The 144,179-nt window shown below is 45.7% G+C and overlaps 1 protein-coding gene and 2 long non-coding RNA genes across 3 annotated transcripts; 1 reads left to right on the top strand and 2 right to left on the bottom strand.

The window, feature by feature from the left end:
- Window positions 1–17,174: 17,174 nt before the first annotated feature.
- Window positions 17,175–44,171, bottom strand: LOC103693133 (uncharacterized). Its single transcript, XR_015627334.1, has 4 exons — window positions 43,877–44,171; window positions 21,909–21,959; window positions 21,128–21,337; window positions 17,175–17,321 (listed from the first exon to the last, which is right to left on the bottom strand). It is a non-coding gene; the product is annotated as an uncharacterized LOC103693133 (long non-coding RNA).
- Window positions 44,172–93,227: 49,056 nt separating this feature from the next.
- On the bottom strand, window positions 93,228–129,619 carry Anxa2 (annexin A2). Its single transcript, NM_019905.1, is given in 13 exon segments — window positions 93,228–93,562; window positions 94,087–94,209; window positions 95,806–95,864; window positions 96,301–96,396; window positions 97,311–97,404; window positions 98,570–98,629; window positions 99,929–100,008; window positions 100,691–100,781; window positions 104,091–104,204; window positions 107,976–108,070; window positions 115,662–115,761; window positions 120,070–120,129; window positions 129,591–129,619. Coding segments are annotated over 12 exon segments (1,020 nt in total). The 5' UTR covers window positions 120,118–120,129; window positions 129,591–129,619; the 3' UTR covers window positions 93,228–93,502.
- On the top strand, window positions 107,427–114,570 carry LOC148004225 (uncharacterized). Its single transcript, XR_015627812.1, has 4 exons — window positions 107,427–107,602; window positions 109,578–109,995; window positions 113,523–113,627; window positions 114,488–114,570. It is a non-coding gene; the product is annotated as an uncharacterized LOC148004225 (long non-coding RNA).
- Window positions 129,620–144,179: the final 14,560 nt, after the last annotated feature.

Below are 144,179 nucleotides of genomic sequence, written 5' to 3'. Positions count from 1 at the left end.
GGTTGCCCTGGTGCTGTTTGTATTTTGAAGTTAGTTCTGCTTCCTCAAGAGGGGCTGCCCCCCAAGGAGTACATCTCAGTAGTACTCAGGTGATCAAGCTGAACCTTCTCTCCATTCTGACTGGTCAAATAAAGGTGAGAGCCGATGATTGGGCAGGGGGGGAGGGGGTAGGACTAGAGGTCTCGGGAAGAGGAAAGAGAGGAGGACAGAGGAGGAGGAGGCGGAAGGGAGATGAAGTAGAACCACGTGGGCTGGAGAAGCTGCTAGAGGAGAGTGGTCTCATAGCTCAGGAATGGATTAGGATAGTGTTAGACCTGCCCAGCCTAGGCTTATAAATACAGTAACTGAGGTGTGTGGTTTTCCTACGGGCTCACTGGGGCAAGAAATCACCACAACACCCGCCTTCAGCCTTCGAGTAGGAACTCCAAGCCGTGTAGTTTCTGTTTTTAATTTTTAAAAAACGTTATTTTCTTAAATGATGTGTACGCACGTCTGTGGATGTACGCGCACTACCTGGTGCTGGGATCCAAACTCCTCATGTCTTCTGCCAGAACAGCACAGGCTCTTACCCACCGAAGAATCTCTCCAGTCCCTGCTTTTAATTCTTTGAAGAAACCCCATCATGTTTTTTAATAAAGCCTACACTAATTTACGTTCCTGCCAACATGGTACACAGCTTCCAACATTTCTGTCTTTTCCTCAGTTCTTATCCTCGTCTGCCCTTTAGGGGCCAGACAGACACCAGTGGCCGTGAGGTAATAGCTTGCTGTGGCTTGGTCTCCACAGCCCTGGTGATTAGTGAGACAACTTGCCATCGACCCTAGTGATCACTTGAATGTTGTCGCTGAGAAATGTCTGTTCAAGTCTCTTGGCAGGTTTTGAAAGATATATTTATTATTTTTATATGCATGTGTGCCTGTACGAATGTATGTGCGCCACATGCACGCAGGAACCCTCAGAGGCCACAAGAGGGCACTGATTTCTCTAGAACTGGAGTTACAGATGGCTTTGACTCTCCATGTGGGTGCTGGGAACCAAGCGTGTGGGTCTTCTGTAAGAACAGTAAGTGTTTTAAACTGCATATCACTCCAGTATCTTTGCTCAAAAAAAAAAAAATCATGTTTAAAACGTTTTACAGGAAAATCTTAGATATTTTACATGTTGGTCTCCTGTGAGGTAAATTGTTGGCCAATGCTTTCTCCCAGGCTAATCTGCCTTTTGGCTCCTCCAAGTGTTTCCTTTGCTGGACAAGAGCGCTGCCCTTTGAGGTGGTCCCACTTCTCTAGCTTGGGTTGTATGGTCCACCTTTCTTGTACTCAGATCTCAGAAATCATTGCCAAAGCCAAACTCTAGAAGCTCTTCCTCAGAGGATGTTGAGTTCCTTGAGGACTCTGACCACTTACAGTGAAGTCTTTGGTCCTTCCTGGGGTGATTTTTGTGTGTGGACAAACACATGGAAGCTAGCTGTGGTGCTTTGAATGATGATGGTCCCCCACAGGATCATGTGTGTGAACATTTCATCCCAGGTAGTGTCACTGACTGGGAAAGCTATGTAAACTTAGGACGGGAACATTAGTGGACAACACATGTTGGAGGGGGTAGCCTTTGAGGGTGTCCTGCTCCACCCCACTTGCGCCTCTCATCCTCCCTTCCTCCGTTCCCCCTCCTTCCTGGGCACATTGTTGAGACGTAGAACTTCTATAGCAGTGTCATTTAAACAGCTTCTTGGAGTATTAATGATACAGGCATAATTTTGAAATTTCTATGTGCATTAGCTCATTCACATTTCATGAGACCCCCATGATGTAGGTGTGACTGTCACTCCCATACAGATGTGGAGACTGAAGCCTGTGACTATGCAGTAATGAATCGACAGGGCTGAGATTCAAACCCTAGCAGATCCGAGACTGGAGCCCCATCATTCAAGAAGCTGGAAAAGTCCCACTGTCCAGCATCTTACAGCCTGGTCCTCAGACCTGATACCCAATACCCGCCAGTGTAGTCAGTGTTTTTCGTGTGGGAGGAGTAAGAGTGCAGCTGAGGCGATGGCTAAGCCAGGAAGGGACTTGGCAGGCAGAGCTTGAGAACCAGGGTTCAGATCTCCAGTGTTCATGTAAATGTTGAGTGAGCACCAAGACCCGCCTGCCCTGTAATTTTGGTGAGAGGGAGGCAGAGTTAAGAAATCCAAAAGCAAGATGGCTGGCTGGAGGCAAATAGGAAACCCAGCCTCTGAGTATTGAGGAGAGAGACTGAGGAAGACATTCCACATACAGGCACATCATGTGCGCCCACAAACACGTTCGCCCACACATATGCAAAAAAATAAATAAATAAATAAAACCCCACACAGATAAAAGTAAAATTTTTAAAATAAGCAAATCAAATGAAAGAATGAGGCTGAGGAGCAAGAACAGAGAGTGGGGCAGGCCGGCTTCTTACAGCGCAAGAAAAATATGTGGAGAATTCAGATTAGTTCATCAAAAGGTCAAAAGGGACTTTTTCTCCCTTTTGAGAAGATAAAGATGAAATGAGTGAGTAAGCCCCAAGGCTAACGAATAATTAGAGACACGTTCCACAGCTAATTGACGAGTCTAGGCTCAAGACAGGGCTGGAAGTCTCTTGGAGAGCCACCGCAGAGCAAGACACATAGAGGGCCCCTGGCTCACACTCGGTGACTTGTCTGCAACTGACAACCGGAGCAGTGACTTCATTAACCAAAGTCCTAGAGAGTTCTTTCCAGTGGCAAAGGCTTCTGGCTAGAGTTCCATTGAAGTGACCCTGCCAAGCTCCTGTTGTCACTGGTTTCACAGAGGGGGAGGGCTGAGGGTACAGGGGCTCCTGCCACTCTCAGCCTTTTAAATGTTTTAAAATAGTTAGTTAGTTAGTTAGTTAGTTAGTTAGTTAGTTAGTTAGTTCTTTCAAGACAGGATCTATCTATATAGCCCTGGCTGTCCTGCAACTCACTTTGTAGACCGTGCTGGCCTCAAACTCACATAGCTCACCCTGCATCTGCCTCCCAAGTGTTGGGACTAAAGGTATGTGCCACCACAACTGGCATATTCAGTTTTTGGGGAAACATCATTTCCAGATAATGTACTTGTTGTTATAGCTGAATTTAAAACTTCTGCTGGGAGGACAGGATCTGTCAGTCAATACCCAGGGTGCACTTTAATCTGTGTTCCTCCTGCATCGGCTTCCCTAGTGCTGAGATGCCGGGGTGTGTCAGCCACTGTGTGATTTAGTTTTATTCGTTATTTGATAATTTCATACATGTTTTGATCATATTCTTCCTCCTCCCCCAATTCTTCCCAGGCTTCCCTACTTCTCTACCCACCCAACTCGGTGTTCTGTTTCCATCAGGATGAATTTGTGCTTCTCGGATATTCTCAGATGTGCGGTCTTTCCCTGGAGTATGGGGCTACACTCAGAGAAAACTGCTTCTCCCTTTCCTAGCAGCTTACAATTGGCCAAGGCTCTATGGCTAGGGGAGGGACTTGGTAACCAACCCCCATCTCCGGGCTGGGAGTTTATATGTGTAGTTCTCCCAGCGTGTCCAAAAGACACAGTTGCCTGGAGTCACCCATTGCCTCTGGTCTTACATTCATCTTGACTTGTCTTTCACAGTGATTGATGAGTCTCAGGGGTGGAGGATGTGGTACAGGCATTCCATTCAGAGGGAACATGGTTTGGGTGGACCGGTTTTGGTGGAGACAGAGTAAGAAGCAGAGGGAAAGACAAGACCAAGAGGGCCTGGAAGAGTATGCTCTCCTGACCTCTCAGCAAATGGGGAGCACAAGGAAAGGCTCGCCTTGGGCCTGTAGACACTGCCCTCTGCTGATTCCCACTTTGCCAGCTTATAAAATGCAGCCGGCCACCTTGATTGTGCTACTCCAAGCACCCCGTGCTCTTATGACGACACAGCAGTCTTTGTTTCTCACATTCAGCTCTCCCAGTCTCTGTTTTCCAAGCAAAAACATCGGAATTATTAACAGCCACCCCTCATAAGCCAGGGCTAGATGCTCCAAGAGAGTTGGTTCTTAGCAGAAACAGAATAAGTTCATGTGTATAAAGAATGAAGCAGGGCTGGGGAGATGCTCAGCAGTTAAGAGCACTGGCTGCTCTAGCAGGAGGACCTCGGTGTGGTTCCCAGCATGGACCCAGCAGTGCCTGTCTCTGTAACTCTAGTTACAGGGGATCTGATGCCCTCTTCTAGCATCTTCAGGCATAGCATACGTAGGATCCGTGTAGGGAAACTACTCACATACAGAACGTTAATGTATGCACATACATATTTAAGGAATGAAACAATGAGAACAAGTATCTCACTCTGGAGGAAGTCTAATCAGGCATTTGTTCTGTGCCAGGCACACACAGGGCAAGCCTTGCCCTAGAGATTACAAACTTGCTCTTGGGAAATAAATACATACCCTGACATAGCAAACAGGAAAGGAAGAAAAAGTGGCGAGTTGAAGGACAGAGACCATGACAGCGTACTAAAGGACTTTCTCTCTAGAGTAGCCAGGGTTAGGTGTTCCAAGAGAGTTTGTTCTTTCACTTGTTTGTTTGTTTGTTTGTTTGTTTGTTTGTTTGTTTGTTTGGAGAGAGGCCTCACTGTGCAGCCGTGGCCCCCTCAAACTCTCAGAGATCTACCTGCCTCTGCCTCCCAAATGCTGTGATTAGGCACAAGCCACCATGCCTGTGTATTATGAACCCTCCAAAAACATTTATAAAGTTAAATCTTGGGGACTTGGGGTGCAGTTCAAATGTCAGTGCACTTGCTGGGCACACATGAAGCCTTGGATTTGCTCTTCAGGACATATTAACTTCACTATTAATTACTTTATTTCTATTAAAATTCTTTAAGTGTCAGAGCAGATGTTACAGGTTTAAACATAGCTCCAAATTAAATATCAGTGGCATACTATTTTACAAAAGCAGACAAAACACTGAAACATGGAATTAAAGCTCCTGAAGAAAAGATACCTAGAATGTGCAAGTTCCTAGGTTTCGTCCCAAGCCCCAACTTGTTTACTTGTTTTTATTAATTAAGTAAACAAGTTTCGAGTACATGCCCACCAATGATGTGATTTAGTCATTTAATTTCTGCGGACCCCAGTTTATTCATCTCTAAAATGGTGGCATCATTACTATTACTATTACTATTACTATTTCATTTCGGAGGCAAGGTCTTACTGTGTAGCCCAGGCTAGCTTCCAACTCACACTCCTTGAACCTTCCAGGAGCTGGCATTCCAGGTGTGCGCCACCTTGTCTGATAAACACTGGAATAACACAGCAATACGTTTCATATGGTTGTTATGGAGAAGAAATGATGGGTTACCCATAAAAGGGCTCTGCAAGCTTTAAAACTGTCATCATAATTATTACTAATTATGGGGTGTGGAGGGAGACTAAAGAAGTAGAGGAGAAAACGGGGCAGATAGAAGACTACACATGCTCAAGCATTTGCTGAGGTGTTTGGCAGTCAGGAAAAGCAGCCACAAGGCTGGAGAAGAAGTTCGGGTCCCAAAGCCTGAACTATGCAAGCTGCTGCTGCTGCTGCTGCTGCTAGCTGGCCAGGTGTGGCAGGATGAGCCGGGTGTGATGGTTATCACTGTCAACATGTCAGGGTTCAAAAATCACCATGGAAACAGGCCTTTGGACATATCTGTGAGTGAGATTTTTAAAATGGGTCTGCTGAGTTGAGAAGGCTGTCACTGTGGGATCCAGGACTGAATAAAGAAAAGAAAGAGAGTTGCATAAAGGCCCTCATTTTTCTTTCCTTCTTTATTGCGAACCCTGTATGATCAATCGTCTCAAGCCCCTGCTGCCATGGTGGACCCTCAAGCCCTTGCTTACTTCAGTCATTCTTGTCAGGTATTTTGTGATGGCAACATATAAAATGATGCTCACACAGACATTTGGGAGAATTCCAGGTCTCTCCAGTGAGTCTCTTCCTCAGTTTCCTTTTGTCTCTGGTTTTGTGTCCTCATCCAAGCTCTAGGCGTTTTATTTAGGAAAAAGTATTTGTGGTAGTTTACATAGGGATGGCCTCCACAGTTTACATATTTGAATGCCTAGTCATCAAAGAATGGCACTACTTGAGAAGGATTAGCAAGTGTGGCCTTGTTAAAGGAACTCTGTTAGTGGGCATGGGCTTTGAGGCTTCAAAAGCCCAAGCCAGGCCCAGCAGCTCTCTCTTCCTGATGCCTGTGGATCCAGATATAGAACTCTCAGCTACTTCTCCAGCACCATTGTCTGCCTGTGTGCTGCCATGCTCCCCACCATGATGATAATGGACTAACCTTTTGAAACTGCAAGCCAGCCACAACTGAATGCTTTCTTTTTATGAGTTGCCATGTTCATGGTGTCTCTTCACAGTATAGAACAGTGGCTAAGATAGTATCCTTCCTGCCTGTGATTACTGTCACCAGAATCATCTGTCCCTTCAGTCTCATCCCGCAGCTGCAGAGACTGTCTACTATAGTCCTGGAGGACCACACATAGGCAACCCACCCCCAATGTCTGCAACCTGTTGTCTTTCTTTACCACAACCCCACCAGGGGAGGTCCATCCAAGCAGCACCAACCAAGCCACAAGAGGGGCACTTTGAGCTTGCCAGCGGACAAAGAAAAGGAGTGGCATCTGCAAAGCCGTAACATGGGAAGACAGTGCCAACAAGGAAGTCAGGCACTGGAAAAGGCAGAAATGGAGCATTGGGTGAGCATGGAGGTTGGGATCTGGACAGAGAAGAGCTGACAGCAGCTGGGAAAGGAGGCTGGCCTTGGTCCTGGACACCAAGAGACCCATAGCGGCTAGTGATGTAGGATCATGACCTGTCAAGAAATCACCCCTGATGAAAAATAGTAGAGGGCAATGTGAAAGCTAGGGCGGTAAGGCCAGGTCATCTGAAGAGCCTGTTAAGAGGACTGAACCAGTGTAGCTTGTAAGAGACTCAAGAGCCTTGTAAGAGAAGAAGCCAGCAAGACTCAGAGACTAGATAGCTATAGGAAAAAGAACCAAAGAACATATGCACAGAGCTGTAGAAATAGCCACACCATCGAACCTGGAACATTTTCATCTTCTGCCCAGGGAACCCATCCCCTTTCCCGGTCACTCCTCATCCTTTCAATGCCCCTCAGCCGCAGAAACTCCCTAACCCTAAGTGCATGCCTGTCTTAGGAGTTTTGAACCAATAGACTCACACACAATCTAGGGGCCTGTGCCTGGCTTCTCTCACTTAACATGTTCTCTAAGTTCACCCACGGTGCAGCCCGGGTTGGTATCCGACTCCTCTCGCTGCTCAGTGAGGGATAGGCTATGTCCTACTTAGTGGACTTTTGAGCTGTTCCCATCTTTGGGCTCTTTGGAAGCCTGTCTCTGTGAAGTTTCTGGAACGTGCTTTTGATCTCTTGTTTTCAGTTCTTTGTTTTGTTTGTTTTTTAAATAAGTGAATATAATTGTACAAAGTAATGTTTGGTTGTGATGGCCTCACTCACGTACAATGTACTCGGGTCACTTTTGCCCAAAGGTCCTTTCACCTTTCTTTCCTCACGTCCCAGTTTCATTGTTTTCCTCTGATAGCTCCACACTTCTGCTCTCACAATGGCTTCACGTTATTTTCCTCTAGATTTCACATACAAGAGATAACATACAAGCCCCTGTATTTTCAACTTTGGCCTATCTCACTTAATACAATGATCTCCAGTTCCATCCGTTCAACCGCAAAGGACCTGGCTTTGTCCTCAGGGGCCAAGTATGGTGGTCGGAACAGGAACCGGCTCATATTTGAATGCTTAGCCACCAGGGAGTGGCACTCTTTGAGAGGATTAGAAAGACTGGAAGGTGTGGCCTTGTTGGAGGAAGTTTATCACTAGGAATGGGCTTTGAGGCTTCAAAAGCCCAGGCCAGGTCTGTGGATAAGGATGCAGCTCTCAGCTCCTGCTCCAGCACCATGCACCTTGCCATGCTCCCTGCTGGGACAGTGACTAAACCCTTGAAACTGTAAGCAAACCTCCAACTAGGTGCTTTCTTTTATGGGAGTTGCTATGGTCATGGGGTCCATTCACAGCAATAGGTCAGCGACTAAGACACCAAGCAACACTCCCACTGTGTACATAAATCATTTTCTTTTCCATTCATCCACTGGCAGAACCTGGCTGCCATGAACAAGCCTCAGTAAGCAAAGATGAGCTATGCCTCAGGTGTGCTGACTTAGCTCCCTTCGGGGAGACGCCCTGGAATTAGGCAGCTAGAGTCACCCTGGTGATTGTTACCTGTGCCGTGCAGAAGCTTCTTCACAATCCTGTTCATCAGGTCTTGCTATGATATCCTGACCTGGTGTTTTAAAGACTTGTTATTATGTGTGTGAGAGCATGTCTGCATGAGTGCGAGAGCATGTCTACGTATGTGTGAGAACGCATACATACATGTATGTGAGAGCATGTCTGCACGTGTGTGAGAGCATGTATGCATGTGTCTGTGCACATGTTCAGGGGCCAGAGGAGAACTCCCATGGTCTCTCTCTTAGAACCTAAAGCTCCTGTTTTCTCAGTCACACTGGAAACCAGAAAGCAATAGCAGTCCCCTTATCTCTACCCTTCTTGGAGCTGGGGTTACCGACATTTGAAGGATGCTTGGCTTCCTGCATGGCTGTGGGAGCTAAACTCCCACAGGACCAAGAAACAAGCCCTGTTAAATGCTCAGCCATTTCTCCAACTTTCCCTCCTTCAAGCTTACATATAAGGATTATTTAAACTACTTCATGTTGAGACCAATATCTTCTTACATAACACCAGAAACCCCATTTAGAAATCACACATTTAAGCAAAAAAAGAAACCACTACTCACTAGGCCCCGGGTACCTATTGAACAGGGCGCAGGGCATGATATGGTTGCAGGGAACAAATGAAGAAGGCTCACACATATAACTTATGACTTATTGAGGCAATGTGATGAGCCAAGGGACTTCATTCAAACATCACGGTTAACGATGTGTCATTAAGGACTCACAGCCACGCAGAGGGATCAGGTGACACCATTTGCTTAAGTGACACACATGTGGAGAGTTTTTAGACAAAACAGGAGGCGACTGCTATTGTTCTTCTTTATTGTTTGCTTCCTCACAAGATGCACACGTGAAACACACACACACACACACACACACACACACACACACACACACACACACACGTCAAGAGATCGAACCTGAAGCCTCATGCATGCCAGGCAAGTGCAACACATTGAGCCACATCCAGCCCCAAGCTTCTGGAAACTGAGTATCATAGTTGAAGACAACATCCCCACATACTATGAAATATTTCCCCCTACTGGGAACATTTTCACTGGAATTTACTCAAAAGGGAGAAGATCCCTGTTCTCATGAAGAACCTGATTATTAAAATTTTCAGTGGAGCAAGAGAGATGGCTCGGCAGTTAAGAGCACTTGCTGCTTTTTCACAGGCCTCAGGTTCAGTTCCCAGCACCGGAATGGTAGCTCATAACCATCTACAACTCCGGTTGCAGCCTGACTTCTGTGGGCAGTGCATGCACATGGTGCACATACAAGCAAAACACACACACACACACACACACACACACACACACACACCCCTAAGGGTATGAGTTGACTTCCTGTGCATGCAGCTGTGGTGACCAGGAGCCAACACCCCCTGTCTTCGTCTACTGCCCTACCTTATTTTTTGAGGCAGGGCCTCTCACTGAAGCTCTTAGTTTTGACTAGACTAGGTGACCAGAGAGCCTCTCATGATCCTCCTTTTCTCTGCCGGCTCCCAGCGCTGGGGGTGTGACCATAGGCCGCCATGCCTGCCTTTCACATGGGTGCTGGGGGATCCAACTCAGAGAGCCCCCATGCTCACAATGCCAGCACTTTACCCACTGGACCCTCTCCCTGCCCCCACCCCGCCTCTTCACTCTGCACTGTTCAGCCACTTCCCCCAACCCCCCAAGCCGAGTTCTTGTTACAACTTGGACCAACTTTCTCTTGAGACTCCTCCGTTCCTGGACTCCTGGGTAAAAAAAGCATTGCTTTACCAAACCCCACTCAGCCATCACTAAACAAAAATCTATCAGAAAATCTTCTCCCTCAGAACAAAAGGGCCACTACCACGTTTCCCACTCTCTCCTCTGCGGGTTTGAAATTATACACAGCGGTGCCAAAGGTAAGGCATTTCTGGAGGTCCCCCCCCCCTTTTTTTTACAGTTCTGAGTGTTTTGTGTTGTTTTATTTTTTATTTTTCCTTGTCAGCTTCCTTTGCTGCTGTGGCTCCATTTCTGTGGCCTACAGCGATCACTTTAGACTTTTTAGACGCGTCCGGATAGAGATAGATGACACAAGTGATCTACTTATCTTCCTTTCCCATCACCAATAAAAGTGACAGCCCACCTAATTAGGCCTAATAAAGTCGCTGCGGGAAGACTGGTGCTGCAGCATCTAAGGAGGGGTGATATTGACCTGAAGACACGGGGGCTGCCTTAAGGCCTAGTTGCTGTTACCTCAGCCACAGCACCCTCCATCTCTGCTCCTGCCGTATTCAAATGCGAGGAACATGTTTTCCCCTTCAATTCTCAGATCAAGAACAAAAAAAAAAAAAAGTCCTATCTAATCAAAAAAGGCACTGACAATTTTTCAACCCCACATTAAAAGCAGAGAGTCATTGGGAGCCCTGCACTCCGTATTCTACTTTATAATATTACTTTAAGCTATTGCTTTGAATCTCCGACATTTCTTTGTTAAGAAGGAAAATCAAAAATTCATCAGAAGAAGTTCTTTTTTTTTCTTCTTCTTCCGACCCTTCTCGTTTTTTTTCTTTCTTTGAAGGTTAGCATGGGGCTTGGAGATGGAACCAACATTTGTAGAAGTTAGGGGTCCTTAAGCAATTATTAGCGATGAGAGTTTGACATGCCTGAGAGTTGTCAACAACCGGCGTTAAACAAAGTGGAGGGAAGAGAAATAAACGGTGCTCTCAGCAAAATTAATATACAGGCCTGCAAATTAATGATGCCGCGTATCTCTTCAGCAAGGGGAGAAATCTGAACTTTGCATGAAACGGCATTTTAAGTACCGTCTTCGCAAAAATTATCGGATTGTCAAAGGGCATCAAAGTGAACCAAGAGCCAACTATTCATAATATTTCCACATATGCTAAATACAAAATTTATCTGACTTTACCTGGCTGCTCTCTAGCAATTATGTAAAGCCATTAGGACTGGGACGTCCCGGATCTGAGGAACCAGTGCTGCTCTGCAGCTTTTGTTGTAAGAAACATCAGCCCCAACCCCCAACCTTGTTCGCGTGCATTCTCTCTCTCCCTCCCCACCCTCTCTCTCCAATATTTAACACTACTACTTCTTAGCTCATTCATTCTACCTCACTCTCTCTAAACTTATTACTGAAAATAATTTATCCATCCAGGTCATTTGTGTGTAGGGGGCATAGGGCACATGTACTACATGTGTGAATGTGTTTGAGTGTGTCTGAGAGTATATGTGTGTGTGTGTGTGTCTGTGTAGCTGTGTGTGTGTCTGTGTGAGTGTGTGTGTAATAGCGTATGTGTGTATGTGTGTGAGTGTATGTGTGTGTATCCGTGTGTGAGTCTATGTGATCATGTGTGTGTATCTGTGTGTGAGTGTGTGTGTCTGTGTGACCGTGTAGGTATGTGCGTGTTTGTGTGAGTATGTGTGTCTATGTATCTGTGTGATCATGTGTGTGTGTGAGATCGTGTGTGTGTGTGTGATAGTTTATGTGTGTATGTGTGAGTGTATGTGTGTGAGTCTTTGTATCTGTGTGTGTGTGATAGTTTATGTGTGTATGTGTGAGTGTATGTGTGTGAGTCTTTGTATCTGTGTGTGAGTGTGTGTGTCTGTGTGATAGTGTATATATGTGTGAGTGTATGTATGAGTGTGTCTTTGTATCTGTGTGTGAGTGTGTGTGTCTGTGTGATAGTGTATATATGTGTGTGAGTGTATGTATGAGTGTGTGTGTCTAGGTATCTGTGAGATCTTGTGCATCTGTGAGATCGTGTGTGTGCGTGTGTGTGTGCATGTGTGTGTATGTGTGAGTGTATATGTGTGTGTATCTGTGTGTGAGTGTGTGAGTGTGTGTGAGTGTGTGTGAGTGTGTGTGTGAGTGTGTGTGTGTAAGCCAGAGATTTATATCAGGTGTCTTCCTCAATTGCTCACCACTTTATTTTTGGAGACACAATCTCTCACTGAACCTGGACTTTGCCAATTGCCTAGGTTGGCTGGCTGTGAGCTTCAAAAGCATAGTTATACTGGTTAGATCAGTTTTTTCTCCAGCTTGATACAAAGCTATAGAGTCATCTCAGAAGGGGAACCTCCATTGAGAAAGTGCCTCCATCAGATTGGCCTGCAGGCAAGTCCATAGAGGCATTCATTGATGATGGATTGATGTGGGAGGGCTCAGACCACTGTGGTTAGTATCACTCCTGAGTCGGTGGTACTGAGTACTGTATGAAAGCAGGCTGAGCAAGCCATGAGGAACAAGCCAGTAAGCAGCACCCCTCCATGGTTTCTGTTTCTGTCCCTATCTCTAGGTTCTTGCCTTGCCTTCCCTCCATGTTGGACTGAAACCCACAAGCTGAAACAAAGTATTTCCTCTCGAAGCTGCTTACAGTTATGGTGTGTATCCCATCAGAATGCCCCTAGAGCAGCAGCACTGCGTTACGTTTGCTGTGCCTGCCAGTTAGTTATGCTAGTTATGCTAGTTATGCTAGTTATGCAGATGTTAGAGACCCCAGCTCAGGTCTTCCTGCTTATACTTTGCTGACTGAGCCATCTCTCCAGCCCCTCCATTTATATATTTGCTTATATGCAAATAAGTTCTCTCAGTCATTACTGCTCCGTCCAAAGCCACGTTCCTCCCACCTTGCCTGCCCTGCACAGTTCATAATCTACCCCAAATTCCTGCCTGCCCTCACAACTGCACTGTGCTTTCCACACAGGAGAAGGCCGATTAACAGCCGCAGCCACCCTCCCCCCCACACACAGTGTTATGCATGGTGGCATACAGAGTATACAGAAGTCCAGTTTACACTATGGCTAGTCCATAGAAAATTCTGGCGTTTGTTGTTGTTTGTAAAGTTTGTTCATTTGTTTGTTTGTTTTGGTTGGTTTATATGTTTTACCTACTAAGGGAAACCTTGAGCTTCAAAACTGAATTAATTAAGCTATTCAGTAAATCTGTTAGGATTTTCTTTAAAAAAAAAAAAAAAGACATAAACCGTGAATGGTCTTTGGAATTAGTAGTCACAGTGTCTCATTTCAGGGTGGCATTGTCACTGGTACATCTCTGCTGTGTGTGTCTTCTGGGTTGGACATGGTTATTACCATTTGGAATCACCTATCTGAGACCCACAGGAGGTTAGGTCCCTTACCTCCCTCAGAGAGGGAGGGAGGAGGTTCCTCAGGTGCCCTTTTGAGGTTGTAGAAGTAGCAAAAAGTTGGGGGGCATCTCTAGGACTTGCCAGAGACCTGGGATGGGGGAGACTCCAAGGAGTTTATGGGAGTGACTTTAGCTGAGACTCCTCACAGTTGGGATATAGAGTTGAAGTGTCTACTTCCTGTAGCTAGGCAGGACCCCCAGTGGAGGCATAAGGACATCAATCCTCCCATAAAATTTCCAACCCAAAATGTGTTCTGTCTACAAGATGTGCAGGGACAAAGACAGAGCAGAGACTGAGGGAACGGCCAGCCAATGACTGCCCAACTTAAGGCCCATCCCATGGGTAAGCACCAATCCCTGACACTATCAATGATATTCTGTTATGCTTGCAGACAGGAGGCTAGCATAACTGTCCTTTGAGAGGCTCCATCCGGCAGCTGACTCAAACAGAGGCAGAGACCCACAGGCAAACACTGGACAGGGCTTGGGGACTCTTGTGGAAGGGTTGAGAAAAGGATTGAGGACCAGGAGGGGATAGGAGCCCCACAGGAAGACAAAGTCAACTAACATGGTCCTTTAGGGGCTCCCAGAGACTGAACTAGCAACCAAAAAGCATACACGGGCTGGACCTAGTCCCCCCGACACACATATGTAGCAGATGTGCAGTTGGGTCTTGATGTGGGTCTCCCAACAAATGAAGCCGGGACTGTCCCTAAATCTGCTGCCTGCCAGTGAATCCTGTTCCCCTAACTGGACTGCCTCATCTGGCCTCAGTGGATGTGCCTAGCCCTGCAGTGACTTGATGTGCCAGGGCTGGGGGATACCCAGTGGGGGACTTCCACCTTCTTAGAGGAGAAGGGGAAGGGGAGGGGGTGGAAGAATAGTGTGAGAGGAGAACCTAGAGGAGGGGGGTAGTGATTGGGATGCAAAGTGAATAAATTGATTAATGGGAAAATAAATAAATAAGTGCTTTATTGTAAAACAAACAACAACAACAGAAAACAATTGCTATATCAAAGAAAGTTCTTCAGCAGTGTGACTACCCAAAAATGTGCAGGAGGGTCTCCTGGTAGCACAATTGTGTGGCTTGCCCATGGTCCTCCTGTAAGCAAACCCAGCAATCTCTCTGGTTTACCCATCTGGGTTCAGGTAGAATTCTACCTTGGGCAAATAGAAATGGCCCCCATAGAAAAGACCAACATTCCCAAGAGCATAGGTCTTCATGAGGTTCTCATGTCTGGTTTTCAGTGTGCTCTGTCAGAACCTGTCTCCTTTCTTGCTGCCCAGACTCTCTGCTTCTCCATGACTGGCAGTGAGACTCCGTGGATGAGTGTTAGGTCAAGATATCACAATTCATCCCTCCCCAACTCTCCCCCCTCTCTGCTCTTGGGTTAGTATCTTTCAAATACCTCACTGACTCAAAGGTCAAGTGATTCCTTGCGGGGCCTGGTTCAAGCTCCCGAAGTAAGGTCTTTAAGCTTCTGCGATAGGAGGGATCGTGAATGCGTTATCTTGTTTGGTCTGACAATCTTAGCCAGAAGCAATTTGAGAGTTATTCTGGTATTCAGTTTATTTCAGAATGTGTGGGCATGTTTTGAGCTCTGGAAAAAATCCCCATTTAACTCTCAGAAGGAACCCTTCTGTCCAATCTGAGGCTTATCTGCAATTGAGTAAGTGTCCTTGAACATCCTCAGCTACAAGAGAAGTGACCCAGGCCACAGTGTCAAGTGCAGACCGATTTTGAAGAAGGACTGCATGTGGTCAGTAGTGTAGCTTTTCCTATCTCCTCTGTGAACTGGGATCTATTCTAACAGGAAAATAGCTTCTGTATTTCTCCAGAGTTGGCTTCTGCGCCCACTTTCAACCAACCATACCTTTTTAAAACAATCAGCAAATCAAATGAAAAGTCACAAGATACCCTTGGTCAAAAAAAAAAAAACCTAAACAAAAAAACAAAACAAAATAAAACAACAACAACAACAAAAAAAAAAAACCCAAAAACAAAAACCAACGAACGGACACAGCAGATTCAGCCCAGTCCTAGCAGAATCAACTGTAGGAAACTGAACCATTCAGTTATCCTTTTCCTGAAATTAAATCCCGCGATCACTCCCAAAGGACTGAAGCTCTCCCTCCCCTGAGTCAAAAGGAATCATAAACAGTATTGTAAGAGGGCCAAGCAGGGCCTGGGGACATGGCTCAGTGGGTTAAGTGCTTGCCCTGCATGCATGTGCCTGGCCACTGAGCGCCATGCCTATGACAACCCTATCTCAAAAGAAGATGGAGCAGGGTGGAAGGCAGTGCTAGTCGAAGGAATAAATATGGGCTTGAAAAGACATTCGGCTATGTATTATTTTGGTGTGAGTGTCTAGACCAGCCAATCACATGTGTCCATGTTCCTCAGGGTAACTGCCTTTTTAAATATTTTTTCTGTCTTCTTTTAAATTCATTTTTTAAAAAGATTTATTTATTTATTTTATATGAGTACACTGTCTCTGTCTTCACACATCAGAAGAGGGCATCAGATCCCATTACAGATGGTTGTGAGCCACCATGTGGTTGTTGGGAATTGAACTCAGGACCTCTGGAAGAGCTGTGAGCTGAAGTCACCCTCTTCCCTGCTAAGTTGCTGGGTGCCAGAGTATATCTTCACAACAACAAAGCTAGAACAATTGACCTAAGGTCAACCATGCAAGTGAAACCTACACACAAACACATGTACACACACACACACACACACACACACACACACGCACAGATGCACATACCACAAATATACACACACACACCAAACACACATACACACATGTACAAACACACACATACATCACAACCACACACACACACACACACGCACACACACACGCACACACACACACACACACACACACACACACACACACACACACACACACCACAAATACCAACCAATCAAACAAGGAAATGCCACAGGCAGCAGAGATCTTTACCATTGGCTGTTGAGGACAGAGTGAGATCTGCAGACAGAGCCCAGTCAGCACCACCCTTTTCTGTTTTGGGATGACCTCTCATGGTAAGCCCGTCCTCTCCATGCAAGTTCCCCAGCATTTTAGACCTGCCTCTTCCCACTCTTTGCTGGGTCTATATACATCTGTGCCATCTCTCCTGGGCATGTCTTAAGTTCCTTTTGGGCCAGCCTGTGCCTGGTGCACACTGTCACTATGTCCTATGTCTAAAAAGCCTTCCTCGTGCCAGCTGCAGAATGGGTCCACAGAAAGGTTTCTTGGTGGATGCTGGAAACCCGCCAGGAGCAATGGCCAGGCTAGGACCTCTGGAAGACAGTCTGCTGCGGTGGGCCTCCCCAACCACTTTCCCTGTTTTCTTTCCTAAGATTTCTGTAAGCAAATAGAAAGTGCTAACCCTAGCAGATTCCAGCATGAGCGTTTTGGCGTGCGGCAATTAGGTTATCTCTCAGTTATTTATTTCTGTGGCTTGTTATTAGCTCTGTGCTGAATATTATTCTAATTATGTCAGCCCAATCAGCAGTATTGCATGTCCGGGCTCATTCCCATTAGTCTGAGATTTGTCTTTCACACTGTGATACTAATTCAATGAGACATCAAACATTGGAATCGACCCCGATGCCGAGGTCAGGCAGCTTCGCCCTTCCACTCTATTAGCACTGGGATGTAATTGTATTGTCACTCCCCGCGTGATGGATAGGATTGGGGTGGCCATCGGAGCACAAATGAGCAATGCGTCCATATATTATTTTGTTCTGTAATATCAATATGTGTTTATTCAGTGCTAGTGTGAGCCAACTTGAAACAGTCATTTTCATACGGTTGGGTAAACCCCTCTACTCTCCCTCCGAAGCAATTCTTCGGATCCATCTGGTAGATACTCAGAGGGATTTGGATCTGAAAAAGAAATGACATGTTAAGAAGGGCACCATGAAGTTCTCAAAATTCAGAGGGTGAAGCGAGAGAGAGAGAAAGAGAGAGGGAGAGAGAGAGAGAGAGAGAGAGAGAGAGAGAGAGAGAGAGAGAGGCAACTTTCCTGGCTCGTCTGGATGTTTTTGCAGAAACCCTTTGATGGATGCTCTATTAAATGGCTGAAAAATCAAGATGCAGCCTGCGGCGCTTAAACAAACATAAACTTGACCCAGGGTTGGCTGGAGTTGCTGATCTCTGTGACTCTGCCTTTGAAAGTAAGGGAATTAGCAAACAGTGAAAATGAAGGATTGTTTTGCTCAATTTGCCTGCTTCATTTTTTTTTAAATCTCCAGTCTAGTGTATGTCCTCCATAAATGAATTTTATCCCCAAGTTTCCAACAGAGCCTATCACCGTGTGTGCCATGTGATAGACACTTACTGTACAAACGAACTCGAGTATCTCTGTATTAGTGTTGTCTACGGTCTTTTTGTGTCTTACCTCAATTTGCTCGTGAATTATGTATATGAGTTCTTGTGTGCATGTGCACATGTGTATACCTACGAGGAGGCCAGAGATCTTTGTCAAATGTCTTCCTCAATCACTCTCTGTCTTACTAGTTGAAATGGAGTCTTTCACTGAACTTGGAGTTCACTAATTAGACCAGACCAACTTGGCCAATGAGATCCAAGGCTCTGCCTGACTCTGCCTCCCCAGCAGTGTGTCTGGCTTTTACATGGTTGCTGGGGCTTGAACTTGGGTCCTTGTGCTTAAATGATGAGCACTTTATGAATTGAGCCATCTCTCCTACCTCTTACCTCACTTAGCAGAAGTATATGTGTAGGTGTTTTGCTTAGGTTTGGGCATGCTTGGTGTCAACCAGACCCAGAAGGGGGTATCAGATGCCTTGGAAATGGAGTTACAGATGGTTGTGAGCTACCACGGGGATGTTGAGAGTTAAACCTGGGCCCCCCGGAAGACCAGCTAGTGCTGTTAACTGCTAAGCCATCTTTCCAGTCTCTTGTTTCTCATTTTAATTTTTTAATGAATTTGACACATGTACACAGTTTACTGTGATCATGTTTATGCCCACCTCCTTTCACATTTTAACCTGTCAACGACAACTGGAACTTTGGCTTGGAGAGGTGTCACAGACATCATGGTATGGACAGAGGTTCTATGGGGCAAGGTTAGACTCTAATTCTCTGCTTTCTGTGAGCCCTAGAGAAAACCAAACCAGGAGTTCTAGATCCTCTCATGGTCATGAACAGCTCTAAAACCACAAGCTGCCTGTGCATATCTTTAAGTGGCCTGGAGTTTGGGTCACCTCTACCATGGTGCCATCCCCATGCAGAATCTGTTTCACACTTGGCTCCCAGCACATTCCTGGGAGCCTGTGCCTGGCACACTGCCCAGATTGCCTTATCTATCTTCTCCAAGTCATAAACTTCTTAAACTAATGCTTGCGTGTGCAAACCTCTGCATTGAGAGAGAAGAGGAGGATAAATTATCCCTAACCTCTGCTGACAGGTTCAATGAATTAAACCCACGTATGTTAATTGGAAAAAATGTTCTTTATAAATAGAGATAAACTTGAAAGGATACCATTAAGTATTTTCTAATAGCTTTTGTTAAACTAAAATCACCTATGTTTTAAATTGACATTAGCCGTATTTTGTTTCTATTGATCTTAACTGTTTTAAATGCAGGAGCAAGCCAGGCATACTGGCACATGCCTATAATCCAGTGCTCTGGAAGTTTAGGAAGGAAGATGGTCAAGTTCAAGGCCACCTTGGGCTATGTATAAAGCTTTTTTTCCCTCATTAAACAAAGGAAGATGTATATTTTAACTCGCGTGGGGGGCGCAGGCTGAGCGTTTCTTATCTTCTATTTGGGTCTCGTGCTCATGCTAGAGCTACGGGAAGTGCAGAGCTCATCACGACTTAGCACTGGGCTGGTGAGATGGTTTGGCAGGTGGGGCTCTTGTCACCAAGCCTGATGGCATGAGTTTAAACCCCAAGCTCCACATGGTAGACAAAGAGAAGCAACTCTCACAAGCTGTGATCTGACCTCCACATGTGAGTATGGCATGCATACTTGTGTGCACATACACACATACTAATAATACAATATATGTATACATTATATATTATAACACACACACACACACACATGGAATTAGAATGAAGAAGAAGTAAAAAGAAGATAAACCAAGATGCAGACCAGTCCTGAGCACGCATCCTCTGCATCTGTAGCCCTTTGTGATGAGGGCAGGAGCAGGGAGTGGCCTTTCATGTTTGACAGGAGTCTGTGCTAGAGCTGACCCTGTCACTGACCACATCTTCAAAGTAGGGGATGCTGAGCTCCTATCTGCTCACCACTGCTCGGGAAGAGCTGCCACTGTGCCCAGCCACCGTGTGCCTGAGAGAAGGCTCCGAGAACAGTGAGTGACCAGGCTCGCCCTCATTGACGAGTCCTTCCTCAGAAGAGTGGGATTTTGACAGTTTGTTCCCACTCTGATCTGACAGTACAGAAAGGAAAGCAAAATACTTGGGACCCACACAGACAGGACACCAGAGGCACCTATGATTCTGCCTGACCTTGCTGTCTTCCTAGAAGAAAAAAATAAACCCAACACACCAGACAAGGGAGATAGTAAAGAGCTCCCAGACTTAAGGCACAGACAGAGAAGTAAAAGAGCAACCATAACAAAGCAAGTTGTGGAAGTAAAAGTTTGTTCATGTGCCTCCCATCTGTAACAGATCCCTCCAGCCTCCTTCAAATGCACATCCTATTAGTACTACTGACTAGAAGTGACTCTCTCAGCTCAACCTGGGAATCCTGCATCTCATTCAGGGAAGAGGGGGATATAATGCTCTCTCTCCTGAGCATTCATAATAACCCAGAGGTCACAGAAGCCAAGGACAATGATACCAACTAGCAAAGCAGGACCACGACATTTATAAGCTCAGGCACAATTGCAAAATAACCACACTCTTTCTACGGTCATCAGTTCACAGGGAAAGATGTTTGATTCCTCACAAGACAGTGATGTTAATGGTGGGGATTGGAAGAATAATCTTAAAAATCTTGAGAGTTCTAACCACAAAAAGAAATATGTAAAAGTAAGAATCATATTTCCTTAGCTTATGATGATATTGGCCTGACGGTAAATGGATAAAATCCAGGGCTATTTTTGTATTCACATGCCAGGTTAGGAGACATTTCCAATTCTGGAAGTCAGAAATAGTGGCATATACCTATGAACCCAGCTCTTGGGAGGTTGAGACAAAAAAGAGACACGAGTTCAAAGCCAGCCTAAACTGAAGATGGAGTTCCAGGCCAGGCTGAAAAGCACGTCGAGGGAGATCTTGTTTCAAATCACACAAACAAGCAAACTAGGACATTTCAAACAGAAATGTCTGGCTGGTGATACAGCTCAGTGGATAGCGGGCTTGCCTAGCAAGTAGGAAGCTTAGGCTCTACCCTTAGCACAGCATAAACCACGTGTAACCCCAGCATTTGGGAGGTAGAAGCAGGAGGGTAAAAGTTCAAGGTCAGTTTTGACTACAGAAGCAAATTTGAGGAAAGCCTGGGCTAAGTGAGATGCTGCTAAAAGCAAGAGGGGTGAGGGAGAAAGGCAGGCAGGAAATAACACCAATTTTCAGCTTGGTCTTCAACCACTGTTATCTATAAAATATCTGAGCACTCTCATTCAGCTGTGGATAGCTAAACTGGGTGCTCTCAAGTTCTCTGAAGTTGGCTCTGTTGACAAGATAAACACTGGGCTTACCTTCCGTTCTCTTTATGCTTCATTCATTCATTCATTCATTCATCCACAATCCAAATAAGGAAGGTGTCTGGTTTCCCAGCTCAGCAGATATTTGAAGCCAGAAACTGGAATCCATGAAGTGTCAATGGTCAGAGCACCGATGGTGGGAGCAGACAGCATTCAACAGAGGATACAAACCAGGAAAACCACAGGAACCCAATGTAAACTTTCCTGGAAAGCACAGTGTGGCAGTATTTAAAATTTCATCCATGTCCACAGTTCTTGGCACGGAGCTCCAAAACCCTTCAGAATTTCCCGAGTGACGGGAATACATTTCGTTCTAGCTCCCCAACTCTACCTGACTCCACTCTCATGAGCTGACTCCCTAGATTCCTTCTGGAGATTTGTCACTATAAAGAGCCAGTGTGGCACTGGAGGTGGAGAAGTTTCAGTCCCTCTGTCCTCTGGGAAGGGAGAGGTTGTTGACTGAATTATAAAAGCTGGTGATCAGGGAGTTTCAGAGTTTAAAGTCTGTCTACACAGGGCATGGGAGCTCTTCCCCAATCCTGCCATGAATCACCACTATTGCTGAGCTATATTCCGGGTACAGTGCTGGGAATTAAACCCAGAGCTTGTGTGTGCTAAGTAAGCACTCCACCATTGAGCTCTACTGCCAGTGACTCGTACCTTTATCATAAACCAGCACTAGTAATTAAGGTTCCTTCCCAAGTTCTGAGTTTCTGTAGGGAACCAGCAAACCAAGGAGGAGATAGTCCTGAGAACTCTCAAATGTCTAGTGTACCTGTGTACTCCAGTTTCAGCTGGTATCTGAGATGGGGGCAGCCCTGTGAGTCTGAAACGACAAATGGTTGGGTCATGTATAGATGTCAGAATGGAGCCTTGTAACACCCAGCTGGTGTCAGAAAGAGAAATATCAAGGGCATCTAGTGTAAGGGAAAGAGCTTTACCCACCTCAATAAACACAGCTCAGAATCTTAGAGTAGCAAGATGGCTCAGCCATCTCTCCAGTGCTCACTGCCTTTGCAGAGCACACGGCTTCTGTTCCCAGCGCTCACACTCGGAGGCTCATAACCACCACCAGTAAGTCCAGTTCCAAGGAATATGGCACTCTCTTCTGATGCCTGTGAGCCCCTGTATGCATGTGGTGAACAAAAACTCATGCAGGCACACAAGCAAACATTAAGATTTAAGTGTGTGTGTGTGTGTGTGTGTGTGTGTGTGTGTGTGTGTGTATGTGTGTGTGTGTGTATGCGCATGTGTCTTGAGGGAAAAGATGAGCTGGCTTTTCAATGGAAAGAATCCATGGTGTCAGATCCAATTAGCAAGGAGGGAAAATGTAAAATCTGTTGCATAGATTCCTACACTTGCTTATAAAATCGAAGTTTGAGGGTCAAGAGCAGTCTTGTTATTTGCAAAATTCACTTACAGGCCTTCCCTCGCCTTCTATTTCCATGGGATCCTGTGGCTCCTGCCTTGGTGTCCCAAGATGCAGGGCAGCACCAGAAGAGGCATGCCTGCCTGTGGGGCTATTGCGACCCAATATACTCCACAAGGCAAGGTCCTCAGAGGTCAGCACCATTCTACATTCACAGTGGTCAAAAAGGGGATGGGGCTGGGCCAGGCCCGAGGTCATCATAGGTCTTGCCTTCAACTAACTTGGTGGCATACAGGCAGAACTGAGAGCCCCGTACTGAAGCTTCCAGAATATCTACAAAGAGAAACACAATGGAGAACTACAAATTCAGTTCATGCAAGCTGGTGGCCCAGCTAGCTCAACCTTTGGAAGGGACCACAAAGAACAAGGCAGGGAGTGGGAGGCTCTAGGGACCTAGAGGGCACCTGATGCTTCCTTTTCCTCACTTAATCCTCCAGCAAAGACCATCCCATACGTTCTTGCCTTCTCTCAAAAGCCGCCACAAACTTGTTTGATCCCAGAAACCCACTTGATTAGTCCATCTACTTCTAACCATTTACAGTACCCCAACTCTTCCATGGACCCCATGATGTTTCCCTGACTCTCAAGTCTGTTACCTCACAGACAAATCCTTATGGAGACACCAACACAGAATTCCTTGGTTGGCTGTGAAGATTCACTTGTATGTAAAGGACCAGGTAGAATGTACATGCTCGATTAAAGGATGGTATCAGTACACCCATCCTAGCTTGGTTTCTGTCGCATGTCCACACCATGACCAGAACCACTTAAGAAGGAAAAGCTTTGTTCAGCTCCCATATCCCGATGTGTAAGGGCAGGGCAAGAAGTCAAGTAGGAGCAGAGGCAGAAACAAACCATGGAGCAATTCTGCTTACAGGCTTGCTCCCTATGGCTTTCTCAGATTCCTTTCCTAAACATCCCAGACCCACCTGCCTAGGAATGGCCCTACCTATAGAGAGGGCTTGGCCTCCATCAGCAATTAAGAAAATGTCCCAGGCATACACCAAGAGGCCAATCTGATGAAAGCAATCCCTCAACTGAGACCCGCCCCCCTCTTCCAAGGTGTGCCAAAGTTTGTATCATTGACAAAAATGTAAGATTAGGGGCTCTGACAGATAAACATTAGGCAGCCCTTCTGGGGTTCACTGTCGTGAGAATTATTTACCTGAGGAGACATAAATAAGGTCCACTCCCCTTTCCTAAGGTTCCAATGTTAAACCAAAGTTTCCACTAACGTCCACTCTGGGAACCGATGGGCTTCTTAGGCTTTGGTTAGAAAGCATGGGTGAGGGGTTGCTGCCAGGAGTATGATAACCTAAAGCAGACACCCTGGGAAGTCTCCACCCCACACAAATAATGGCTTCCCTCAGGTAACTGTTCCCTCCCTGAGCCTCCCTGCTCCCAGAGGCCGTGTGCAATTAGAACATAGTCGTGGACAAGTGGCCAAGAAGAGCAGATGGATACTCAGGAGAGAATCCAGTGAGTCTCCTTCCAGGAGGGACTATCAGCAGTCTGAAGGCTCGGCTATGATTGATGCTTGCTGATGTATTCACAGCCGATAGAACAAAGATGGTGGTTGTTTTGCTCGCATAACCACCTTCTGCAACAGTCACTTCAGTGTTTGTCACTGTATTTTATCTCGTTACTTGGGTACCATTTCAACCTCTCCCCACAGGAGTTCCCATGGCTCAGGGCTTGGGCATTTAAATGTTTTGCACACGAGTCGAACTGAAGCTCTCCTCTATGAGAAATGTCTCCCATAGGCTCGTTCATTTAAATACTTGACAGCACTGTTTGGGGAGGTTATGGAAACTTTAGAAGGTGCAGCCTTGCTGAAGAAAGTCCATCTCTTGGGACTTGCTTTAAGAGTTTATAGTCTTACTCCACTTCAAGGTAGCTTTCTCTGGTTTCTGTATGAGATGTGGTCTCCCAGCTTCCTGCTCTAGTCCTCTGCTGCAGTGCCATCCCTGACATTATGGGCTCTCCCTCTGAACCATAAGCCCAAGTAAACTCTTTATGCTGCTTAAGGGTTCTGTCTACTTCGCACAAGCTAGGGTTATCTAGAAAGAGGGAACTTCAGTTGAGAAAATTCCTCCATAAGACTATCCTGTAGACAAGTCTCTGGGACCTTCTTTTTTTTAAATTAAGGATGTAAGATGGCCTGGCCCACCACTAGGGGTGAGTGGTGCCACCCCTAGGCAGGTGGTCCTGGGTTGTATAAGAAAGGAGGAGTAAGGTACAGTGTATAAGCCAGTAAGAAGTGTCCCTTCATGGTTTCTTGAGTTCCTGTCCCCAGTTGCCTGCCTTGACTTCTCTCAGTAATTGGACTGTGACCTGTAAGGCAGACAAGCCCTGTCCTCCATGTGGTGCCTCTCGTCATTGTCTTTATCACAAAGGCAAAAGTAAAGGACACGCCAGCTTTGCACATCTTCTCTCACTACACCGGAATCTCTAGAACACTGTCTGACCTGAGTATGTTTGACACAGACCAGCTCTCCAGCCACTCATTACGCCTGAGCTAATAAACAGAGGCTATAACTGCTGCTAGAATCATCAACAAGCAATTGCACATTCAGAAGTCCATTTAGTCCTTACAATTACCATGAAAGGACACTCATCATGATCCCCCTCCTCGCAAAGAAAAGAAAGCAGAGGCTCAGGGCCAAGAAGAGCTTGCCTCCACCCCAGGTGGGGCTAATACGGTTTTGGCATCAGTGGCGTCCGTGTCTGGTTCAAGGTTTCGACAGGGGACATCCACCCTTCACTTGGAGGGCTACTGAAGCATGGACCCACCATGCAGTATCCACTCCACAGAGATTCACAAAACATGTCTGCCTGCAGTCATAGCACCTATCAGTTCTCATAGCCTCCCAGGGACTCTTACCTCACTAACATCAAGCTTTGTTCCAACAGAGGTGAGATGTTAGTTGACCATGGCCTATGGTTTCTGTAATAATGTTGTCCACAAAGCCTCATTGTCTACTGTTGTTTATTATTTATTTTCAAGACAGGCTCTCCTGTAGCTGAGACCGGCCTCAAAGTCATTGTGTAGCTGAGGACGCTCTCGACCTCCCGATCCTTCTGCCTCTGCCTGCAGAGTACTTTGATCACAGGGATGTGCCACCACACCAGTTATGGACGCTGAGGACTGCAATAACAGTGGGATGTCATGTCAACATCAATCAAAAGTTGTTGCAGCAGGAACTCATAACTCTTCAATATGAAGGGAATAAGTACCTATGAATTGTTCAGGTCCCAAGGTTCAGGGACCATCACAGAAAACTCGGCAGAAAGACTATCACAGCTCCCGGGGGGCGGGGGGGGGTGTTCAAGACACGACAGGACAGCTGTACTCAAGAATTCACAGCAGCCATAGTTGCCTGCACAAGATCAAGACAGCTGATATTCTATCATGGAGGGAGGAGGGGCTCTTGAGGCCCAACCTTTGAAAAGCAATTGACAATTGATGCCAATGAGCAGCACGAATTTGAGTCTGTGGGTGACTCAAAATGAGAGAGACACGAAGTTAGAAAGAGCAGGAAGGTGGTGAGTGAATCTGGGAGTATTTAGGGGGAGGTGGATATGATCAAAACACATTAAAGATGCTGCTACATTAATTACAATAATGTCAGACAAAATCAACTTCCAAGAAAGAAAATTACCAAAATGAGAAGGACATTACGTAATGGTAAAATACATGTATGCACCTTACAACATAGTTTCAAAAATGGCGAATTGTAGTAAAAGCAGAAAAGTCCCCTAATGTAACAGGCAATTTCCTAACACCTATCCCTGAAACTGACAGGTCTACAGGTAGGAGATCAGGTAATAGTTAAACTGAATAGCACTAACATTGTAATGGAAACTTACAGAGTATCTCGTCCGACAGTTACTTGTTTTCAAGCACACCAAGGTGACCACACTTCAGGTAATAAAACACAGCTGAAATGTTTTTAAAACTACAGTCACAGCCAGTGCTGGGGAGATGACTCAGCTAATAACAGCGCTTGCTGCTCTCCCAGTTGTTCCAAGTTCAGTTCCCAGCACCCATGTCAGATGATTCACAGTCACCTACAACTCCAGCTCCAGGGAGTCCAACACCCTCTTCTGGCCAACTCTCTCTCTCTCTCTCTCTCTCTCTCTCTCTCTCTCTCTCTCTCTCACACACACACACACACACACACACACATAACTCTAAAAATCATAAAATCATAAAGCATGTTCTGTAATCTTATAAAAGCATGTTCAACTCTGTTGCTTGCTACGCCCTACGTGAATCTCGAAAGCACTGTGCAATGGAGCAAGGAGCGGCACGCGGACCACGCCTCATTTTTAAGACCCAGAAAATTGAGAAGAAGATGGGATTCATGGGAGAGGGAAGGAGATAAGAGAGGATAATGTGGGAAATAGGATCAAAGTTTATTACATATACACATATATGTAAAAGAATAAGCACATTAAATAACTAGAAAAAGAAAAATGCTCATGCTAGAAAGTAGCTGAACACTTCCATGGGGCTGGGGACAGGAGAGGGAGTTAGTCTTGGCTGCAGATTGGTACTGGGAAATTTACAAGGCAAGAGGAACAGTCCACATCTAAATCATTTCTCTTGCTGTGATAAAAGCAGCTTGGGAAGAAAGGGTTTATTTCAGCTTGTAGGTTATAGTCTATCCCTGAGGGAAGCAGGACAGGAAGAACTCAGGGCAGGAACTGGCCAAGAGCATCCTGGGAGGCAGGCGGAATGGGGTTGGGAGGTGCTGACATGGGGACCCCCTGAGTGAGTCCTGGGCAGCCTCGCTGGGGCTGAAAGACAAGCAGCTCATAGAGAAGAAGCAGTGTGTATGGAAGGAAGAAGCTAAACATGAAAAACTTGGTTCATCCTGTTCACTTGCTCTGTAACACTCAGTGAGTCCCACCTCCATCCCTTCCAGAGACCAAGGATGAAGGATGCTTACTGGTGTGTTCCCAGGATCACGTTCATCTAGCTTTCTTGAACAGCTCAAGCACACTTGCCTAGGGAATGACACTGCCCACAGTGGGCCGGGTCTCCCTACATCAATTAGCTTCAAGAAAATGCCCTGCAGACATGGCCATCTGATGGAGGGAACTCTTTAAGTCCTTCACTGAGGAGTCCCTCTTCCCATATGTTATCACAGAAATTACCTACATCTAAAGTCATTGCTTTGGGATAGATAAATATATTGCAGTGAACCTTTTAAGAAGTAACAGAAGAAATTCCTGGCGGAGGGAGGCAGATCTAGTTTTTAGTGTTGAGTAACCAGGGTGAGATTATAGGAAGCGCAGACTTCAGCTACTTGAGAAAGTGCATCCTTTGCTCTCTAATGAAAAGCCCTTAGGGGCTAGATAACTTCCTTCAATTCCTCTTGGAGTGAGAAAAAGATAGGATTGGATGTTTAAATAAAACAAGACGAAACATTTTACACATACTTCTTGGAAACATCTGCATTGTATAGGTGTTCTTTAAAAAAATTGTCACCATGCATTTATTTATGTATACGTGCCTTCCATCCCCGGGGGACCTTGAAGCTCAAAAGTGTTTTACTGTGAGTCACATGTGATAGTGTAAGATTTGGGGCTGGAGAGGTAGCTCATTTGTCTTGCATGCATGAAGCTCTTAGTTCGAGCCTCAGCACCACATAAAAGAAAACTCCTGGAGATAACAACAGTTGCCTGGGATCCCCGCATTTGAGAGATTAGGCCATCCTCAGTTACAGATGTGCATGAGGCCATCCTAGAGTGCATGAGACTTTGTCTAAAAATGATATAGATAGATGATAGATAGATAGATAGATAGATAGATAGATAGATAGATAGGAATAGGAAGGAAGGAAGGAAAAGTAAGGAAGGAAAAGGAAGGAAGGAAGGAAGGAAGGAAGGAAGGAAGGAAGGAAGGAAGAAACAAAGAAAGAAACAAAGAAAGAAAATATATAACTGTCCCCTCTTCAATGTGCTGGAAAGACCGTCTTGCAGAGGCAAGAAAGCTCACCTGGAGCAATTAGCAGGCATCAGCCACTGAGCAGCAAGGACGTGAGTAGTGGGGTAATAGATGTAGTTAACAGCCCAGGAAGTGAATCTCCGGAGGTGTTAAGATCTACGAGGATTCAAATGTGCTGTGTGACTCACATAGTTGACTGGAGTGTGCCCACTTGAAATGCAGCCATTTCAATCCTGATAGCTAAGTAGTTCTGTGATGGCTGACACCAGCTCCCTGGCAGCTAATATCAATCAAGTGCTTCCACAGGAGGAAGAAAAAAAAAAGAGCCCCAAGAAGACACCAATTAGATGCAGACCATTTGGGGATGTCCCAGTTCCACAGGGGGTTCTGCCTTGGATTTCTCTTCTTTGCTAGTTCCCTACAAGATGTGAGGGCGAATGTACTGATGGGTTTTAAGAAGTCGCTGTAATGACAGTCACAATTGACTATTTTTTTTCTTTACATTTTCTCGTTTGCAGTCTTTCCTGCTATTCTGGGGATTTTCTGAATGGTAAAATCACAATGGACTATTTTATCTCAATGCCAAGGAAAAGGCTCTGAGCTAAGGAATTTTAAAAGGCGCTGTGGGCAAGACACAATCCCTTCTGCGAGTGCACTGTTAGAATTAACATATCTACCATCAATATTTTCTCATCTGAAGCAGACTGAATAATCAGGAAGAAGAATGAAAGCCATGTGTTTCTGGGGTTCTGAGCCACCCGGTATCTCTGACTCTCTTGCCACACTTTAATGAATTTGATTTCAAGAGGTTTGAAGACAGGTAGATAGAGAGGGAGGCGCTGGCAGATAATTTCCTTCTATTCGGTTCCTTGGTTCTTTGGGGACAGACTTTGCTCCTTTAACTCCTCTTCACGTGGGGACCCATCTCCCCAACAAGGACTAAATGATCTGCCGATAGCTCACGCATGTTCAGGCTGGGTGCGTCAAACTGTACAAAACTCCTGCTCCTTGATAGAGCATTTGAGGCAGAACTCGGATGAAAACAGCTGAGCGAGAAAAGCTTTCTTCTTGCATAGTGATTTCCCATGAAAATTAATAAAAACTCACGTCTGTTGCCCTGTTCGTTCAACTTCTAATTAGCACACACTGTCTGACCTCATTATTCCCTGTACCTCGATCTCGATTTTTATCAAACAAATCAACTTCTGAGCCCTTTGCAAAAAAACACTTCCTGGATGCCTTGAGGTGTTCAAAGACTGCCAGGATATTCCTTTTTTTTTTTTTTTTTTTTTTGGCTATGGAGAAAATTTGCTGTAGTAGTACATTCTCAACCCTTCCTGTCCCCAATTCCCTTCTGAGCATTGCTCCATGTTATTTTCACACAATCTCAGAGTCTAAAATAAGTATTTGGCAGGAGACTGTTGGGCCTTCTGTTTTTTACAGTATTCAAATGCAACCCAGTATTATTCTTATCCCCAGACTTATTATGAAGTGACGTGCGACTCCCATGATGCTCTTGTGGCTTTTGAAATATGTATGTTAGAAGCTAAATGGCGGCGGCTAGCTGTGTGCGTGGCTTAGTGGTAAAGCCAAAAGCATACAAGGGGTCCTGGTTTAATCCCTAGGGCATGTCATTGGGCCCCAGAAGAGGGAAAGGCGGAAGAAGAAGAGAGGAAGAGGAGGGAAAGAGAAGAGGAAGATGGGGGAGGAGGAGGAAGGGGCATAGAAAGAAATTGGGACATATAAGTGACGTTTTCTTACACATGTTGAATACCCGATAAGGAGTAGCTCACAAGTGACCTGAAAGGATGTTAGTGGACCGGCGCCGACATTCTCTGACGGAAACCAGACAAGAGATAAAGAAGCATCTTTTCTGAGACCGGATGTCTTAAGGAATGGGCTAATGACCAAAGATAAGAGTCTGTCAAGATCATTTAATGTTCACAGATTTGGCATCGGAGGGAAATGTTCACTAGCATCTTTATAAAGATCGAGTATGTAACCCAAGGAACACTAAATGCCTTTGTATACAGTTTACAATGCCAAATGTTCTATGACCAATAATAATACTCATAAAGTGCTAAAATAAAATCATGCAAAAATTCATAATAAATAAATCTTTCGGGGCTGGGGATTTAGCTCAGTGGTAGAGCGCTTGCCTAGCAAGCTCAAGGCCCTGGGTTCTGTCCCCAGCTTCCAAAAAAAAAAAAATCTTTTTTTTTTCTTTTTGCTTCAACCTGCTCCCAGCAGGTTATGTGTGTGCTGGAGATTTGAAGTCAGGACCTTAGATTTGCATGACCCACTGCAGCACCTCCCCAGACCAAGTTTGATATTTTTCCCCCTTCTTGTCGTTTTTAATATTTCGTGAACGTGTTCTGTCACAGTCTTCCTCTGTGTGTCAGCAGATTTTCTGGAGAACATTCATCACCTGATCACATGTTTGTAGCTGATCCTCCTTTTTCCCATGGTTCCTCCTTCGGGCTTTCTCCTACTTCCACTTGATGGTCGTTGTTAGCAAATGTGAGTTGCTTTACTTTTTATCTACGTGTGTGTGTGTGTGTGTGTGTGTGTGTGTGTGTGTGTGTGTGTGTGTGTGTGTGTAGTGTCATGACAACACTATATGAACTTATTTTACAATGGACCAGCTCAGAGAGTTCAGGGAATACATTGATGCCATAGAATAACCCCTCTCCCGGGACAGAAAGTTCTTTTTAAACTGTGGATCTGTGCATCAAGACCCTCCTGGGGTACCTGTGTAGCTAAATCTGGTGCCCGTGAAACTCTTGGCAACAGTAAAGGTTTTTGAATGTGCAGTAATCAGAAGTTAAAATCAAATCAAATGTGTAACAAGTAGCATTTCATACGGTCCTACTGTCCATCCTTCACACAGAAGTATCAAATTTGAACAATTTTTGGTTGTTTGGACAAGATAGCACTGTACACACCTGTCTGGCCTGAAACTGGAAAAATTCACCTGCCTTTGCCTACAGAGTGCTGGCAAAGTGTGTGCATCAGACTGAGCCCGCATTAGCCGATAGTTGGACAGCATTGTTACAGTGTTTGCTTTCTAAAGCAGCTTCTTGGGTTGTCAAGTTGGTTTGATAAAACATTGTTACTGTTGAAGAGATGCTACATCCTGCTGGATTAAACAACCAGCCAAGATCTAATTGTCATGAGAACCAAGCACTTTCATCCTCAAGATGGCAAAAGGATTTGTCTACCAAAGAACTATTTTAAAATAAGTTTCTTTGTGATTTTATCACTAGCAAATGTTTGACTCGTTTGTTAACTGTTTTGTGTGCCTGTTTGTTAAGGATCATGTAAAACTATCTCAGGAGATAGGAGGACGGTGGGTGGAAAAAGGTTGAAGTCAGGCAGTAACCCAGGGAGCAGAGAGTCAGGAATGACTCTGCAGTGTGTCTGACACAGGCTCAGGGCTGAAAGTTCCTCATTGTGACTCCCTGGTGTCTCAGCACAGCCATCATAAAACCAAGTTCAGAGTCAAGTCCTACTCACGCCCCAGCGGGACCCTGAGTTCCCATTCAGATCCAGTCAGGATGTCTTAGAAAACACCAGACTGAGCAGAATATGTGTCACATGGGTCTTTATCGTTTCTCTTTCTTCTTCTCTCATATAGGACATCCTCATCAGAGTTGTTCCTCCTTCTCTCCTCTAGGACTCTACCCCTCCCCTCTCCCAGAACCACTCTTCCTCCTCCTGTTTCCCTTAAGAAAAGGGCAGGCCTCCCAAGGATATCAACCAAACTTGAATAACAAGCTACAATACGACTGGGCACAGACCCTCATCTCAAGGCTGAGCAAGGCAATCTGGTAGGAGGAAAGGGGTCTCAAAAGCAGGTAAAAGAGACAGAGAAAGCCCTTGTCCCCACTGATAGGAATCCCACAAGAACACCAAGCTATACAACCATAGCATAGATGCAGAGAACCTAGCTCAGACCCAGACAGGCTCCCTGATTGTCAGTTTAATCTCCATGTGCCCCTATAAGCCCAGGTGAGTTGGTTTTTCCACTCATGTTCTTGTAGTGTCCTTGACCCCTCTGGTCCTACAATCCTTCCTCCCCTTCAGGATTCTACAGGTTCAGTCTAATTGTGTGGCTATTGGTCTCTGCATCCGTTTCCATCAGTGGCTGGATAAAGCCGTTCTGGTCCTCCAGGTGGTACCAGGCAAGGGCTCCCTCTTATAGCAAGGGTCTCAACTTGGACCAGTTATCTGTTGGCCACTCCCACAAGTTCTACACCACCTTTACCTTAGCACATCTTGAAAGTTTTGTGGTTGTACTTGTGTCCCACTCCCTCTACTGGAAGCCTTGCATGATTTCAGAAAATGGCCAATTCAGGCTCTATATCCCCCTTTACTTGGAGTCTTCCCTGGGTCACCCTCATAGATTCCAGGGAGTTCCCACTGCACTGGGTTTCTACATGGCCCCCAAAATGTCCTCTACCAGTACTCCCTCTATCACCCTCACACCTGATCCCTCCTGTTCTTGTCCCCACCCATCCACAATTCACCCTCAAAACCTATTTTATTTTCCCTTCCCAGGGAAATCTTTGCATCCCCCTCCCCCAACCCCCTTAAATCCTCCTTGCTACTTAGGCTCTCTGGATCTGTGGATTGTAGTATGATTATCCTTTACAGCTAATAACCAATGTAACATGGTATATACCAATGTCACATGGTCTTGAGGTTAGGGTTTGCATTTGTGACATGTCTCATTATGTAACAAGACATATGACACAGGCAACAAGGAAGGCAAACTTTACTGGGTTCACAATCTGAAGGTGCAGAACATCCTTGTGGAGAAGATATAGTGACAGGAACAAGAGGCACGGTCAAATGCATGAAGTGGTGACATCGCATTGAAAGTCAATCTTCCATTTACTTAACCTAATCTATGGAAACCCTCACAGACATGCCCAGAGATTCACTTCCATAATGATCCAAAATCCAATCGAGATCATTCATCACAGATTTCCAGGACTAACAAGCCAGCAAATGTGGAGAGGGTTCAACAATGCCTTTTGGGAGGTCACACCCTGGGGGAAGAGAATGTATGACGTCCTGTCTCTTCCTATGAGAACAGTAATCCTCCGGTATCAGACTTCCCAGTCTGTGACCTCCTTTAACCTTAACTGCCTCCTCGCTGCCCCATCTGCAAACACAGGCCCACGGAGCTATCAAGACTTCGCTACAGAGACTGTAAGGTAACACAAATGTCCACTCCATCATGGTTTCCCCAACACTGACACACCAGAGACAAGTTGTCACAGAGCCGCTGGCACATGGACACTGATGGTCAGTCACCACCTCTCTCGTCTGACTGCTTCGCCTCTGAGCGTACACACTGAGTAGCTGGGTCTAGCATAGCTGAGTCAGAAAGTGGCTTCAGATACAGGTCATTCACCTCCACCGAGCCCAGGGTACCTAGGGACCTGTCTTAGTTTGGGTGTTAGTGCTGTGAACACACACCATAACCATGGCAATAAAGGAATTGAATTGGGGCTGGCTTACAGTTTAGAAGTTAAGTCCATTGTCATTATAGCAGGAAGCATGGCAGCATCCAGGCAGGCCTGGCACTGGTTTTACATCTTGATCCACGGGCAGCAGAAAAATACCTGTGCCACACTGGGTGTGGCTTGAGCATAGGGACCTCAAAGCTCACCCCCACCATGACAGATATACTTCCTCCAACAAGGCCACACCTTCTATTAGTGCCACTGTACCCTATGGTACACACCCATGCAGTCAAACACTTGAGTCTGTGGAGCCATACCTGTTCAAACCACCATAGCACCCATTCTTTCTGTGGGCAGCAATGCACCTTCCTGGATTTTAAGTCTGTCTTGTCGTATAAAATGGGTGCAGAGAAGAAGCTGAGGAAGCTGAATGATCTCCTCATTGGATATAGAAATGTTCCATGATGAAGCAATATTCTAAACCATGTGTCAGTCCATAGTGTACTCTCTCCAGACCTCTATAGACCCTGTGTGAACACTGTTTTACTCCCTAATCCTTAAGCCCAGGCAGGACCTCCATCACCCACTAAGGCAGATTATAGATTTATACCAAAATGAGTGAGCATTCCAGAGTTACCCAACGGAACCCCCCAATTTCCCTTCATCCACCATGACAACCCCTCCACTCATGTGGTCTCTGTACCTTCCTGTCATCTGCCTGTAGGACCTAGAAGGGAAACCTCTATCCTACAGCAGAGCCAGCTCTGAAAAGTGAATTTATGTGAGATATGTTGTCCCTTTGTTTGCTGCTGACAGGCGTAAAGAACAACTTTCACTGCTGATAATAATGGTTCATTTATCACAGCTAGCCGAGGCTGACCTCTGGGCGTCCCAGCCCCTCCATCACCTTCACACCTCCTCAAGCTAATTGTTAGAGCCAAGTGTAAATGAAAATCAACTGGGCTAATAATGAATGGAGCCCATTACTCGCAACAGCACATTGCTTGACGAAGGTTTATCAAGAAACATTATAACCAGCCCTCTGGTCACAGTTCCCTGTTTTATAGATGAGAAAGAGTGAGCAAACAAGAGGGGACTAGCCTAGGAAAAGGAGCTTTAAGACTGCTGGCCAAACATAAGGCATCAAATCCTTGAGTTCCGTGATAGCCATCCTATGTTTACCCAAACCCGCCAATATGCCAAAAAGGAGAGAGAGAGAGAGAGAGAGAGAGAGAGAGAGAGAGAGAGAGAGAGAGAGAAGAGAAACAAGGAAAAGAGATGAAAAGTTTAAGATATTTTCTCACTGTTGTCATCTGTTTATAGAAGCAAATGAGATCATTAGCGGATGTGAAGACCTTAATTAAAATGCTAATCTCATGCTTCCACCAAAACCATTTTTCAAGGCAGTCATCTCCATGGCTCCTCCATTTGATGTCACCCAGCCTGGAACTGCTTTGCCAATTACATCTGAAAACAGATCTAGCTCCCAGTGATGGAGATGAAGCCCCGAGAATCCACACGGGATTCTAGAACAGAACTGATGGGACATGGTGGGGGAGGCGTGAGGGGTGTGTGTGTTTGTGTATGTGTGTGTGTGTGTGTGTGTGTGTGTGTGTGTGTGTGACAGAAAGGGGGAGGGGGAGGGAGGAGGGAGGGAGTGAGGGGAGAGAATTTATTAAATCAGTTTATTTCAAAATAGTAGTAGCAGTTGAGAACCCAGGAGCTGTTCAGTCCATGAGGTTAGGTGCCTCAGAAGTCCCAATCAGGCACCTAGAACCTAGAGAGTTGCTGGAGAGCCACTAACTTCAGTCAGTGAAGGAAGCCTGGGAATGCTGGCCCTGTCCCTGAAGGAATCGGCAGCTGCTGCGTCATGGTGCGTCAACTCAGCCCCGAACAGAACAGAACGGAAGGCCAAGCCTGCAAAAGGAGCTAGTCTCCCTTCTGCCCTGCCACACTTTATTTGGGCTGCTACCAGAAGGTGCTGCCCACACTTGGAGTGGGCCCTCCCGCACAGATTCCTCACATGAGGCTTCCTACTCTGGTGCTTCTAATTGTGGCAAGCTGACTTAAAACCGACCATCCGTGCAACTCATTCAAGGCAACTGAGTCACTGAGAGAGGCAGTTATCAGAGTACCAGGAAACATGAACTGTCATGTGAAGCTGAAACACTGAGGGAACAGGGGAAATCCCACCACAAAACTGAAATGCATTTCGGGACCAGGATGGTTAAACTTCATTATCTACGTGATTGGATTTAGATTCTCTACGGAAACAAACCTCCGGGTGTGTTTGAGGGAGTTAATGGAAGGGGAAGGCCCACCCTAAATGCATGAGGTCATCCCATGGGTTGGTGTTGCAGTTACTTTTCTTTCGCCGTGACAAACATCATGGCTAAGACAGAAAAAAAAAAAAGCATTGAATTTAGGAAATTTAATTTAATTTCAGAGGGTTAGAGTCCATGAGCATATGGCAGAGAGAATGTCAGCAGGCAAGCAAGCATAACACCTGGACAGTAGCTGAGAGCTTACATGAATAGACAACCATGAGGCAGAGAGAGAGGGAGAGAGAGAGAGAGAGAGAGAGAGAGAGAGAGAGAGAGAGAGAGAGAGAGAGAGGCGGGGGTGGGGAGACAGAGGGATAACTAACTGGAAACGGTGCAGACTTTTGAAACTTCAAAGCCAACACCCAGTCTCTAACAAGGCCAAGGCAAGCCTCCCAATCCTTCCAAAACAGGTCCACTAACGGAAAACAAAGCATTCAAATACTTGGCTATAGGAGTCATTCTCATTCAAACACCACAGAAGGGGTCTGGACTCGATGAAAATGGGAAGAGGTGCTGAACACAACGTTCATTTCTCTGTTCACGGGCTGTGGATGTCATGTGATCAGCTAACTCCTGCTGTTCACTGGTTATGGATGTCACTGCAGACATTACTTTTCCATGAGTTCACTTCCTAATGTTGGCTTTGCCAAGTATCTTATCACAGTGACAAGGGACTGAACACATGGAATGTTTTTGAAAGGTGTTTCACATGGTTTATGTGTTCACCTTAATGCACCCTATCCTTCCGTTCTAAGTCATAAAATCAGAAAAACCTATTCATCCCCCAGAAAGTGCAGCGATAGGAGGGGGTATCACTAGTTACTGGGGTCTGAGGAGACACTGTTTCCTATGTGTTGTGTGTTTTTGTGTGCATGCGGGTGTGGTGTGTGTGTGTGTGTGTGTGTGTGTGTGTGTGTGTGTGTGTGTGTAGGGGTGTGCATATCTATGTAGATGTCAGAGGGTGACATCTTGGTCTTCCTCTCTCTCTACATTACTTTTTTTGGAGAGTCTCTCACTGAATCTGTAACTCAGTGGTTAGGCTGGCCGGCCAGTCAGTGAGCCCAGGGCTGCTCCTGTGTCTGGGTCCCTACTGAGATGAAGAACAAGCAGGGGCTTTGCATGGATTTCTTTTGAGTGTTCGTCTGCATTTACACACATGCATGAACCTCGCACCAAGACTAAGGTCAATGCACACAAAGTAGAAGTCACTCCGTGTCAGATCTGAATTGTTCATTCACAGAATACAAATAACCCGTTTCCACTTAAGCAGGGCAGGTAACCCCAAACTCTTAACCTTCTGATGATTTGGTAGGGAATGGCTCTTGAGTTTGCTGAAGAGTCTATGAGGTTTACATAGGCAAGACCTTGATTTACCGTCAGACTAAAAGTGAGGACCTTGCTTCTCCAGGTTTCACAGTACCTTTTCTACAGACGTTCTAGTCAGTGACCTCTACACAATACACCTAATTCATCTTAGATTTTTGAGGGCACCATCTCAAATGGATGCTGCCCAGAATCTCCTGGGGATGCAGAAGGCCAGGGAAATGAGAAGAGAGCCTCGAAATAATAAACAACTGGTTTCAGAGAATGGATGAAGTGGTGCTTTGAAAGAGAGGGCGGGGCTTACAGGAGATTCCAGTTAGTTCTGCCTGTTGGGATGCTGTTGCTTGGATCCCATGCAGGTAACCATGGTTGCAGTGAGTTCATGAGTTTGATGGCCACACTATGTCCAGAAGGCATCATTTCGCAGATGGAATCCTCTCCTGAATGCAGGATTTCTTACACCAAGTTAACATTATCTGTCTTCTAACTTAGAGCAGTGTGGCCTTCTCCTCTCAAAGACACAGCCCTGTTGTGGTGGTTTAAATGAGGGCTACTCCCCATGGTCGCAAGCATCTGAACACTTGGTCCTCAGTTGGTGATGCTGTTTGGGGAGGTTTATGTGGTGAAAGGTATGGCACTAGCGGTGGCCTTTGAGAGTACAATGCCTCACCTACTTCCCATTTGCTTTCTCTGCTTCATGCTTGAGGCTTAAATGTGAGCTCTCAGCTTCCAGTTCCTGCTGCTTGCTGGCATTCCTCCTAATATGATAGACTTTTGTCCCTCTGGTACCATAGGCAAAAATAAATTCCTTCTTATATAGTCATGTTGTTTATCATAGCAATAGAAAAACGACTAATATACCTGAGAGAATGCCAAATAATAATATTCAACGGAAAGAAACTAAGGAACTCTAACCACACACACTGCTGCTGGAGGGAAAAACCATTCATTCATTCATTCATTTTCATTTTCATTTCTGGGGTAAAGGGTAAAGTGATTGCTGGATTCATTTATATCATAGAGACAGATGATTTGGGATGGCTTGGGATTTTTTAATTCATTAGCTATCACTGCACTAACTGCATAACAATCTCCATATCTCAAACATGCATGGAAACACTTCTCATTCATTTATCTTTACTGACTGGGACTACATTGACTCCAGGCAGTTGGTCAAATGCAGGTGTGCTCCAAATACTTCTCATCCCATGCTTCAGGATGAAAGGAAACAGATTCCTCGGGTGCTTTCACGATCGCATCAGGCAGGAGCAGAAATTTGTCAGACTTGGGCTGGGAATGTAGCTCAGTGGATAAAGTGCTCACCTAGTATGGCTGAGGTCATGGACTTGATCCCAGCAATTCCAAGCATAGCAGTGTATTCCTGTAATCCCTCAGGAGGTAGAGGCAGGGTGATCAGAGTTCAAGGTCAAAATTGGTTACACAAGGATATCAAGGACAGCCTGGGCTATCGGAGACTATGTCTCAAAAGAAAACCAAGGCGGTGAAGGGAGTGGGGAGAAGAAAGAAATTTGCTAACCCTTACACTAGAGAGATAGCTGGGTGTGTTACAGTGTTTGCTGTGTGATCATCATGACCTGAGTTTGATTCCTGACACCCACATAAAGGCCAGAGCAAAAGGCAGGGAGCCTGTGACCTCAGGACCTAGAGAGCAAACACAGGTAGATCTGAGGTAGATCTGGGCATGGGGCAGGGGGCTTGCTAGCCAGCCAGATGATGTAACACACACACACACACACACACACACACACACACACACACACACACTTAAAACAAAAAATAATTTCCAAACTCTGGGTCATTTCCATTGACCAAAGCAGACTATGTGACTAAGCCAACATTGGTGGGCATGGAAGTCTATATCACTCACCTAGAAGATCTGGGAATAATAGAGGGGAGGAAGTGCACTAATCAAACAGTGCCTACGAGGGGGCTGGAGAGATGGCTCAGTGGTTAGGAGCACTGACTACTCTTCCCGAGGTACTGAGTTCAAATCCCAGCAACCACATAGTGGCTCACAACCATCTGCAATGATATCCAATGCCCTCGTGTGCTGTGTCTGAAGAAAGCGACAGTGTACTCACATACATAAAATAAATAAATCTTAAAAAAAAAAACAAAAAACAAAAACAGTGCCTATGCACAGACAAGAGACAAGTCCAGGATTTGACCATGTGACAGAGCTTAATCATGTCTCTATTTCCTCTCAATAAGAACATCTAAGTCAATAATTGAAGTATGCAAACAACTAGGCATGACAATAAGACCTTGACTCTATTTCAGCTTTTTCTTCTTGCTTTGGATGTGCCAGCAAGGGATTTGGACAAGTCGCAGTCAGTATGTAGGTGTGCTAGTCCAAGGAAGTTATTATAGAAGAAGCTATAGGTCCCTTCCAGTTGATTCCTAGGTGGGCATCAGAACACCAATGCCACAGTTAAGATTATGTAAGAGCATACACATGGTCTATAACAAAGACCCTCAAATGGCAGATTAAACAACAGTCACTGGGGCCAGAAAGACGGCTCAGTGGTTAAGAGCCCTACTCTCTTCCAGAAGATCCAAGTTCACTTCCCAGCATACATACTGGGTGACTCAAAGCCAGCTGAGTCCATCTCCAGGAGAACTGATGCCCTTTTCCAGACCTCCGCAGGCACCTGCACTCACATGTGCACATGCATGCACATACACATACAGAGGCACAGGCACATACATAAACACATCATTTAAGAGAGCAAAACAGCTATGTTTTCTCAGTTTTGTGAGTCAGTTCAGGAACAGTTTGCCTGACTATTGTCGACAGTCACTGCCAAGGTCAACTGATTTTGTTAGTTCTATGCCAACATGACACAAGCGAGAGTCATTTGGGGAAAAAAAAAAAAAACCTTGACTGAGAAAATGCCTCCATAAGATATTCCTGTAGGCAAGTCTGTGGTGCATTTTCTTCATAGTAATTGCTGTGATTGCTGCCACTCCTGGGCCGCTGGTCCTGGGTTATATAAGGAATCAGAGTGAACCAAGAGGAACAAGCCAGGAAGCAACACTCCTCCTTGGCTCTGTGTCAGTTGCTGCCTCGAGGTTCCTGCCTACTGATCCCTGCCCTGACTTTCCTGCTGTCGTGTGTTTATAGAAGCTCTAAGGTATCGCCCAAGCCTGGCTTCTCATTTGAAAGTTCAGCTCAGAATAACCCCTTTTACCCTCACTCACTTTGTCCCCAGGGTCGCTTCCTTACAAGCATAGAGCTTATGACCCCATAGCTTCTTCAAGCCAACAATGAGAGGGCAATGCCATAGCAATTTTGTTAGAAAGAGGAAGGAGTCTCACCTGTACTGTGTAGTTGAGAGGACCCTACTCAGCTGTGTAGAAACCTTGCCCCCACACAAGACAGGAACCTATGGAATGGCAGGAGGCAGTCACCAAGACATCCATAGAGCCTGTCCATCCCATTTATTCCAACTTTGCCCAGCCTTTCCGAGTGGACAGCCACTCTCCTCCATTCATGCTCTAGAAACTACATCCACTCTTAGCTGACCTCAGTTAGGCCCTCAGGCCAATTCTGTATCACATCCTATTCTGAGGTCTTCCTGGGAAAAGGAACTACTTCATTCTGGCCAGTGACACTCAGTCATTGAGTGTGCAGTGTCACCAACCATCAGGGGAAAAAAGGAAGATCATTCTAATCAGAAAAGGTAGAAGTACCAATTACTGGACTGTCGTGATTTATGCTTGTACCTGATGGGACCAACATAAGTCAAGCATGGTTATGCATGAGAAGGAGCCATTGACTGACAAGAGTAGACACTTATGACTCATGCCTTGTCTACCCTGAGCCAAGGCAGTCAGTCAATTCCAAGGGGACAAACATCCGTCAAATAAATGACTTGGCAGCCTAAATATTTAACAACTGGGTGATGACTGAAATTTTGACTATTCAATCAGTCATACAGGCATGCTCCCAGAAAGTGAAATAATGGAAACTTAGTGTGGCTTATCTTTTTGTAGGAGCCATTCATTCCCCCACGTATTTGTTGAGTGACTCTTCTGTTGTAGCCACTCCGATTAGTGTTGGGAACCCAATGAGAAAAGACAGCAGTCCCATGAGGGGTGACATTTCCTCTTAAGACCCCTTCTTTTCTATCTTATCTATGCCACTCATCATTATTCCTTAGTAGTCTTTGGCCATCAGTCTCCAGAGCACAGTGCATGTGACCTGCCCTATTTCTATTTTAATCCTAATATTTGACACAAATTCACTCTACCACCGCAAAATCTAAATATCTTACAGACCTCTGAAGAATAATTGGCTGTACAAAAACACGACAGCCTTCTGTTGGGTCGGCAGAGAAAAACCCATGCGATCAAAAATATTTGCTGTGGTGCCTATCTCAACTTCTGAGGTTAGGAAAACTGTTTTCGCAAACATCTGAAAGCCAAAGACCACCTAAAACAAACGTAGGCAGGCCCGACAGGAACAAAGTCATACATGAAGAGAAAGCACCACCCAGAGAGAGATAACCTTGGACAACAGAGCTGCTTTCCCCTGTAGTCTTTCTATGGGTAATTTTACAATTCCCATGGCTTTGATATACCAAAGCATTAGACAGTAAATAGATGACAAACTTACTTTTACAATTTATCATTTATCATAGGCCTGGGATGTGGGGGGAGGGGAGATAAACTCTTGACAAATACCAAGGACTCCTTTATTCTTAACTCCCCTTTATTGTCAAGGACTCCTTTGTTCTAATGCAGTAACTTCTGGAAACTTCCTTTTTCAAGGATTCCTTTTCAAGCACAGCCAATAATCTACAATCAGCTTTGTAATCCCTTCCGGAGGCAGGACCTTCTCTGCTTTGGAGTTCTGAACATAAAATGAACAGTGGAATTCCTACAGTAAAAAAAGACCAAAAGTGTTTCATTTGTTGGTTATTAATCGGATCGTTAAAATTCTATCTGGCATTTGCTGCATTTAGTGAGGTGCCAGCAGTGACTCGTTGAAATGACTGTTAACCTTAGAAACTAAGAGTTCAAATGGGTTTTAAGATTTAAACGAAAGTGATGGGTCTGAATATTGGCCTACATGTATGTATACAAGCCGCACACGTGCTTGGTCCCCATGGAGGCCAGAAGAAGCCATCAGAGCCCCTGGAACTGGAGTGGTAGGCCACTATGTGGGTGCTGGGAACCAAACCTGGGTCCTCTGGAAGAGCAGCTGGTGCTCTCTCCCCAGACCTTCAAATGGGCCTAGAACACAGCTGTTTCACCACCACCCCCAAACAGCTTGAGTCTTCTTACTGACATCTATGACAACCGGCTTTCTAGCCTTTGCCAAATCAGCTCCCGGGGGATAGGACATTCACCCCCTTAAAGAGGGCTCATCACCCTTGCACATCATCTCCAAAGTATCTTTCTTGCTCTCATCAGTTTTGCCGTATAGTTCTCAGATTCTTATAGGATGTCTAATCTCTCTAAATACTTGAAATCTGTTACAACATCCCAATTGCTCCTTCGAAACATGCCCCATTCCTCAGACTTCTATCAAGTCTCTTACCAATGGGTTGCAACTATGAGTTTGTAAAACAACTCTTCTTGGGGAACTGGGGGGATGTTTCAGTGAATAAAGCCCTCAACATGAAATGTGAAAACATGGGTTCAGATCCCCAGAGTCCATATAATATCTGTGAAGGTGGAGACAGGCAGTTCTCTGAGACTTGCTGGTCAGTCAGCCTCACCGAATGAGTGACCTCCAGGTTTGGTAAGAGCCTTACTCAGAAAATAAGGTGGAAAGTAATTTAGAAAGATAAGCAGCTTCAACATAGGCCGCCATGTGTGGGCCTGTGGACTTGCACACACATGCACATGAATGAACATATACACATACTCCCCCCCACAACATTATTTTTATAACAAATAAGGAAGGGCAAATTACCATAGCAACTGTGCCTGGAGTTGAGTGTCTCATTTCCATGCTATTTTGTGGCACAACCTGAGAAGAGAAGTTCCCCAGAGGATTTTGCACTGTGGGTGCCACCAGTCACAGAACCCATGCTGGGTTAAAGGCCGAGAACCAGTGTTTTGATGCATCCCAGCTTGTCTTAAAAGACGCAATGACCAGAATGGAAGCCAAGAACCAAGGATTCTTTTTCATCAGAGATGCAGACTTTTTCATCAAAGCTCAACTCGCCCCTTTTCCTATCGCCCAGGGTTCAGCAAAAACCTCACCTCCAACATGAAGCTTGGCACTGGAAGGGCCATCTGAATTCCTGAGGTCTTGCCTTGAGTGCAATCCTAGGCCTGATTCCAAGCCAGTGGTCCTCAACCTGTGGATCTCGACCTCATGATCCTTTCACGGGGGTTGTCTAAGACGGCAGGAAAACACAGATGTTTACATTACGATTCTTAACAATAGCAAAATTACAGTTATGAGGTATCAATGAAAATAATTTTCTGGTTGGGGTCAGCACAACATGGGAAGCTGTTTTAAAGGGCTGCGGCATTAGGAAGGTTGAGAACTATCACCTAAGCTTTTCCACTCCCAGCTCCTCATCCTTGGGCAGTGTTCCAGATGCACTTGATAACAGCCTCCTAAGATACAATTCTCTTTCACTGGGCAGGGTTTCCCACATGAAAATCAGTCATGTGAACTTAGGACCTTAAGAGACATTCTGTTCTAAACTGCGTTCAGAATACTGGTTCCTAAGCTTCTAAATTCAGCTACCGCCAGACTATCAGACCAGGGGAAAAAAATTGGTGAAGATTTTAGTTTGCTTCTTGTTTGCTGGAATAAACTCTAAGGCCAAAAGCAATATGGTGGAGTAGCAAGTTACTCAAGGTCACAGTCCACACTGAGGGAACTGAGGGAAGAAATTGAGATGGGAGCCCTGGAGAGGGCTTCTTCCTGGCTCTCTCTCAGTTACACAGACTGCCCTGGCCCATCACTAACCATGACAATCAATCTTTCTCTTTCCCAGTCAGGGGTCCAGGTTGCTCTGATCTGGGGAATCCCTAGCTGAGACTCTCTCAGGTGACTATGCCTTGAGTCACTTCCTCCTAGACAGAAAGGAGCCAAGAGGCTAGGGAGATAGTTTAGCTGGTAAGATGGTTGCAATGCAAGCTGAAGGAAATGACTTTGATCCCCAGAACCCACAAAAACAAAACAAAACAAACAAACAAACAAACAAAAAAACCCACCATAACAAAGGACAAGCCAGGTTTGGTGGCCTTTGCTTGTAATTCTAGACAGGCAGAGATAGGAGAATCCTTGGAGTTTGCTGGCCAGTCTGCCTGGCCAAACTGTCAACTACCAAGCAGTAAGAGAACCTGTCTTCGAACACAAGTTCAATGCTGTCCTGAGGAATGACATCCAAGGTTCACTCTGGCTTCTACACACATGTACACTCCACACACATGTACATAAAAACATACAAGATTATGAAATATTATTAAGTGAGAGGAGCTAGGACTCTCTCTCTCTCTCTGTCTCTCTGTGTCTCTCTGTGTCTCTCTGTGTCTCTCTCTCTCTCCCTCTCTCCCTCCTTCCCTCCCTCCCCACAAGCTGAATGCACTGGCCTCCCTATCCAGCTTGAAGACAATGGAGAATGGTAAGAGGCATTGGGATGGGATACTCCATCTGAGCCACGTATTTCTTGGCTTGTTAGTGTTTCCTGAATTGCATCCCTGGCCCTGGTTCCTCTCCTAAACTCCAGACTGCTGCCACCCTCTTCTGCTCCTGCCAAATATCTGCAGTATTGAATATCTCAGTTCCATTCACCTCAAAGTCAATTCCCAAGACTCCCCCAGACCGGCTTCTCCTACTGTCTTGCTGAGGCCCACATCTAGCAGAACAAAAATGCTTACTTGCATGCAAGCTCTTCAAAGGAAGAATTGTGAGTCTCGGGCACACAATGTACATACATGCGTCGAAGATTCTTGAAGGCTTATCTGGATTTTAGAAGCCCAGAAAATAAATCCCCTAATCCCTTTGTCTGCCTCAAATCTGCTGTCAACATCCTTTCGGTAAGGTGTACTTGCTTATCTTGGTGAATAAAAACCCCCTCCCTCCTATAAACTCTTCCTCCAGGAAGCCTTCCTTGAGCTCTGCAGAGACTGGCAGCTTGCCCTACCTACTCCTGGTTCCTATTTCAATCTTTTCATTGGATATGTAGTAATATTGCCACCAGCCAAGAGGACTTACTCCCACTGCAGAATTTGAGCTTCGTGTTTCTGCTTTGGTTTCCTTGGCAATCCCAATGCTAGTATAAAATGAATGCTAATTAGTGGGCAAATGACTAACAAATGACACTAGTAAACTTTGGTGAGCTGAGAGAGTACGTGGTCTGAATTCAGGCTCAGCACTTCAAGCCTAACTCATCCCGGGGGGGGGGGGGGGCCCTGGGCAAAGCCCCCTCTCCCCAGCCTGGATTTATAGAACTCAGAATGACAATAGTACATTCCTCTTAGGCTATTGGGACAATGACCTGGGCATCCAGCTGGGTAACTGTTTGGTGAATGTGTTAGGGATGGATAGAAGACAAAGTAATTGGGGATGGAGGGCAAGAAACTTGTCATGTTTTACTGGTGACGTATAAATTCAAGCTTGTTTATTGACCCCATTTGAAAAATGGAAACTCTGTTAAAATAACATGAATCTTGCGACTGGAGAGATGTCCCAGAAGTTAAGAGCACTGGGTTCAATTCCCAGCACCCACATGGCAGCTCACAACTGTCTATAACACCAGCTCCAGGGGATCCTGTGCCCTCACACACACACACATGCAGGCAAAACATCAATCCACATGAAATCAAAATAAATAACAAAAGAAAATAATAAATAACGTGAATCTGGAGGCAAGAGAGACGGCCCAGTGGGTAAGGTGCTTGCTGTGGAAGCCCGAGGGCCTATGTTTGGTTCCTCCACTTTCATGTAAAAAGCCAGTTGGGGTGACATGGGCCTGTGATTGAAGTGCTAAGGATAGAGATGGGCAGAAGAGGCTGTCACCAGCTAGTCACTCTAGTCACGACAGCCCAAATTCAGTGAGAGACTTTATCTCAAAGTAACAGTGGTTTCGGTGGTGGTGATGATGATGGTGGTAGTGATGATGATGATGACGGGGATAAAGGAAGGCACCTGGTGTGGAGCCCTGCCCTCCACACCTGCATACACAGACAAGCTCACACATACATGCAACACCACACACAGAAGAAAGCATGAATCATCGGAGGAACAATTTGCTAATTATATGGCCAGGTATTAGTGGGGGGTACATCTGGGGGCACCACTGCACACATGAAACACTGGTATCTTTCTCGGGAACTCACTAAAGTTGAGAAGGGCGCTATCGTTCCCTTTCCCCTTGAAACACATCACGACGCTGTAATGAATCCAATGGGATTCCAACGGTTAAGGTCCCAGAGCAGCCCAGCACTCATTAGTGATTCCAGGAGGCGACATGAGCACTAATATTAACTATGATTCTTAGCCTTCGGAGTTGTGGAGACGTGCAGACGAACCCAGCATCCTGCAGACCAAACACTTATGCTAATACAGGAGAAACTTTCTGGGGGAAGAAGGAAAAAAAAAAAAGGCAGCCAAATCTAAGAGACCTGTCAACACCAGGGTCAGAAGTGAAGCAGTAACCAGGAAAGAGCTGAAATCAAAGGCTTGCTGCCGCTCCCCTGCCCACTCTGTTCCATGGGTGCCCACAGTGGTCACAGCTCCCTCAACAATATTTATAATGAAGGCGCCAACGCTACAAATGTCAGCCCTGATTATTCATAAAGCTTCCTCCTGCTCAGATCCACCCTGGGGCTAACAGTAAAAGTACCTGATTCCCAATTCTCAAACACAGAAACCTACTGAGCTTGAAAGGAGAGCTAACTAATAAAGTTTGCATATCCCTAAGAAAAATGGCACCGGCGGAAGAAGAAAAAGAATGGCGAGATTAAACAAAAACAGTCAGCTCTGGTGGAAATGATAAAAATTTTAAAAGGCAAGAACTTAAATCTATTTTCATTTTTTCCCTCCTCTCCCTCTTTTTTTTTTTTATGTCCCTCGTTCATTTACATTTCAGTATAAACCATTTGGAAGGAAGGGCTCTCTCGTCTGCTGAGTGCAGAGCTGAGGGCGTCTGCACGGTTGCTGGCTGCAGGGTGCTGCTGAGCTCCGCTCATGAGAAGGTAACTTTAAATTGTGGTGAAGGCCGAGACAGGGCTTTGTCTCTGACTCTATTAGGTGAGGTGGTCACCAAGGCTCACGGGGAGGTCTCGCTTGGGCCATCTGTGTTAAAGTCATAGACTCAGGCTAGTAGCACTGAGACCTAACCCGAAACCCAGGCTCCCTGGTCCCTTGGGCTCTATGGCCAAGTCACTCCGTTGCCCACTTCTCTTATGATGGCTATCTTGATTGTCACAGGTTCTGGAGTCACCTAGGAGACACACCTTTGGACCTTTTGTGAGGGACTCTGTAATGAGGTTTGACTGAGGTCAGAAGACCCACCCTGAATGTAGATGGTGTCATTGCCTGGGCTGCTGAGCACCAGCATTCGCCTCTCAGCTTTCTGACTGCAGATACAATGTTACAAGCACGTATGCCCATACACAAAAATTTAGAAACAGTTAAGAATTGAGGGAAGAAAAAAACTCAGCCAACACCCCATCCCAGACATCAAAACGAGGGCAGTCCAAGGCCTCACTCCCAGGCAGGGACACCCACAGTAGCAGTAGAGAATAACACAAACTTTATTACCACATCACCTGTGCAGGTTCCTTGTTTAATTACCCACTGCTGACAAGGCCCAGGATAGGTGACACAAAGTAGGTGCTGTGATTCCTACCCCCTAGACTCCCAATGAAGCACTTGGACAGGTACCAGTACCTAACCAGGAGACAAGTGCTTCAAGACTGCACTACCAGAGCAGGTAAAACCAGAGACCTGTTGAGTTAGCAGCAGCTGAGAAAACCCCATTGGTCTCTTCAGGCCACTCTGCACCTACTGTGGAAGTGCCTACATGGGGTGTGCTTCTCTCACAGCTCTTCTCGCCACACCTGCTTGAATTGTTAGCCTGTCCTCACCTTGAACGATTTGCAGACAGTGGGTCTCTCTAACTTCAGTACAGTAGGCACTGTGCCAAAGGACACTAACCACAGCCTCCAAAGATGCTTGCCCAAAGACGCTAACCACAGCTTCCGAAGATACTCCTAAGAGATCATATTAATTGTACCAACCTAGTGATAAACTCAGCGTTGCAGAACAAACCAAGCCCCAAGACATGTCTTTGGGAGAAAGCCCCTTACTAAGAAAGCCAACCAGATACATCAAGTCTGCTTTAGGGACACAAAATGCAGGGAAAGATGTAACATGGCATGCTGGTAGGGTATTCTAAAAGCGATTAAGTCAGTAAAATACCTGATCAAGAACTCAAGAAGATCTTTCAGAAAAGCCTGTTAAGAATCAAGCCAATACAAATCAATGGTCCAATGAAGTCTGGAAGACGGTTCAGCATATGAACAAGAAAATCAGCAGAGGAGAGACTCTGGAAAGAGAATCGGCACAAAAGCGAAGGACTTACTAATTCAGATTTAAAAAAGCAAAACAATTGAAAGCTTGAACAGCAGACTAGATCAAGAGAAAAGAATATTGGAGCTTTAGACCTGACGAGATGGCTGAGAGCCATCTGCTCTTGCAGAGGACCCAGGTTTGGCTCCCAGCATTGACACAGGGTTTCACACAACAGCCTACAACTCTGGGACCAGTGCTCTTGACATCTTATTCTGGCAATTGTATTCAACTGCATTCACTTGTCCATATGCCCCACAGACACACATGTATACACACAGTTAAAAATTTAAAAATATCAGAGTTAAAGGTGGGTCTTTTAAAATTACCACACACAAAGCTGGGTATGGTAGTGCATACCTTTAATCCCAGCACTAGGAAGGCAGAGACAGACAGATTTCTGTTAGCTCTAGGGCAGCCCTGCTACATAGTGAGTTCCAAGACAGCTAGGAGCACATAGTGAGATCCTGTCTCAATACATTCATACATACATACATACATACATACATACATACATACATACATACATACATACTACATAATACATACTTACATACATAGAGTATTTCATTCAGAAAAAAAGTAAGAAAGAATAGAAAGAACACATAAGATCTCTAAGTCAAAGAGGCAGGTGGGCCAGGTGGAAGACAGCCAGAGTCCGGGCAGGCACCACTACACTGAGCAAGTGTATGGTAGAGAGATAGGAGAGAAAGGGAAGCAGAGCATTTTAAGAACTATAAAGAGAGACAGAACTGGAGACAGTGGTGAGGAACAGCCTGAGACAAGAGACTTGCATTGCAACCTAAAGCCATGGTGAAATCTGTGTCCCATGCTGCCACCAAAGGCATGTCTTCACCCATGCATCCACTGCTGCAGAGGTCCGTGTCGTGGTCTGTTACCACTCGAGGCTGAAGTCCACATGGATGTCCATGGTCTGAGCTTCTGTCTGACGCTTTATTGATGTCTGAGGGCCACACTGAGCTGGCCCTGCCCCTCACTGGCCACTGGACATTGGAGCCAGCAGTGACTTAAGCAAGAGAGAGTGGCCCCACCCCTCATCTGCACTGTAAAGATATCCCCAGTGGCATGAACGTGGGAGAGTTGATCTTGCCCCTTGACTAAGCACCACAGGAGAGCTGGCCCTGGTGACATGGGCACAAGAGAACTGGCAAGGTGACAAACTCAGCTTCTAGCTAGGCCTAGATCCAGGGCTCTGAGTTAGCCCATCCCAACATCTACCCCATCTATGAGCTGCAGGAGCATGTGAAAGGGTTGGTCCTGCAGAACCAAAGATGTAGGATCTTCATGACACAAGCAGCAGCAGGATATCTGAGAGGAGTCCCAGTGAGGATCCAGTATTGATGTTATTGCAGAAGCCAGAGGCCTTGAACCAGACCAATGACTCATAGCAATGAACATTTGTAAATAAAGAAGCATGGACAAAAGGGCGTATTGTGGGACACACTGCAGCATCCATAGTGAGACTTTGTTTCTTTATTTTTTATCTTCCTTTTGGGGGAAAGTTACAAGGTTGGAGGGTGGATGTGGAAGGACTGGGAAATGAGTGAGATTGTAGTGTGCGATGTGAAAGTCACAAAAAAAATATAAATTATGAAAAAAAATTTTGTGACTCCACCAAAAGGCAAAACATTCACGTTTTTGGCATATCTGAAGCAGAATAAATAAAAGTTAAGGGAAATACGTTCAATGAAATAATAGCAGAAAAAAAATCTCTAACTTGGAAAGATGTGGGTATCTGGATATAGGATACCCAGATCAGAGTGGTAAATGAACGTGATGAGAAAATTAACTCCACCATGACAGGTTCTAGACCAGGTTCTGACGTTCAGCAGTACAAGACTGTACTCATGTGACCATATTCGGTCCCCACTCCCTCTCTGCTCCCCTCTCACGCCTGCAGTTCCCTTCTTCCGGTCATTCTCGTTTCTCCTTTCATGTCTTGCGTGTGCGTGTTCGCGACCACAGTGACCGCGTCGTTTGCGAAAACAGCACTTCACCACACTCCTCTCCATCCTTGGCTCTGGCATTCTCTCCATCCCCTCTTCCAGGCTGTCCCCAGAGCCTGGGAAGAAGTGATGTAAACGACTCAAATAGGGCTGAGCGCTTCATCAGCTGCATATTCTCAGCGCTTCAAGGCTTTAAGATGATCATAACAATGGAGGGCCACTGCTTGAAATCCATCGATTGTACTGTACAGCTCTAAGAGCTTTGATACCTATATAGTAAGGACCCAACACCGCAAATCCCTCCTGTGCTTACCTCTTACCCTCCTCTTCCCCATCTTTCCTCCTGAATTCTCTTTTTTCTTTATTAACTTGAGTATTTCTTATTTACATTTTGATTGTTATTCCCCTTCCCGGTTGCCGGGCCAACATCCCCCTAACCCCTTCCCCTCCCCTTCTATATGGTTGTTCCCCTCCCTATCCTCCCCCCATTACCGCCATCCCCCCAACAATCACCTTCACTGGGGGTTCAGTCTTAGCAGGACCCAGGGCTTCCCCTTCCACTGGTGCTCTTACTAGGATATTCATTGCTACCTAGGAGGTTGGAGCCAGGGGCAGTCCATGGGTAGTGGCTTAGTCCCTGGAAGCTCTGGTTGCTTGGCATTGTTGTTCATATGGGGTCTCGAGCCCCTTCAAGCTCTTCCAGTTCTTTCTCTGAATTCTCTAACAGAACTGGTCTTCATACAACCTTTGCAGTTTATTCTTGGGAAGTCACATGGTTGGAATCATACAGTACATAGCTTTTCAGACTATCGTATTTCATTACCCAGAACATAGGCAATGTCCTCTATGTGGATAAATTCTCAACTGTCATCACCACATAGCATCAAGTTAGGTTCATTCTGGTTCATCCTCTCAGCCCTATGCTTCCAGAAATAATTCTCAGACTCAAAATATACTTACAAACACCTTCGCCATATAACAAAGCTTTTCTCTTATTAGATCATAGATTATTCCGTTTATTCTGATCTCCGTTCTGCCGTGTGGCTGGTTACCTGTGCTCAGGTGCCATGAGTCCATCACATATTCCTGGGCCCATCTCCTGCACCTGGCTCCATCCCAGAATTCCTTCTGCCTCCCGGATGTTCCACCCTCTACTCTACCCTTTCCTATAGGCCGTAGGTTTTTAAATTGGCAGGTGATGCATCCGTACGCTACACAAGATGTTCTCTCTACGACATAGTACTATGTTCTCCTGGCCTCTGCATTCAGGATGAAGTTGGCCATCTGTTTTGTTTGTAGCTAGTAACATCCCACCCCCTGTTCCTCTGGCTGATCTTTTCCTTCTTTGTGTTTTGTTTTATTCTAAGGATCCCAGATTTTATTTGGAATTTACTCTTGTTTTCTTCTTCTAGGCTTTGAATATTTTCACCTCTCCTACCTTGAAGTTTACTGATGAGTTCCTCTCCAGTCTTACACACTGTTAAATTCTCAAGTTCAGAGGCCAGGACATGATTCCAGAGTTAAAAGCACATGTTGCTCTTGCAGAGGGAGGATCCAGGTTCAGTTACACACACACACACACACACACACACACACACACACACACTCACACTCACACTGGATGTCCACAATTGCCTCTAACTCCAACTCCAGGAGATCAGCACCCTCCTCTGGCCTCTACAAATACCTGCACCCTTGTGCACATACATACACACATGCACACATAAATAAAAATAAACCTTTAAATCTTGCTTGGACAATTTCCATTCAGTAAATTGTTAATATTTCATTCCTCAATAAGATTTCTCATTTTGTCACTTTCATTAAAAAATATACTAACCATAGTGATTTTTAAAAGTAAACTATGACTACTGTTTTTATTATGCCAAGGATTGAACCTAGGCCTTGCACATACTAAACAAGTGTTCTACTACTGAGCAACATCTCCAACCATAAACTGTTTTCTTTTTAAAGTTTTAGGGCCTGTGGAGATTGCTCAGTGAACTAGCCTGTGTTGCCCTTCCAAAGGACCTGGGTGTGGTTCCTATCACTTACATCAGACACTTTGTAACTGTCTGGAACTCCAGCTCCAGGAGATCCAACACCCTTATCTGGCCTTGTAGGTACATACATACTCACATAGTAAACACACACACACACGCACGCACGCACGCATGCACACTCACATAGCACCCACACACTCAAACTCACATAGCACACACACACTCACACTCACATAGCACACACACACTCACACTCACATAGTATACACACACACACACACACACACACTTATGATAAATAACCTAAAAGATAGAAATCACTAATGAAAAACAATGAATAAATTTACCTATGCTAATATGAGGTAAGATACAAACCCAAGCTAACAAATTAGGGGGGGAAAAAAACACTTTCAAAAACAAAGCTAGCAGGCTTGAATAAATGCCATAGTTTTCTTTAAAATGCCCTCAAGCCAACAAGAAAGGAAAATGTCAATTCACAGACGATAAGAGTGATAAAGAAAAATAAAATAGTGTTTAAAGTCAGCACTTGTAAAAATGCACATTTGGAGGTTGGGGAGATGTCTCGGTGGTTGACCATTTTTGTGAGGACTGTGGTTTGGCTTCCCAGAACCCACATTAATGCCAGGTGAACGTGGTGGGCTGCCTGTAATCCTAGCCTCAGAAGGCAGAAACCGGGAAATCCCCCAAGCAGGCTGGCTAGCAAGACTAGACATTGACTTTGGGTCTCTGCATGCATGGCTCTCATACGTGTTCCTGTACACATGCAAAAACATGAATATGTGTGTGAACACAACACACACATGAAAAGTGGAAAATGCAATTAAAATTTTGTGTCATCATATTGATAACAAAAATCACTAACAATATCACATACTGACATGGAATGGTGCTATTGGGAATGTGGGGTGTTTTTATTCAAATGTGCTTTGGAGAGCACTAATATAAAATTGGAGCCATGTATATTGCGGAGTCCAGCAGCTGCCGCTAGGTTTGTTTTGAACGTGAGAAGAGATCTTTGTTTGGTAACAACTGATCTAACAGAAACAACCTCAAAATTCATCAATGACAGGATTGCTTAAAAGTTATTGATATGATAAAATATGGCAAAGTAGTTCAAATATTCAGCCATCCATTTATAAATCACCTTGGACAAATCTTTAAAACTAAATATTGGCTTGAAAAAAATGGGTTTGGCTGTTTTAAAATAAAGTTTAGACACAAAATGTTACATATGCTCATAGGCACATAAATATGTAGTTAAAGTATAAAACAATGCATACATTGACAAATATCAAACCAGAATAGAATTTGCTTTTGAGAGGAAAAAAGCTGAGATCAGAAGCTTGGGAGATAGCTCAGTGGTTAAGAGCACTTACTACTCTTTTTTTTTTTCATTTCATAGATTTATTTATTTAGAATTATGAATATTAAGAATAAAAGATTTATGTGTTTCTTAATTAACATAACAGTTTAGCTAACTATAAACTCTGCACTAAGATCTGCAGTGGCCCACTACCAACAAAGAACACAGAAGCATTTTTAAACTATACAAAACTTTTAAGGAAAATAATCTTATTTCGGCTTTATTATACATTAATATACAAAAGCCTCATTTTATGAGATGTCAAAGAATCAGAAGTGTCTCTATGGCTCTATTTTACACTCCAAATCTGAAAGCAATTATACTTTGACTTTACAATATTCTACATTAAAACAGAAATTTTAAAATACATACTTTTTACAAGATTATTTTAGGCAGGGTTTTCTTTTTTAAAAAGAAAGAAAGAAAGAAAGAAAGAAAGAAAGAAAGAAAGAAAGAAAGAAAGGAAGAAGGAAGGAAGGAAAGAAAGAAAGAAAGAAAGAAAGAAAGAAAGGAAGAAAGAAAGAAAGAAAGAAAGAAAGAAAGAAAGAAAGAAAGAAAGAAAGAAAACCAAACCAAACAAGAAAACAACTAAAACCAAACCTCTGGGGTGTAATTCACCCCAGTCATATGCTTCCCTTATAAAATACTTCTACTTTATACACTGTGCATTGTTGAATTTAGCCAGTCTTCTGGGTTAACGTTGGCACACTTACTACCCTTACAGAGGACCAGAATTTGGTTCTTAGCACACGCATCTTGTGACTCACAACTTCCTGTAACTCCAGCTTCAGTGAATCCAATGCCTTCTTCCTGTCTTGGTGGGAACTGCACTCACATGAACATGCCCACACATATACACACAGGATTTTAAACTGAAATTTAACTCTCCAAAAATCTGAGGTTCATCTTAACTGCAAATGTAGCATCCTATGTCTCAGGGAAAAAATAAAGACGGCACGAGGCTTCCAGTTTCATACATTTGAAAGTCTTTCGACAAGGTCTGGCTGAGTGTCCCAGACTGACCATATCCCTTGGGCTCCCAAGCACTGTGGCTGCAGGCACGCTCCCCACACCTGACACTGCACTTATTTTGGGTTATGATTTTAGTCTTAATTTCTGAGCCATGTCTTTAGTCCAGCACTACAGTGATTTTTAATATGATAAAACGAACCATCCGATGGAAGAAAGATAACATTTTCAACAAATGGTGCTGGTTCAACTGGAGGTCAGCATGTAGAAGAATGCAGATCGATCCATTATCATTTTTTATTAGATATATTTCTTTACTTACATTTCAAACACGAGTGTGTTTGTTAGGGTTTCTATTGATGTGATAAAACACCATGGCCAAAAGGAATGTGGAGGAAAAAGGGTTCATTTCACCTTACAGTTCCACACTGCAGTCCATCATCAAAGGAGTCATGGCAGGAACCTGGGGGCAGGAACCGATGAAGAAACATGGAGGGGTGCTGCTTATTAGCTTGCTCCCCATGGCTTTTTCAGTCTGCTTTCTTATAGCAGTCATGACCAACAGCCCAGGAATGGCAGGACACAAGGTGGGCTAGGCCCTCCCACACTAATTGTCAATCAAACACCACAGTCTTGCCCAAAGTCCAATCCGGTTGGTGCATTTTCTCAGTTAAAATTTCTTGCTCTTGGATAGCTCTAGTTTATGTCAAGTTGACCAAAACAAGGCCTCACAAGGAGGGTATCAATACACATGCCAGGGCCAGGTATGGGGAGACACACACACACACACACACACACACACACACACACGGGGGGTTGGAGAGGAAGAGGAAGAGGAAGAGGGAGAGGGAGAGGGAGAGGGAGAGGGAGAGGGAGAGGGAGAGGGAGAGAGAAGAGATGTTGGTGCTCAGCTTGTTTTCTCCTTTTTATTCAGCACAGAACCCCAGTCCACTGGGTGGCACCATCCATGCCCAGCGTGGATATTTGTGTTTCTATTAACCTAATCGAGAAGTTCCCTCTCAGACATGCCCAGAGATTTTTTTTTGATGGTGTCTCTAAGTCCAATGAGCTTGACAATCAATAATAATCATTACAGTGTGCTCCACAATGTTTAAAGTCACCACTAGAAACAAGCACACTTAACCCTCTTACTTTTCACTGGCTAGAATCTTGCTACTGAGCATATTTTGCAAGGCACTGTTAAAGAAGCAAGGACCTAGGCAGGAAACCATATGCCCCGACGAACGGCGCAGCTCAGTTATTAAGGGAGGTGGGAAGAATGGATAGAGCCGGACACCAGCAGCTTCTGCCGCAGGGTGGGTCAGATGGTCGGTTGTGACCCCTTTGGTACACCTCTCTCCAACAATATTTACATTATGATTCCTAACAATAACAAAAGTACAGTTATAAAGTAGCAATGAAAACAGTTTTTTTTTGGGGGGGCTGTCACCACAGCATGAGAAACTGTATTAAAAGGTCACAGCATTAGGAAGGTTGAGAACTGCTGGCTTAGATGCATCCAGAACAAGCATGGATGGGGAACCTGCTTTGAGCTTGGCATCCAGTCCTACACAGAACTATTAGATACTCTTCTCTGGTCTTTCTGTGACTAGCTAAGCTTAGCTGACCTTCCTTCTGCAAGTACCTTCCCAAACCTAGACATTTTGTGAGCTGTGAGGCATCGAAGGCACTGAAGCTATGGCAGATATGGTTTCACTTCTGCACCAGCACGGACTGGGAGCCAGCCAAGGAAGTCTGTGAGACCGAGTACCTTTCCATGTTCCACACAGTAGGTAGCACACAGTAGGTAGCCCTGGGAGAGGCCCTGAGACACAACAATGAACTCACAGGGACAAGATGATTCTGATCAAAAGCAACCAAAGACTTTTTAAAATTGCTGGCATGACATTTTCTCGAAAACAGTGCTTAATAAGGCTATGAATTAACAAGATGGCAGGCCACAGAGAAAACGGGACAGGTATGAGAAAGAGGGGATCACGAGGAGGCTTTTGCTTGTGCAGAGCAATTGGGTAAGGTCAGTCAAACTTTGTCCTGCCTGTAGGGAGGAGGCTACTACCAAAGTTTGAACAAGCAGAAATCTTGGATTTTCTAGATCATTCTAAGGGCTGAGAATGTTTCTCGGTGGGTAAAGGGCTCACCCAGCATGCATAAAAGCTATCCATCCACAGTGCCACAGGAAACTGGACATGGTGGTGCACACCTACAATCTCGGCACTCAAGAGACAAACAAACACTATATTGGATTCAGAGTCCTTAAGCCCAAGAATCAGGCTTTCCCATTCTTTGTTGCAGACACCACTTTTGTCTCAGCTTCTGGCCTCAATGGAGAGTCTGCAAGAGGCCAATATGCCTTCCCGTTTCTTCAGTGTATTTTAACTGGCTTGCCACTCCATGACAGGCAGGAATGGAGTCCCCAGCCTGGGCTCTCTCAGTAGTTAGCTGTTCTATGATTATACACTATCTATGACACCACAATGCCAGGGAAAGCAAATCTAGTTGAACCTTGTTCTGACAGAGCAAGGTCAGTCTAAAAGGAAGACCTCTGGGGGCAAGTACCAGCTCTGTGCCTGGCCCTGTCATGTTAGCAGTTCTGCGAGACAAGATGAAGGTAGACAAGGCATCTTTGGCCAATTTTCTGGTGGCATGAGTTTGTAGGGGTCAGAAAGAACCACATATATTAAAATTAACAAGATAACAAGGAAGCATCAAAGGCCTGTCAAACAGAATTGCTCCAGTCAACGAAGGCAAAAGTCAACTCAGATTGTGTGTGTGATGTGTGTGCACATGTGTGTATGTGTGAATGTGTGTGTGTGTATACATGTATGTGTGTATGTGTTTGTGTGTGGACTGCAGATTGTGTGTCCACAAATACAAAGAGGAGCAGGTGTGTTCCTGTCTGACTTAAGACAGGGTCTCACTGAACCAGAAACTCACCTCTTGGGTTCAGCTGTCTGGATAGTGAGGGCTGGGATCTGACTGCCTTACCCCTCCCCACTCCCAAATGATGGAGTTACAAGCACATTCTGCGATACATGGCCTTTTAACGTGGGTGCTAGCGAATTGATCTCAGGTCCTCACACCCATAGAGTAAAAGTCCTTTCCCACTGAGCCATCTCCCCAGACCCCTAAACTTAACTCTTAACCAAAGATCCTGGAAATCATGATCTTGATCATGAGGAATCAGGATGTCCTAATGCACCCCATCCCTTGTGAGCATAGCCTATACAACAGATTATGAGGAGATCGGCTGTTGGAAGAGTTGTAAGACTCAGGGCTGCTGAAATGGCAGACAATGGTCTTAGGAGTGAGCTAAGCCTTTGAGTACCACGCAATGGAACTTTCAATTGTCTTGGTATTGCACAGCCTGGTTCAGTCATTTGCAGACCCTCCAAATTTCATCCCCGCTGGAACTTTGCAAGAAAGCGAACACCTCGATGTGACAGGTTCATTGTGTTTGATAATTTGCTGTGGGTTACAAGCAACTGTCGTTCTATCTATTGCTTTCTACAGCCCTCGCTTCTAAGTGAAGATTGACCTACGTGAAGTTGTCAGAGCACACAAGAAATCCAAACCCTCATTTTCTAAAAGAGCTTCATATAGAATAAGATAGTACCTGTCACCAAGGAAGCTCTTGTTTATAGATCAGAAGAAAGATACTACGAAGTTTAATCACAGAAAATCCATTCATTATTGATCCAGCCTGTTTGATATTGGAAAAATGAAGTCAACCACTTTTGAGATGTTTGCTACCACCTCAAAGGCTAATTACTCATCAGTATTTCCTAAAGTCTGGGAGTCTGAGGTAGTGTGGGACCCAGAGATACCAAGGGGTAGTGGGAGAATCAGGAATGCCTTTTGCCAGGTGAGCCAGGACCAGCTGAGCAGTAGTTCTGTGTCAGATGAGGCAGAAGGACACACTCAGAATTTGAACAAGATGGTTCTCTCTCTCTCTCTCTCTCTCTCTCTCTCTCTCTCTCTCTCTCTCTCTCTCTCTCTCTCTTTCAGACTGGGCTCTGTGTCACAGTAACTGTCCTGCAGTCTGGAACTCACTCTGTAAACCAGGCTGGCCTCAAACTCAGAAATCTGCCTGCCTCTGCATCCCAAGTACTGGGATTAAAGGCTGAACAAGGTGGTTTTCAAAACCTTCCAATCCAAGTCAACAAACAAACAAACAAACAACAACAACAAAAAATCCAGTTTATTTGCCTCAACTCTCCCTTCCTGCCATCCCTATGGAAAGCCCAAAACCACAAATGAATAAGAAACCCACAGGGTTTTCACTTAAATTCTTGAGCAACAGATCAGGCATATAAAACCAAAAATATGGAAAGTAATACTTTCAGAGTTCAGTCCATAGGACATGAGGTAACTTGAGTATTTGTATCTCCAAATACTTATTGAGATCCACTATTCATCAAAATTACCAGGAATTAGAGGACAAAATCAGACAAACTTGTCTATTGATTTCAAGGAATTTATCATATGTGTCTTTGTATGCGTGTGTGTGCATGAATGCATCATATATATCAACACATATCTCATATAGATATGTATTAGATGGAGGTTGCTACTGGAGACTGAACTGAGTCTAGTAATGTATATCGCTCATGCTGGCAGAATCCTCTCTAACCAGCACCAAGCATCAAGGCACATCAGACAGCATCAGTTCTGTTCAGCGATTAGCATAGCTGTGGCTCCAAAGGATTCCATATGCAGCTCGCACTTGAATCCCCAACAGTGCCCAGCACAGTGCCCTGTTCATGAGATGTGTGTACGTTTTCAATCATTTAACCATCACCTTTCCCAGAGTGTCAAAAGCCCTGATGCATGATAGGTTCCAGACCCCATGGTGTGTAGACTCCCATCATGGCCAACCTCAAGTAACCAAGATACTGCCTCTCAAAGCTGCCTTGAGCGGAAGCTCACATCACCAGTTCTGAGGATCCACTGGGTGCACTCAGTATAAGTAGGAGCAGCAAGAAATCATCGAGCACAGCCAAACTCAGTAGAAAAGCAATAGCTTTCATGGAAAAGTGCCAGGCTGCCTCATACAGTAGAGAGCAGAATCCCACTGGGAAAGTTTGCTGGGTTATCTAGGAGCAAATGGGTGTGGTGAGGAGGACAGCTATTACTGGAATAGCTATAGTTACCCATCACTCAGTAACTATAGAATGAAAAATTGGGGTAACCTTTATATGGTTTTTTATATCACAGTCAGTGAAGAGACTACAAGTTGTGGTCTCCATTGACCCTTCTTGGTATCACTGATAAATAATCAGGTTCTTCTCTCAATCAAAAAGTTTTATTTAGTTGGTTACATTCTATAAGTGTACTGACTGTGTGTATATATAATATATATTATATATGTATGTATATGTATACATATATATAAACATGTGTGTGTGCTCAAGTATGTCTTTGGTGCGACCATCCCTGCCCGCAGAGTGAAGGGGACACACTGTCATCAGCTGCAGGGAGGCAACTTTACTTGGGACGAGTCAAAGCTTATGTAGTTTTGGAGGGGGTTAGAAACATACAGGATGGGCAAAGGTCTTAGGCTGAAGGCTTAGAGTACCCAAATGCCTCATTAACATGGGGAAGCATTTCAGGAATCTCAAAGGCTAGCTGAATGGGTTCTTATAAGGAGCAAGGAAGTTGAACCTGTATTCTTAACCAAGGCTACAAGACACTCTCCAGGTAGAGATGGGGGAGGGGATTGAACTCCCTAGACAAGGTCAGAGAAGTAGAAGCCATGCCAATGAAGGGAGTCCTCCACTATGTGCTGAGCTCAGAAGGCTGTCTGGGCAATGCTAGACTTCAACCTTAATATCCCACACCTTCACACCTTGGTAAGCATGCCTTTTTTCTTTTGTGTGTGTGTGTGTGTGTGTGTGTGTGTGTGTGTGTGTGTGTGTGTGTGCTGGAGAGATAGCTTGGTCCATAAAGAGTTTGCCATATGGCATGAAAATCTGAGTTCAGATCCCCAGAACCCACTTTAAAAAATCAGGGCGTAGCATTATTGTATATCTATAAGCAGAGACAGGAGGATTCTTCAAGTTCATTGGCCATCCAATCTAACTGAATCTGTCAGCTACACACACACACACACACACACACACACACACACACACACACACGAATGTCCCTTTGTCGAAGGCTATACTTTTACTACAACAACAAAAGTCCTCTCTCAGAGCTTCATCAACTAAACTCCTTTCTCCAAGAAAGTTAGCTTGCTTTGCAAGAAGTTACTATGCACTGGATGTCTCAGCGTTTGATCCACGACTTCTGGATGCCCAGTGCCTCTCCCTTATCTGGCCCAGTGGGAACAGCCAATGACTGTTCTTTTATGCTAATGAGCTCCTCCACCTCTGATAAACAGACACACAAGGTGAAAAAACAGCCTCATGCACCTAACCAAATACAATGAACTGCACGTCACTGCGTTCAGATCGGAAGCCTTTAATGAATGCTATATATCTTTTTCCAGTGGGTTTATTGTTCTAACACCAGGCAATATTCATCAGTGGATCACTCTACAAATTATTAAATCTCATCAAGGAAGCATCTATACTCTTGGTTTTCCTTGGCAGAAATAAATTCATTGTTTGATATATGTGTGGAGACAAATTAATTCTTCTCTCTCTAGATGACTCCTGCCCTGGAGAGCCCCATTGGACATATATCATCTAGGGATCCTAAAATAGCACTGTATTTTATCAGTTATTAAAATCGTTCTTTGTATGGATGGATATTGTATAGCCGGAGCTGAAGGAAAGCAATGATGTAACTATCTTGTGAAGGGGGTTTACCAAGAGAAGAACTAGCCAGATAAGGGCAAGTGAGATGGCTCGGCAGCTATGGATGCTTGCCACTAAGCCTGACAGCCTGAGCCACCCCCTTGAACAACATGATTGAAACAGAGAACAAACTACTGAACTTTATCCTCTGACCTCCATATGCATGTTGTGATGAGTGTATACATAAATGTATATACACAGAGATAGCTAGGTAGGTGGGGGGAGGGGGGAGAGAGAGAAAGAGAGAGAGAGAAAGAGAGAGAGAGAGAGAGAGAGAGAGAGAGAGAGAGAGAGAGAGAGAATTATCTTTCAAAAAAATGAACCAGATTAATTTGGGAGGCCCAGTTTGAGAAAAACACAAACCCCGCAAAATTAGATGCCCACACAGATGCTTATTTAAAAGAGGTGTGTGCAAATAAAGAGTCCTGAAATTCAAGCTTTATGAACGCCATAGTACTCTGCATCCCCTCCTGAAGATTTCCAAGGAAGTGCTGTCTACCTGCTGGTCCAGGACATGGGAAAGCCAGTTCATCTTCACCTTGGCCTTTCTGAGAAAGGCACCACACTACACAAGCCTTGTCTAAAAACATAAGCAGTGTCTGCTCACTCCAGATAGGGCACCAATCACTGGCCAAGGTCATGATTCCATACTTGTCTTGCTTGGCCAACCAGCGAGGTACTTGTGCTTACTTAAGGGAACATGGGAACCCTCAAAACCAACATATCACTGAGATCTCAGCCCAGCCTGATGACTTCCTCCATAGCCACATAGATGGAGTCCTTTAACTAACTCTCCACCCTCCACATGCTCTAGCACCTCCCTAAGCCATGTGTGGCTGAGGGTCAGCACATATATGGGAGGGCAGTACAGGAGGCAGTGCCTGTCGAACTTCAGGGGAAGGACCTCTTCACCCTCCCCTGTGGTTACGGAAGAGCAACTGTCAACTGGTTCGGTCTTGATGACTCTTGTGCAGGTGATCACTGCTACTCTGACAAAGATGGCAATGTGTGCTCTGTCCCAGAGGACAGCATCCCACAGCAGGCATAGTTTCCAGCTTCATTTCCAGTTAAAAAGACATAGTCCATGTCAGGGTGACAGATCTGTTTAGGGTTACAGAGCCACAGCAGCCGGAACCAGGACCCGATCACAGCAGCCAATGCTGCCTCCTGTGACACGAAGTCCTCTGGTCTTACTGCTAGCACTTCTCAACACTAATTTTCATTCCATCCTAAACTTCATCAGAAGAGGGACAGATGTAAGAGTGTTGTTTTTTTGTAAAACTTTTAAACGAATACAGATTTGAACCCTGAGGCTACGCGGCGGACACTATCATTACTACTTAGGTTTTCAAACTCAATTCTCCCAAACTAAATGAGCGTCTTCATCAGCCTTGGCCAAATGGGTTTCGAGAGGCTGAAGGTGATAACGTCGGCCATGGGGTTCTCGAAATCACTAAGTTGGGATCATTTCCAATGTCAAACTGGTACTTAACAGGCAAGAGCCCGGAATCTGACTTGATTTATTTCGGAGTACAATCCTTCCCAAGCTAAGGTATTATTCTATAATTCCTCACATTACCAAGAAGTGTCATCAAACAGAAAATAAAGATATTTTTCACATCCTTAAGTAATTCAAAAAAAATTGGGGATGATCCTTCTAATGTGGAAGGCTCAGAATAAAGTTGCTCACTTTCAATGCAAGTGTTAACTTCCTTAAGCCATGGGGCCTCGAGTACCATGAAGTGGGTAATTTGTCAGATCGACCCTCAGAGGTGGGAAGAGTGAAGGCACCCTACACATGGCCCGAAATCATTCAAAACTTTAGAGCCTCGAAGGACTGTACAAGCTAATGAATTAAGCTAATTAAAGAGTGTTGGCCAAAAACCCCCATCCTTTGTGTACAGCACACATTAGGCTCATGATGAGCACACAGTGTGGCTACAGCAGCAGACCTACTATATAGCAACAAAGAGGAAACTTCAAGATTGGCTTGTCCACTGACATCTGGATACTCAAAGCAACTGAGAAACATCTCATTTCCTTAACAGTTAAGATCCATTTGTTGGGGTCCAGTGAGAGATGGCAAGATAAAGGCACTACCCTTCCAGTCAAACAGCCACCATCCCCATGAATTCAGCTGTGCCAGCTTGCCCACCATCATCACCACTGGACTTGTTGAGTGTTGACCTTCCATCACTCTTCAGCCACTCCCCCCAACAAATTGTAGGCAACTCTTCCATAATTGCCCATGGCCTCTGGGTCCTGAGGAGGAGCAGATATCAAGGTCAAAAGTAGCAGAGAGTCTGAACACTTGTGCTGCCTCAGACTTGCTCTTCTCAATTCTTGTAAGTTAACCATCCATCTCCTCATCTTAGAGAAATGCAGATTATCCTTCATAAATATAAAGCATAAGACATCAAAGGATTTCTCTGGGCTCAACAACTATATGCAACATGTGTGGAGTTGAAAGTTTGACCACTAGAAAAAGAAATAGACTATAGGTATCTCATAAGGTATTATTTAGTTATAATCAATGTTAAGTGCCTTAACTTTTGTTAAGAACTTATAGCTTATCCCCCTGAAATAAATATGGTATGAATCACTAATGTAGCCGCACCTGCAGAAGGTCACTGTTGATTAAACATTATGGCCATGGGACCTGTACAAATCAGAAAAATCCCCCATTCATACCGCTGCATGGATATTGCTTTATCTTAAATAGACTGTGTCCAAGCAAATGAGCCAGGGGCCAAGGAGATGCCTCACGCCGATGAAGTGGCTCAGTGGTGAAAACACTTGCCACACACACATAAGGACCAAGAGTTTGGGAGAGCAGGCTCTGCACCTCACCTGGATAGCACAGTGGTGCTGGCCCTGGTTGGGGAGGTGCAGGGGAGCCAGCCCTAAGGATGACAGTGAGAAATATCTGGCCCTACCATTCACTCCCTGGGTGTGGAGATGATGTCTTCTCTCCCCTTGAAGCCTGTGGTAGTCAGGAAAGCCCTGCCCCCTCACTGGTTATAGCACTCAGAGAGGGTCCTGCATCTCGCCTGGGCAAAACAGTGGCCCTGATGACAAAGGTGAACCAACTCGGAGGGGGTGAGAGTGTGGCAGTTAGAGAGCTGTCCCAGCCCCTCACATGCTACAGCTCATGGGAGACTGGGCCCCACACCTTGAAAGGGCAGCACCTTTCAAGGCACCTTGAAAGGAGCTGACTCTGGAGGCCTGGGCAAGGTGTGGGAGGTGGGGTGAGCTGGCCCTAAGGGCGTGAGAATAGGAGAATTGACCCTGCCACCTTCCTATGGCAGCATTGGGTGGCCTAGCCAGGGCAGTGCTGGAGAGCTCATCCTGGTGGTGCTGGTAAGAGAGCTGAGCAGTTCAGCAACCACCCAGGCTCAGATGCAGGGCCCTGAATTGGCCCACCCCAAAATCTATGCCATCCGTGAATGTTCGGGACTCATGAAAGGGCCAGTCCTGCTGTCCCAAAGTCTGCTGCAGGATCTCCATGACACAGGGCAACAACAGGATAACTGGGAGGAGTCCCGATGAGGTCTGATATTGATGGCGGCACAGAAGTCAGAGATCTTGAACCAGACCAATGACTCATTGCAGTGGGCATTTGCAAGTGAGGATGTGTAGGCAGGACACAAACTGTGGGACACATGTGACATGCCACAGCTTCCATGATGAGATGTTTTCTATGCTTTGTATTGCCTTAATTGTTGTTGTTGTTGTGTATATATATATTAGGAGAGCACTAGGGGTAAACAGGAAACAGAAGTTTCTCTCAGTTGTGCGAAAGTCTTCCATATAGATGAACTAGCTTTTACTGTGTGGTTCTCAGAGTCAAACCACAAGTCTACACTAATGTAGCTGATAAAAACAGTTACCCTACGCTGCCTATTTCCCTGAGCCAGACAGCATGCTAAGGACATGGTACTCATTATCCTCATGAATTGCCACTGCGACCCTAACGTAATGAATGGTCATCACCAATAAGCAGATTTAAGTTGGAACCCAAACAATTAGAGTCACCCTGAGCAGAAACAGGCAAAGTGTACTGTCACAGAATATAACCATTTACATGCTAAACAGAACCCCAAGGGGAAAGGTTCTATTGAGAGACTTCTACTGAGAGACTTCTACTGAGAGACTTCAACTGAGAGACTTCTACTGTGAGACTTCTACTGAGGGACTTCTTCTACTGTGAGACTTCTACTGAGAGACTTCTACTGAGGGACTTCTACTGAGAGACTTCTACTGAGAGACTTCTTCTACTGAGAGACTTCTACTGAGAGACTTCTACTGAGAGACTTCTACTGAGGGACTTCTTCTACTGAAATACTTCTTCTACTGAGAGACTTCAGGTGAGTCAGAGCTTCCTCAGTTCCTACTATGACACATTAAAGAAAGAGAACTGCTAAGAGATACTTTTAAGGAAATAAAACTGGGAAAAAATACGTGGGAAACTTTAGGTGAGGGCATGGTTCCTCTAACTCCTTTCAGAATCAGTCGTGCCCAGAGGCTAGACCGCACTGGAAGGGCAGTTTCAGAAGCCCCATTCTTTCTACTCCCAGCTACCTTAGCCCTCTGCTGTAGTTATTAGCATGGCGTGCATGCAAAACAGGCTGGTGGTCTTGCTAGGGACTAACTAGCCTCTTGTGCATGGTTCCCAAAATCTACCAGCACTGAGGCAAACTTAGAAAAATAAATAAATTAGAACTCTTTAAAAAAAAATAGTTCTACAGTGTTTTGGATATTTAAGACAAGATGCACGAAGGCATGGAGGTTTGTAAAAATTACCTACAGTTTCTGGCCTGGCAACACCGTCCTGTTTTTCTGTGTTTTCTTTGGTCTAGTAAGCAATTGAACATAATCCTCTCTTTTTTCACATTTTAGAGTCTTGCCATATAGCTCTGAACAGCCGATCCTCACTATTAGCCCATGCTGACCTTATTACCTTCCTGCCTGAGTCCCACGAGTGCTAAGGTTAGACACCCAGCTTTAAGATACATTTTTTGACAGGAAGCGTGAAAGAGGAAGGGGAAGAAAGGGGAAATGGGAAAGGGTAGCTTCCAATGGGAGGGAGGAACAGGACAGTGGAGTGGGACGTCAGAAAGAGGAGGTCCATCCCTGGGCCCTTGAGGGTGCTGGTGACTCCCTAAAGATGAGGAGGTGCTGGTGGGATGGCTTTCCCTGAAGAAGAATGTAAATCCAGTCAGCAAGCTCTGAATGCAAGGGGAGGTCACTCACAGCCCTGTCTCTTCCTAGCTCTTTGCTTAGAAGCAAAACCCATGAAGAACAGGGGGACTTTATAGCGAAAGGGGATCCCAAAAGTCCCTTAGCTCAACTTCTTTCCAAGCCCCACCCCATCCCATCAGCTGCCTCTGCGCTGGGAAATGCAACATGCTCGCCTAAAACGATTTCCCCCTTTGCTGAACAGTTCTTCTGGAAGAATCCTCAAACAACAGCGGAAGACTCGAAAGTCCAAAGCAAGCAAGAATCCATTCCAAGCGGTTCGTCCAAGTTCCCTGGCAGGAGGCAGGTGTTCCCTTCCACTTAAACAGCAACAATTTGTTTTACTTTGATGGGGCCTCCTGAATAATGGTTTCGTCATTAAACATCTGGCTTCTTCTTAGCAGATTAGGCCTCCAATGAGGAAAGTATGTTTATAATTCTAATTTGAAACACCGCGCATTAATATGCTGATTCTCGTTGTGTTTGCCTTAACCTGTTTGGAGAAATTATGACTACAAATATCTTGTACACAACACCTCTAACTACCAGCTTGTACAAACAACATGAGAGCTGGAGCCACCTCGTCCAGACGATTGGAAGCACTTCAGAGGCGCTCCTGATTAGCGTGTTGGCTGGAAGCCATATTTTACACATAAACTCAGCATCTGTGCCCGAGATGCCTTCCTACCATAACAGACCTACCTCTGCCGTTCCTAATAAGCGCATGCGAAGGAGCCAGATGGTCTTCGGGTAACAATCCCGACTTTTTCCTAAGCTAGGCACACAGGAGGGAGGGAGACTGAGCCGGCTGCAAGTCAGATTTCCTCAGGCTCCAGATCCCTGCAATGTGGTGTGTAAACAGCCAGCCCAGGATGGAGGTGAGGGTGCTATTCATCATTCATACCTGGCACCTTGCCATCTCCTGCTGCCCCTGAGCACCGCCTGCCTGTAGGGGCAAGGAGAGCCTCAGAAGTAGGAAGAAGGGCCGGGGCATCCATCCGGGCCCAAGGATTCTGCAGGCTCAGCACTCCTGACCCGTGAGGAGGAGCTTGCTCGCCTGGGGTAGTGGTGTTACCTAGGAATTGGGGCTTCTCTTTGTCGGGTTCTCAGTCTCCTTAATAAAATAATTTAAAGTGGACTCAGAAGGAAACTCAAGGAACATTGAGCGTAACATACAGGCAAGCTGAAAACTCTGTCTGGAGAAGGCAGATGGAGATGAGGAAGAGAAAAGCATTCCTTTAGAGTTAGGGTTTGAGAAAGCAAGGAAGTTCAGCAACGGTGGTCAGCCAGCGGCTGTGCTGGGAGTGGGAATAGGTTCGCTTCAGAGAAAAAGCAAGAAAGCCCAGAGGATTAGAGAAAGCATCCTTAGGATTTTAGCCGGTCCTTTGGAAAGAGACTCAGGCTGGATGTGGTGACACACAACTTCAATCTTAGTACTTGGGAGGCAGAGGCAGGAGGATCACTGGAAGTTCCAGGACAGCCTGATCTCCAAGTGCGCCCCAAGCCAGCCAGTGAGACACTGTCTCAAAGTAAGACAACACCGAGAGGCTCGTGAGTTGGAGAGATGCTTGCCTTAGCCACTTGCACACAGATGCATTCTCTTCTAGAGTGAGAACATTCCAATTACACAAAATAGCTCACCTAGAATTTAGCTTTGGAGCTAGAGAGAGAAGGGAGCAGGGAGGGAGGGAGGCAGGCAGAAGAGACAGAGGCAGAAAGACAGAGAGAGCTCAATCAGTAATGCATTTGACAGGCACGGATAAGAACCCAAGTTTGATTCCAGAACCCATTTTTAAAGATCTGGGCATAGTGGCTTATGCTTGTAACCCCAGCTCTGGGAGGTGGAGACCGGAGACTCTGGGGCATGCATGGTAACCAGTCTAGCTTTCTTGGCAAGTTTTAGGCCAGTGAGAAACTCTGTCTCAAAGTAAGGTAGGAAAGTAGAAGCGCTGGATTTGTTCCTTGTTGTCACATAAACAAGGATAACTCAGGCATGATAGGTAGCACAGGACTGTAATTTCTGCACTATGGATGCAAGGGCAGGAGCATCAGAAGTTCAAGGTTATCCTTGTCCATGGACTGAGTTTGAGGCCAGCCTGGGCTACATAGAGAAAGGGAGTAAGAAATGACATCAGATGTTGTTGTCCTCTAGCCTCGACATCCATGCACACATCCATGCATGTGTACACACACACACACACACACACACACACACACACACACACACACTTTTTTTTAAAAAAAATAGTCTCCTTTAATACATCTGCCACCTTGCCTATTATGGCCATACCACACCTCTGTTACCAAAGTGGTATCCTTTAGTAGCCACAACACACCTGTACTATCTGCCTGACTCCTGCTTTCCTCTAGGATTATTGTAGTCCTGTGTCTGCTCCACCACAGGGCTTGGGCTGCTCAGGAAGGCTGGACATGGGAAGTTGGCCACACTTAACCGCCAGGTGGACACTGCTCCGGGGATGGGGAAATGCAGTCTGAGGCATGGGAGGGAGTTGACTGGGGGCGGGGGGAGGGGGTGTCCCCAGGCCTGCAAGAAGGCCAGGCCGCTGGTTCTCAAGCTCTTAGGCACCCAGGCACCTCTGAAATGCCATGGAAGAGATGAGAATGGAGTGGGGGTCTGTGGGGCTGGATCTATCCTGGGGCTGAGGGGAAAGAGAGGGAGCTCCAGCTGGTCCCTCAGGGAAGAGACTTTGGCTTGACGGTGGTAGTGGTGGTGGTGGTGTGCTGCAGGCTTGGTGGTGGAGGTGGCTGGGAGCACAGGGAGGCTATCTTCGGGAGATTAGATGGTGGCTCTGTAGGTGAAGGCCTCTGTGGCTCCCCACAGCGAATCCTGATGAAAGAGACAGTCCGTGATTTTAAGGCATTTATTGTCATAGCGGAAAGTGGATGAGTAAAATTGTACCCCCCCCCCAACCTCTCAGAGCGGGCCTGAGATTAAACACCTTTTGCAGAAGGTGCATCTGGGAAGAAAAGGTTATAGGCTAAGCCTCCAGGCCTTTAGGTGTCTCATTATAATGGAGATCTCTCTTGAGCCTACATGGCCTATGGTCAAGTCCTGTACCTGTGGAGGGGTTTGGGGCGTTGCCCTTATGTGACTGATGGTCACAAATCTATGGAAGGCTGCAGCTAGTGACCGGCCTGGTATCCTAGCCGTCCCTTTCAGGGTCACAGGGGTTTCAAACCTCTTCAACTAGGAAGCAGGGTGCCTTTCACGGTCCCACACTTTCCAGATCAGGAGACAAGGTCAGACTAAGTCCAAAACTTGGCTAAGGTCAGCCTAAGAGAGGTAGAGGCATGATCCAAACCCAGGTCATGGAGCATCCGCTGCAATCACCACACACGCCTGGCTTTACATCCTGGGAAGTAAAGATTCCATACCCACCAAGAACTAGAAGTGGCCACCAGGCGCACATTGTCACGTCAGAACAGGTAGGACAAGAGAAGTCTGGTGAACTGGGGTTTGGTGTTGTAATGTAACCTGAACACTGGTGGTTTATTAACTTGTCCTCTTACTGTGGCAACATGCAACTTAAGGAAGGGTTTATTTATTGATTATTCTGTTTTGATGTGTATGGGTGTTTTTTTCATGCATGTATGTCTGTGCACCATGTACAAAGGGCAGAAGAGGGCATCCTGGGCTGGAGTCTCAGGCAGTTGTGAGCTGCCTGAAGTTGCTAGGGATCGGATCTGGAAGAGAAGCCAGTGCTCCTAAACTCTGAACCATCTCTCTGGGAAGGGATTGTGTTGACTCACACTCTGAGAATACAGTGCCATCATGGTGGCGGAGGACCCGGCAGCAGGACCGTGAGACAGCTGGGCACATCCCATGGGCAGCCAGGAAGCAGTGATGGACGTTGGCGCTCAGCTCACTGTCTCTTTTTCATTCAGTTCAGGACGCCAGCCCATGGGATGGTGCTACCACCAGCTACGGCGGTCCTTCCCTCCTCAGTTAACACAATCTAGAAGCACCCTCACACACAGGCCCAGAGATGTGTCTCGTAGGTGAGTCTGAATCCTGTCATGGTGACAAGCAGCAGCAGCCGTCACAATTGGGTAGCAGTGCAGAAGACTCTGGGAGTAGGGATTAACTCAGAAGAACCGCCTTCCAAGTCTTCAGTAATAAAAGAGAACACGCCCAATTCCCTGGGGAGCAGGGAGCAATTGAGCGGTCATTTGCTCCTAGACCTAAGGAGCCGAAGGGGACAGATATAAACCAAGAGGCGGTTAGATTTACAAGAATCAATACTAACTTTAGATCTCAAGTACATGGGTCAGTGGATCAATGAACTTCCCCACATGTCTTCAGCGCTGGGGAGCAGAAAGAATGTCCAGCTAGAATTTAAAATATTCAGTTGCGACTGTGTAAGTGTGAGGTGCAAGTGGGTGTGTTCTTGCATGTGGAAGTCCGCTATGGCCCTCAGAGGTCTTTTCTTGATTGTCCTCCGCCTTTATCTTTTGAGACAGGGCCTCTCACTGAAGCAGAAGCTCCTCGGTTCAGCTATCCTGGCTGGTCAGTGAGACCCAGGGATCTCTATGTCTCTGCTATCACCCAAGGCTGGCATTCAGTACCTGTCACCAGGCCCAGCTTTTGACATGGGTTCTGGGGAATCTAAATGCATGCCCTCCGGTTGGTACAATAGTTATTTACTGAGTGGTAGAGCCATGTCCCCAGTCCAGCTGTGAAACAGGTAGTTAAATCTCAAAGGTGATTATGGTATTTAAAAAAAAATCAAAATAGTTTTTTTTTTTTAGTGTTATGGCCTTCAGAAAATGTTTCTGAACCACAGCCATTGAGAAAGAGCTGAGCCGGGCTAGAGAGATGGCTCAGCCGTTAAAGGCTAGGCTCACAACCAAAAATATAAGAGAAACAGCTGAGCCTTTCATGTGTCTTGAAAGCAGCAGAGTCTGTGCGAAGCTGCTCCATCCATGATAAACGCCACACCGACTTCAGGTGTTGGCTGCAGGAGTCAAGCATGAAGTCCTTCAAAACACCTCGGAGTTGATCTACATACAGGCAGGGTTCGGTGTCTCCTGATGACCACCAGAGCTGGCTCCATGAGGATGTGCCTGTGCTGTCCCCCAGTGGCCTTATGAAGGTTCACCTGTGCTGTCTCCCAGTGGCTTCATGGGTTCACCTGTGCTGTCCCCAGTGGCCTCACAGGGGTTCACCTGTGTTGTTCCTCCAGGCTTTGCTGCTGCCTCCAAACTCGGGACCTTCAGTAAAATGACCCAGCATCTCCTTTTTGTACCAAACCTTTTGAACCCAGAATCAGAGCCTGGCGCATAGCCCTGTGCTCAGCATCCGGAGCACAGTAAGAAAACAGACGATCGCTTGAGGAGTTCCAAGCAAGTGGATTATTCTGGAAGCAAAGGCTACAAAACAAACAGGGCACTTAGGAAAGCAGGAGATGGGCAGATTTTATTCCTTGATACAATCTTAGGTTGGGAGCTGCCAAGATGAAAACTATTTATCCTCTGTTTGGGCCTTTGATTATTTGCTCAGAACACACACACACACACACACACACACACACACACACACACACACACTCACATGCATACATACTACATACACATACAAATGCACATACATCATGTGTGCACGCCCTAGACTTATAGGACTCATGCTTCTGAGCTGAAACATAAGTGTCCTGGACCCCTACAGTACCTGTGTCACGTACAGTTGATTCTGCCATGGACAAACGAGGACCAAGGGTAAGGCTTCCTCTGACTGACCAGTCCCCCGAGCAACAGTGCTGTGTCCTTGACCTGTTTGGATCCTGGAACTCTGATTAGGAAGCATGAAGAAAAGACAGACACATATGCAGATCTTGGAAGCATGGTGTATTTATTATATGCAGCTGAACAAGGAGGCAGGAGGGTTACATGCACATAAACAAAGATGTGGAGTTAATTCATACAGACAGGCTGCTTAGGACATACAGCTGAACAAGGAGGCAGAGTTAGCTAATCTTGGTAGAAGCAGTCTTCAGATGGGGGTGGAGCTGTAGCAGACAGTCTGCAAACTCTATGAACATCCACGGGGACCAGAGGAAGACGTTGACATCCCTCTGAGGCTCACCTGGGGATAGCTTTGCCAGTCCCATGCATCTGAGGCATTGGGTCCTTGACATGGCCGTTCCCATCTTAACAATACACATTTACTATGGGTTTCTCTCCTTACACAGTGGCCTTGAAGTCTCTTAGGATTGAACCCTGTTAAAAATGTGCAATCTCAGAGCTGGGGAGATGGCTCGGCGGGTGAGGTGTTTGTCCACGCCTGAGAACCTGGATGTAATCCCGAATCTCACATAAAACACAAGCAAAGCAGGGTAGCCGTCTCCTCCCTCTGTGCTGACTTGGGAAGAGACAGACAGATCCTAGGAGCTCCGGGTTCTTCAAGAGACCCTGACCACAAAAATAAGGGGTGGGGCTGAGGAGATGGATCGGTCTGCAGTACAACCAATCTGAATTCAAATGCCCAGACCCATTTCAGAAAGCAAGGCCTGCAGATATACCACTGTAACCGAGTGTTTGAATGATAAAGATGGGGTGGGGTGGGGGTTGAGGTGCTCCGGCGCTTGCTGGGTTTAATGAGAGACCAGTCTCAAAGGATAAGGCAGCGACAGACAGTAGAAGGCACTCAAGGCAGACATTTGACCTCCATATGCAAGTACAACAGTGCACACAGACACACACACTCTCTCACACACACACACACACACATACACACACAAACATGCCCAAGCACACACACACTAAATAGAGTGAAGAATGACTGAGAGATGCTTGACATCAGTCTCCGGCCTCCGCATGTGTACATACATGAACATAAGAAATGATGCTTGCCCACCCCAGACCTCCTGCATCAGGAACTCTGGAGGTGGCCCAGCACCCTGAGCTTTTAACTAGCCCTCCAGCAGATTCTAAGAACCCATGCATCATATGACCTGGTCATCACTTTGCAATGCATTTAGCTTGTTTTTTTTGTTTTTGTTTTTTGTTGTTGTTGTTGTTTTTGTTTTTGTTTTTTTCTTTCCTTACTCTTTCTTCTCTTCCTGTAGAGACTGCATTAAGGAAAAACCGTATTAAGGGTCCCAGTCCATCCCCTAGACCATACCCCCACACACACACCACAGCGACCGTTCCCAGAGATCAGATTCTCTGCTCTCTGCAATAGTCTACTTACCTCCCACGCTTTGTTTTTGCTCGTTCATGACACGGTGTGTCCCCCGAGTCCCTGAAGACCAAATAGTCTGTTTGAGAGCATCAAGCATCCTATTCATTACCCCATTGCTTAACGTCTGCCCCAGAAGCCCTAATCTCAATCTAAACAGCTAAGCTGATACTTTCAGACAAAAGGGGCTTGGAGTTTGGGTGAGCCTCGGTAGGTCGCCCACAGAGGGAAGCTTGTTGAACTCACACATAAAAAGAGGGGAGGTGCCTTCACACTGATCACTCCACCAGTTAGTTAAAGCATAAATCCATCCCTCAACCTGACGAAATGCCACTTTACATCGTCTTATTCCGCGCTTTGTCTTTTATAGCCAATAAAACACTTAAAAATTACAAAGGTTACAGTCTCATCCATTTTGGTGCTGAATGATAATAAATTAACCGGACATTACTGCCGCCACAGCACAGATGTCAGAGAGGCTCGCAAGGCAGCCTCCCTCTGTAGGAGCCCAGAGCTGCTCATCAGGGACAGCTTGATCAGGATTAAAACCGGAGCTTAGAATGGGACTGCCGGTCACAGTCTATACAGTCACACCACAAGCTCGCTTCCGGGGCTGTATGAAGTCTGCTCTTCAGAGCCAACAAATAAAGGAGAGGGAGAAAAGGTGTTTCCTGGAAACCAAAACAAAAGCCACCTTTTGTTAAGTTGATTCAGATCTTAGATCTTGTGTGTGTGTGGAGAGGGGAGATGTGTGCTCGTGTTAGATCTTCTGGTGGGGGTACAGGGGATATTTGTTCGTGTGTGTGTGTGTGTGTGTGTGTGTGTGTGTGTGTGTGTGTGTAGTTGTGTGCCTGTATACCTGCAGGGTCTAGAGACTGTGTTGGAAGTCTTCATTCCTCACTCTCCACGCCCTCCCCCCATCTCTAAGACACGGTTTCACTGAACCTGGAATACACTGATTGGCCACACTGTCTGGCCAGCTCTGGGGAGCCTGAGGTCTCCATGACCTCTGCACACAACACTAGGATTACAGGTGTGTGCCACCACACTGGGCTTTTTAAAAAAGACATTTGCTGGGGTTTTGAACCCACATCTTCATGCTTGAGTAGTAGCCATTTTATGGATCGAACCATCTCTCCCTAGCCCATTGGGTATAATCAGCCGTTTCCAAACTCTGATAACATATCAGATGCACTTATCAGATGCACCCAAAATATATGTTTTATTTATGTAAATTATGAGGCCACTATTGTTGTTACACTGGGTGAGTTAGTAAGCAAGAGGCACTTAGAATGATGGCGGGAGCCTGGCAAGGACTCAGCTACATTGGCTCTCAATCTTGACCACGGTTGTGCTTGCTACTCTTGCTCTGAGTCCCTGACACTAATTATTCATCAAGTAATGGAGCTGTGGTAACAAATGAATCATGGACCAACAGGACTCTTCCTTCAGTGTTTTTCAAGGTCATCCTATGCTGTCAAAAAGAGGCAGGAAAATGCATGTAGAAACCCCCAAAACTTATAAACAAATGTTCATAGTTCAATATTTATTAATGTCAGAAACACCTTCAATTTTCAGTTTACTTTCTGTAGCTATAACAGAATATACAATTCTGGGTCGTGTATCAAGTAGAGGGTAGAGGTTTATGGGTCTAATGCACTGGTTCTCAACCTGTGGGTCCTGACCCCTATGGGGGTCAAAAGATCTTTCACAGGGCTCACTAAGACCATTAGCATATCTGATATTTACATTATGACTCATAACAGTAGCAAAATTACAGTTACGAAGTAGCAACAAAGATAATCTTATGGTTGGGGTCACCACAACATGAGGAACAACTGTATTAAGGGGTCCACTGTACTAGAGGTTGGAAAGACCAAGAATGTGGTCCTGGTGTTTGGTGAGAGCATTCTGGCTTCACGGTGGAGAAATGTCACCCATGAGACACCAGTGTGCTGTCTCTGATCTCTTTTCGCAAAGCCATAAATACTATCATAGTGACCCTGACCTCACGGCAATACCTAAACCTACTTCCTAAAGCCTGACCCCTACTTCCAAACACTTTAACAAAGGAGTTTAAGGGTCAAATGTCTAACATATGAATTTCTGGAAGACATATTCAACCTATAGCACTGATTTATAGAGCCTAACTTTCTTCCCGTTTTTCATGTGTGTGTTGGTGGTTATGCATATTTTTGCATGTGTGTGGCATACGTGTATTAGTATTGCCCACAAAGTGGCTCCTCTCAGTCCCCCAGAGAGGCCTCCATTTTCCCTGGCAGCCACCTCTGGACAGGTCTCCAACAAAATCAAAATGAAATTCCCCTACCCAGTCCTTGTGTTGTCTTATATAATAACTCAACAGTCCTGAGTTGCAACAGGACTTCTCCATCTATGAAGTGAAATTAAAAACTGTTAATATTTATCTCAAAGCCCACCTACACAGTGTCACACTTCCTCCAACAAGACCACCTCCTAAAAGTGCCATCTCCCATGGGCCAAGCATACTCAAATCACCACAATACCATAATTCCTTTAAGAGCCACCCTCCATGATTGAATCTCTCTGCCCTATTCCAGTGATGGTAGTGATCATAAACACTGCGATGTCTTTATTCACAACTTTGATCACTAGTTGAAGTGGCTATTCCTGGCTGTCAACTTGACTCTATCTGGAATGAACTACAATCCAGATTGGAAGGCTCACCTGTGATCCAGATCTTGAGGCTGGAAGATACAAGTTTCTGACCTGGATCTTGGTATGGAGATCTTGAGATAAAGTGGCTATGAATTCCAGGAACTTAAGGCAAGGAGATCTCTGAGTTCAAGGCCAAGACCCAGGCATGGTACACACCTTTAATCTGGGACACACCTTCTGCTGGAGATTTACATAAGGACATTGGAAGAAGAAAGAGTCTCTCTCTCTCTTTTTTTTTTTTTTTTTGCCTGCCTGACTGCCTTGTGGGACTGAGCCACTACTAGATCCTTGGACTTCCATTCACAGCTGCTACTGATCATTGTTGGGGAGTTGGACCACAGACTATAAGTCATCAACCAATTCTCTTACTATCTAGAGACTACCCGTAAGTTCTGTGACTCTAGAGAACCCTGACTAAGACACTAATTATTTGGAGTGTCTTCCTGGGGGTGGAGATAGGAGACCAGACAACTCTGCAGTCTAAGGCTTGACACCTACTCTCAGGTTGCCTTTCAGAGAGGCTGAGTCATGAAATGCCATCATTCTCCCCCTCACTTCATGACGCTAGGTTTTCTTCTGTGTGCTTGGCACTTAAAATTGTCAACTTGACAGGATCTAGGCTCACCTAGGAGACACACCTCCGGGCCTGTGTGTGTGGGAGGTTCTAGACTGAGGAGGAAAGACTCACTTTAACTGTTGGCCGCACCATCCCATGATCTGGGTCCCGGACTGCATGGAAGGAGAAAGTGAGTGAACCGCAGAGCTCGTCTCTCTCTTCCTGACCTCAGACGTAACGTGGCCAGCCACTTCATATTCCTGAGGCCACGATGGACTAAACCTTCAAACTGTGAGCAGAAGTAAGGCCTCCCTCCCACCCTTCCTTCTTCTCTCCCTCTCTTCCTCCCTCTCTTCCTCCCTCCCTCCTTGAGTTACTTGTATCTTGTTACAGCAATAAGACTGGTGAGTGATGCACTGTTAGCTAAACTGGCCATTTTCTGCAGCAGCCGCTTTCCTTAGGACACTGACAGAGTCTGGGACTCTGGTGCTCTCTGCTCTCTACTGTGCATAGAACTCACTCACGGGTTGTATCAAAATGCAATCCAAGTCCAGCAGCTCTGTGCTGGACCAAGATGCTCTGTCTAAGAAGTTCCAGATGCTGCTGACCCGTAGATGTGGCTGGAGGATTTTGATGGTCTTCTCACTGGCTTCTCTAAGTCCCCCAGAGAGGCCTCCATTTTCCCTGGCAGCCACCTCCAGACAGGTCCCCTGCAGAATCAAAATGAAATTCCCCATACCTATTTCTTGTGTTGTCTTATATAATAATTCTCTGAACTGCAACAGGACCTCCATCTCCCCATCGGTGAAGTGCAATAAAAAAGAATCCCATCTCATCCCCCACCGGGACAGGATGTTCTCCCCACCCAAATGGAACTCGGTTCCACCTAGGTTCCCTCTTTAAAAATGTTTTTCTTCCCATTTCAACTTCCTTTAGCATGTTTGAAACACTCACCAAGCTTTGATTCCTTAAAAAAAATTTTTAAAAAATAGTGTCACACTGATTCACTTTTCTATTCCCTGATAATGAATGTTTCTCCCTTCTTTCCAGAAGCTTCCACAAAATTGGGATCAACTCCCATCAAACTTGCCAGAACCTAAAGAAAAACAAACCACAATGAACCGGCTTGCATCTTCCGCTTTGATTTTTTTTTTTTTTTTAATATATGAGAGGGCTGTGCCTGTTGCCATGGTGTTTGTGTTTGGAGGGACAACTGTATCAGTTGTGGGAGTCTGTTCTCTTCTCCACTATGCGGGTCCTGAGGATAGAGCTCAAGTCGTCAGCCCTGGCAGCAGACACCTTTATCCGGCTGACATCCCGCCAGCCTCACCTTCTGCTCCCAACGTTCATTCTGAATATTCTGCAAACCCCTTCCATCCTGTGTGTCCCTGTGCCCCTTACGTTTTGAGCTGTTTACCATCCTTTGCCCTACAGTTTCGAGGAACCCCAACTAAGACTCGTTTCTCTGAGGATCAGCTCACCCAATTCCCCATCATCACGACGAAGCTTGCTGATCAATACGAGAACAAATCCCCTCTTATTAGGTGCTGTTTGATCTTAAGATTTCAACTACATAACGCTGGCTCCGCAGGAGGGGCGCCAAGTTACCTTATGAAAATAAATTAGGCAAGCACCCAGTGGAAAAGAAAATGAATTCGCAGCCCCTAGAATGTTCCAGAGCCCCGAACGCAGCCCGCGAGCCAAGCGAAATGCAAGGGTTCCTTTTCCTGCCTTCTCTACGCGTTTTATACTCAACCCGTCCTCTCTCCCTGCAGAAGAACAAACACTTGTTCTCTCCACAAACATTTTAGTGTATCCTATTAGGGGTGGCTTCATTCCGATGTCTGCCGCACTTTGCATTACTGAGTTGCTGCCGGACTCTGAGGAGGGTAGGGAAGGCCTGCGAGGAGCTTCGCTGCGGTCTGTCTGCTTAGAGCACATCAAGATGGATACCCGATCCGTACCAGCATCTCATTCTTCCTCCTCCCTCTGCTCAAAGAGCCTCCACGGGGATTAGATTGTTATCCAAGCTTCCCGGACTCACTCCAGATGCAGACTGCAAGGCCAGCTCCAAGGGAAACTTTAAAAGGTGACAGAAAATAGACCTTCAGCAGAGCCGGTTCAAAAAAACCACATAATAACCTTTGCCGAGTTTAACTCCGTCTTAGATACCCATAAATAGACCTGCTTTCAGGAACTGAGAACTAATCCCACAGTGATAATACAAAACCCCGTCTCTCATTCCGCAGGACCGTGCAGATTGCCTCAAGAATCACGAGCAATCTCTCCGACTCCTTAAGCTGTGTAATTCATTTCTGAGCACCCGTTCGAGAAACCTCATTAATTTAGGTGGCCTTTTTGCTGTACATCCGAGGCACACAAATATTTGGTATTTTTACCCGAGGTCGGAGTTAAAGAAAAAAATTAATTTCTCATTTCCAGAAGGGATTATGAATATGAAACACTATGACAGTAGCACATGTCAGTAACACATGTCCGTTACCTGATTCGCGCGCGCGCACACACACACACACACACGCACGCACACACACACACACACACACACACGCGCGCACACACACACACACCCCGCATGCAGAATACATGAAGATAAAATTGGAAGAAAATGAGAAAGGATATTATTAAAAACTGAATTTTCTGTAACCCCATCTCAACACCCAATCAGACATAGGATGGAGGAGCTTTGACTGGGGAGGAGAAAGCGTCCTTTGAACAGGGACGGGTATGTGCCCTGTGCGGTTACTTCACCTAGATTTAGCTCTCGGAATTAGCAAGTCCCAGGATGGGAGCAACAGTCACCATTAAGCCGGGTTCACAATGGTCCCTAAAGGAGCCGGGACTTCAAAGGTGGCTCAATGGGTGTTTTCCGTTCTTCATTATGCCCGATACATGAGTAACCTGCACTAAACAAGCCACTCTGCCTAATTAAACGGAATCTCTTCCTCTCTATTAAATATTTAGAAGTGCCAGCTGGGCATAAACATGTCACTGGAGAAGGTGGGAGGGGAGACCCTCTTGATACTGGTCAATAACGGACTTAACCTCCTTTAAGCAAAGCCGTGGTCCGAAGAGCACCAGGGCACATAAATTATTCTAATTACTTTATTATCAATAAAAACTGTTTAGAGGTAAAGAGTGTTTATTCTCCACAGTTGTGCTCACAAGAGCCATCAGGATATACAATCTGGAGGTGTGGGTCTTTGCTCCAGATTCCAGCAGATAGCTTGGGGTCCTTTCTTTTTCAATTATCCATATCCCTAAAAGCTAGGACAGTATTTTTCGCCATAATCCTCTCCAGATTAGATAGCAAGGTTTGGTTTTGTTTTTAAAATATTTTTCTCATAGTTCTTAACGTTTTTAAAGAGACAGTTCACATCTTCTTTGAAAACGGAATTTCTCTTAATGTGCTTCGAGTTCGTATTGTTTTGTTTTGCGGTTAAAGCAAGAGAGGTGTGCAAAGTGCTTGCCCTGTTCTGAAACTGGCGGAGGAGTTACAAAGTTCTCTCAGCTCATCAAAGTGGTGTGACTTGCAGGCAGGGCTCACCGACAAACCTCCTAAGCTTTTAAAAAATCATATGGTTTTAATTTGAAACAATATTTGTGACGTGAGATTTGTTCGTTATACAACCAGACAGAAATGATAGAAACCACAATGTTCGATGAAGATTTTTGAGTTGAGACGCTTTGTTGGAGCGCCATCTTCTGACCAGGCTTCGCCAATGCATCTTCTGGCCTAATTTTTTTTTATGATTATTTTATTTATTTATGTATTTATTTATTTTCAGAGCAGCATTGATCTGTGGGTATAGATATAAATATTTAGAGGAGACGTTGACATTGCATCTATTTTTCAAACAACAGTATTATGTTCCCCACTTAGACTTATGACTTCCCCAGCTGCAGGCTCTTGACCAGGTTCACAGTACAAGGCATGAATCTCCTTTGAAGAGAGCCTCAAATCCGATCAGAAAGCAGTTGGTTACCCCCACAATGATCAAGCCATTGGGCTCGTCCTAACTGGAAAAGCACTGTAAAATGTATTTCACTGAGACAAAGAAATGAGTAAGAGTTTTTAAATGTATGTGAATGCTTAAAATGTACATAAAAAATTACCACCGAGCAGAGAGTGTGTTGAAAACAGAGAAAGTCTGCACCTATGCCCAAGTGTCCATCAGAAAGTCACAAGGGAGATGCCTCCTATTCCCTGACTTAACACCGCTGTCAGATGCCAGTGGAGGGATTCAGGTAGAACGAGGATGACAGTGTCGCGCAGGGCAAACTCGGTCAGCATCCCTCCTGAGGCTCCCAGCATGCTGTGAAGATGGGTGTCTGTTGGATACATTCTCAGTGGCTGCTGTCCTTGGGTGAAATGTGGCTTTTCTTTGAGATCCTCCCTTTTACACTGGGACATGAGAATTCCAGCAAGAGAAAAGATATTAAAGGAGTTATGAGGGTTGGGGATTTAGCTCAGTGGTAGAGCGCTTGCCTAGAAAGCGCAAGGCCCTGGGTTCAGTCCTCAGCTCCAAAGAAAAGAAAAAAAAAAGAAAAAGAAAAAGGAGTTATGTTAGAGAATGCAAAACATAATGCTGACTATGTAAAACATAACGTTAACTATGTAAAACATAATATTCTAAGTAAAATCAGAAAGCATTTTTATGCTTCAGTGTTCACTAAGACTAAGGTTATTTGGGGAAGATTGTTGCACTTTACCAGGAAACCTGGGCTGAGAAATTAATGTATTTTGAGGGCTGGAGAGATGGCTCAGCGGTTAAGAGCACCAGCTGCTTTTCCAGAGGACCTGGGTTCAATTCCCAGGACCCACGTGACAGCTCAGAACTGCCTGCAACTCACACTCTCACACAGATGTACCTGCAGGCGAAACACCAATGCACATAAAATAAATGTAAAAATTCTTTTAAAGAAATGAATACAATTTGAAATCACCATGATTACCATTCATAGAATTTTTTCTTTGAGATAACAAAATGAGCCATGCAGTCACTACATAGCTTTAATTTTATACAATTTGAATTACTAATTTCAACATTTAAAGTGCAACAATATGTTTTATTCATATGAGAAATTCAAAACTCAATAATAATATAAAAATAGGAATTGATAAATGGGGCCCTTTTATCTTGAGGCAGAGTCTCGAAGTAGCTTAGATTATCCCCAAACTCAGTAAGTAACCAAGGATGGCCTTGAACTTCTGATCTCTCTGCCCCATCTCCTGAGTGCTGAGATCACAGGCCTGGTTCATATACCTAGTGGTGCTGGGTGGTGAGCCCAAGGTTGGGTGTCTGCCAAGTAGACAATGCACCCACTGAGCTACCCTCCTAACCCCAGGACTCCTCCTAGACACATGAAATTGTAGATCTTGAGAAAGCTTGAAACTATAGCATTCAAACTTGCCATTTTACAGATTTAAAAACAAAACAAAAACAGCTGAGGTCCAGTGAGGTGGATTAGAGGGTAAAGACACTTGCTACCCTGTGATCCACATGGCGGAAGATCTGACTCCTGTAGGTTGTCCCCTCCCCACCACACACATATTCACTGTGGCTCACACATACACACCCACAATAAGTGTGATTTATTTTTTTTATTAAAAAATACGGTTCATCACATGAGGCATGACCGTAACCCCAAGCACTTTGGGGGCTAAACTGGAGAAATGGGAAAATTGGTGAGAATCTGTATCAAAGAAAAAAGAAGAAATACAAACAGCAAAACCAAAAGTGCCCAAAGTGGGCAAAGCTTATCCGTGGTCAGGATAAAGAGCCACGAACCTGGAACTAAACCTGGAGCCAGAAAAGCATCCGGTTTCCACAGAGCGCAGCTCACAGTGGGGCTGAGACCCTTTGTTTCCACTGAAACTTCTGCCTGCCGCTGGCTTCTTTCTTACTTATTGGTCTCTCTGTGTCTCTGTGTCTCTGTCTCTTTGTTTCTCTGTGTGTCTGTGTGTGAGCATGCGTGTGTGTCTGTCTGTGTATCTGTGTGTGCACATGAACATGAGCTTGCCCATGTGGGTCCCTGCATGTGTATGGGATGTTGAGGGTGACCTTCAGTGGCATTCCTCAGAGGGCCCTGTCTCCTTGCTTTTTGAGGCAGTCTCTCCTTGACCTAAAGCTCACTGGTTACATCAGCTGGCAGACCCTCAAGCCCCACAGATCTGCTGTCTCTGCCGGTCTCCATCTCCCCATCACTGAGATTACAAGTGTGTGCACCACACACACACTTTTATTTTAATGGACGTGGATTCAGAGGAGTGAACTCAGATCCTCAAGAAGTACAACAAATACCTTACAGACTGTCTCGTTCTTTATAATAATAACCGATTTTTTAAAGAGGGGCAGCTTTTAGAGAACCCTCCATTGCAACACTAGAAATAGGACATCCTCTCTGAAATTTTCTGGAACTCTTATCCCATGCCTATTCATGCCAGCCACAGTTCTGATAGAATTACAGAATCTGGGGCTGAAGAGACGGCTCAGTCATTATAAGTCTAGGCTCACAACAAAAACTGTAAGAAATACAGAGTGTAAAGACCTGAGAATAGGAAGCTTTCCCTTAGAACCACAGCACACCTCAGAGACTGACCTCAGAGTTATTAGGAATAACTTTTAGTCACTAAAGAAGAGTCCACAGACTTTGCTGTAGATTTTTTTAAAATCCCAACATCAGCCACCCTCAAGTCCGCTGAGGTTGTTGCCATTCTTCACTTCTCCACAAGGTGGCGCTCTGCCTTATTGTAAACTCCACTTTCTTTTTCCAAGAAGGGATTTTCCCAGTCTCAGAACAAATGGAATTGCAAACTGTAGGGATGTTTCTTGTGCCTCTGTACTTGACCTCACAGTTATAATAAACCGCTCCTCCTCCCAAAGTGGGTGCCTGTTCCTGCCTGGCACCCCGAAGTTCTGGTAAAGGACCCGTGGTGCTGGGAAGGGGTTTCAAGCCTGGGACAAAATTAGGTGTATGCAAGAGATTGTATATGTGTGAGTGTGAATGTATGTGCATGTATGTGAGTGTGTCTGTGAAAGAGTGAGTGGGTGTGTTTGCGTGTGTATGTATATTTGCATGTGTGAGTGGGCATGTGCATGTGAGTGTGTGTGATTGTGTCTGCATGTTGTGTGAATGTGTGTTTGTATGTGTATGTATTTGTCTGTGTGTGAGCATGTGCATTCTGATGTGGGTTTGTATGCATGTGTGTGCTAGTGTGTGGGTTTGCATAAGTGCACGTGAGGGGTGTTTTCCTGTGTGGGTATATGTATGTTAGTGTGTGAAAATGTATGTGCTGCTGTGTGTTTGCATGTGTGTATGTCTTGGTATGTAAATTTGCATGTATACTTGTGTGTTGTGGCTGTGTGTTGGTACCTGAGGAGTCCAGAAGAGGGTGTGAAAGCCCCTAGTACTGGAGTATTATATGAATGCTGGGAGTCAAACCCCAGGCCTCTACGATGCTTTTAACAAACCCTGACTCATCTCCCAAGCCCAGTGATTTTTGCTGTTAACAAGTTAATTTAAAATTGCTACGTAAACATGCCTTTGGGCATGTCTGCCAGGGATAATCTAGATTAAGTTCACTGAAGTAGGTAGCACTCTAAAATATGGGTGGTGACATTCCTTAGGCTGGAATATTCTACTGAATACAGAGGAGAAAGTGAACCGAGTACCGGCAGCCATATGCTCTCTCTCTGCCTCTCTCTCTGTCTCTCTCTCAGTCTCTCTCTCTCTCTCTCTCTCTCTCTCTCTCTCTCTCTCTCTCTTTCTCTCTCTCTCTCCTGATGGCATACACAATGTTGCCAGCTGCCCCACACTCCTGCCACCATGACATCCCACAAGCCCTCTTCTCTTAACTTATGAGGTACTCGTCATAGCAGTGACTGAAGTGGCTATACCAAGTAAATTACTTCACCGTGGTTTCAGAAGTACAAGAAAGCCTTCTTGTACTACACCCTTCCTCAATTTCTTCACATCTCATTAATTAAAGAGACAGTGCTTTCACTCCAAGTTTCAAAAGCAGGCCAAACATGTAAACATACCTCCAGGAAAGGTGTTCAGACTGTGTGATAGTTAATTTTAATCATCAATTCATACGCCCTAGGATCGTCTGGAGAAGAGAGTCCCAGTAAGAGATATATACAGGGGTCTGTGGGTATGCCCGTCGGGGATAGGCTAAACTACATTAATCAACTCGGGAAGACCCAACCCACTCTGGGCAGCATCATTCCCTAGGCAGATGGCTTCAGAAGAGCATAAAGGTAGAGAAAGCAAGCAGAGAATGAGCAACCAAGCAAGTGTGGGTACATACATTGCTCTCTGCTCTTAACTGGACATGATATGATTACCTTTCTGAAGTTCCTGACTTGATTTCCCAACCATGTTGGCCTATAACCTGGAAATATATGGTTAAATAAAACCCTTTCATCCCTTAGTTGCTTTTTGTCTGGGTATTTTATGACAGCAATACCAATGAAACTAGAACAGGCCATCCAGCCAAACCAAACCGAAGGCAGATAATAGTGGTGTTGGTAATTGTTCTTTGCTTCAGAACCAGGGGTCAAACCTAGGTCCTTACAAACCTTAGGCAAGTGATCTACCCCAGGGTCATAAGCCAAGCTTCTCCCCTTCTTGTTGGTGTTTGAGTCTTACTGTAGTACAGTCTGGCCCTGGAACGAGAGAGAGAGAGAGAGAGAGAGAGAGAGAGAGAGAGAGAGAGAAATGATGCTTCTGCCTAACTATCCTGAGTGCTGATATTCCAGATGTGTGCCACCATGCCAGGCATCCAAGGCTTAAACAGCATCTTCTGATGACCCCAGAAGGACAGCATCCGAGGAAGTAGGATGAGAGGACTCACATCCACCCTTGACGATGCCCTACTTTTGCTCAGAACTGAACACAGCAGAAGGCTCTCCCCACCCATGCGCACCACCATTAGGATGCCTATACAAAGTGACTGCTGGCTCACCCACCCCTCTCACTCTAGTGTGAAGAACTAGGCTAAGCTTTCTGATTAGGAACGCATGGCTGGGACCAGCACGAATGCAAAAGAGAGCATTACAGGGGGCGAGTGCGCTTCTCTCTCACAGGAAACCTGCTGACATAGAGGATGCTTCAGTCTTTCTACAGAAATGCTGCCTTCCGAGATCAGAATTCCAGCCACAATCAAGCTAATTGAATGCACAAATGTAATATGTTTTCTTCCTGGGCACCTCCAACTTAACGCCCAACGAGACGGCATCTTTCACATATATTTACAAAAGCCTTTCTTCACTCGGCAACGTCGGTTCAGATGGCTTATAGATGCTGAGATAGCAAGTCACCCTTCTAACATAATGAGATAAGTCATCTCTATAAACTTTGCTTGCTCAAACATACGGGGGTTGAAGAAATCAGGCCTCGAGCTTTTCTCAATAAATAGAATGAACAGCTAGGACGTGATGACTGTAGCATGTTCTGCCTCATTGCTAGGAGATGTTGCAAATGTCTCCCTTTCTTCTTTCCCTGTCCCTCTCCTCCCCTTCAGTCTGTCTACCCCCCCACCCCACCCCCATTTCTCCCTAGCACCAGAGTTTTCATTTCGATCATTGATAGAAAAAGGAGGCAAAAGACACAAGCTGCTTACCAAATCCTGAGGAAAAGCCTAGACGCTGGCATCCTTGGGAGGCACAAGATTGATCTAAAGGATTTTTGTCCTCGAATCATTTTTCTTGCTAAATGTAACTAGCTACTTTGTGAGCCTGGTTTCCCTGCGTTAGCGCTCGCTACTAGTAATTTGCACGCTGGGAACTTCATCTTCTGAGGAAGATTCTGACACATCGTCATTTGTCCATTGTCCAGTGATCAAGCCAAGGGGATTGTGGGACCTTTGGGGTCCTCCCCTCAGCTTCCAGTTAAGATGTCCCCCTTGCTTTTTAGTTGTCTAATTATTTTATTTCATGTTTAGCCAAGGCTTGCCTCAGTCTCCATCGAGCTGAGGATAATCTTGAACTTCCAATCCTCCTGTTCCCACCTTGTAAGTGCTGGCATAATAGATGTGTACCACCATGCCCAGTGTTCGAAGTTCTAGGGTTCAAGCTTGGGGCTTCATGCATGCTAGGGACCCATCCATTGTTTTTGTTTCTTGCTTCTTAATATGGAAGCCTACTTCCAAAAAAACCCAAAACAAAACAAAAACAAGAACAAACAACAATAACAAACCCATTTCATACATGCCCTTTGAGGTACAGTATAGACCCGTTATGTCTGGACATTCAGCTTGTACACAACTACACACATGGGTGAAGTGGATGCATGTAAATGGATTTCAACATGCAAAGCATGTGAAGTTGTGCCACATGACCGCCCTGACCCACACACAGGTCAGGGGAAAAACTCCTGTGCATGGTCAGAGTGCAACACATTCCATGGCTAATGGCACATCCACGGCCTTTATGTCTCGAAGGATAAAATTAAACTTTCTGTTGTGATCAGCTGACAAAATATAAAACCTGCCTGACATCTTCCTCTGTCTCTTTGCAGAGTGAAATTGTTTGTGAGTGTGCCAGTCTCCAGACGGCGACCTTTGCTTTAAGGGAGGCTTTGGATACAGTGACTGAAGAGAATGGGGAATCTGGAAGTCATTGAGATGGAGCTCCAGCAACCTTTAGATTTTGAAAGACACTGGACAACCACAGCTCACAAGGCAGCAAGCTGGTTTTGACCAGTTTTCAAGAGCCCTTCCTCGTTAGCTTACCTTTCGGAGTTTCCCTTCCACCTGTGGGAGGGTCCGGTCCCTCCAAGTCAGGCCTTGTCTCATCCTTGTCTTCATCCGCTGGCCTAACCCTCCTCCACCCTGCGCCCTGAGGCTCGTTTCCTGTGGAGAGTGGAGCAAGCTGCACACTTGAGCAGAAACACTGCCCTGGCAGCCTCTGCCCAGCCCTCTCAACTCACAGTTCAACACAGTAATTCGGGGTTAAAGAGAGAGGTCCCACTTCTTATGCATTTCCTTGAACTCTGCCCCCAAGCTCACGGTTAAGTGGATTTGGGGATTCGGAGCACTGATCCTAATGTGCTGGGAGATTATTTGATCAAACAGCCTAGGTTTGTGCAACCCGTTATTGGTAAGATATCTTAGTAGCATTATGGTGCATTATGGGCCGCACATGACCCAGGGCCACACTCCATCTGAACTTCCATCTCCAGTTTGCCTGAGGGTCATCATGGCAAGGCAGTCAGCTCACAGTCACCCTCAGCTTGCTCAACATGCTGCTGCTGCCGCCATCACTTCAACTGCGTTTGAATTTCCGTGTTTCCAGACTCCCACGTCTGTCCCGGGCTCAACTCTCACACATTCTGTGAGAGAATTGCAGACTGTTGAGCTCAAGCTTTGGCAGACAGGTGTCCCCTGATAGGAGAGTATAGTGGGGGACTTGGGAGGGGACCCTCCTTCTGCTTGGGGACAGTACCGAAATAAGCTGCTGTCCACAGGACCTGGGGCCAGCAGCCTACACCCAGCGTAGTCACATGTGTGAACACAGGCGATGATATAAAAACACACATGCTTATCTCACACAGCCCATTCATGCAAGGACATGCCAGAGACCGGGGACCCTACGGAAGGCCACTGGCTGGCCAGAGAGAGGAGCGAGGTCACACTGAATCCCCATTGTATTACAACTGTGTTGTCAAGGCCAAGTCTAAATAAACACACTTTATTTGCTCTTGGTTCACTCCAAAATCACTTATCTGGGCTGGTAGGATTGTAAACTAGTCCAGAGTTATCATGAAAGACAATAAGGAAGCTCCTGATAAATATTAACAATACTCCAGGTATGCCCCTCCTGGGTATTCACCCCAAAGACTTCAAGTCAATGTTGTCCAGAGACACTTACACATCAGCACTAGTCACTGAGGCATGTATGAAAATAGCATAGGTGCCCAGCAATTGGGGAATGGATAAGGGAGTGTGGTTTACAGACACAGTGACCTGGGTTTGTTTTGTTTTGTTTTGTTTTGTTTTTTGAGTCATAAAAAGCAAAAGTCAGGTCATTAGCAGGAAAGTGAGCGCAAGCATGAACCTAGCCAGTTGCAGGAAAAGACAAATGTCCTATTTTTTCACTCAAACATCGATGGTTTTCTCTCATTTGTGACTCCTAGATTTTTATACCTTCACACACATAGAAAGTGTGTGTGTGTGTGTGTTTGTGTATTAAACTAAAGTGGATGTAACACTTTTTAGGAGGTAAGGGGAATCAATAGAAGGCAGGAGGAAGTATGAGAAGGAATATGTTCAAAATAAAATGTATACATGTATAAAGCTTAAAACTAAATTTTAGAAATCTATCAATGTAGGGCTAGCTATGACAAGTACCTAGGTTACTTTCCAAGGACTCTCACTGTGGCCTGCACAAGTCCCATGGGTCACAGGGACACGAAGAAAGTACTTTTGACATCTGTCTTTGCACCTATCTGTCTTCTCTTGACCTCTGGACTGTAGACACCTACAAGCCTCCGTGAATGAAAGCTCAAAGCCATGACAGGGACACTGAGGACTCAGTGGTGGGTAGGCGGCTCAGTGGTTCAGTGTTAGAGTGTTAGCTTAGCATGCATGAAGCTCTGGGCTTGACCCCAGTATAGGAGTTTGATGGTTTAAATGTCAACTTGCCCCTAAGTCTCAGCTGAGCGGGGTATCAATTTAGGAGCCGTCTGTATCAGGTTGACATGTTGGAATCTGTGGAGGATTCTCTTGATTGCTTTAATGGATGTGAGAAGGTCCAGATGTGGGCAGCACCTTCCCGTAGCAGCCCGGACCCAAAAGGATCTGGGAAAAGGAAGGTTACCAGTTTTTTGCTGGCCTTTGTAGAGTTAGTTTACCCCAGTGCTGCTGGTGGTGATGGTGGTGGTGGTCCCTGACAGTTTTTCCAAACTTCCAACTAATGACCAGTATCTCTCTAGGAACCCTCCAGACCTTTAGTGCCATATTGGGGCTACTGAGTCATCCAGTCATGTCGATTGAACAACTACCAAGTTTTGGATCTTTCAGGTGTGAGACAGCCATTGTTGGACTCTTTTGACCCCATCGTGTAAGCTGTTTTAATAAACCTTTACTCATTTTTTTATATAAATTCATTCCTTCAGTTCTGCCCCTCCAGACCAGTGGTTCTCAACCTTCCTATGCTGTGACTCTCAAATGTAGTTCTTCATGTTGTGGTGTCTGCAAGCCAGAAAATTATTTTGTTGCTACTTCATAATGGTAATTTTGCCACTGTTATGAATCGTAACGTAAACATCTAATATACAGATATCTGATATACAATCCCTGTGAAAGGGTCATTTGATACAATCCCCCCCCCAAAGAGGTCTGGACCTACAGGTTGAGAGCTGCTCTCTAGAATCTAAAGGACCCTGCCCCTTCATACCAGGGAAGGCAGGCATGAACATTCATTATCCCCCTGCCTCTGTACCGCCTTCCTCCTGGAGCTGAGTCTGCTGTGCCTGAATCTCCCTTCCTTCCATTCTTTGGCCAATTGAATAAAGCCTGCTCTCCTGTCACCTGGTCACTTGGTCATTGACTTTGTCAAGTGGCAGCAGAAATGGACGATCTATTAGGCTGTGGTTGAACCTTTAACCAACTATGAATGGCTTTCAATGGATGAACCACAGGGATCTCTATGGCGGCCTCCTCCCAGATGTTAAGACTAACCAAAGGCTTTAGGGTCCACAACAAATGTTTCCTCCTTGCTCTCATCTACCTCAGTCCTTTTCATAGAGAAGTTTCCTTCCTCCCCGTGTTCCCAATCCACTCTGGGTAGCCTAGCCCTGCTATCTGAGAATGCTTGCTGTAGACCGACTCACTGGCAGGCAGGCTCTCGAGGTTGGGATTGGATGCAATTTTTTTATAAGTCTAATGACTTCCAGAGACATTTGCAAAATTGGCTACAGAATCCAGGCTGGGGATTCAGGTAGTAGTAGAGTTCCCGCTAGCATGTCTGAAGCCCTGGGTTTAATCTCCAGCCATAGTGGCACATGCCTGTAATTCCAACACTTGGGAATTGGAGGCAGAAAGTCACCCCCAGCTATGTAATGAGTTTGAGGCCACATAAGGCTACATAAGGCTACCTGGACTACCCGAGACCCTATAAAATACATAAATAAGCAAAGAAATAAATAAAAGGGACTGGAGTTTCTAGTTTCTAGTGCCTGCATGTGAGCATCTCTCACAACTGCCTTTAAGTCCAGTCCAGGGGGAATCTGATGCCCTCTTGTGGTCATTTCAGGTACCTGCACTCATGCTCACATACACACATGCCCACACACGTAATTAAAAATAATAATAAAAATAAGTCTTTCAAAGGTAGCAAAAACCAAACCTTTAAACCCACCACAGCAACCAAAGAAAACATAAAATACCCCATCCTACCTCAGACTTCTCCCCAGATTGTGACCACCACAGATAGTCCCTTTCATCTACTACCTGCAAAGGAGTTCTTAGGACCTTGCCCCCTGGCCCTCTCACTATAGGCATGTGGAATGATCCAAAAGAACCTCCCCATAGCTTGCAGGCATTCTTTTCCCACCAGAAGTGGGTACCAAACTTAAGAAATATAGAGTGACTGAAGCAGTGAATTGTTTTCTTTCTTGTGGTGCTAGAACTGTGTACATGTGTGTTCTAGGACCCTGTCTCCCAGACATGGTGGGACCTTGCCCACTTCAAATCTCAGTAGCTGTGATACCCACTCAGTCACAGTCCCCCATGAAGCAGGGAGGGGCTTGTGAGGCTCCTCCCCCAGGGTGTACACATCCTTACTGGGTTACTTCATGAGTGTGGGAAGAAGTTTATTGTCCCCCACTACCCCCACTTGAGGATGCATAAGACAAGTACTTGTTGGTGGGAGGGACAGGGACATTTTCTACAGTGGTGAAGTTTCCCATGCTTCTTTGAGTAACCCTCCAGCCAGTTTCTCTTAAGTGACTCTAAGTAAGTTCATTTGTTCACCAAGTTAGACTGGGATGCAATCATTTCTTCAGTGTGTTGTTGGTGTTCATCTGCGTGAATAGAACAAGAGCTCAGTTCTAGAACTTTGTCCCTCTAGGGGCAACCTCCCTGAATGAACATCAAATCCCGAGCGTGCCTGCTTTCTGAACAACGGCTTGAAAGCAAGGGCAATGACACTACACTCTTGTTTCTAAAGTAAAAATGGTTTATTCACGACACATATGAGGAAGTGTCTCATGTCACAGACGGTACGTCCAACTCCCTGGAATGTTCATTTCTTTGGCATAAAGGAGAGAATGAGGGGAAAGCCAGGCAAAGGCAGCTAAGATGGGGGATGGGTCGGCAGCTCTGTCGTCATCTTCACAGGGAGGAGTTCAGGGGTCCATTAGTGGCAGGCTGATTCTCTAGAACATTAGGTTGGGGCACAGGTAGGGCCACTTCTGGGCAATCCACCATGCCAAGCCCTTCAGTCGTCCCCACCACACAGGTACAGCAGCGCCTTCTGGTAGTCACCCTTAGTGTCTTGCTACAGTGGCCAGAAAGAAGAAAAACAATTGTAGAGTCAGGAAAACAAACAGAATAGACTCCACAGGAGCCAGCCATAGCCTTGGTGTGCCCTGGGGATTTGCAGGTCTGTACAGTGGACCGAGGCCCTGGCCCTCTGAAACACAGTAGGAAATGGTACTTCTTCCTACCATGACTGCGAGGGCAGAAAATGAATCCCACACTGCAGTCCTGCAGGGGGCTCTGTAGCACACCCGAGTTTCTCCTGCACCTGTACCCTTCTGCACAGGACAGGGTGGAACCTCCCTGCCCTCTCTCTTGAAGTTTTTGTGGATTTTAAGGATGCGTGAAAATAACTAGTGAACTGAAGACACACACACATGCAATGCAGATGCATATGCACATGCACACACACACATGCACATGCACACACATGTATACAAACACATGCAATACAGATGCATATGCGTGCACACACACACACACACACACACACACACACACACACCATGCCTGGCAGAGCCAGCTCAGTGCCACAGCCTTTACCTGGATGAAGTAGTACAGGGATTTGCCATATTTCCTCTTGAATTCAGATCTGATTTTCAACATGTCCACTTCACTGCGAGAGACCATGATTCTAATCAGGACCTTGTCTCGAGTCCCCTTGCCCTGTAAGTTAGATTGATGATAAAAGTTAAGTTCCTTGACACCGTTATCATTAAAAAAGCATCCTCCACATTTTTCTGCTTCTTATATGTGTGTGGGTTTTTTTTTTTAAAAAAAGATTGATTCTGCTTTTTAAAGTGTGTGTGTGTGTGTGTGTGTGTGTGTGTGTGTGTGTGTGTGTGTGTAGGGGAGCCCTCTGGAGGCCAGAAAAGAGTGTCAGATCCCCTGAAGCTGAAGTTTCAGATGGTTGTTTGTGAGCTGTCCAACCTGGAGCTGGGAGCCAAACCCAGGATCTCTACAAAAGCAGCAAGCTTCCCTAATGCCTGCGCTGTCTTTCCAGCCCCACATATGTGAGTCTCGATGCTGTTATCTTACAAGACTTAAAAATGCAATACTGGGTCTGTTTCCTTAACGAAGATGAGTGCCTTAGATTTCTAAGCACATCTGAGTTTTTAAAAGGTTTATTTTTAAAATTTCTAAGTATGTGTATAGGGGAGCCCGTAGGTGTGCATGCAGTTGCACACAGAGGCCAGAAGAGGGCATCAGATTCCCTGTAGCTGGAGTTTCGGGAGCCTATGAATGATTCAAAGTAGATGCTGGGAAGGAAAGGAGCCTCTGTGGGAGCAGTGTGTGCTCTGAACTGCTGAGCCACCTCTCCAGCCAGCTCTGTGCTTCTGACTGTCAGCCTGCAAGTCTGCATACGCAACACAGGGATGCGGAGAGGATGGGCCAGCATACTGCTCTTATGACTCTTGGTGAACACATGGAATAGCCTGCTCCAGGGAAATTATCTGTGACAAGGAGTCCAGGGAGAGCAGACAGAGGGGCATGGACAAGGGAGGTGCTCCAGAGAGGAAAGCAAGGGCCTGGAAAGTAGAACAGTCCTGACAGGACAAGAACAAGAAACAGGCTGGTCTGGGGCGGTTCAGGCAGGAAGAGCCCCCAGCTGTGCACCTGCTATGTGACAGCAAGCTGGCCTTGGCTCCAGGAGCTCTGCCTTCCTTCTTTATCAAGAAGATAAAAATGGGAGCCCTGCATGGTTTCCAGGGGAGGGAACTGAAAAGCTGTCATATAGTACCCGCTGATGGTCACTCCCATCCTGTTTGTTTTTATCCTCGGAATAGTAGGAGGCCATCACTGAAACCCCCAGCAGGAATCAGACGCCGCTGTCACCTAACCCTTTCCCACCAGTGACATCTTATTCTGAAGATGCATCATACATATTTAACCAGCCGAGAGAAGACGGAGTGGTGCTTTCTCGCCCGTCAAATCCAATCTCAGCCAGCTAGCGGGAACCCATCCTCTAAACCAGTGGTTATCAACCTGTGGGGCTCAACCCCTTTGGGGTAGCATACCAGATATCCTGTATGTCATTTATTTATATTACAATTCATCACAGTTGCAAAAGTCCAGTTCTGAAGTAGCAACAAAATAATCTTACGGTTGGGGGTCACCACAACATGAGGAACTGTATTAAAGGGCCACAGCGTCAGGAAGGTTGAGAGCCACTGTTCTAAACACTAGTCAAGAAGATTCAGTTTGAGCCAAGACAGAGGAGGAGCCTAGTGGAAATGGAACATCTGGACCAGCAGCCCTTACCTTCATGGAGTCATACAGCCGGTCAGCAAAGTACAGGGGCTTGTTCTGAATGCACTGAACTGTGGAAAGGAGACACAGGTCAGGGGTGAGGCTGCTTTCCTGCCATGCATGAAGGAAGATGATGCCCTGGCCCTAAGACACTGACCAGAATGGGCCTGCCCCATGGATCCAGGATGTAGAAGACCAAGGAAAACTCAGAATCTCGTGAACCAGTAGGTTCTACCCACTGTGGTCTCTTCAATCATGAGATGCAGAGGTCAGTGATGCCCCAGTGTATATATGAGTGTCCCCATTATAGCCCTCTCTTCTCCAGCAACTTAGTCCTTCCTGGCAACTTAAGCCTGTTTCATGTCTTTAAATCTGCAGACAATCCTAAAGCTCTCCGAGACTTGCAGAAAGTCACCACACCTCCCAAGTCCCCATTGAAGGAAACACATAGCCATTCACTCCTGTCTCTGCCCTCTCTGCCGGCAAGGAAAGGCCACCCTTGCTCACCCAGGTTCAGGAAGGCGTTCTCCAGGTCTCCTTTGACCTCTTTCCTGATGCTCTCCAGCATGTCATAAGGACTGTAGCTCTTGTACCTTTCGAACACTAAGAGAAGGACAAATGATGTCAGAAGTGCCGGTCGGAGCCGCACGGACGGCCTACACAACCAGACAGCAGCAGCAGCAACGAAAACAAGAACCCAACACCTAAAGGTGATCCCCACGCATCCCAGGGGCTGGCAGTCATTTAGGGGCTGGAGGTCACCTTGGTGGACTAGAGATGATTTGTACCTGTCTTGCCAGATGACCCAGGTCTAGCTCCTATCCTTAATGGCTCTGCCTAGGCCACAGAGTTTAACCATCCCTCTGTGCCCTGACTGGACTCCATCTACGTGGATGTCATGGGAAACAGGATAGAGCCAGGGGTCATGTCCTGAACTTCAACAATCATGGCGAGAGCAAAGGATCCTCAGGTAAGGAGGGGAATTAGGAAGGGCCATGGAAACGGCCTGAGGTCCGTGTTTAGCCCCCCAAACCCAAAACCCATGTTTCAAAACAAACAAAAACAAACAAGCCAAGCATGATGGTGTGTGCTTGTAATCCCAGTGCTGAGAAGGCTGAGGCAGATGGGTGGCAGCTGTCTGTCCAGGCTGCCTAGCCTAGTGTTTGAACTCAAGGCCAATGAGTCTAAAAACCAAAACAACCACCCGGGGTCAATGGTTTCAAAGGTACGACACCGAAGGTTAACCTTGGCTCCCACATGCACTCCAAACACATGTGCACTCATATGAACATGCGCGCACACGCGCGCGCACACACAGTGAAACAAGCTAACATATCAAATATTGAACACATTTGGGGACGGAGGGTCCACAGTGAGAAAGGAGGCCAAATGGTTTGATAAAGGAAACTGAAAGAGTGAGTGGAGAACGAGCCTTGCTCTGGGAGCTCTGCACCTCACTGCAGCCTTTGCCACCTGAGAGCCTCCAGGCACTGAGACCCCGCTGGCACAGCACCCACCTTTCTGGAGGTGGCACACACTGCGCTCAGTCATGATGCTGATCCACTTGGGGACATCGGTTCCTTTCCTCTTCACCCCAGCATCATAGAGCTCCTGTGAGAGATGCAACCAACCAGGAGAAGTTAACCACACAACCCCCTAGCAGGCGTTACTCAAAAGCCCGTTCCCAGAAACATGTGAGCGCACAGGCCTGTGCTGCAGCTGGGACCCATCGTGTACCACATAGAGCAGGTGTGCTCAAACTTTTGGCTTCCCGGGGCCACACTAAGCTATCTCCCTAGGCCACAAAGCCCACTTCTAGCATTTATTAAAAAGCCTTTCTCTTACACTCGATGCACTCCCCAGACTATATAAGATTTTAAAACAGAGGCACATGATTTTGTCTGCCGCTCTTATGACTTGCTTTGAGATAACAGAGCCGCCGACCCCTTTGAGTGAGGCACGCCTCGTTCGCAGTTATCTAAAATAGCTTTATGAGGAGGTCACAGGCCCCTGTCATCTTCCTCTGTCCTCACTGAGTGGAGCAGGGAGCCTTCCTCTCCTGGTGTGCCTACCCCATCTGCTCCAGCTTCCCTAAGAGTTTAAGGTCAGGACCTAGCACTTCTATGCAATCAAAGCCTGAATGAGCCAATGGGACCTGGGTACAGATCTGATAATTAACCCCAGCATTACAAACATGGTTCCTGGAGACAAAGCTCTATGTTCAGATGGGCTGAGGCTTTAAAAGGCCCATTTCTCCCTTGGAAAGGACATTACTTAGTTTTACCCCTCCCACAGCTGTGGGCTGGACTCATGGACTCACTTCTAATGGTCAGAGTATGACAAGAGTGTATGACACTTGCGACTGAGTCATGAGAGCATGAGGGTTTCTGGATCCCTCTTGGGTCACTCACTCTAGGGAAGCCAGGGGCAATGTTGTTGGGGACATTCAAGCAGTCTGTGGAGGCCTGTGTGGAGGTATGCTAACATCTCTTGCCAAAAGTAAGTCACACATGAGCCATGTAGGGAAGATTCCCTTTGACCTGGTCATGCGCTCAGTAATTATAGCCCTAGCCAACATCTTATCTACAACCACATGAGAGGCCTTGAGCCAGAATTATCTGGTCAATCCAGTCTCCATCCCTGACCTGGAGAATCCGAGAGATAACAAATGTTAGCTTGAGGTCATTCGTTGTATATAAGTAAATGGTTGTGTGGGATACAACCCCCTCCAGATACACACGCCACGTAAAACTCAACCAAGAAGCTTGGAACTTACCCGGGCATCCTGGTCAATCAGCTCGTAGTCAATAACAGAACCATCCTCTGCCCGTTTACCCTGTAGGGGAAAAACAAGAAGGACCCTCAGACCTAGCTCTTAGTGCATTCTAAAGCTGGAGGTGTTTCCTCTCTAACCCAGGTGAATCATAGCCTCATTCCTGAGCAGATACTACGGCCAGTTTTTCACAAGGAGAGAGAGATGGTCAGGGAGGGAAGTGGCTACACCATGTCTGATCATTGTGGGCCAACCCTGGGGACCCAAGCCCCAGTAAGCATCTTACCGAATTCCCTGACTTGCCCCAGAGAAGCTGAGCCCATTTAAGTCTCTTCCCTTAAACTGTGTATAACGGTGAAACACATGGCAAGGGGGCCACCAGGATACAGTATGCAAATGAAGGGAAAGGCTAGTGTAGTAAACAGTTAGTTAGCTGAGCCCAGGAGGGCTGGGATAGGGCCGGAGCTGAACCCTCAGGGGCCAGCAGGGCGGGCGGGGGCACTCTGCACACACAGGCAGAAGTAGAACAGGCTTACAGGTGAGTGATACACCACCCCGAGCCATCACAGAGCAGAAGGACAGAATTACAGTGATGAAGAGGAAGGGTCACAGGGGTGAAGTCAGTGGGACTTTCTGGAAGGGTGCAGTGGCTATGGGTTTTGGCCAAGGAAGCAAGATGCAAGTGGATTCTAAAAAGACCCTGAATCTGCAGTGCCCGGATGGGGTCAAATGAATACAGGAGAGTCACAGACTCGTCACTGTCACTGTCATGGAGACAAGTCATTGTGGACATTGTGGAGACTGTCATGAGTGGGCCAGGCTGCAACACACTCCTGAGTCATTTGCCACAGGGCTCCCTGAGAGAATTCCCTTCCCTTGACAGACAGGAGTTCAGGTGCAGGTGGGCCAGAAAGGAAACGTGCCTTACATCCACGTTAATGCGGTAACGTTAGCAAAATGCCAACGAAGACCTGCACATATGCCAAAGGACATGGAAGGCAAGGTCTGTGCATGCACACAAGGGGTGAAAGGTAAAAGGAGTGAGGTCACTTTAACAGGTCCGGTGTGGCCACAAATAGAGGCAAAGTGACCTTCCTTAAGTCACTCAGTGCAGGTTAGCACAGAAATCCAGGCCAGAGCTTGGGATCTGCCTACCCCTCCCCTGGCCCCGGCGTCCAGTTGTCCACACGGTTCCGAGGGATAAGAAATCCCATTAACAAATATGACAGCTCTGCAGCGACGGGAATGTAGCAGAATTTCTGAGCAGGCACGAGGATTTAGTTAATTCCCTCCCCCAGTATAGAAGTAGCTGTGCCTGCCGTGGAAGGAAGCACGGGGAGGGAGGGAGGGAGGGAGAGAGACCTTTGCAAGGGCGACCAACAGCTTTCGGAATTCTCCAGATGTGTCAGAGATGATGTCCTTCTCCAGATCGGTCTTGTACACTGAGAAAACAACATATCAGGCTGGATGTCTCCCGCTGGCACACCCAAGCACCCACTACAACCCTCCTCTGTCGCCTACCAAGCTTCAAAGAGCAAGCATTGTTGTGTTAGTTTGGAAATAGCCCTGTGCCTGAGTCCCCAAGCGAGAAAGAAGTCTCTACTCCCGTGAGATCAAAGCTAGGGTGACTGTCAGTTCTCACAGACAAATACGCCTAAGTCAAACCCAGGAGTCCTCAGGCTCCCTTTAATCAGCAAACTCATTCCTAACTAAAACATTGTTCCTCGAGCTGGTAGGAAGGCTCAGTAAATAAAAGCGCTTACAGCTACATCTGGTGACCCAAGTTCTAGCCACCAGACCCCTCACAGTAGAAGGCTAGAATCAGCAGTCTTGGGGGCTGTCCTCTGACCTCCATTACTGTGCCTAATGTGCTAAGTGTGCGCTTGAAATCCAAGTGCTGGGGAGGCAGAGGCAGGGGCATCCCTGGGTTCATCGGCTAGCTGGTCTGGACTAGTTGGTAAACTCCAGGTTTAGTGAGAAACTTGTCAAAATGAAAGGTGGATGGCTCCTGGGAACAACACCTGAGGTTGACCCTTATCTTCATATTCAGGAAGGAAAGCATGCTTGCAAGCACGCAGGCCTGCCCCGGGCTGAGAGGGTGGAGCTCAGAAACAGGCTACTCACTTTCCTTATACACTCGGTTAATCTCCTGCAGCTCCTGGTTGGTTCTTGAGCAGATGATCTCGATGAGGGAGTCCTCATCAGTCCCCAGGCCCTGTGAAGCAAGAAGCTCAGGCATGAGCAGCCTTCCTCACCTCAGCCCACTTCTCAGACTCCGTCCCATAAGCCGAAAACAGATGGCTCCATTAGGGACATCCCTCCTGAGCAGTCTGTGCTCTGCTCCTCAAGCACTTGATAAAGCTGCTTTTTTTCTTTTTTTCTGTCACATCACCAGATCCCAAGATGGTGTAAGCAGCATATCTATGTTCTACTGTGTTTTTTAAAAATGAATGAGAAGGGACAGCCTTAGCGTATTCCCTCGGTGCAGGAGGAGGCCGTGGGACTCCGGCTTGCTATTTGTTTCTATCACGGCCACCCACTATTTTTAATAACCAGGAAATGGTTGTCTCCATTGAACGAGAAATGCCGTGTGGCCACTGTCGGCAGCTGCCACAGATTAGAACATCTACTTAGCAGAAAGGTGCTAGTTAAGATAAAAATTCGCCTCTCTTCTTTGAAATGCAAAAATGGCTTAATGTTTTAAGAAAAAAAATGCCTCCTGTTACTCCCACTTTTGCTTGATTACTCTGCACTTTTTGGGTATTTAGGAAGAGGAAATAACAACGGTGACAATTAAGCCGAGAAGCTGCACTTTATTAGGATATGAGAGTTTAATGAGTGGGATGTTTGAATTTAATATATACACTTCTGAGCGCGCTGGAGAGCTTGAAAGGACTCAATGAAACATGGATTTCAAAGCTGGCTTCCTGATCAAAGTCAAGACTTAATAACCAGGGTCTTCTAGCACATGTCTTCACGAAGATAGAGGTGCCACTTTGAACTAAGCAGAATTACAACTGTTTAAAATGTAAATCAATTATAAGGTGCGAATACAATAAGAAAGGTACTTATCCCCAGGAAAGTGTGCTGGCTGTTAATTAAACTTATTAGAGAGTGTACGCCCCTTTAAAATGTGTCTTCTATAATCTAAGCTATGCCCCGGGGTTAATAGTTAATTTCAAATCTTAATCTTAATCTAATCTTCGACTCTTCTCCCCCGGATTTTAATCATGGTTTTCCACAGGTTCCAGGGAAACCCCCAAGTTCTTCCCTTTTTATTGAAAGGTCCACGCAGCTCTGAATCTCTGAAGGGACGTGCTGAGATGGCCACGGAGTGTCTTTATTTCCAGGGAGATGCAGTATTTTCAAAGATGACAGAAATGAAGTCTAACTTGTGTGCCGGGAGAAATGTCGGGTCCTGACACCGAGGGAAAGTGAGCTGGGCGTAGTATCTCCCCTTCCATTACCCACAGTTCTAATAGGGTTTTATCTACGCTTACAAAGGTGACCTTGGCAATTTCTGAAACTTAGCCCAAGCTTTCCACAGCTTACGCATAATTCTTATCACAGGACCAACCTCTCCTGTGGCATGTGGCAAAACACTGCCACTAGTATTGCCCGACGTGAAAACGGGTTTTCTTTCTTTCTTTTTTTTTTTTTTTTTTTGAAAGCATCATTTTAGTAAATGTCACTTGAAGATCTGTGTGCTTCGCAGAAGGGTCACTCGACCGTGATAGCTAATGGAAGAGCTGGCGTCGGGTCAAAGATGGTTCAGTTAAAGCACCTTTCATTGGCTCCAGCTACTTGGATTAGTGGAATGACTGACAGCTTCCACAGGTCTGCTTTAAGTCAATAATACCTGACCATAGATACCAGTAAAATCACATGAATCCCAACTAAGTGGATTCTTGACAAAAATAAGATGAACTGATCCAAGTGTTGATAGTTAAAGAAACCTGGGGAAAGATTGGCTTACACATGACCCTAATGGCTCAAAGACTTGGCAATCTCAGGAATGCTACCATTCAAAGCTGTTGTGGGCATGGAACTACACTTTCCCTCCCTTCCTCCCTTCCTCCCTTCCTCCCTTCCTGCCTCCCTCCCTCCCTCCCTTCCTCCCTTCCTCCCTTCCTCCCTCCCTCCCTCCCTCCCTTCCTTCCTCCCTCCCTTCCTCCCTCCCTTCCTTCTTCCCTCCCTCCCTCCCTCCCTCCCTTCCTCCCTTCCTCCCTTCCTCCCTCCCTCCCTTCCTTCCTCCCTCCCTTCCTCCCTTCCTCCCTTCCTCCCTTCCTCCCTCCCTTCCTCCCTTCCTCCCTCCCTCCCTTCCTTTCTTCCTTCCTTCCTTCCTTCCTTCCTTCTGTCCTTCCTTCTTCCTTCCTTCCTTTCTAGACAAGGTCTCATGTATCCTAGCCTGGCCTTAAACTCCCAATATAGCCAAGGATCATCTGATTTCTCTGCCTTCACCCTGGAGTGCTGGGGTTATTAGCATGCACCCGAGCCTGGCGTGTATGGCACTCTTCTCATGGCATCTCCTCTGTAGTACAGCCTAGGGTGCCACTCGAGCTATGCTGATGAATGAGAGGGAAAGGGGTGGGATTTAAAAAACCCTACAATGGCTCTGAGCCATCAAGTCCAGGGTTCTGGTGATACTGTATGTGTGACGGGCCCTCGTTCCCAGTGTGTTCTCCAGCCTGTTCTCCAGAAACGATGACAACCCAACAGGGTGACACACACAGCCTCCCCTCATTGAAGATGCCTTACCAAGATGGACCGGCAGAGGGCAGCCTCGGATTATCCAACACGTCACAAGCACGCAGGAAAGGGGCCCTGCGCTCCGTTGTGTCAGACATTTGTACATCTCTTATATTCAAGTAATATTGTGTGGCTTAGGTGAGCGCAAACTCCAAGGGCGTTTCTAAACTAGAATGTACTTATTTAGCCTCAAATCCCACGTTCGAAGTAACTTTGCAAAATCAAAACTTGGGTAACAATATTATGTCCTGCAGAAACTTCCCATTGGATCCAGGTGCCATTGCCAACCTCACCTGCACTGCATTGCTGGGTTCTGGACCAAATGTAAATGTCGGCTACTGCAGCAATGGGTGGGGGGCGGGGGGAAAGTGAGAGGAAGCAGCAGCCAGGAGGGCATGGGCGGAATCTGCAAGCTTCCTGAACAAAGGCTGTTTCACTTTCTCCTTAATACCATGTACATCCTCCTTAAAGAGGAAATGCAATCTGTAATCAAGGAAGCAGTTTTCCCAAAAGGCATTCCAATCGCCCAGGTGCCAAGTCTGAGCAGCTGCTAACTGACTTCTCAGCATCAGGAAATTTCTTTGCAGTCGTTAAAAAAAAGAGAGAGCGAGAAAGATTGAAATATTTTTGGTTCAAATCCTGACAACTTATAGCATTGGAGGGGAAATGACTTCAAATAAGAATCCAACATGACTGACAATCACCCAGTTACACTCAAAAGGCTGTGATTCAGACACTAATGGGCAGGTTGACAGGTGGCACCCCACGTGTTTACCTTCATGGAGGCTTTGAGCTCAGAGGCATCGTACTGAGCAGGTGTCTTCAACAGGCCTAACATCACGGTCTCCAGGTGACCAGACAAGGCCGACTTCATCGCCGATGGCAGTTCCTGCAAAAGGGAGATGTCTAAGAGTCACTTGGAACCAGCATCCACTCTAGAGCCAGCAAGACAGAAAAACGATGGCTTTATCTAAAAAGCAGGCTGTGAGTCTTTGACCATCCTGTGGTCTGGGGAGGACTTCCTCCTCGACATTCTCTTCATCAGACCCGGAGTGCAGAAACCGAATGATAACGAGACCCATTCACATCCAGGCTGATCACAGAAACCAATGGAGCTGACAGCTCCGGAGAGGAGAGCTGAGAGCAAGGTCTCACGGAGACGGAGAGACTTTCCAAGGTCAAGCTGAAAAGAAGTGAGGTAGAAAGGCCAGCAGAGTCCCCCAGGTCTGCTGAGGTCCAAGGGAAGGCATTTGTGGGATGTCCTAGCAGGGCCGGGAGGTGGCGCTGAACCTTCCCTGTGTAAAACACTGAACCTCACTGATCCACCTCCGCCTCCAAGTCAGGGTGGTAATGAATGTGATGTGAACGCCAGCCCCGCAGAGTCCCCTCTCGCCTTCCTGTTGAATGGTATTTCTTAGGGATGCCACTATCATCATGAGCACACTATTTTAATAAAGGCAGAGATCTGAGGCAGCACTCACAAATATAGACAGATGTCCCTAATTCAGGGTGACTCTTAAAGATACTTCCTTGGGGACTGGACTCTCACCAACCATGGGAAAGGACTAGGACGCAGCTGCACTGAACTGAATTGCATTTGTTTTCATGTGGAGAGAGAGAGAGAGAGAGAGAGAGAGAGAGAGAGAGAGAGAGAGAGAGAGAAGGTGCACACGTATGTAAAGGTCACAGGACAAGCTTAGGTGCCATTCCTCAGGTGTCCTCCACTTTCTGTTTGAGATAAGGTCTCTCATTGGCCTGAAACTTGGCCATGTACGCTGTCTGGTCAGCAATCTCTGAGGATCCACGTGATATACAGCCTGCTTCAGAGACAGTCTTCTAGAACACCATGTGTCAAGAACATCAGACCTGATGCGGCTCTGAGGAAGCTTTGGGACCAGCCCATTCACCTTCTTCCTCTGGCTTCTGATGCCCTAAACATGCATGGGAGGTAGGAGGGTCTTTCTAAAATAACACATACCAATTAGAACATCAGCTTTCTAAATTAGAACCCTGAGGTTAAGTGATTCCCAACTTAGTCTATCCTTGACACTTCCCTACCGCCATCTCAGCTCTAACCTCAGTGGACATCTGGGCACCTACTGGATTTTTCCACTTTGACCTGTGTTGATCAGAATGTCCAACATAGGACTCAGCACACATAAAAATCCCAGAAGGGATTAATAAAAGAATGATTTTCTCTGTACAGAGAAACCTCATGTCTAGGACTTTTTTTAAATATGCAAAACGCAAAATCCAAACTTCCTCTCTGTGGTCTGTTTGTACTACCTGTGCCAGGGTCTGCAGCTCACCGCCTGGGCAGGGTCCCTCTGTGCCTCTAGACCAGTGGTTCTCAACCTTCCTGATGCTGCAACCCTTTAATGGAGTTCTTCATGTCAGAAATGCCGTGGTGATCCCAAGCCACAAAAGTATTTTTGTTGCTACTCCACAACTGTAATTTTGCTACTGCTATGAATCATAATGTAAATGTCTGTTTTCCGATGGTCTTAGGTGACCCCTGAAAGAGATCATGACCCACAGATTGAGAGCCACTGCTCTAGACTGTACCTTGACAAACAATAAACTACCTCAAGCAGTTGTGGCATCTTCCTGTGATAGATAATCACTCCGGGCCATCAAGACTCATCAGGGCAGTCGTCTGTCCTTAACACTTGGTAATGCCTGTGTATTTGCTGACCCTTCTCATGATTCTGATAATATGTTTAATCTAACAGGCTATGAAGGATCTGTGGAGATCAAGCTCTGTGTGCACACACAGTTCCAAGACCACACTGAATGAGCAGTTATTTCCTACAGTCCAGAATAGTGGATCTCCTGTTCCAACAGGAACTTGGCTCTCTTGGGTCTCAGATCCTCTGGGAAAGCTAGGGACATAAAGCCCTCCCTTCTGTGCCTCACTGCAGAAGATTAATACACCGTGTTTAGTGAAAGGAGAACTGTAACGTGTGTGGGGTGAAGGAAGCTAGCTGCTTTCCTACTTCTATCCTTTCCAACAGCTTCAGAGCTCGGAGGATGGAGCCGCAGCCAGGCTTGACCTGCAACTCCCAGGACCTGGTGGTCATGTCAACTCCTGGAACATACAGTGTCTCCCAGTATTCTTTCAGATCACCTCTACTGTGGCTGGAAGTGAAAGCCTCAAGTCAGATGGGAGCTGCGTGAGGCTACTCTTATGGCACTGTCCAAATATAAATCAAAAGCTTTTAACAGCAAAAAGTTAAAAATTAAGTAGCACATCTTTAAAAATAAAATTTCTTAATGCTGTGTGAGAAACTCAGATGAACTTAGCCTTAGCTTTAGCCACTGGTGGATGAGCAAAGAAAACACACATTCAAAACTCCTTAAATAGCAGAAGGGAAGTATACTGAAGATAGTGGGCTGGAACATAGCACTTCAGCCGTGTGTATGTGTGTGTGTGTGTGTGTGTATGTGTGTGCGCGCGCGCGCATGCGTTCATGTGCACGTGCATGTTTACATGTGGAGGTCAGAAGTTGATTTGTTTCTTTCCTCACTTGAGCTCCATCTAATAATCTAATATTTGAGACAGGGTCTCTCATGGAACTCAGAGCTCTCTGAATCAGCTAGACTGACTGCCCAGGGAGCCCCCAGAATCTTGCCTACAGTCCCCAGCACTGGGGTTCCAATGGTAAGCCAGTGAATTTAGCTCTTATAACATGGATGCTGGGGATTGAACTCAGATTCTCATGCTTGTGTGACAAGCACTTTACCAACCAAGCTGTCTCCCCAGCCCCTCAGTGTGAATCAGAAGCACATGTTGGGATTCACGCCCAGTGGAAGAAACCATCCTAAAATTAAGTTCACAACATCTGACGAAGAAGCCTGAGGAGCCATGAGAGGGAGTTGCCACCTAAGCACAGTGTCCGACACAGAGTCAGCAGGTAACTAGTGGGACCATTACTGCTCTTCTTGTGGTCTATTCCAGTATGTCTCCCTCACGTGCTCCCTCACGTGCTCCAGGATGTTCCAGCTCCCACATGTATACCTATGTAAGTAGCAACCTCACAAAGGGGAACCTTGGACCTCCAAGGGTTCTAGAAGGATCTTTTTAGTTAAAGAAGAGCCACAATTCACAAAAAGGAAAAGTAATGTTGGACAGGGGTGGGGTTGGGGAATGGCGTAGCAGGTAATGGTGCTAGATGTGAAAAAGCCAGATGTGGCAGGACACATCTGTATCCCTAGCTTTTCTGTGACAGAAAGTGAGGACAGGAGAATCATCTGGACGCTTTAGAATCATCTGCCTGCCACCCTACGGTATGCAGGGCAACACAAACAAGGGACACACACAAACACACACACACATACACACAGACACACACACATACACACACATGCGCACACACATGCACACTCACACACACACACATAAACACATACACACAGACACACACACATGCACGCACACACACATGCACTCACACACACACGCACACACACATACACACAGACACACACACAGACACACAGACACACACACATGCACACACACACAGACACACAGACACACGCACGAACACACACACACACACACACACACACACACACACTCACTCATTAGGAACAGAACAGGCGATATCTGAGGACACTGACTCAGCAACGCTTGCCCTCCACCCTAAGGTTCCAGTACCTTTTTGGTCCTCCTCTGGTAGGCGAAGGCAATGTCCTGCCTCTGTGCATTGCTGCGGTTAGTCAGAATGTTGACAATGGTGACCTCGTCCACGCCTGTGGGGAATCAAGTCGTGAAGAGTTACCCCACCACACACTTTAGGCGACTTTCACACAGTGGAATCCATATACTCTCTTCCAAACCCAACGCTAGAATGTCGTGACTGGCTCATCCCTCTTCCTGACCATACCCAGACGCCTTCATTACCTTCTTCCCCAGAAAGCCTTGGACCTTGGGCCTCAACCCTTTAAATATTTGCACTTCAAAAGCTATTTTATCCATGAATCGATTTCCAAAATCAACAGTGGGAGGTAAATGTGTGGGACCCTGGCAGTCAGACGGAAGGAACAACAAAGATTTAGGGGGATTTTAAATGAAGGTCCCCAAATTGCCACTTAACTGGAGAATTAAGAGACAGACTCCAAAATGAATTAATAGAGACAATTATTTATATTTATTGCAAGATTATTACTGTATAAGTGGCTAGGTATAATTTTTATAATTATACCAGCTGTCATGACAAATGAGTCAGGTTTAATATGGCAGTTATATTTTAATAGCTAATTGATTAATAGAACCACACTTATTGAAGACGAGATTGTCTCACAAGGAAAAGTACACATCCTGCGCTTTCAATCTTCAATAGGTGACTTTAATAATCAATTTTACAACTGTATTAAAAAAGAATAAGTGTTTTAATCTAAATTAAATCTAAATTGGGAGTTTCGAAGTGCCACCCAAATGTTTCAGTCCCCATTTTAATTGGAACATGTGTATTTACAAAGATAAGCAAGGTCCATGGTATCTGAAAGTTTCCAATTTTGTATCAGAAATATTCCTCACACGTCATTTAACTCGTGAAAGCTCAGATTTGAGGATTTGGGCAGCAAGAGAGCTTTCCGCTGCCTGACTATGAACTTTGTTTAATAAGAAGAAAAGTCTTTTCCATGGCTGGAGTTGGGGGTAATTTCCCAAGTTTCTAAGCACACAAGGTCACTTACAGACTGCACCTATCTTGTCTTACAGAAAGTCAGAGGCTTCCCAAAGCACTTGGAGCCCAGAGCTATGCTGTTTGGGAGCAAAACAGTGAACAGTTGGACAGGGGAAGCATCCTGATGCTTCACGTGCATTAGAAAGGTAGAATTTCTGGGTATAAAAAGGAAGATGGTTTAAAGTGTGTATGTGCTCATTTCCAAGTGAGGTTACACCAATGAACGTATTGATATTGATATGCTAACAGATGTCTACAGCTTCAGCTTAGATTTTAGAGTAGCCAGTGTAAACACAGAAACCCTATTGCTAAACCCTGGGTCAGGTCTGTGGATGCTGACGTCGCCCTTGTATGTCCAATAGAGGGCGATAAAACGCCTTTTGTCCACACGATGGGATACTATACTGTGTATATGGTCATTTTAAATAGAGCACGGAAGTGTTCACTGATTTGGGGAGAATGCTCAACATACAAACAGAAAAAGCATGGGTTGTAAACCAAAGCGCTCAGTATAATCTGATGTCTACTTATTCTTTTTTTTTTTTTTTGGTTTGTTTTCTTTGATTTTTCAGTTTTTGGTTTTTGCTTTTGCAACAGGGTTTCACCTAGGTGGCCTCAAATCCATAGCCCCACTTAGGTGAGCTTCGTAAAAACTTATCACACAGACTCAAGCCACTGCTCTAAGCAGCAGTCGACCTGAGGACAGTCTTTGGATTGACAGCTGGGCTCCGGTGGTGACTTTGGGGGACTGGGTTTTCACTGTATCTTTCGAGCATCAGTTTCGAGCTTTGAATCCAAACCCACAGAGCCCGCCCTGCTCTCCTCCTCTCTGCGGGTAAAAACCCTTAGCCTGCTCTGGATTCCTGCATCCCTTGGAAAATCCCTGTCTCCGCTGTCCTGCGGCAAGGAGCCAAGAACCACTTGGGACAGGATGCTGACTCACAACACCAGAGACGCACTGACTGCACAGAGAGTGGATTTCGTCTGTTGGTGAGGGCTCAAGAGGCCTGGGCGGGAGCTGTCTGGTTGGAGAGAAAAGGAAAATTGCCTTATCTAGTTGGGTGGGGCGGGGATGGGACTACAGCTCGGGTTGCTGGATATCTGGATATCTTTGGCTTAGAAGAAACCATCTGTCTTCACAACAGGGTCTGTGGTGGTGCCCGAGAGCACTGGGCCAAGGAACCAGGGTTACTGGGATAGTTATTATTCCTGACTTGGCAGGATCTAAAATCACCTAGGAGACAAACTTCTAGGCATGACCGTGAGGGGTTATCTAGGTAAGGAGGACTGAAGTGGAAAAACCCATTGTGAGTGTGGGCAGCACCATCCCTGTGGGGCGGGGTTCCAGGACTACACACCCTGGAGAAAGTGAGGTGAGCACCAGTCTTCACCTCTGTGCTGTGGCTGCTTCACATTCCTGCCGTCATGGCTTCACCACCATGATGTACTATGCTCGCCGACTGTGAGCCAAAACAAACGCTCTCCCCCTTAAACTGCTTGTGTTTAGCATTTTGACCCAGGGACGAGAAATCGACCAATGCAGGAGGTCTCTGCGTACACACAGGAGGTGATATTCTGGAAGGTACCTGAGACTGTATGACCTTGGGGCACCCTGCTTTTCTCCCTGCACATGGCTTTCCCAGCTATAAAACAGGAACCATTGTAAGACTCATTTTGCTAGGACATAAAATCAGGCTGACTGAATGATAGGTGGTAAGCCCCTCCCTCGGCTTCTCAGCCCTAGACCCAGCCCTTGGTCAACTATTAGCCTATGAAAACACCGGGTAAAGAGGAGACCAGGCCATGTTTGCTCACAGCTTTCATGAGATTAACAGTACCGTTTCAAGGTAAACTATGGAAGCTCCCAGAGAGCTGATGTGACAGAAATTGTGTACACAGAGTAGGGGCTGAGGAGCATCTGGCCTCTGACGGGTGTGGTACGGTTGAGGGACAGGGACCCAGTTCAAGACAGCCTAGCTCAGCTAAGTCCCAAGAAGGCATTTTAACCCAGAGATCAAACTTCTATTCCCATTCTGTTCTGATGTCACGTCAGCTAAATTTCTTAGATAAGATATAAGGCCTAAGGTTTTCTTTGTTATCAGCAAGGAAGAATGCATTAGTAATCTAGAAACCCAGGCTTGGAGAAATAGCTCAGTAGGGAGAATGGTTGTCTCGTATGCAAGAAGGCCTGAGTTTGGAACCTAGCCCCACATAAGCTGGGCGTCATGGTGCATCCCTGTAATCCAAGCAGTTGGGAGGTGGAAGCCAAAGGATGGGAAATTTAAAGTCATCCTTGGGTACATAGCAAGTTCTGCAATACGAGAGACCCTGACTAAAAAAAAAAAAAAAAAAGCCCTTCTAATTCTCCGAGAATAATCTGGTAGGTTTGTAAATTCCCATATAGAACCTGTAGGAAAGCACAACGAAGTAAATCTAGTCATAGACGGAGTCACGCGTGTGGAGTATGGGCACCTTTCTGTGCCCTGGTACTCACTGCATCTGCCCCAGGGAACAGGAAAGGAGGAAAAGCTGAACAGTTGCAACAGAAACCCACAGGCTCGCCCTTCACTCAGCTCACAGGGCAGATGCCAATAAGAATCTGGTTTCTTCCAAAGTTCATGGGTGAAACTGGTTTTTGGATCTCCTCGGTAGAAAGAAGAAAGGGCTGAGGAGGGGCAGCCAATGAAGCCAGAATGAAGGGGCCCTGGGGACTCCTTCCCCTGTGCTTTACACCTGGTTCCTACACAGCTATGCAGACAATGTTCTTAGACAGGAAAGCTGTGCTCAGGACTTAAAGCAGCTGCTAGAGGATCACCAGGGTCTGACTCTGAGAACAGCTGTCAGACGAGGGCTGGTTCGCAGTGACCCTGAACCTCAAGAGAGAGAGGCCTCTGCAAAGGAAAGAGTGGACAGTGTCCCTTCTAGCAGAACAAGATGGCCCTGGGCCAATGAGTTACGAAGGACTTTTTCATGGGGTGTGCCCCACAGAGGCAGGGTTTTCTTTTCCTGCCACCCAAATCTTACAAGAAAGAGGTTCTGCTCCCCAGCCAGTGTGCCTCCTGGGACTCTCAAGAGAATGTATCCCTTTAATTGCTGCTCACGACTGCTTGCATTCACCTGCAGGTGTGCAAACGAAACCAAAATGCCTTGTCTTGGCTCACTTCTCTGGTGCACAGGGGGGCGGTTTTGCAGCGTTGCTGGAAATCTTAGGTGGTTCTATTTTAAAATGTAAGAGAAAAGAAGTGCAGAAGCTCGCTTCTGTAGTTGGGCTTGCTCAGGAAGAGGAGGGGGGCGGGGGGGCTCGCCCTTCCGGAGAACACAAATACTGCTCAAATCAAAACTGGCAATAATAGAGCAACCAGCCCTCCCCTCTGCAGACGCCAGAGTTGCTCAGATTCACTGGCACCAGCACTAACTCCAGGGCCGTGCCGTTGCTAATTACCATCTATTTCATGGAGTTGAGATTCATCCTTTTCTAATTTAGCTGACTTTCCTTTCTAGTTATTTGGACCCATATGGTAAACCATCCCCAGCTGTGTTGAACACTCCACAGTATATATTTAACCCAAGGCCAATCTAGACCCAGAGACTCCTATGGATCACGTCTCAGAAACCTCTTGTTAATTAAGCAATATTACTACTTTTGCGTGACTTAACTCAGCTTCTAACTCAGCATAAATTAACGTAAGGTATTGCACGGTCCACCTCGGGCCAGAGAGTAAACACAAAGCAACCATGCACTGGGTTTAGGTGATGCAAGGAGACATGTTCACTATCCCTCCGACTAGAAACAAAGTTGGCTCACAAGCGTGAACTCAATTCAGCTGGCGAAAGTGAAGCAAGGCTCACAGGGACTATTCACTTTTCTGGCAACACCCAGACTCTGTAACGAACCTTTGCTCCCTGTCCCAGAAGTGCTTCTGTACTCCCTCTGTGCTCTAACATCTGGACTACTTCTGAATACTATGTGGGCTTTCTATCTCCTCACATGATCTCATGGTCCTGGGCATTCATAAAAGGTTAAGAAATAAAAGCCACATAAGAAGAGACAGATCTAGAGGTTAGCAAGTATGAAGTGTGACAAGAACTAGAACGGAGGCATGAAGTGGGAACCCAGGAGGCACGGAAGTGATAGGCCCTACACAGCTGTAGACACAGGGAGTCGTGGGGAGACAGGGGGAAGGCGATCAGAAACTTGGGCTAGCCTGAGCCACACTGCAAGACCATGACTAGGGGGAGGGAAAGGAGGGTGTTAGAATAGAGCTATACTTGGCAACGGTTAGGGACTCAGGGATAAAAAAAAAAAATCACACACCCATGGAATAGCAAAGGCAGAGGCACCGTCTGCTTAGCAGTGGTCCTCAACCTTACTGATACTGCAGCCCTTTAACACAGGCTGGGGACCCCCAGCCAACAGAATTATCTCATTGCTACTTTATAACTGTAATTTGCTACCGTTATGAATTATAATGTAAATATCTGATACTCGGATATCTGATATGGGACCCCTCTTACAGGTTGAGAACCACTGGCTTAGGGAACCGCACGGACCAGGAGATGGAGACGGAAGACGAAGAGGCAGGGAAGCCCGGTTTCAGAGAGAATCACCATGATGCCCAAAGGCAAGCTCTCACAGGTGCTGGGAGAAGGATTGGAGAGGTGCTGCCAGGCAGTGCCAGCTCTCTGCCCACTCTGCCCCTCTGGGGAACTGTCCTGGAGTCAAGCTTCCTCTCACACCCAGTGCACAGATTCCACAGCAATTATTCAGTTGCAGGCAGCGGGCTCCCAGCTCCTGCCTTCCTCACTCTGACTAGCCTGCTAGAGCCCAGCCCATCTCCTCTGCCTCAGATGCAAGGTCACAGGGAACAGGCTGCCATCCTTCAGGCCTTGGTTGATGTTTCTGTGGACACTCAGGGTTTACCAGTTTCCTTTGATGTCAAGATAAAGCCAGCTCCTGACCTGGGGTGAAGGTGCTTGGGAGTGCCTCAGTCACTCAAGATTCCTGTCAGCTCATTACCTAAGTGGTGCTACTTATCTGAAATATCAGGGGTATGCATTTTTAAAAAGAATTATTTATTTATTTTATGTACGTAAGTGCACTGTAGCTGTCACAGACACACCAGAAGAGGGCATCGGATCCCATTACAGATGGGTGTGAGCCACCATGTGGTTGCTGGGACTTGAACTCAGGACCTCTAGAAGAGCAGTCAGTGCTCGTAACCACTGAGCCATCTCTCCAGCCCCCAGGGGCATGTTTTTAATGAACTTGCCCTCCCTGTCTAGAAAGGCAATACATAACCATCAGGGACAATTTGGCAGACAAAGAAACAGCATATATATTGAAAGCACAAGAATCAATAATTCATATTTTCATAATTCAATTACCAATGCCCTTGATATTTTTTCATTTTCGAGTAAAAATTTGTAACTGTCATAATAACATATGATATACCCTATTTTATTTGTCATTTTTTTTCTGCAGAACCGACAAGCTTAAGGTGAATAAATGTTAAAATGAGCATATTAAACTACCGATATGAATAGATAAATATCTGTAAAACAGTACATGTTAAATCTTTTATTGTAAAGAGCAAGAGAAAACTGTTCCTCCCTAAAACTGCCAGGCACAAAAAGTAAATGCCAACATGGAGCTGATGGTGGGGTTTGGGTGGGATGAAAAGAAAAGGACACAGATGCCCGCACTAATGCTGGACCACAACTGTGGTGGATATCCGATGGCAGCAGGATCAGGCTGTGCACTAGCTTTCAAGACAAAGGAATGAATCTAATCCTAACAGCTGGGTTGCTGTATCGCAGAACTATGTCCAACTCCAAGTATGAACCAAGGCCAACGGACATGAAGCATGTTAACTAGCTAGCACTCAGTTGTGTCATATGTAAATTGGGAATGACACAACATGCCATCCGAAATCAGTCTGCAGGTCAGCTAAGCAGGAAGCGTCAGAACCGCTCAATGCAGTGGCTGCTCGTGAAGAGCACTTAATAAATATTGGTGAAGACGACCAAGATGATGATGGTGGTGATGTCAGCCACTCCTGCCCACACAGAAATGTGGGGCACACGGCTTAGCCCTCAGGATTTTCTTGGCTTGTGGAACAACAGTGTTTTTCTGCTGACTCAGGGAGGACCCGGAAGTATTTTTATTAATGTGTGAACTCTGTGGCCAGAGTTCATCTGTGCAATCTTTACATCCCAGTAAGCTAAGTGCTTTCTCACGCAGGGATAAAAAGCACCCTTTGTGCTAAGCTTGTAAAAGACACCATCTTTGTCAAATGACTTGCAGGGTATTTTCTGCAAAGGCATGTGGAGAAACCACAGAATCTAGGCGTGCCCAGTTGTGAAAGAGGAATTGTTTAAAGAAAGTAGATCATATGTAGAGTGTATGTGTGTGGGGTTGTGGGGATTGTGGGTGTATATTTTAAAGTAGCAATTATTTCAGATATTTATTTCTCTGTGTGTGTGAGACACATACACACACACACACACGCACACACACACACACACACACACACACACACAGACTGTGGTGTCTGAAAATACTCTGGATCTGGAATCACAGGTGGTTGGGACTGGGCTACATTATGAGTTTAAGGCCACCCTGACAAGGAGAAGCCTTGACAAGGCGCATGGCCTACCTTTGGTCTTGATTGCTGTTTCAATGTTCAAAGCATCCCTCTCAGCGTCGAAGTTGGTGTAGGGTTTGACCGACCCATAGGCACTTGGGGGTGTAGAATGCTGAGACAAGAACACAAATACAATCAAATAACACCCTGCGCACCCTCTCATTGAGAGAACATGTCTGAAACCCGATTCTGTACTCCCATTCCTCTTCATAATTCTACCGTCTTTCATGCTAAGTAAAGAGGTGTCAACAGACCATCACACACCAGTTCTCTTTTTTAAATATATATATATATATATATATATATATATATATATATATATATATATATATATATATATGAAGGTTCATTTTGATACTGGGAATGCAGCTCAGTAGCCGGAATGCTTGCATAGCATAACTAAGCCCTGACTCCCATCTCCTGGCACCACATAAACTGGGCTCGGTAGCCCACACCTATAATCCTAACACTCTGGAGGTAGAGACAGGAGGATCAGAAGTTCAAAGGCATCCTGTGCCACATTATGAGTTTGAGGCCAGCCTGGGCTGCATGAGACTATATCCAAAAGAAGGAGGAGGAGGGGGGAGAAGAGGAGGAGGAGGAGGAAGGAAGAAGAACAAGAACAAGAAGAACAATAGAGAACGAAGAAAAAACTTTGTTTCTACAAGAGTTGTCCTTCAAAGGCTCCACCAGCTTAGAGCATGCTGTGCCTCTACCCTGTGTCTTATATGCAGTGGGCACTTCAGAGCAGAGAGCACTAAGCTGGAGGTCTGAGACAAGAATCTATTCAAGTTTCTGAAGAGAAAGAAAGTGGTCTAGCAAGAATTTGAACTTAGTTAAAACTGTGGAAATGCCTGAAAGATGAGTGGGTACTGCCGAGTGTTCACTACAGGCCTGTGCTGCCCAGATCCCCGCTCTTTAAACAGTGAATGAGGAAGTGGGGATGTGGGCAGAGCGTGTGTGCCAACTGCCTGAGTTTGACTCCCAGCAGTGTATGAACAGGGAATGGTAGTTCCAGCACTGGGGAGTAGAAGCAGATGAATCAGAAGTTCAAAGTTATTCTTGGCTCCATGGCAAGTTTCAGGTTAGCCTGGGATACATGAGGCCCTGACCCCTAAATAAAAACCAACAGACAAGCAGTGCTCATCCTCGTGCTCTCGGAGCTGTGGAAGGGATGGACGTCCTCAGCACTGTGCTGTGAGTACCTTGTGACTCCAAGGTGCCTGCCACATCCTCCTTACTGTGACAAGTTCCTCTTCCTCTCTGTTCTACCTCAGTGCTTCCCTCTGCCCTCTCCAGGATGCCCCCTGCCTACTGCCCTGCTGGCATTTTCCTTATTGTCTTATAAATAGTCCTTCCTTTTTGGAAGCCTGTCGGAGATGACCACTTTCCTGGGCTGATAGATGGGAATCTCTGCCCACTCCCCAAGCTAATGGCTCACCTCTCTTCTACTCATTTGGCATCCCCCCCCCTCCTTTGAAATGTTCCTGCATAGATAACTTGCCCCCAAAGGAAGGGCAGATAGTGAGTTTGAGTGATATGGCTTTGACTGATGGGTGGTCCTGAAGCAGCCAACGCTGATGAATCCCCTACACAGTGGCTCTTCATCCTTTAACGCTCCAATGCCTGGTACGCACAACAAGTGATGCTGCCACGTGATGATCAGAGCAGCTCTTATAAACAGTCAGCTGACAGCAGGGACCTCCGAGCCAGCCCAGCACCCACACCATTGGGTTCTTGGTGATGAAATGACACATGGAAGCAACCGAGGACGTACACTCCCAGGCGTCCCTTGGGATTAGCTGAAACTCTTTAAATTCAGCCTCAGACACCTGCTAACTGGGGCCAAATGGTAAATCTGGTTCATATTGTGTTCTGAAACAACACAAATGCATTAGCAAAGTTGGCCCTGGCCTCATTTCACCACTTCTAGACACCATGCCCAGCCCCACAGCATAACATTACTATCTACAATTCACTGTAGCAGGATTTTAGCAAACCATTGCACATGGCAGGAATCTGGAGTGATGGCACCGAGGCTTTGAAGGAGCCAGTGATTGTTGTCTGGGATTTTATGAGGTTATTCTTTTGAAGGATTCTCAGAGCCTTTGAGGCAAGCCTGTCAAAGAGGACGTCTCCTCATGGCCAAGGATTATTTGGTGATAGGTCTTTCCAGACAGCCTCTAGATTAGATAAGTTTTGGTATTCAGAAACTGATTTGCTAAAGGTGCCGTTTTTGGCTAACAATAAAAAGAGTTTCTAGGAAGCTGCCGGGGGTGGGGGGCTCAGTCCTTTAGAGGCTGATCCCCTGCTGCTAAGAGGCCTAAATCCGTACTGCACTGGCTCTCTTTCCTTCAATTGATCAGTTGATCAATTGTCCTAAGTGACCCAGAACACCAACAGCTCACACTAAAAAAAAACCAAACCAACCAACCAACCAACCAAACAAACAAACAAAAACTGAGGTAATTGAGTTAAAAAAATAATGTCTCCTAGTATTTTAAGTAAGTTTCCATTTTTGTGGTTGGTCCTCTCCATAGCTCTCCTGGGCATGTGGCCTATGGGTTGGACACCAGTGGCTCAGGCAGGGGAATGCTCTGAGAAGATGATGACGTGAAAGACATTTCAAGCAAAGTGCTTTCTGAAAATGTTCTTGTTCTTAACAGGGCCACCAGTAACAAGGGCATTGTTACTGACAAGGGCAGGCAGCTGGCTGTGCACCACTTGGCTTCACTGCTCAGAGGCTGTGCTGTCGCCATATCACTGAGTGGGAGAAAGGCGTGTGTGGCTGTGTGGTAGCTCTAGAAGCATAAAGAAATGAATAGCCAAATGTCTTTAAAACTCACCTGTCTGAAGTTAAGTTATTAGGTAAAAGTGATTCTTCCCTTAAAATATTGGGCAATACAGGACATTTTTATACTTTAGCTGGGTTAGTCCCATCTCTCCACAGAGGGAAACACATGTTTCTAGGGCAGAGTAACTTCCAGTGATGACTGAAGAGCTCTCTCACAAAACTTTTTAAAAAGGGCTTCATATAGTCCAAGCTAATCTCAAACTTGCTAGATAGCCAAGAATGACTTAGAATTTTTAATCCTCCTGCCTCCATGTCCCAAAAGCTGAGATTCTAGATGTGTGCTACCACTCCTGATTTATACAGTGGTGTGGATGGAGCCTATGGCTTCACACAAGCTATGCATGTACACTACCAGCCTGGCCATAGCCATAGCCACCTCTCATGAAACTTGATACCAAGAGCAATCTCACTATCAAAAGCATTGCATAAAATCCACTGGAGAAACAAATTACATAACAGCAAGACTTGTCTAGGCCCTAACAGCAGGCCATGTTCCAAGAAGAGGAAAGATTTAAATGAGGGAACAACAAAGGCCTTACTAGTCCACACAGTCTGTGTTTGAACAGGCCCATTCATTTGCACATTATGAGAGCAGGTGCCACAGACGACACAGAGGATCTTGTACATAAGACCCAAGTTGTCACCTGTCTTTTGAGTGGTTCTACAAAAGACAAATTTTAATCCTGAGATTCCCCGACAGACAAAAGAAAAACCAGATCAAACAACAAAGCCCTATGATTAATTACATAATTCATTTCTACTAAAAATATACATTCTGGTTTATTTTGGAAAAAAGATTTCCCAGGTGCTAGGTTAAAAACAGAAAAGCTGAGGCTTCTGAGGCCCACTCTAATGAACTATCGTAGTTGATGGTTGCTTTGAGAGAGAGTCGCTTTTCCTTGGGGATGTGGCCATGGTAGTTTCCGTAGTCCAATAGACGATGACCCAGGAACATATGAGTAGCACTGACTGAACTCAGTGAGATAATAATAATAATAATAATAATAATAATAATAATAATCCATTTGCCTAGAAGAATATTGCAGATAGTCTAAGAAAAAGACATGAGAATTGCTTTTTGACATGGTTGAAGCTTATGATAAATAAAACCTCAAGGGTTGACTTTAAAAACTAGCACGTCGGGGTTGGGGATTTAGTTCAGTGGTAGAGCGCTTGCCTAGGAAGCGCAAGGCCCTCAGTTCGGTCCCCAGCTCCGAAAAAAAGAACCAAAAAAAAAAAAAAAAAAAACAAAAACAAAAAACTAGCACATCACCAAAGCAAAATTACCACTCATGTAGTAAGCCCAGCAAAACACAGTTCCAGCCATTTCCTTGCAAAGACGCTGTCCAAGTCGCATTCAATGCCAAAAAAGGTTTTAGCACCATGACATTTATTTCAAATGAAACTGCTAGGAACAGTAAAGCAATGAGGGGCCCAGGCACTGGGAGACACCTAATAATGGCTGAATTATGGCCCCACTTTCTTTGTGTATACAGTGAGATCGTAACACAGTTCAACAGATGTCCAATTTGCAAAATCACACAAAGTGAGAGATTAGATACTTACATCACCCTCCAAGCTGAGCTTGCACAGGATTTCGTGGACAGTAGACATTTTGAAAAAAAGCTGAAAAAAAGATAACACAAAGGTTTTTTTTTTTTATTAAAAAAAGAAAAAGCCTTCTTTCCCCTGAAGCACGGCAATTCATCACACTAATGTCTTCTTGGACCATTGCATCTGAGGCTGTTAAAGCAAGTACTTTTTTCAAGCAGGCAATTCTCTATCTTACTATTGAGGAAATTAAAGCTTAGAGACGGGTGCCTTAGGTTGGGGATGGATTACTAAGCTGGTCTGTCTCTTGCTCTGGTTAAACAGGACCTGGCAGATTCTGGTCTGCGAATGCAAAACCTAAAAGCTTCCTGTGGTAAACACCACTCATTCAAACAGAGAACGTGTTCTTCCATCAAAAGCGATAATGCACATTGAAACTGCCATGACTTGCGTGTTGCTCCCAAGTGACTTCATATTGTAAGAAAGGCAAGAACTGGGCACAGCAGTGGCTCCATGTTGGCCTGATCCCAAACAGAACCTATTAATATTAGCCACACAACCATTTCTTCCAGTGATACTGAAAAGATTCAGGGGTTAGGCCATGGGTTCATCCATAGCACGCTCACCTAATAAGCACAAGACCTTAGTTTGATCCCCAGAACCCATATGAAAAAATCCAGGAATCTTGAAACTCTGGAAGATGGGTGGATCTCTAGAGCTCCATGGCCAGTCAGCCCAACTTCAAAGCTCAAGCCAAAGAGAGATGAGAGTTCTTGGCTCAAAAAGCAAGGTGGATTCCGCCTGAGGAGAAATGACTCTTGATGGTGACCTCTGGCCTCCACACACAAGTGCATCCGGGCACACAAAATGCACATGCACAAATACACACATAAAGAGGTTATTAAACTGTTCTTAGTGCAAACAGACCAACTTTCTGATATGACCACATCTCATAGAGGGCTGATCTCGCAGTTAAGATTTAGAATGATTGCAATGTCGTCATCGTCCACTGAATACATTTTATCAGTCGGGACTGCCGTACTGACGAAAGGCCTTTCCCTATTTGTAGAGGAAGTTCTTGGGACTGATAGCCCCACATGCCCAGCCCCTACCACCGAAATTGATTACTACTGAGACGAGTCATTCTGCATAATCACCCCCCAAAAAGAAACAGCCACGTCACCGAAAGGTTGCCAACAGTGTTGGCACCAGCAGTTGCCTTGGTACTTGTGGGAATTATAAGCTCTCTATTCTGGTTCAGGGAACTTGCTTTGCTTAAAACTTTGTTTTCTTAAAACTGCTTTGAAGACAATATATGACCTAGCATTTGCCAGATTATAGGGGCATTCTGAACCAAGCGAATTCTAGGCTGTGTGAGGTGGGGAGAGAAAAATTAACCTTTATTTGTGGCCAAGATGTACTTCCTCTCTCCTTTCTCTCTCCTTCCTCTGAAGCCTTTTACACCTGACAAAAAGGAAGCTCAGAATTCTAGAAAGCCACAGTCCAACCTCAGCCCCAAAGCCTTTCCAACACCTATACCGACTAATTAACAGCTTCCTTAGCAGACCACCCTTGCATGAGTGAGGGGCCTCCTCCACCTCAGCTGTCCAGGCGATTTCAGCTACACAGCACAGCGAGTTTCCATTGAATCGTTCTTCCAAACTGTCTGCCCAGCTCTGAGTGCTGCTCCTCGGATGGCTGCCCACATGGAGCCCTCCCCCAAGTGCCCTGCAGATCTGATGTAATACTTTGCACTCTCCATTCCTGTTAATTCTTCCCCCACAACCCGACTCCTTGAGAGGAAGCCCCACGAATCTTGCTCTCTGTGTCAGCCTTTATAATCGTCCGTTCTCTCATCAAGTTGCTTCTCCCTGCTGCTGCCAACTCAACCTCCCCCATCTGATCTCGTCAGATAGTTAGAAATCAAGGCCGATGCTTCCTCTAACTCCAGCAGAGATGCCTCCTGAGATCAGCACCGGGAGCCAGCTGCACCTCTCTCTAGCCATTCCCCTGAAAGATTCAGTACTCCAAAAAGTGTTGCTTGCCTTGGCTTTGCCTGTAGCAAATTGGTTTGCTTTCTCTCCGGCTCCTGTCACGCCCACCCCTGTCCACTCCCCTTTACTACAGGGTGTCCTGGGGCTGGAGAGATGTTCAGTGGATAAAGTACTGACCACACAGGTCTAAGGCCCAGAGTTCAGATCCCTAGCAACCACCTACAACCCAGGTGGATAGGACAGTCCACCTGTGATCCCAGTGTTCCAGAGGCAAGGACAGGAGATCTCTAGAGGAAGATGGCTCACTAGTCCAGCTAAATGAGAGAGCCCCTTTGTGCTGAGATTTGAAGTTTGGTCCTCATTGCGTATTAAGTATTCTTTACTATTAAGCCGTCTCTCCAGCCTCCAAACATGACCTTAAGGGAAGTTTTTAAACATGTCACATTTAAGGGTTGGGGATTTAGCTCAGCGGTAGAGCGCTTGCCTAGCGAGCGCAAGGCCCTGGGTTCGGTCCCCAGCTCCGAAAAAAAAGAAAAAAAAAATGTCACATTTATATCACAACCATTCTGCACCAAAAAAAAAAAAAAAAAATCCAAAAATATTATAACAACCCTAAAGTCACAGAGACTGACAAGCAATATGTAAGTGCCTATACCCATAAATATTTCCTATCTCATGCAAGTTTAATGGCAACCCTATTTTAGCTTAGAAATAAAATACGGCCTTTGCCCCTTCACTTCATCTGCAGGCTGTGCAGTTTCTCAGAAGGGAGAGTTGCTAGAAGGAACAGTGGGCTTTGCTTCTCACTATGGTTGTTAAAACTTTAGTTTGATTATTGAGACTGGGGTCAGTGTACTGCAACTCACGAGGTCAGAGAAGGCCTTTGCAGTGCCAGTAAAGTGTCTAGGTTATGGTCAGGTCAACCACAAACTCGGGATAAACATGCACTGACACGGCACTAAAGAGATGGAGAATTCTCAACCTCACCTTCCCACCCATCATGGAAAATGTCCGCTGTTGAACTTGAGTAGATTACCTCTGGATGTTTCTAGGAGGGATTTCCTAGAGTAGGGTCATTAGAATGGGAAGACCCATCTTAAATGGGAATGGTACTATGTCATGAGCTTCTGTCATGGACTACACAAAAAAACAAACAAACAAACAAAACCCGAAGACAGTACCCAAAGGACCAGCATTCATCTCTCTCTCCTTTCAGCCTGCACACGCAAGGTGACCAGTGGCCTCCTCAAGCTCCTGCCTTCGTGCCTTCCCAGCTGTTAGTGTATCTACTTCTACTGTGAGTGGGAATAAGCCCCTCCTCCTTCAAGTAGTATTTAGTCACAAGAACCAGAAAAGTTAGGAATAAACCACTGGTAGGAGAGACCCTTAAGAGACTAGCTGTGATCCGCAGAAGAGCAGGGACCTTTGAATCCTCTGCCTTTGCCCTGTAGCCCCCACTAGCTCTTCAATGGAGCTTTAACTTCACAAAGATCTAGGAAGTAGAGGGCCTAATGGTGAGGCTGCTATGTACAGGCTGAGAGGGGTGAATCACTAGCCAGAGGGCGTTGTCATTGGGCATGGGGACAGCAGGGCCCTGTGGAGGAATACATACTCAGCATATATATTGTATCTCAGGAAAACAAGGGGGCAAGTGTGTTAGGAAGCCATGTCCATGGGGTGACCCCAAACCCAAGGTCCTGAATGAATGGTGCAAAGTTAAGTTTGGTTAACAGAAGGGTAGAAGGTGGGAGGGCCAAAGTGACTAGACTCAGTACCAATTGTTATTTATTTACCCAATCACCCAAACCCGAGACTTAAAGAGAGCTACAAAAGCCAGGCGTCAAGATCCACACCTGGAATCTCATCTCTTAGCAGCTGGAGCTGGGAGGATGGGAAGTTCATCCTTGGGTCCATATTGAGTTTGAGGCTAACCTGAGCTACCTGAGACCCTGTCTTAAAAAAAAGAAAAGAAGTCGATATTCCACATGAGAGGACCCTCCCTACACTTAACTCCTAGCTCCTCCAAAATGTAAACCTCAGGGAGCCTTAGTTGCAGACGCAGCCACCCTCCCCTTCTGGCAATCTGCTCCCCAGAACTGCATCTCTCTTCTCAGCACCTCAACCTCACCCAGCTGACCAACTAGTTTCAACCTGCATACCAGAAAGAAAGAGCTATCTGGTGAGCCATCTGTTGATGAGAACGCTAAGCTAAGACAGGACCTTGGCTCCCAGGGCGGGCTGGGACTTGGCCACCCCGTGAAAAGGGCTCTTTCTCAGGCAGGTGTTTTCGTTTAAGAAAATAAACCAGCCAAGTCCGGGCAGACTGAGAGCTACACACCCCTCCAAGCCAATCTGGAGTGGCTCTGCCCAACCCCCACTGCTGGGAAAACAGGGCTGCCTCAGCACCTCCCTAAATGAAGGGAACAGAGTGTCTCCTGTGGCCTTGAAAATATTAATAAATGAGACTTAACCTGATGGCTCAAGGCTCTCAGGGGGCAAAGCTTGGCAGTAACACACTCTGTGGAGCTGTTACAAGGTCAGTCAGTCATTTGCATGGGACAGACAATCTGTTTTAATATTTTATAGGTTTGTCTTTTAAAAAACCTAAGATCTAGATCTTTTTACATTTTATTGTTTTGTTCAAAAAAAAAAGTAGTTACAACAATGATCAAAAAGTACAAATGAAGTTCTTTTTTAAACCTCTCTCCTGCAAAAGGAAAGCCAAGCAAACGTTTTTCAAGAAGCCTGAGAGGAAGACTCTCACATGTAACGCTGGAAACAGTAAAAATAAGGATTCGCTGAGTTAAAAAGTGCTAGTTCCAGGAAGCCTAGATATAAATTAAAAAAAGAAAAAAAAAAAAAAAAACAACCCAAGAGCTTGACAGGGCTGGTTTGTAGAAAATCCAACCTGGCAGTTTCAGAGACACACCCACTTGGAGAGTAGTTTAAAAGACATGTCTGTTGTTAGGTTACCCCAAAACAGATGCCTAGCAACCACCATGATGAATCAATCATGGAGTGGAATGACCTCAAACCAGAATTTTAGTCAAAACGGGTGGGGGTGGATATGTGGAGGGCTGGGTTTCCCCGCCACAACCCTTACTGTAGGCCCTGGATACTGAAGTGTACAACCCACACTAGGATTTAAAAAAAAAAATACGTGAAGGATGAGAGAGGGAGTTCCCACTGTACCCCACCCTTCACCCCGTTAAATCATCTTTGGTTAACAGAACCTTCTTGAAAGCACATACTTTCCCCCTTAGTTTTATGGTTCTGATTAGTGCTTGAGTCACAGGGCCAAGTTAAGCCCCAGGATTCCTGGAATTCTGCCCACGGCCTTGATCGGACTCAGAAGAGGCCTCTACGGCACTTACTGTCCCTCTGGCTGCCGGATCTGAATCAATATTTGTGTGTTAGCTACACGTAGTGCCGCGTTGCCTTGGGAGCTGATAGAGTTGGAGTGGGTGGAAAAAGACCATCGAGGAAAAAACACGTTCAGGGTTGGGAAACGAAGCCCGTGCATCTATAATTCAATTTCAGTGTCTTATGGTCCACATATTAGGCTTCCAACAGGGCTCAGCTGCCAGAGAAGAGTCCAAGTTCAAAATAATCCACCACACCCTGAACCTCCTTCTCTCTCTCTAAGGCTGTGGTTTCTTCTCTCCCTCCTCCCCCCTCTCTCTTTAGCAAGGTCTCTTCTGTAGCACAGGCTGGCTTCAAACTCATTAAGTAGCCGAGGATGAGCTTGAACTCCCTGCCTCCCACTTTAATGTGGTGCTGGGGACAGAATCCAGGACTTTCAGGCAAGTATTCTAACCACTCAGCGACACTATCGATCTCTCAATGCAATCTTTGCACAGGGACACACATGCACACATGTACATGCCCCCTCCACGTAAGTCAGGCTAGGTCACTAACTCTCCTCTGGGCATGCTCAGTACTATCTGCCCCTCTACCAGAAGCACTCCATCTTGATCAGTGGGCATTTAGGTGAGAATTTAAGCCATAGACAATCATAATGATGTCACCTCGCCCAGATCTCCTCTCAGGCCAGAGTGTTTGGAGGACACCTTCCACACCGTCCAGTCATAAGGCTTGCGACTCACTCTTCTCCTGACTCAGAGGTCTGACGGTGCCTGGCATATAGTAGGTGGTTCACACACTGGGTCTTCCTGTTTTAGGTCTACTTTGTCGTGTCCAAAATAGTCTCTGTTTTCAATTTCCTTTCTCTGCCTAGGACTGCATGTTTAATATCCAGGCCATTCAGACCTGGGAGCCCCCATTCCCAGCCTCTGAACATCTTCATACAGCCTGACCGCTCATCTCAGGGGAGCCTCTTCCCATTTGCATAAGCAACTTGTACCAAGCCCTGTCTCCACAGTATCTGGATGAGATGGCCCTTGCTCTGCCTCAGGGCAGCATGGGAACCACGGCATCCACCGGAGCAAGCAGAGAGTCAGACAACAAAGAGGTAGCAGAAGAGAGGAGGGAGACACATGTGGCCTTGTGACGCCTTTGAGCTGTGAGTGTCCTCTGGGTGTGGCCAGGAGACAAAGGGCACACACAAATGGTTCCATGTCATTCCTGTGCTCAATGTGTCCACATCAAGTCTGGGATGAGAACTAGACTGCTGGGGTGCTGCAGATGGCTACCCTAGGAAGATCTGAGCTCAGATCACTTATAAACTTCAGTGTGCGCCCTCATGGGAACATCTGGAGATCATATTAGTGGACCCACCCAGAATCACAAGTCCCCTCAACAACACGGATGGGCACTGCCTCTGGTAACAAAAGGGAAAACACGCCAGACTGAATGGGTGGAAAGAATTTCTGTTAAGGCCTGGAATTTCCTCTCTCGTGGCCCACAGCTAGAGGAGGGTGTGGCCCGGGGAATTATTTGTAGGTGAAGAAAAAGAGAACAGCCAACTTCTACTCAAGTCTCCAGTTGATTCCAAAGGATAGGGTGGATAGGGTAAATCCCGGGACTCTATACACTCGTTTGGGGATAAGCTCAGGTCCAAGTCCAGTTCTATTAAACAACTGGGTAGAAGCCAGGAAAGGAGACCCAGTTAGGTTTGGGAGTGAATACTAATTTGCAGAAAACATAAAATGTCAAATCAAATTGCTATCTGCCCAATCAATTCAGTTATCCCCCCCCATAGGTTCAAAATCTGAAAAGTAAGGATATGTGAGTGTGTTTGTGTGAGTGTGTGCATGCACATATTGTATGCATATTCATGTGTTTGTGTGTCCAGTCCACTGTTGTATTCTCAGTACCATTAACCGTGGTTAGGGCACAGTAGATACCTGCGAGATCGTTTTTATAACGATTGATGTTTAAAGCAGAGAATAGTGCCTGGCACTCCTTTTGTAACGCAACCACCTTCGCTTGATGAAACAAGCCAAGAGTTAGAGCACAAATTCCCATAAATGCTCACACACATTAATCTAGGCCCAAAGGTGCAGGGAGAAACCACCGTCCTCAAAGATCAATAGCAATTTAGAAGAGTGCCTGGAAAACTACTTAAATCCGAAATTAGCCAGGAAGCCAATGACCAAATCTGCCTGCCTAATGCCAATCAATAGGAAACTTTAATAGCTCAAAGACGCAGGATGTGAAACATCGAGGCATCAGGCCAAGCGCTCCGTAAAAGCCTCAAGTGCTGATGGCTAGTTAGTCAAACTTCCTGAACTGCTAGCACACCAAACAGGAAACCCTCAACAGAGAGACGCACCTAGGTTTCCCCTGCTGCAGCGGAGGTGATGGGCCTCTGGAGAAACCCTTGGACTTAAGATCAGCTGTGTACTTTGGAGAGCGGAAGAGGAGGGCTCTGCTCAGGTCTCCTCAGCCATCTCCAAGTTCCCTGACTCAGATCCACAGACTGAGTGCTTCACACTCTGAACCCAGCAGGAAGTGGGCGGGACTGCAAGTCTCCAAAGCCAACCTAACAGGTCAAGGGGCGCGGGCTGCAAGACGTGGAAGGAACTCAGGAAACAGAAATGGGAGAAGGGTTTCCAAATGACATAATTTGATCAAGACTATCTTTAAAACTAAGGGGGAAAAAACCTTAGCCCCACATCACCCCTCACCCTCCCAGTTTGCATTCCGCTCCACTGCCTTTTGGCACTAAGCTACGATGCGATTTTTTTTCCGGTGCTAGCTTGGGATTCCAAACACCTTCTATAGCTTTGTTGGGGTGGGGCAGGGAGTGGCTTCCAAGTCCAACTTGCAGACCCATCTAATTATACTCCTGAGTGTTTCAGGCTAAGGACCTTGAATTCCAAGAGTCGATGGTTACTCTTAAGGGCTGGAGTTAAATATGGCATACTACTACACAAATGACTAGCTCTTTCCAGTTCTGGGAATGAAGTTCGACCTACTATGGTACTCTATCAATAAGTTTAATCATGATCATCAGGTTTTGTTTGTTTGTTTGTTTGTTTGTTTGTTTGAGACAGAGATCTCACTTACTATGTAGCTCAGGCTGGATTCAAAAGGTATCTTGCTGCCTTAGACTTCTGAGTGTTGAGATTACCGCTGTCTCTCAAGTAACAGTTATTTTTGTTGGCTTTGTTCTGTTTTTACATTTGTATGCCACTGTGTTCAGTGTGCTTTACTTGCCTATTTTTGAATGAACCCGTTTTCGAAAAACCTTCAATAACTCAATGTGAGTGGCGCTAAGAACAACAGAGTTCGGAAACCACTTTCATAGATAAAGAAACTTCTCGAACCACAGCCCTCCATGGCAGCTTTAGAACCTGCCGCCCAGGAACCACGCCCTTTTCTATAGACCCTATCAACTGACTCATGGTGGCTTCGGCGGAGGCGGCGGCGCAGTCAAAGCAACGTCCCCTACAACCACCCGGGGACACTTCCTTCTGCACACATTCTAGCGAGCCGCAAACTCCCCAGCAGGAATGAAATCTGAAGTCGCTGACCTAACAGACAATCTAGAGTTCATGACAAAGACTGAGCTGAGATTGTTTTATGAGTAAAGAAGGACACCAGTACTTAAGACTTGAGATTCTGGTGCCCCCCGGGCCTCCCCCAGGCACCCCGCTCCGACTTCACATATGCACGTCTCTCAGTTGTAAGGAAATTCACCTGAAATTGCACAAGTTACGGTCCAGAGTGAGAGAACGCAGTGCGGAAGGCGGGAGGAGGAAAGTCCACGACTTCTCACTGCTGGGCTGGAGGCTCCCCAGCGGCCACACCCAGTCCCCTCCACTGGCATCTAGCACGTCTGGAATGCAGCTCCCCTCGGCTCCCCGCTCCACATAGGGTCTCCCCGCTTCCGAGGAAACCTCAAAGGGAAGCACTCCCCCCACACCCCCTGCGCCCCGAACACTCAGGAGAGTGGCATGCAAAGAGCACTGTCACTCGCGGGACACTTTGCAACTCTGTTGCTGGGCCCGCAGATCAGCTGAAGGGGCCGGTCCCTCTCCGAGCCTCCCGGGGTCCGCATCGCTGGAGCCTGCCCACTCCCCGTTCAGAACCGCAACCCCGAGGCCATAGCGGGCATCCGGGCCGCGCCCGGCTTACCTGGGCCGGGCACCTATTGCAGAGAGCCTCCCTAGAAGCGGAGCGGCCCGACTGGGCTGGGTGGGGCTTTTATATCCGCCCCATCCTCCCTGCGCGAGGCCGCCCCGCCTCCCCTCCCTCCCCGGCCTGTTCCCACCCTGCTGGGTGACTCACCCAACTTGGAACGCGGCCCAAGCCCAGTCCTGCCCTACGTGACAGCTCCACCACTTCCCCAGGCCCTACAAGCATTCCACACACACCCCAACCCCCCAGTCCCCTTACTCCTAGGGTATGGGTCCCAGTGCTCAGGCTGGCTCTGGGTTATTAAGATTTCAGCTGCCTGGCTTGCCCAATTCACTTCTTTTGCTTTTAGGCTTCTAGGCGGCGAGGTAATGGAGGGTAGAATTGTTTCAAGGAGCATATATTTGGATTCCTCTGAGCTCGGCTGTTGGCACCCAGCTCTCCATGACCGTCTGCAAACATATTAGCTTAACCTCTGGTCACAAGCTGGAGGAGCGTGGGGAGGGCTGCTCGCTTAACTTAGTCCTGCCCCACACAGTCTACTCTGCCTTGGAAACCAAAGCAGGGGGGCCTCCAACCAGTTAGGGAGACCTAGAGGTGAGGCCGGAAGGTCTCTCCCCCAAATAACAGTGCTTCAGTGCTCCCTATACCCCAGGTCCTACTGTCTTTCCTGATTATAAGTTATTGAGGGTTTTCCCCTCGTTCCTTGACCAATTGTTTCTCTGGGTTGTATTGTTTCTTTCCTAGCCTGCTTTTCCAATGGAGACACAGGAACAATGCAGTGGTGAATCGTGTTCGTGTATGACCGATCACACCGCGTTAAACTTCAAGCTAGCATGAGAGCTGGAAATACCTTTCACACTAGTTTTTGGGTTTTTGTTTTCTTTTTCGAGACCGGGTTTTTCTGTGTAGACCTGGTTGTTCGGAAACTAGGCTGGTCTCAAACTCCAAGATCTGACTGCCTCTGCCTCCCCAATGCTGGGATTAAAGTGCACCACCACCACTGCCTGGTCACACTAGGTCCTTAAACTCACTCCTTGCACAGTCCACCTCTCTTTTCTCCAGGTTCTTAAGGGTTTTCCCATCACAAGTCTTTCCTATCTCGTTGTGTGTGCTCGTGGTTCACAACCGCAAGGAACTGTCAGATTCTGGGATGCTGTTCCTCCAGAATATCCACCTTGGCCCACCTCGTTATTTGAGACAAGGTATCTCTTTGGCCCGGAGCTCACAGTTTAGGCAAGATTGGTTGGCCAATAATCCTACCTAAACTGGGAACAGAACTCAAGTTCTTATGCTACGAGATCTTGGGCCACAGGATCATATCCAGATTAACTATCTTCCCAGCCCTGGTCCCTTCTGTCTTCAACATCTGTTTATACTTTCCACTCTGGTCTCAATTCACTCCTAGGAACCAAAGGATGACAGTTAGAGGAAGAGATACTAGGTATAGTGCCCACTGTCACACAGACAGTTAGCTGTGAAGTTGGCCCCAGCAGAGTGACAAATAGAAAATGACATATACCTTTTGATACAATGTCTGATTTACATTCATAGCTCTTCAATGTGGACATCTTTAAAGACAGAAACCTTGTTTATCTTACTACTGGGTGTGAATACCTTGAAGCATAAGACATAGGTGCACACATCTGCTAGCAAGCAGCAGCCTGCCTCCCTGGGTTATTTCTCCACCCAGCCCCACAGGCCCCATACTCTTGCTTGTGTGTGGGAGGGTGGGCGGTCCAGTAGCGGAAATAGCATTTAATTGACATCATGTGAAACATATAAAAGTCACCAACCATCCAAAGAATTTTGGGCTTATCTTGGACATCTGGAAAAGCTGGATGTAACGAGAGCTGTATGTGGCCGGGCCTCATCTACCTCCTGCTAAATATCAGGTCTTTCTTCTTGGCCTATCTTCTTGGCATCCCACCTTTCATCAGGAGATCTCATTGGTTCTGTCTGTAAGCTCATCTGACACACATTATTTCAAAAGCCAATCCGAGGGTACTCTCACTTGATACACAGTTGGGATTGTTTGGAAATCAAATTAACCAATGCTAGCAATGATTGGATTATACTGAATACCCTAACTAGATAGTTTATAAAAGTCTACAAAAAAAAAAAGGCATATGGGTGGGGGTGGGGGTGGGAGGAGGTAAAGTGCTTGCCACGAAAAGCATGAAGACCAGAGTTCGATCTCCAGAATCGATATTGAAAGCTGACTATGTTAGTTGAGTTGGTCCCAAGCCCAGATCTAGGGCTTTGAGTTGGTCCACCCCAACATCTACCTCATCTAGGGCCTGTCCTACAGATTCAAGGCCCTCTGAGACCAGGGCAACTACAGGATATCTGAGAGGAGTCCTGGTGAGGATCCAGTATTGATAGTGTAGCAGGAGCCAGAGGCCTCAAGCCAGCCCAATGACTCACTGTAATGAACATTGCAAAGAGTGCTGTTTGGCCTAGAGGGCATCTAGACTGTGTGATACACCATGACACACTGCAGTTCCCATGGTGAAGTTTTTTATTTTTCTTCTTTAAGTTTATTTTTTGTCTTCTTTTGCAGAGGAGGTTGCAAGGGTAGAGGACAGGTACAAAGGGACGAGGAGACGAGTGGGGTTGGAGTGCATGATGTGAAATTCACAAAGAATCAATAACAAGTTAAAAAAAATAGTTGACTGTGGTGTGCCCTTATAATCGCAGCATCAGGGAGTTGGGAGTTAGAGTGGGTCTTTGAGGCTCTCTGGCCAGCCAGCCTACCCTACTTGGCCAGTTGCTGACCACTGAGCGATCCTGTTTCAAAAGAATGCCCGAGGAACTGCAATAGAGGCTGTTCTCTCATCTTTATGCACACACATTCATGCACAAACCTATACATACTCACACACACTCATGCACACACATACACACACATTTATACATTACACACACAGTCACACACACTCAATACACTCACATATACACACTCATTCACATATGCACTCTTACATACACACACTCACACACATACATACACACACTCACACACATACATATATAACTCACACATATACACACATACATACTCACACATACACTCACACACACACTCACACACATACACACACTCACACACATACACACACTCACACACATACATACACAACTCACACATGCACATATACTCACACACACATACATACGCCCATACGCACACACACACACACACACACACACACTCACACACACACACACACTCACACACACACATATGCATGTATATACACACTCACACATACAGGGAAAGCTCTCATTCCAACCTAACAGCAACACTTTGTAAAAATGTCAGGGAAGCTCTGTGGCCAGGTTAGCCTCTGAAAAGCCAGTTTTCTCCTCAGCAGGACTAACTCTGGTTCCCTGCAGGTCTTGAGGACAGTGGACATTTTATGAGCTTCTAAGTCTCTTGAGCTCTGGCAACTCTGAACTCATAATAAGACCTCAGGCAGATTTTGTTAAACTTGTGTCATGACCTCAGTCACACAGAGGCTGCCACCTGGACAAACCCCTTTGTTTTGAGATATGTTCAGAAGGATCTGCGAGAAGCATCTGCAGGACACCAGTGCTGTTCTCAAACATCACAGGCCCCTTCCCTCCCCACTGATCCATTACAAAGCAGCCAGAATGATCTTGCTAAAAGGCATGTCAGGGTTTTTTTTGTTTTGTTTTGTTTTTTTTTTTTGAGTTTGTTTGGTTTGGATATTGTTTGTTTTTGAAGCAGGGTCTCATGTATCCCTGGCTGCTCTTGAATTCATAGTGTAGCCTAGTATGAGCTGGACCTCTGATCCTCCAGTATCCACTGCTGGGTTTATAGGCTTACGTTATCACTTCTGCATTTTTACAGTGGCAGGGTTGAAGCGAGGGCCTTGTGCACACTGGGCAAGCACTGTATCTGCTGAGCTACATCACCAGACATCTATGACAACGCGATCAAATGCCCCACATTTCTGACATCTTTCCCCTTTACTCTAGGGATTGTGCCAGGACTCAGGCTGAACCTGTGCATGAGTCTCTTTCCTGTGCTACGTTAATCATTCTTAGGCCAACTCACAGGGATGCTTCCTAAGCTAAAAACAACTTAGTTCTTTCTCTCTCTCTTTCTAATTTTTATTTTATATGTATGGGTGTTTTGCCTGCATATATATCTGTGTACCACATTCATACCAGTCGTCCATGAAAGCCAGAAGGGAGTGTTAGATCCTCTGGAATTGGATGGCCAACTGGAGACACTAGGAAGTCTGAGTTCTCTGAAAGAACAGCCGATGAGTGTTCCTAACTACTGAGCCACTCCTCAGCCCCCAGCAGCTTAGTTCTTAGTGCATTTCCCTGCAATTGAGGGAATGAGCGGTGTTGGGAATTGAACCCAGGGCCTTGCAAGTGTGGGACGAGTTTCCTATCATTGAGCTAGCTGCCTCTTCGCAGATCAGATCGGTAAGGCAAAGGGTGAACATCTCAGATCCTATCAGTTGCTATCTTTTTTTCAACCAGCATTTTCAACATAACTCTGCACATTATTTTGTCTTTGTGTTTGCATACAGATATTTAGTAGCTAAATATCTGTCATCAAGAAATAAAACCATAATTCTGCAGACAGGACGTGTTAGTTATGCTCTTATATCTACTAAAAAAGCAATATTTTTCATAACTTAAAGTATGTTAGTGAGGGCCTGGAGAGGTGGCTCAGTGGTTAGAAACGTACTACTCTAGCAGAAGACCTGAGGATGACCCTGAGCACCCAGGTAGAAGAGCTCACAACTGCCTTTAACTCCATCTCCAGAGGTGTCTGGTGCTTTCTGCTAGATTTGTGGGGACTTCACTCATAGTGCATATACCCCCACACAGAGTTGTACACATGAATCTTTTAAAAAGAAACATACAGAAAATATCATTTTTACTGTCAACTTTATTGAAAGCTACCTGAGGTATTTTGAAAGTTTTGAATATAAAATTTAAATACCACATCCTGTTAGCTGGAGTTTTAAAAATAAAAGCTAAGCAGAATACGATATCAGTAACTTGAGTATATCCATGTTAGACTTTAAATGTAAATACATGTATGTGTGTAGGTATGTACATGCATACACTGGCATATGTAAATACACAGGAGAATAGAGACCAAATTAGTAATGGTTACCTTTTAGAAAGTGCACATCAAAAGAATGATCACCTTTTAAACACATTGTTTTTAAAAACATTAAAATGTATTCATGTATTAATATGTGTATAAATGTTTGCCTGCACGTATGTCTGTACACCACATTCATGTACAGCCTACAAAAGGGAGAAGAAGGCATTGTATCCCCTGGAACTGGAGTTAGAGCTGGTTGTGAGCCACCATGTAGGTGCTGAGAAGCAAACTAGAGTCCTTGGGAAGAGCACTCTGTGCTCTAAACCACAGAGACATCTTTTCAACCATCACTTATTAACATTTTGAGTAGCATCTTATGTGTACCGAGCTAGTTTAGAACTCCGATCTCTACCTCCCAAATGCTGGCATTACAGGGACATGCCCCGTCTCCTAGTTTTATGCAGTGAGGGGAATCCAGGCTTCATACATACTAGGCAAGCATTTTGCCGACTAAGGCATTAATATTTAACATAGCTGCTTCTATAATATTAGAGAAAGCTGAAAAAGAAAACAGCCAGGTAAGGATGAGCTGCCTTCGAAGACATTAAGATTAGGATAAACTGTGCCAGGTTTGGAGGAACGCTCAAATCTTGTAAGAAATATCATTATTATGCGTGTGAGTGTTTGGTACATGTATGTGTGTGCATACCACATGTGTGGTGGACAGAGGACAACTGTGTGGCGACAGTTGTCCTTTTCCATCTTCTCGTGGGGTTCAGGAATTAAACTCAGATCTCCAGGCTTGCACAGCAGGCACCTTCACCCCTTGAGCCATCTTATCAGCATTCAGTTATTTTTAATATTTTTCCTCCACTTGAAGAAAACCCAATTATTAAGAAAAACATCTATAAGTAAAGGGCAGGTTGGAACAGCATAGCAGTCTCTGATGACAAAGAAAACACTGCGAACTGAGAAGATGAGGGTATAGGGCACAAATCTCACTTGAGGTCGACTCTCTACTGGTAATTTATGATTGAACAATCAAGGCAGGGTGTACATGGAGAGATTACGAAGAACAGAAATATGTGCTGGGCACAAACATGTAACAGGACACGTGGTGGCATGACATTTATGGGAGGGGTACAGTTGTTTGTGTTGTATCTTATCTCCTGGTGCTGTCTATGCATGTGTGCTGGGCTTCACTCTCAGACTAAGAGCTGCAAGGTCTTCTTTGTAAAGCCCTGGCCCTGGCCAATGTGGGCTAAGAAATTCCACATGCTGAGCAGCTGACGTGCTTGAAAGGGACTCTAGTGGGTCCCAGGAACTTGGAGTGAGAAAAGGAGCATCCTATTTTCCTTTAGCTTCAAACCTAGATCCTCAGTGACCAGTGTGCTATGTCTAGGTCTAGTGATCTTGTACACACACGTGAGCATTGATTCACAGAAACAGGTTTCATTTATTTATTTATTTATTTATTTATTTATTTATTTATTTATTGAAAAGGCCACGTATCTTTTTCTAAGTGGAAGTGCTTTGAATAATTAAACACTGGCCTAACAAATAGATCAATAGATCAGTTTTTTTTTCAAGTATACTTAGCCTTTCTCTTTCTCGGATTCATTTTCTGTGCAAACCAGAAAGAGCATCCCTTGTGTTAGTGAAGATTACCGACCCTTCACATACATGGGTTCCATACCCAGGTGTTCAAACATCTGCTCACAGAAAACCTTTGAAAATGGATCACGCATCTGTATTGAACATGTACACTATTCCCTAAACAACAAACCAAGGCTACTTCTTATAGGGCGCTCACCTTCCATTCGATTTTATAAGCAATAAAGATGGTTAAAAAGCAAGAGTGTCCAGCCTTTGCACATTGCAACACGATGGATGCTACAGTGTGTGAAAATGTTGGGCCACATTGGAAGCTCTCCAGGCAGGGCCACATAGTTCTCTATGGGCTACAGGTTGCACATATCTGTAAAGTACATGGGAAAGTGTGCGGATACCATGTCATTTTATATAATTTTATTGTCATTTCATTTCAAACTGTTATGGCATTGAATAAAGTCCAAGTGCTATTGAGTTTGTTTTTGCTCAGCCTTCAATGCCAAAGATGAAGCAGAACGGAGCCCAGGAGCACAAGAACACCATCTTACAAAGATAACTAACTGAACAAGGGAATCTAGCATCAAAACCATCTGCTGAGGTAAGGCAGGGTGGGGAGGACAGGCTCTCCTTTTATGGTACTGAGACTGTGACTCCAGCAGGAGCCAGAACAGGCAGTGGCTAGTTGGATGCTAGTCAACTGGCACTGTCATGGGGTCCATGCTAGCCCCTGCAAGGAAAACTAATGGTTTCGGTTTTTACACAGGCTGTTCCCTAGCCTCTTGGATTTCCTCTTGTCTGGCTTTCTCCAGGTTTTCATAATCCATGGCGACCTTGTTTCTGAGGAACCAAAGACTGGAAGATCTCAGCTTTGACAACTTCACACACTGTGCTTATGCCAAAAGCTTCTGTCCCCAGCTCCTGTGGCAGAATGGTGACTCTACCAACATCATATAGTGGCTTCACATCATTCTTACTGTTTCTCGAATTCATTTCCCAGCACTGAGAGCCTTCCACCTCATTCTGCGGTCATGGGTATCAGATATGGCAGAGAAACGAACCCCAGATTTTCTATCACTGGGTCCTTTGATGTTGTTTTGCCCATTGGAACTGCCAGGTTGGTTGATGTGGTTATGGATCAGTAATGGGATCCCCAACCTTAGATTTGGGGGTGAGCCTTAGAGCTGCATTAGTGACCACACAATTGTCTACAGCCAGAAACCAGAAACCCCTGACTGGGAATGTCACCTTCCACAGTGGCTACACTGCATGCACATCACACAGCGTCAGCCATGCAGGACATTAAACTCCAGTTGACCAGCATGACCTGGCCCTATGCTTTGGTCAAAGCTAGGTGTGTCTTAGTGTGGTCAAAGATCTGAGCTCAGTGCTAACTGATCAGTTAGACTTCCTAACAGAGAACCACAGACCATTGCTAGTTGAGATAGGTGCTCTGTATAAAGGAGAAGCCATCGGACAGCACACTACAATCATATGTAAATCTGTCATCCATGCCTGCCCAATGACTTTGCATTTACTTGGTCCAGGCTGCTCCGTCTCTGGGTCTTGTCTTCATGGTTCTCCTGTGTCATTTTAAAGAAGGAAATCTGAGCATCCTCAAATTTTGTTACCCACGGAAGAGGAGCCCTGGAATGCATTCCCGATATATTGGAAACCAAGGACTGACTGTGTACAAGAAGTTAATGCTTTAGTTCACACTCTTTGGACTACAGGATCCCAACATGTTTTAGAGTGTTTAAATGTGTATCTGTGATTAAGAAATATTTCTTTATAGTCAAATGAAGCTGGACAACGCAATCATCATCATCACCACCACCATCATCACTGATAGAGTCTCTCTACATTGCCCTGGCTATCTGGGAACTCACTATGTAGCTGAGGCTGGCATTGAACTCACAGAGATCCACCTGCCTCTGCCTCCCAGGTGCTTGGATTGAAGGCATATGCCACTGTGCCTGCCAGACACAGCATTATTAAAAGTAACACCAGAGAGCTGTTAAACATTCTTGACACACTTTATTTCTAATAATATGTGACATGCCGATGAGAATGTGGGTAGACAGCTAGAGATAGGAACATACGGTGGGGACGCAGGCTATCAGCATCAACAGGCACAAGGAGAGTAGGAAAGAGTAAAGTCTTATTATGTTATTTACAAGGCCAGAGTTGACGCACAAGGACTAGGCCGTAAGAGGATGCAGGGAGCTGAGGTAGAACTCAGCCAGACACTGATGGAAGCCTAGGGCGCTATGATCCATTAACAATATCTAACGGTGGTGGGGGGTGGTGTTAGAACAGAAACAGGAAATGAAATCAAGGCTGCACAGGTGAACGAACAGAGAAACTGCCAGAAGGGAAGTCAGGACAGGCTGTGTGTGGGCTAAGGGGGGCTTTTCCAGCTCTGTGATGCTCATTGCAGAGTGACTGTGGTCAGATCTAGAGTGGACAGCTAGTTACAAAGTCACCTCTGCCATTTTTTCAGAAAACAGAGCCAAGAGAGAACAAGGAAGAAAAGGAAGAAGGGGTAGGTGAAGGAAAGCCCAGGAGGGCGTATACTGTGCCCAGAGGAATAGGGCGGGTCTGTGTTCCTGACCTGGGTACACCTGGGGTTTCTTACCTTCCCGATGTTAATCTCTCAATATCTGGGAACTATGCATTGTGGCCTAGGTTATCTCTAAGTTCCTTACAAACTCCTAAGTTAGTAAAGTTCTGCAAAGATTGAGTCTCGAAGTTTCTAAGACTGTTAAATCAGTCACAGAATGAGTCACAGTCCAGTTTTATTACTCAGGTGATTGGACTCAGGTCTCAGGTGATATCACTATCCCTCAGCTTGCCAGCATCTGCTTTTCCCAGGACATGAGCGGGTGGGGGGTGCCTAACTGCTTTCTAAGAGGGTGGGAGTCAGGATTGTGCTAGAAGCCAAAGGCAAGCTGCTCACTCGACTCTAGCTGCATCTTTCTCTCTCTTCATGGTCATCCTCATCCAGTGCTCCACTCCCTGATCTGGAGATTAGCCAGATGATCTCATTTGTCTTTCCTGACGCTGGTTTCTATGATTCATCAGCTATAGCAACTAGGGTGGGGACAAAGACACAAGTCCTGTCTCAGGCTATGCAGCCCAAAAGGAAAGAGTTGGAAAAACTGTTAGGATGAGAGAGAAGAGGGAGGGAGAGAGGAAGGAAGGGACAGAGGGAAAGAAATTTTTATAAATATTTTTCTATGAAATTTGAGGCAAAAAAAGCTTATCCTATAATAGATGAAAACATTCTTCATTTTGATTCTCTGTGCTCCCCCAAAGCTGCCAGGATCCATCTGGTTATAACTGCCACTGACTTCCAGGATGGGTTCATCCACTGTGGGCAACATTAGACTCCACTAAGTGTCAGGCACTGGGCAACAGGCTGGGCAACAGGAAACATGGAAGCAATAATTATAGGTTGGCAAACATCAGGAAAGAAACACAAGTGTCCGAGAACACAGGAGGAAAAGACTAGCCCTGTGAGAGACAGTTGGCCATTATAGAAAAGCGAGCCACTCCTTCTGAACCAATGCTTCAGTTACTCAGAGTTCTTTGATGTTATTGCACAACCTAAAAGTCAAAGAGGAAATAGAATACACACCCATATATTCTGGACAGGCCGGAAGTGGCCGGGTAGAGGTGTGACTGTTTATTTTTACACAACCCATCCAGAACAAGGGCTGGTGGCAAGACTGGTCACCAGGGATATGATTAATCACTCCATTGTGAAACTATCTTCCTCTGCTTAAGTATTTTTGCCACAAGCAAATCCTAGTCACTGGAGCAGAGTTTTGTGGAAAAGCTAACGGTCATTCTCAGCCAAGGCTGGTGACTAAGAGGGCAAACATTAGCAAGAAGATAGAAAATTGTCCAGTTGGGGCTAAAGGTATACAAAGCCATGGCCAGGCCCTTAGTTGAGGACATTTATGCATGCAGCAGAATTGCTTTTATTTTAAAGACATTTAATCATTTCGATATGAGGTTCAAAGTAGAGATCTGTCAGCTCAATCAAGCTTTTACAGTTTGCTGATACACTAAATAACTCAGAAAGAGCAATACTATTTTAAAATTTACTTGTTGAGAGGGATGGATAATGTAAAGATTCAAGGGCTGAGGTGGACTCTTCAGTTGTGCCATAGCTATGGGTAAGGACACAATCACGAAAGACTCTTAAAAGCTAACACTCCAAGGTCTGAATAGGGGTACAGACTTGTAGTCTCAATAGAGGCAGGAGGGTAGTTCAAAACCTTTCGCATATCCAGACTAGCCCCGAGCTCAATACACAGCCAAGGATGAGCCTGAACTTCTGATCCTCCTGCTTCAACTTCTCAGTGCTAGGGTTATCGGTATGTGCCACAATGTTTAATCAAGCCAGGATTACATGCTAGGTGGGCACTCTCTTATCTGAGATACATTTTCAAACATGAGGTTTTTTTTAAATTTTTTATTTATTTTTGTGTGTATGAATGTCTTGCTTATGTACATGTGTGTATACAACATGCATGTCTGTTGGATCTCCTGGAATTGGGATTACAGATGGTTGTGAACCATCACATGGTATTGGGAATCGAACTTGGATCCTCTGAAAAAGTAATAATTGTTCTTAATTGCTGAGCCATCTGTTCAACCCCTGAGCTATTATTTCCTAAGTGACTTTCTTGGAAAGTCACCAGTCTTTTTTCAGAGTGAGAGTTTCTTCAAATGATGCATTTGGAGTTCAATTCTCCATAGAGAAAGTGTGGAAAGAAACCTGTACTTTATTTAGCTCTATGCTCTCAAGTAATCACAGACATCTGATGTCTTCATAGGGAAGCTGTAGAACTCACCACACTATGACTTACTTATCTATCTCTAGTACATCTACCACTGAACCTCAAGCCATGTCATGGGTGCATTCCAATAGTTATGGAAGGTTTGGTTGGCACCAAAGACATAGGTGGTTGGCTTGCCTGGGGAAGAGTTTTCACTGTGCCCTTGGGTTTACATCAAAAGGTAGCTTCCCAATACAGTCCTCAGACTTCCTTCATTCCCAACCTGTCCCCCATCTCTTGTACAATGAATCTTTTTAGAGAAGGTCAGCTTTGCTGCCTACTCTACCTCCAAGTCCCATGAAAAGCTTTTGATTAACCCCCATGTTGGCAGAATGCCCCACAATGTCCCCCCACCACAGCATATCCTGTAGTCTGGCTCCTCCTCTCCTTCCCCAATGGAGAGGACTTCACCCACTGGGTGACCTGCTATTCCAGCAGCTCATGGTTGTTCGTGTTTCTCTGCAGTGTTGCCCTTTATCCACCAGCTTGAAATGTCCAAAACTCCTTTCAAAGTTTAGTTCCAATGGTAGTATACCCCTCATCGATCCAATCTGACATTTCACATCTACAGTGACTTGCCACCTAAAAGGAAAAATTTCTATCCATTATTTATTAAGTTACTACTCAATAAATTAAGTATTAAGTGACTAGCCTGTGGGATATACTGAAATGCATGAGGACTTTAGAGATGAGAAGACCCAGGCTCGAAGAGAGAAGGGATGGGTCATATCCATTGGTAGGGTTGAGAGTCAACCTCAGTGCTCGTCCCAACCACTTCTTTGCCATTCCCTCTTGCAACAATCACTAGCTCTGGAAGGATGGGAGAGGGCTCATTTGGTAAAATTCATGCTGTGCAACTCCTTACAACCCACTTAAAAAGGCTGGGCATAGTGGTAAACTTGGAATCCCAGCACTAAAGGAGTAGGGACAGACAGATCTCTGGGTCTTGTTAGACTAGTTGATCCATAGAGTTCCAGACATAGAAAGAGACCCTGTCTGGAAAACAAGGTGGAGAAAAACTAAAAAAGATACTGAAGGTTGACCTCTGGCTTTTATACCCACCCCCACACCACACACACTTGACCTCTGGCTTTTACACACACACACATACACACACACACATACACACACACATACACACACACACACACACACACACACACACACACACACACACACACACATACACAGAGTTGGCTACCTCAAAGCTTACCCTCTCACATTTCTTAACTCCTCAAAGTTGTAGCTGACAGTCGTAGCCTGCTAGATAAGAATTAGCTGTAGCATTGGCTGCAGGAGGCAGAAGCCTTCCTGTCAGCAAACTCAGCACTCCCCTGGATACAGAATGACATTTTGGCCCCAGGCACTTACTAAGTTACACAGTGCTGGCTCCTTATGAGTAAAAGTTTCCAGGCACTAGGGTGTAGCATTAAAAAGAGCCAAACTGAATTAGGGACTGACCGACCGAGCACTCTATTAGCCTGCCCCTCCCTCGATCCCTCCCGCACACACTGGGACACAAAGACGGTCAAGTCTAATGCTCTGTGATTTCACAACTTCCTTCAGCACTCTTACTGTACTCGGAAGCCACTAACTCATTGTGCAACTGAATGAGATTGTAGGTTGGAGCTGGACGAAAGAACTGTCATCTGCTTGCGAAGGCACTGGGGAGTTAGAATTCTCATCACTTGTGGTAGGGCAGAGGGCAGATATACTTGCACAATGCATTCTGTTGTGTCACTTTGCACTATGGTCAATGTGTTTGCAATATTTTGAGGCCCTAGACATAATAAAAGACGGATTTTACAATATACAAACTAGATGTAAAACACACTATATTTAAAAAGAACCTTTTATTTTTATGCAGGTCGTTTTGCCTGCATGGCTGTGTACCGTGTGCATGCAACACACAGTGCTTTTGGAAGTCAGAAGAAGGGGGCGGGTCCGTATCCTTGAACTGGAGCTAAAGACATTTGTGAACTGCCGTGTTAGAGCTGGAAATTGAACCTGAGTCTCTGGTTGAGTAGCCAGAGCTCTTAACCATGTAGTCATCTCATTAGTCCCAATGCATTTGTCTCAGTTGTACAGGAGTGTTAACTCTGTCGCCCAATAAAACAAACAGATCTTAAAGCCATCACTTAACCTGAATCCATTTACATCCTAGCCTCTACTATTGAAGATACATTCCTCAGAGCTTCCCAAATGATGTTTTTAATCGACACATTAAACTCATATGTAATTAAAACACCTCATGTTTTAAATCATGACACATCATGTAATGCTCAAATTGGGTGAGCATATCTGCCTCCTTAAGCGTTCTCCGTTTAAGTTTCGATCTTGGTTTGAACTTGTTGAAATAGAATAGTACCATATATTTTCCTGTTGTGCCTCTGCAGGGCAGCAGCACTTTGGGGCTTGTTTCTACTACCCAAGAAACACTCTGTGCCCACTGATTAGCCCTTTCTCACTTTCTGTTACCCTCAGAGACAAAGGTAAATATTGTCTCATGAATTACAGAGGCAGTAAAACTGGCAGTGGACACAACATTGTCTTTGTTTATTGGAATCATAGCTAATAGGCAGAATGGGAAAAAGGTTACAACTTCAAGTCTGTTTCAGCAGTTTATGTCAGATGTGGAACTGTGCAAAGGCTGGTCTGCACACACACACTGTCACTGGAGAAGCTTCTGTGTCAGTGGTGACTGGAATAGATGCCTTCTTGGCATTCTAAGGACTGCAGACAAGTTTTTAGCCCTTGGTGGTGGTATTACATGAAGAAGCAGAGGCTATGTATTCAAGTTCAGACAAGTTTTGCAACTGGGAAAGTGTCTTCAAGAGATTTCAAAGTATGTTATCTTTCAAATTGTTGACTCTAACCTGAATTTTTACTTTTGCTCTGTCTCTTTCCTTGGAGACAGGGTCCCACTGTGTAGCACAGGCTGACTGAATCCATTGAGTTAGGCTAATGTTAAATTAGTATTGTAAAACTGTGTCTAAAAATATAAGTTCACACTATTCTAAAATCAAAATA

Source organism: Rattus norvegicus, chromosome 8 (genome assembly GCF_021556685.1).
Source record: "Rattus norvegicus strain SHRSP/BbbUtx chromosome 8, alternate assembly SHRSP_T2T, whole genome shotgun sequence".
Lineage (NCBI taxonomy): Eukaryota > Metazoa > Chordata > Mammalia > Rodentia > Muridae > Rattus > Rattus norvegicus.
Note: the sequence above shows the minus strand (reverse complement) of the source record. Positions and strands in the feature narration are given on the sequence as shown.